The 130,836-nt window shown below is 40.6% G+C and overlaps 2 protein-coding genes across 11 annotated transcripts; both read right to left on the reverse strand.

The window, feature by feature from the left end:
* Positions 1-25,109: 25,109 nt before the first annotated feature.
* Positions 25,110-51,267, reverse strand: ZNF326 (zinc finger protein 326). Of its 2 annotated transcripts, XM_071564565.1 has the most exons (13): positions 51,163-51,267; positions 50,606-50,680; positions 44,826-44,952; positions 42,384-42,789; positions 39,474-39,672; positions 37,870-37,904; positions 37,081-37,168; positions 34,710-34,824; positions 33,628-33,775; positions 33,197-33,296; positions 31,851-31,981; positions 30,816-30,911; positions 25,110-26,768 (listed from the first exon to the last, which is right to left on the reverse strand). In XM_071564565.1, the coding sequence occupies exons 1-13, from the start codon at positions 51,176-51,178 to the stop codon at positions 26,604-26,606; spliced, it is 1,701 nt and encodes a 566-aa protein (XP_071420666.1). In that variant the 5' UTR covers positions 51,179-51,267; the 3' UTR covers positions 25,110-26,603. The 2 variants fall into 2 exon arrangements, with proteins under 2 accessions (XP_071420666.1, XP_071420667.1); XM_071564566.1 differs by lacking the exon at positions 50,606-50,680.
* A 16,598-nt stretch (positions 51,268-67,865) lies between these two features.
* LRRC8D (leucine rich repeat containing 8 VRAC subunit D) lies at positions 67,866-121,582 on the reverse strand. Of its 9 annotated transcripts, none has more exons than XM_071564520.1 (4): positions 121,503-121,537; positions 117,990-118,129; positions 109,214-109,353; positions 67,866-74,049 (listed from the first exon to the last, which is right to left on the reverse strand). In XM_071564520.1, the coding sequence occupies exon 4, from the start codon at positions 74,045-74,047 to the stop codon at positions 71,480-71,482; it is 2,568 nt and encodes an 855-aa protein (XP_071420621.1). In that variant the 5' UTR covers positions 74,048-74,049; positions 109,214-109,353; positions 117,990-118,129; positions 121,503-121,537; the 3' UTR covers positions 67,866-71,479. The 9 variants fall into 9 exon arrangements, with proteins under 9 accessions (XP_071420621.1, XP_071420618.1, XP_071420617.1 ...); XM_071564517.1 differs by lacking the exon at positions 121,503-121,537 and adding an exon at positions 120,736-121,039 and having other exon boundaries at positions 117,990-118,126; XM_071564516.1 differs by lacking the exon at positions 121,503-121,537 and adding an exon at positions 120,736-121,039.
* Positions 121,583-130,836: the final 9,254 nt, after the last annotated feature.

Genomic DNA, 130,836 nt, shown 5'->3' on the forward strand with positions numbered 1-130,836 from the left:
AAACCTTGCAGAAAGCTACATATAAGACCAGAAGATATGACATTCAAGTCTCTATACACATATTTGATGTGTTGTTTACATAATAGCAGTTGCAGGAAACAGAAGTTGAAGAACAGGCTTTTTGGTGGCTTTTTTTAAAGAAAATGTATTCCCTTTCTTTCATTTCCTTTAGTCACTGCCATACAACATATCCATCTGCAGCCATCAAAGAAATTATGCACAGAGCGGTAGCTCACCCAACCCCCTGTGGCTTCAGCCGACACTTTAGAAGCTGGGATTCAAAACACTGTCCTAGACCATGGATATCCTAGTTCTGCCATACAGCATTCCTTCCTCAGACAAGTTAAAATTCAACATTGTATGAACTGACAACCAACAGCACTGAAAAGGGCCAAAGTTTGCATGATGCATTGCAGTCACCATAGGTGCAAAATTTATACAAACAAAAAAAAAGCCATAGTGAGATACACAAATTAAGGCTAAAGGAAGAAATTTCTGGAAATACAAATTCAGCCTGAACAGTCAATTGTTGAATAAATGGTACAACAGACACCTACTGCAACAAGACCAAGAATTGCACCAGTTGCTTTTATGTTATTTTACTTCAGGGTGCTCTCACAAAAACTTTCCCCAGAAAAATCAATAAAGCAGATTGTGCCCAGCAGTCACCCATTACAGAATTAAATCCATATGCCAATACAAAACAATGAAGAAAACAAAACTAACAAGGTATCCATTTGGCTTTGTTTGACTTTGCCTGCCAGAGAATGAGAATGCAAGGCTGAGTGTAATTTAATGCAAACCTTGGCCTATCCTGGTCATGCATATGACTGACCCTCAGTGCAAGACCATCAATTTTCTATTAAAGATCAGAGAGTTGACATATCAAAGTCAACATCTAGCTGAATAACTGCAGTAACTTGATAATAATTCTTTTGTGGATTTCAGAGTGGCTTTTCAGTAAAGTATCAGAAAGGTAGCAGTTTTCAATCCTGACCCAACAAGATCTGAATATGAAATAAAGGATTTGAGCTTGATCTCCCCATGATGTGAGGATGAACGTTCTGGTAAATGTTAACTTAGTGCTCTGAATAGCTCAGTAATAGATGGGTTTAGGCGGTAATAGGTTTAAAATGTCAACTTATTGAATAATAATTTCATGTTGTACAAATACTACATGTAAGAAGGGATTTGTTTTGCAAATTTTGAAATAAATGAATGGATTTCTGATGTCCTTCACCGTTCTGTTCAAAATGTTATACAAGAACAAAAATTAGTTTTGCTTCAAGGATATCCCTCATTGTTTCCCTGCATTATTCTGAGTATGTGTCATAACTCACAAGTGTTGTTTACTCCTTACCCTTAAGTAACTTGGTGTGTGTTTTGGCCCCCTGACAAGAATTGCATTTTTTCATTACGCAAATACATAAGATAGAAAAAGGAAACCTTAACAGATTTTTCTTAAAATTCTGCTATCCAAACTAAGGACAGTGTTAAAACATCTTTACACCAATTACATCCAAACTGAACTCTTACTGAAGAAAGTTCCAATATAACCATCAGATTTTGAAGCAATGACAATCCAACGCTGCCTGACTGCTAACACATGGATGGAAACATTCAAGCTGCTCCCTTTTTCCTATCACGCTATTTCAGCCATGGCCTCCCGTCTGGGCACTGATATTACGCAACCTGTAGGTATTGCAAGCATACTTGGGAAGATGATGCCAAGCAATTGACCATATGGCATTTTGGAACAGAATAGCATTCTGGGGGCCTTTTTAATTTTTAATTATGTTTTTCTTTACTTATTCTCAGCTTGCTTCTATCTATGTACACTTTCACACTTATGTAAGTGATTCTCATTTTAGCTTATGTAAATTTTAATCCACCACACTTAAACTGATACCAAATTACCTGTGATTGAATCCTACCAGTTCCATTTCTCTGACTGACTCTGAAACCATTAGTGGATGTTTAACTTATTAATCAAAAATCAAAGATGCAAACTGAGCCAAAGCTGTTCAGAAACTCAATCTTTATGAATCAGGAAGACATGGAAAAATAAGGAGGGTTAGCTAAGCTTAGTTATTCCTTGATGAGTGCCAATACAAAGAAACCATGCAGCTTGAAGCCCTGTCTTCCAGACCTGCTGGAAAACTGGCAGTGGTACCTGCTGTACTTAGTTATTCCATGGCCTATTTTGCACAAATAGCTTCATGCATTCGGGTTTATTTAAATCTCCCAAAGAAGTACAGGACTTGACATCACTGGGAAAAGAACCCTGTCCTAATTTCAGACAGTGAACCAGACTTCAGATAGTCAAGTAATCAAAGCACATCTCATTTAAGCATGATACTCTTCTTTGCTTCTTCATCCCAAGTTGTTGATTGGTGTGGCCACAAGGTTAAATAACTTCCATGTTTGAGCCCAGAATAAGCTGTAGCTGTGGGCAAAGTGATTCCATCTAAACTGTCCTACGCTGAAAGGACTAAGAGCATAAATTCCTGAGGAGACAGGCCCCAACCATTCATTTGTGAAATGGTTGCTTAAAAGGTAGACCCGGCTGGGAGATGTAAAACTTGGGAGCATTCAGCCCTTTCTATGGAACTCGCTGTGATACCGTAAAATAAAAGGTGATGATTGCTGTACAAGATCAGACCTAAAGAAGAGAGGCTGAGCTGTGAAAAGACATTCTTCACTCTCATACAAATATCTTAAAGAACAATATAGGGATTACTTGAAATCATAAGCCAAGTAAACTGCTTTTTGGATAAGTACTTTCTGCTTACAAGACTACCCCAAGGCAAAAGTTGCTCTTTAAACAGAATTTTATTTTAAGGGCAAATTTAAAATTATAATTAGCTGCAACAAGCAGACAAACCCAGAGGGAGGGCTGTATTCAGGTCCCAAGTACAGTTCATCATGGTCTGGCAGCATGATCAAGAGCCCCCTGCCTTGTTGCCTGTCCCCAAGTAACACCCTCTGGACAGCTTGTGGGCCATGCTGACAGAGGGACTGCTGCCCTCCTGGAGGGAGAGACAAACTGGGGACACTGGTTGGAAACAAGTACATAAATAAATTAAGCATGTTAAAGCTGATCACAGAGGGAACTTAAGCTCTTGAAGAAACTAGCAGCACAGAGTAACTTGAAAAGTCACCAGGCTGAACCCCCAACTCTTCCTTCAGCTTTGCCTGAAGTCTACTTAAGTCAATGCACGTGTAACAGCACTTCAAACCAAGGAAAAGGAGGAGGCAGGCAGTGGAATACAGCCAAAACACAAACAACAAAATACAATAAAACAGCTCTGCAATCCCCAGAGGGGTCCGTTCTGAGAAGACAACACAATTTTAGCCCAATATATGACAAGCTGTATCTTCAAGTGCAGAGAACATCAAGATAGTCCTGTAAGCATCTTCTGCACAAACCAGAGTGGAAAGAAGATTGAATAATTGATGCTACTGGTTCCAGGAATTTCAGCACCAGCATAACTTGATTAAAATGCTGTGAGCACAAGTGAGCTTAAATTTTAGCCAAAATTACTGTATTTACAGTAGAAGTCCAAACATAGACCACCAAAAAAAAAAAAAAAGGAAAATTCAAGACCTCTTCTCAAAATCTGTACCTCCCTAGTTTGATCAAAAACTGTGATGGTTACACGTCTTTGGAGTTTATGGTTGGAAATACAGAAGTTTCTCCTAACAGCACCATCAGTGAAACCTCTCCATACTGTCTGCCTACTTTAACAGAGCAGTTTAGCTATGGATCATAAATTGGCTTCCAGAAGTCATCACCATCTTTCATATGAAAACCTAACTTTAAGAGCACAGTTTCCCTCAGGCTTGCAGGTAATGCCATTTCTACCTACATGTTCTGATGAACGCCTCCTCCTCCACCAAAGAAAATCCAAAGGTTCAAATCTTCCATAGAAGAGAGACAGGCTGGTGGAAATAAAAGTTTCACCCTCTTTCTTTAAACATATGAAAGTCAAGCTTCTAGGCAGATAATATCACTGAAGAATCAGGCTAGTGGAAATACTATGCCACAAGAAACTAAATAGCTGAACTTGGAGGAGCTGGTGGGTTAACCTTGGTACAGGAGTGGTAAACAAACATGACTGTGATACTATCTGGAATGGTCACATTAACCTCTGAAAAAGCCCTAAGAGGCTTTGAATTAGGAAGGAACTCATGCTCTAGCCAGTGCTTTCTGAGAGTCCAAGGAAAGGGCTTAGAGTTAACTCAAGTACAAAGACTAAATGACCTGAAACTTTATCAGGATGAAAGTAGGCATGATGGAAGTATCTGGGGGCTAACAGTACACCCCAAGTGCCTTGCAGAAATATGCTCACTGAAGTCAAAGACTGCTCTTGGAACTAACACTAGAGCTTACACTATCTACAGCAAAGGTGATCTTAAGGCACAATGCAGTGTCATTATGCAAAGATCAATACTGTTCAAACAATATTCATCCAAACTTAGGAAAACCTATTCCCCCACCAACAAAAACATCTGGCTGGCAGGATCAGCTTGGAATAGAATCTTTTATACAGCAAATCAGCTAGTGTACAAAAAAAATATAGACCTTAGAAAGAGGAAGAAAGTCAAATTCACATCAAGTCACAATGTTAGCTCCTGTAGAGAACAGTTGTTGGTTTTTTTCCCTAGAGTTCTGACTTCAGTTTTTAATGTCAAAATGTGACTTTTACCCTGTTAGCAAACACTTAATTTTCCAAAGACTAAAACTGACACCTGTCATATTAGAAAACATTCACAACAAAGCCTTTTAAAAAAGCAGAGAAAAAATGGTGTATGTAAGACAGTCAACCCCAACAGCTCAGTGAGGCAGACAACACTCCCTGGGAATGCAGAATTTGAACCATGTAACCTTCCCTGGCCACGTCCTACAACCTCCACAGACATGTCTGTCTTGTAATAGAGCAGCCTGCTGCTTGAAGGTTAGTTGGTATCCAGAGGCCTCCCTGTATTGTTCATATTGCATATGCAAGTCCCATCCTTTGGCAGAATCTAACCTTTGTTTTTTTCCACTCTTGAAAATAAAGCTTATGTCAAGGGGGCAAGGCCTGCAGTGTCATCTTTCTCCTCTCTGCCTACCATATGCAGAGCCTAAGGGAGCACTGGGAGGAGTCAAGGATTTGCCCTTACAATGAGAAGTACCGTTTGAGCTAGAAGAGTAGCCCCGAGGAAGCCCATGTGTTGTCACAAGCGCAAGTTTGGGTCCATCTGCCTCTAGCTCAGTGAAGCTACAAAGCCTGTTTCTTTAAACAATCCATAGATATTAAACAGCATCCTTGATGGCATATGAAAAGCAGGTACCAAGTAATGCACAATTTATATAGGATGCCACAGTTACCAAAAGAGCATTCAAGATCCAGAAGAACATAAATTGCACAGCTGAAATCATCAAGCCATATTTTTAGCTGCAAACTTGTTAAACCCACATTCATATGCCTCCACCAAAATATTTCATTCTCTTTGATTAACAAATCTTTCTTAAATGAGGTTCAGTCCTACACAAATGTAAAATGGATGTGTGTTTTTTAAAGCTCTGAAACTGATTTGCATTTCAGCACATCGATGTATCTATAGAACAACTTTAATAAAAAGGCTCAGCTCTTTCAGATTATTTGGTCTATATATTTGTTTTGCTGGTTCATATAAAATTATCTTTAAAAATGAAGGCAAATGAGGGATCCATAGGTAATCTAAGAAGCACAACACTCATGCTTGTTTATAGCTGTATTTTCGGCTAGTACATATCCATGATTTATTTGCAAACAAATTAATTAATGTTTCAGCAGCTGTTTGCAGCCAGTCTGTGATCTAGTTTAAACAGAGATGACACTTTTTTTTTATTCCACAGGGGCAATTTCAAGTACTCATAGATTATATTCTTACTATCAGTCCAAATGATAAAAGAGTAGTGAATCCTGAAACGGCATAGCTGACTTTATAAGATCACTGTGCTTCCACATATCCAGCTATTCCCTAATGCCATCTTTCCTGTGTTATCTTTTAATTAAGGCTGCATAATGCCAGTTTATAAACAAATCTCTAAGTAAGATCAAAAACTGACATATTTTAAATGTTTTTCATTCTCTAGTTTGTGGTCTCCTGGGGGTGTTATTCTAAAATGTACAACCCTGTATGAAATTACTTTTTTATCACATTGTGTATAATGAAAAGAAATGTTTGAATATTGTTCTGTAACCTGACAATGAACAAACAAATGAAAGAACAAATGCTGGGTAGTGTAAAAGATAAGCACAGTATACTGTAGGTAGGTAACTGCAGAAAACATTACTATATTTTGTGATTTTATTTCTCTTGTTCAAAAAAAAAAAAGAAAATTACAAGACAAAATCCCCAAAGCCTCACTAGGCTAAATTTCCTTCTTCTTCTTTGAACAGACTACACAGATTTTGTTGACTAATTGAGATCAATCCCAGTTGTAAATCGCCTTGCTATCCTACAGCTTTAATTAAGCTACCAGAGGGAGTTGTTTATCAATTAACACTTGTTACAAATTATTAGTAATTATATGGACTTTGCTTATACACTTCAGCCAGTAATGACTCAGTCATACTTCCCTGTGAAAGAAATTAATTCACTGTATAATATTTTTCTTACAAAAAAACTCCAATCAGCACAAAACCATATGGAAATTAGACTGGCATAGAAAGACCTAAAGTAATCCACGTATTACTTTTAACTAAATGCAACAAATTTTAACATATCTTGTGCATAAATGTAGGCAATTACACTAAGTAAATTAAGTTAGTCAAACTTTTTAAACAATGATAGTGTTATTTAATGGGTTGCATGAGTTTCCACTTTGAGTAACAAACATCTTAAATAAGGAACATTAGGTAAAAGTTGATAATGTATTCAAACATTAAAGCTACCTATTGCTCTGTGCACTACATTCTGTGATAATTTTAATTGGCTTAATTGAGATGCACAAGTCTGATTAATGTTTAATTCCTTTATATTAAAAAAGAGAGAGTCAAGTAGTTAGACATTTCTTCAATTATGTTAGATCTTTCTTGACTTCAAAGGAATGTTACAGTAGACAGCCAGATACTGGATGAACTGATTAAAGAATAAAGACTGCTCATTATAATCTAAGAGTACAAAATTGGTTTGTGCAGCCTTTGAAAGTTGAAATTAAGAGCTGTTGAGCTATAACTCAAGCTACAGTAATTAACCCAATTTATAACCATCTTCACTTACCTGGTTGACTAAGATTAGTCATTTGAAATGATCCACTAGATTCATTGCTTCATTTATTATTCATTCCATGACCAATGAGATACAATTTCATCCTGGTGAAACCGTCATTTATTCGACAAAGATTTTGTGCCTCTACTTAATTTGTTTTTAAGCACTTAAGACAGAACCTTCCTCATTCACATTAAAGAGTAAGAACCTCTTCAAAACCTGCTGCAGTGGTTTTTAGTTGCAGGGTTTTTTTTAATTTTTTGACTATGTAAGAAGTAAAGGATTACAAAATCTTTAGGAATAATACAAGCATTGCATTATAAAAGTAAGGACATTACAGTAAAATTTTTATCAGTACCACAGTTGCTCTCTGCTAATACAGTTTACAGTCAAGCACAAAGGGATAGCCTCTTCCCATAGGAGGCGTGCGGATAACACAGAACTACTGGGCATGAAAGGCATAACTGAGCTTCTATTGTAATATTAGAGACAGGGGCATTGAAGTTTCTTTAAAACTAGTCTGTGTTGGCTAGGAGTTTTAGAGTTTGTCTCTACTGGCAATAAACACTGAATCAACTGATTCAAAAAAAAAAAAAAATCTTTGTCTTCTGACCAAAATAACAACTAGAAAAGCAACAGCCATGCACTTGACTGAATAGAGATTCACATAAGTCGCAATTATTTACTATCTGCAACCCTTCATAAAGAGAAGAAAATAATCAAATTTTATAATAATAAATGGGCTTATAAATAGGACTACCCTCCTACATTATTCACAGAAAGTAGAATATGAGCACAAAAAAGGAGGCAGAAAAGCAAGTGGGTAGCCTGTTTTGCCAAATGAAATCAGGTGTGTTACAAAGTGTACTTGAGCATCATGGTAATGCCTTGATCAAGACCATTCTACAGCTGGGCTTACATGGGAGCCCTACACCCAGCAACAGTCATATGAGCTAAATTAAAACACTCCTCCATAACTAATCAAGGTCTGCAAAACCAAAAATGATTATAGAGGAAAAGAAGCTTTTCAAATGGAAGCAATGGAGTGGCCAAGGGCATGCTGGAATGCAATGCTGGAAACATTTGAATACAGTGGGTTTTGACAATATCTACTAGCTAGAACTTCTGACAATACCTGTCAATTCCAACTGAACAAGAAAAGAGAAATTATCAGATGTTGCTATTATCTGATGAAAACTCTCAGAGTTCTATTGACACTAGTTGGGGCAAAAATAAAATTCACATTATTAGAGGATATGCCCAGCAGTTTGTAGCATCTTACTAGTATTTAGTTTTCATTGTAGAGAACTGTTGCTGTGTAATTACTTATTCACTGCAGGCAAGAGAGATTTTGCCTATTCCCCTTTCCCACACTAAAACAGAAGCTATTGCTTGTAGACTGAAGTGGTCACTTTCTGTAACATTATAAGGTTCCTTCCTCTGGACTATCAGATTCATAGTTGATTAAGGAAAAGTAAACGCAGAAAATCACAGCATCCATCCAACCTGTAACCATCTGTCCTGCCACTATAAATACCTATTTTATTTTGTACAGAAATGAAAAAGCCAGCTAATATAACCCTTAAAAAGAAGGCTACCTTCGTTTCTGAAGGAAAATGAATCAATATTGAGGCAGAATGACAGCCCCAAATCTCAACTATGTAACAATAATGCTACAGGACATGGTTAGTTAAACAAGCTGATGTCTATAATAGAGCTAGAAGGAAATGTTTTTGTCAGACAAATTATTTTAGCTAAGTTTTCTCCAACCTCTGGAAAAAATCAGATTGAAAATTACTAGAACATTACTAGAACCTCATCTTGCCTGCAGCAATCTGTGGCAGCACTGAACAAGGAAAACAGCACAATGAGGACTAGCTGTTTTTGCTGGAACAGTGTCCATCATACTGCACACAACTTGAATCTTTGCCTGCAAAGTCCCACAGCCACCCATTCAAGTTTCTGCTGCCTCTCACAGCAATAGCAGATACCACCTAAGACACAACTCCGCAGTACAATATTATGAGGACATCCATTTTTATTGATATCAGAGAAAATGTGCTCATTTTCTCCCCATTTAGAGCTCTCCTCACAAGCTAGGATACCCTGAGATTTCCTGCACTCTTCAGTAACACTGCTATTTCAGCCCCTCACTTGGCAGACTATCCCCAACCTCCCCGTATTGACTGATACTTTATGGATATAGAAGTAGTGGTCAGGTGGTAACCTGGAACAGAAAGATTTTTCTTAGACAGTTATGTTTTAACCCTGCACTGTGCAATTCTGCAAATGTAAGTCAGCAAGGCTCTGAAAACCTTTTTCCCTAATGCTTTTCCTACATATGCAATAAAACCATTCTTATATACACTTTAATGACATGTCTATAGCATTAATAGTATCTTATTAAATTACACAATGGCAGGGTTTACATTTTTCCATAATAATCTTCTTTCTCTGGATAAAAGATACCATCATTTATCCTAAAGGCAGCTACATTTCATTGAGGGATAATACCAAATGCAGTAATTTTTAAAGCACTGGGGATCTCTTGGAAATTAAGATACTATTTAATAAGCTCATCAGCATCTACTCTTGTTTTGTCACTGCCTGATCTGCCAAATTACATGTTGCAGGAATGAAAGGATCAGACAAACTTACAGCACCTTCCCACCTATCTTGTATGTTGAACAGATAATGGGAAGCTCTTATAGCCTTAGGAATGCTCACCTGAACGCACAGCAGAGAACAAGCAGCGCAGGTTACAGGTTCTGCTCTCACCCACCTGCGGCACAGAGATCGTGCAGATTTCACATCTAATTGTGAAGTTTCTTCATCTGCTCAAAAATGTTCCTGAACTACAGAGTACCTTTGAATTTTCATTGTTGGCTGAATATGACAAAACTCTTGGTATCATACCTTTCTCTCACTCATCTTGAGCAGATCTTGTTAGTGCAGATTAGAACTTGTTAAAGATTAATTCTTAAAGCATCCTCAAGCTTTCTTTTCCAACAAAGGAAACATCAATTATAGGCTCACACATAAACTTTGCCCCTATCTTGAATACTTGCTGCCCTTTATAAATCTTAGATTTCTTCCCCTTGTGTGTGTTCAAAGGAGAGATTTTATTGCCTCCAGGGGTTGTTAAACTGATTGCAATACCACGTATTTAGAGCAGTTCAGTGGGAATTAAGCTGGTTCAATGCTGTCAGACCTAGAATATAGCTGTCAAATAGCATTACAAGTAAAACACCCTTGATAAGAAATAATGACCAAATGTCAATCTGTTTTTTACCAGCAGCACTACAGACATAGCCTTGCCAATGAAAAATGCAATATTTTGCACATTAGAGTAGCTATGCTTTTTTTGATGCTACTTAGTAAAGGGTGTTTTGGTCTTTCAATTTAGCTTCCTTTTTAGATTATATCATTTGATCACAAAAATATGTGTCTTGGACTTACCTTGGATCCAAAGCAGCAATTCTTGAAATCTGGCTTTTACCCTCCTCACACTTTTCTGTTAAAAAAACCCACAAAACTAAACAACAACAACTGAAAGCAGCAACAAAAAGACCCCACATGCATTAAAAATTCATTAATCATATTTTCTAAATGCTAGCCATGCAGAAATTAAAACAGCTTAGAGCTGCTTGCTCTTACAGCATAAGAGTTTCAGACATCTGTAACTTCACACTACAATGCAACCCATTAGTTAACATTATTATTCTGATTTCTCAAGTGTTGGTTTTTAATGACTGCATTGTGTACAAAATCACTAAATTTCTTACAATTCTTTTTGCAGATCCAAATAATTGTCACTTATATGAAGAATTAACATGCTATAAATATTTAATACTTAAATACTCACTGTTCCTAAACCAATACTTCAATACTTCCTACTCCAGTACAGCATTTACGAATGTGTATTAATTTTTGATAATGCTAAAGACATATATGGAATTGCTACCAAAAATAAACAATGAGACTTTAAAAGCTAAAATAAAACCATTACCAAGACACAACTTAAGACTCATTTATCTAGATATGATGGAGTTAACAGTAGTATGCCTGAAAATTTGGTTTAGATAAAGCAGGTGATATTTCAAAGTATCTCCAGTAATTTAGGGTCACAGTTTCAGCTAGAATAAACACTTCAAGATTTTGTCTGGGAGACATGCAACAGGAATGATATACAAGGGAAGGACAAGGAAAATCTAATGTGATATATTTCAAAAAGACATTTTAAACTAAGTACAGTATACAGTTCCCCAGGAGCCACTGGTGAATGAACAAACAACAGAGGAAAAACAAAATAAGATGCAAACTCTAAAGCGCAGTAAGACTAAAAATGTGAAAGCCAAATTGTGCTTTCCACAGCATTCAAAGAGGGCACCTGTTGACAGCAGTGAAAGTCCCAGCACATGAGAGAAAATTAATGCCAAACATTTAAAACAATAACAGTACTTTGACAGAAACCTCCCAAAAATAACTTAAAAAAATTAAGGGTATTAATATTGTCTCACAATTTAAACCTGCAAAATACTTTCCATCTCTGAAACATGCAATCAATGTAAAACCATCTTCATGTTTATCACCTTCAAACTAGGATTTCATTTTTCCATTTTGCAAACTTCTTCCCTGCATTTATCAATTCCCTATACACAAATAACTCAAATTAATTGCTAACTTGTACATGGCTGAAAGTGTAGGTTTCAAGCATACATACAGAAGGCAAAGAGGACAAGACTCAGGAACTACCCCTAGTCTGACAGCTTCAACCAGACTGTACAAAATCTGAACATTTCAGACCCAGTGAGCCACTACAAGTCCTTACATACCTGTCTTCAGTGAATCTACATGATACGAAAGTCAACTCTGAAATGAGCCAGAACACTTGAATCAAGGTTCAGGGATTTGTTTTTGGTTTGGGGTTTTTTGCAGATATATTTCAGTACAGCATGTCTGTTGCCAGCTTCTGACCCTGATCCTCCTTAACATTCCAAGGCTTTGAGCTCAAACTCACTACATGCACATTGTACAGCTAAACAGTACAACAGCGTAATCACACTAAAAGATAATATATATGTTCCAATTATTTAATGAAGTAAATTTTACTTTCTGCATTAATGATCAACATTCATTATTAATGGCTAAAGTACTGCATGGGGTATTCCCTTTTGGGTGAATTCATGAGAATTAACTTACAATTACATTTGCAGTTTAATGCTTTCCCTGCCCCTCTTGTGAAATGTTTACAGCTCACACAGTGATGCTGGAGGAGTAACTGATTTCAAACTCAGTGCCATCGTTTCATAACTGCACTTAAGGAATCACAGGGGAATAGAGTGTCACCACTGAGTAATGAATAATTTCACATTATGAGATAAATGAGGCAAAGATGGGGCATTTATCCAAAAATCAATCCAGAGCTGCATGCAAGATTCCTTTTCATTTTTTCTTCTTTAGTGAAGTGGGAGATATCTGTGGGTGATGTCATTTGGTTTCTACTTATACAATTCAGCATGCAGGCTGTAATTATAGATTTTGGGACAAAACAGCACAAGTTTCTCCCTCTGATGTTGAAAAGCTGTCCTTTAATTGGTCTTGTAAATGTTGGGGTTTTTTCCTTTATTGCAGCTATTTCACAACTAGCTATGTTATACTGCAGGCAATGCTTTTGCATTTCTTTGCATTTTAGTAAATATTTTAAGTGAAATTTTTATATTAATTTTTAATCAGAAGAGCATCAACCAATGCATCAAACTGACAATCATTATTTATCTTGATAAAAAACATGTCAATAAAAAATGGTTTGAACTTTACTTAAAAAAATAGAACTTTGCTGCCCTCTACCTGTCAATTCCCAGATTGTAGCAGAAAACAGTAAAATAAGAACTAGGTCCGAAGTCCCAGACTTTTCATAGAATTCTGAAAAGAGGTCAGAATTCAGCTACAATGACATGATCTGTCTTGACCAAGCAGGGAATCAAAGTCAAAATTATTGTCCCCATTTATTGAGTTTAAAGGAGGGAGTAGAATCATAGCACAGTTTGGGTTGGGAGGGATCTCGAAGACCACAGAATCACACAATCATCGAATGAGTAAGGCTGGAAGGGACCAATGAGGTCATCTAGTCCAATCTCTCTGCTCAAGCAGACTCTTCCTAGAGCACGTTGCATAGCATTGCATCCAGATGGTTCTGGAAAGTATCTCCAGGGAGGGAGACTAAGATCATATAGCTACAGCACCCCTACCATGAGAAGGTACACCTACAACAGAATAGGTTGCCCAAAGACTCATCCAGTCTGGCCTGAACACTTCCCGAAGGGGCATCCAAAGCTGTTAAAAACAGATAAATAGGATAAACCAACTATTCCTTATATAAAAGCCCCTGCCACCTCACTTTTTGTTAACTGAAGCCATCAGCAAAAAGTAGGCATATATGGAATAAAATCAATGTGCACTGCATTTTAGTGAAGTCCTAAACTAAGATCACTGAGGCTACTTGTATCGCACGCCACAGCACACTGTGTCAAACAGCCAGAGTACATCCTTAACTTCAAAACATAGTGAAGTGTTTGCATCTAGGGAGTGTAAACACACAGGCCAGATCCACGTTGAAAATTCTAATCTTTAAAAGCCAGTATGAAGTAAAACAAAGTGAGCATACCTTTTTAGACATGTTCTTTATCTACTCCAGAGAAAACCCCTTCTTCACACAGGAGACCCCATTGATGGTTGTTCCGACATGTTTTATTCCAGTAATATTAGCAACCTTTCAGATCTGTCTGCTACTAAAATCAAGGAATCAGGATGGAAAGAAAAAGTTACTTTTTCTTAGGGTTAATGGCAAAACTTCTGAGACAGTGCCTGCTCTGTAAAGCTTGTAAAGATGTAAGAAGAGCAAATACCATCCAAAGAGCAAGAGAGAGCACAAAGGCCTTTTCTCGGTCATGGTCTAAGTTCTACTCCCTGACAAAGCTAACAAATCAACACTGATCATCTCAGGATTACACCAGGCTCTGCTGTCTACCACTGCAGAGGATAAAAAGCCTCCAAGTTCACTTGGGATCTCATTTTATTAACCACACTGCTGCACAGAAACTACACCAGTGGGCTCCATTATAAAGTCTAAAGACAGATAGCCAGACAGACTCAGCAGTTCAGACTTTGTTGGGATTTCTTTTTAATCTCGAGTTTGTTTTAAAGAACAACAAAACAACTCATTTTTTGTGGATTTCCCAGGAAAAAAAAAGAAAAATAAAAAAAAAACCAAAAACCAAACAAAGGGCAAGTATTTCAGGAAGACCTGAAAACCTGATCTGCTTCAAATCCAAAAAAGTATCAACTTTTTAAAAAGAAATTGTGGAAAGCTACTTTGGAAATACAAGGACTGAAACACTGAGCAAGCACATGAAAAAGGAATTAAATTTTGCTTACGAAAAGGAATTAAATGAAAGCATCTTCTTCAAGAAAAAACACAAAGGTCCTGGTGTTATTAAGTCACTGTAGCAACAAAAATGATTCTGTGGTAGATTCTCTCTCCTGGAACCTCAAAAGATTTTCAGCACCTTTATTAACTTTTGGATAAGGGAATTATAAGTGAGAAGATTAACCATTTCTAAATGAATTTCCACAAGACATCAGAAGTTTTGGACGAGCTAAACGCAAGCAGAGAACTCTAAACTCTTAGTTACTTCTAAAGCAATGCTTCATTGTCATACCACCACTCACTCAAGAACATTTTTAGTGTTTGGTTTGGGGTTTTCTTGTTTGGTTTTGTTTTGTTAACTACGAGTGCTCACAAACAGCAGTCAAAGGAGTAAGAAACCAGAAGGGCCACAACAGACACCTCTTCAAAGCAATCCTTTTCCCACACATAAAAACTCTTCAAATTGAGAGCTCAATGTAAAGGACTCAGACTTTGAGAAAGTAGTTTATTTTCAGTGAGAGAATTAGAGCAACCTGAAGTTTTTTCTCCTGTGAAGACCATTCTGTTTTCTGACCCACTAAGAGGAAAGGAGAAAATGCAAAAATTTTTATGGAGACAGGTGGGGATTTTAGAGTAGTATCATCACAACTGTACTCTATCGTGCAAGTTCAAGAAAACTAAAAGTAGAAATGCAATATTACTAGGAAATATCATTAGAGAAATACAAACATTTTGCATTAGTATACTGTTACTGTAATGTTAAAAAAAGGCTAAGAAGCTTGGGTTTATGACAATCTGCCAATAAAGTCCTAAAGGATTTTACAAAACATGAACATCAGTTTAAACTTAAAAATAAAAATCAAGCCACTTGCAAGTAGAGTATTTTTTCTTAAATTAGGAAAAGGAATTCCACAATAATCTTGGGGGGGGGGGGAATTATGGCCATACTCCATTTGAATGAGAATATGGATCCCAGAAACTAAACAGTTAAAAACCTGTTACAGGAAGCGAGTAGAGATATGAAATTAAATTAAAGCACTCATGGAACATTGCATACCTGTTCTGCATTTTGACTGTCTTATTTTAGTCACTTAAAATCTCAGGCACTTTAGTTTTGAAATATGAAAGGTACACTGAAGTTAGATCTGTGCGAACTTAAGTGTTCAGTATTATAACTGCATCTGGATTTAAATATAGTTGCCACTATAAATCATCATGGCTCGGCTTCACGAATGAAGATTTGGAAAGGGCTTTCCCCACGTGGGTGTGCCCTTCCAGCCTGCACAGTGGATTTTTTAGGTGAGGCACAGTGTGTGCAGAACCGGCCCCACCCTTTAACTCCTCAGGTTCATCTGCCATGGCCGAGCGAGCTTGGACAGTGACAGTGAAGTCCTCAGGACTAGAACCTGCAGCATCCAGTAATAAGGAGTCACTTGATATTTGATGTGGTATACATTTAAATGCATGTATTATTACATCATTAAAAACTCAGGATCAAATATCTTAGCAAATTTCACAATTAAATACCAAATAACGTGCTGCTGTAAATATATAGTAAACAAATATGCAATAGGAATTACCAGTTTTTCAATGATTCTTTCAAAGATTAGTACGTGCCTGTCTGTCCATATTTATGCTTCCAGCAACATTTATCATTGATTCAAAGGCTGGAAGAAATAGCGATTGAACATCTAGGGGGGAAGGTGAGAAGAAATCAGTCCCCTATAAAACATTGTTACCACTTCAATGACAAATGAGAGAACGCGAGTGGAAATGCAGTGTGATAGGGGAAGAAGGAATCAAGAGAGGCAGAAGGGAAAATAAGTCAGTCTTGATTTACAATATTGACATCAAACTAAGAAATAACATTTTTTAACACAGCTAACAGGCAGAAAGAACAATGACCACAACAGGATATTCAGGCACATTATGGCATCCTCCAGCAAATGACACCAAGAGAACAAAAGAGAAAATTAAAAGTTAATATACTAACAAATACATAGAATTTAGCTGCCTTTGATTTTGATATGTTCTCTCAGCTTACTTCCACGGAAATTGAACAAATATTTATGATATGGATGAAAAGCAATAAAGGCTACAGCATCCAGAAAAATAGCAGGCACAATTCACATTCTCAGAGCCACAACTTCTGTAAAGCAGGAAGTTCATGGCTTTTTGCTTGAAATAATGCCTTCTTGTAAGAATAAAACTTTCACAAAAAAAAATTCCACTGCATTTAAAAGTTCCCATGCTCTTATCTTCTACATTTAAATATCTCATTTTGAAATATTTCTTGACTTTCTTGAAAACCATTCTCAACCATAAAGAAAAATATCAAACTACATCAACAGTGTTTCAAACAAGGTCTTTGTGAGCATTTTTTCTAAGAAACAAAATGAAAATCTCATTTTTTGAAAAATTTGGGAAATAGAAGCAACCTAGTTCTCTTCCCTGAAGGTCTTTCCTTATTTTTGCCATATCTGATGTCCAAAAAATCATGTTGCCATGAATCTCCAGATAAAACGAACCTCTTGAGAGCAGAAGGATAAATCAAATACAAGTTAATGTTGATGCAAAGTTCATTTTAGCTAACCAAGACTACATTAATTACATCATACATTTACATAAATATTGTAAACCTACTAATGTCCATTTTCTCAAGAAGCACAGTGCTTGTCTCTCATGCAAAAGTAATTAGGAAACCACAGTGCTTTGGCAGGGAAGTTTGAATGTTCTTAACTGTTTTATGTACATGTTCTTACATTCACATGGACTTTGTCCCCACTATGTTTTCTGCAATTAAGCAAGACTAAAGAGACAATGATTATTTTACATTTACTTTCTGAATCTGAGATATCCTTTATTTAGATCACCTGAAAAGAGACACCATCTCAATTCAAATAGCCTACTGCAGTTTATTACAGCCAACTCCGTGTAATTACAAGTTTATTAGGGATGAATTTATACACTTTGATATTTAACTTAGGAAACTGAATCCTTTGTTTAAAATGAACCTTTAAACAGGATTTTCTCTCGGCCTTCCTGAATTCCCATCTGAGGAAGGACAGCTTAAATGCCAGAAATGTAGAGCTATCTTTACAAAGGAGACCGAAATACAAGTAAAATATGATTTTCATGGTTTGCCCTCTGCAAGCTATTCTTATTCCTTCTAACAGACCAGTGGCACATTATCCTCCCAGAGGAGCTGGAGAGAAGACTATCAGTTCTTAAAAATATGCACAAGAAACTAATATAAAAACACAGATGAAAAATAAAAGATTCCATGTTTTCTTTATGGATTGGCTTCATAGAGCATATATGGAATTGTATTTCAGAAGAACCATCCATTTTCTAAGAGTAGCACTGATGAGGTGTCCAACACAATCTTACGAGAACAGGCTGGGTGCTGTATTGGCTGTGTTACTGTCACTGGTCTGGATGCACTGGGGGCCTTTGCACAGAACATACTGCTTTGAGACTACTTTCCATATACTGAATATATTTTTCTGGCAAATAGCAAATCACTAAACTGAAGCAGTTTAATCTCCTTTAAAGCTGCTGCAGAAAATAAAATTAGTCTGACAATTTTGTCAGCATTAAAGCTGCTTGGATAAGCCAAGTGTAATCAAAGGCTGATACCATGTGTGTAACACCTTGCATTTAAAAATAGCCCTTTACACTTCATTAATCTCAATGTTTAAGCAGATGATGGAGGTTTATGAGAAAATGAGTACCAGCTTTCAAGCAGATCTGTTCTAAATAATTTATAGTTGTAATACATGTCAATGCTGCTACATAGACATGAAAGTTGCAAAAATCATACAGCTGAAGTGAATACAGCTAGAGATTACAAGGAGGTTGCAATGGCTGTAGGGCAGGGATCATCTTCTGTCTCTACTCTGAAATGCCTGCCAGGCTTTTAGGTGGTGTGAGAACAGAGTATAAAGTAACATTTTCATGAGGCATGTGTAGCATAAAGGTCAATCTATCATATTTTTCAAACTATGTCTCTCTTGGTTACAACATGAATGTTGCTAGTTCAAAAGAGTATTTAAAAACAGCTGTTATTTTAAAACACCAGTGTTGTATTCTCATCAGACCAATAAAAAGCCAGGAAATCCCTGGAATTAGAAAACCTACACAGCTGTCCTCCTTACCTCTTATCCATGTGACATAGAAATGCAGATTGTGACTGTATTGTGCAGATTTGAGCAGTGACTGCAGCCTTACAAGGTGCTTAGACTGAGTCTATTTCTTCTCACTTAAAGTTACATTATGCTAGACTTAAGGCATGCTTTATTTACATGCATTCAATCTCTAGTGGGAGTTTATATACTGTGCACTGGATAATTCTCTAAGTGAACAACAGTCCAGCATCAAGAAGAGTTTCATGCAGAATACAAATAGAAAGCATTAGACAACTACCTCCCAGGGACAGTGAGTTCCCTGGGCTTACGTTGGGGATGAGGATTGGTCGATCTGTTCACCCTCCGGGGCTGTCTGGAATTATAGATCAGGGACCTTATTGTCATACCCCAGCTGCTGCACAAAGCCACTAGAAGAAAGGAGATTTACGAGTATTTCAGCAGCACTGAACAAGGGATACAGAAGCTATACAACTGGGAGTACAGTGGCTCTAAATCTGTAGGCATTATGCAAAAAGAAAATGCAGAGTTCAGCATCAAGGGAGCCCTCCCAGAGCAATAGGACATCTTTGTAAATTCTCTAAAGAATAAATTTAACAGTTATTAAAGAACAACACCCTGTTATTGCAGTCACTGAACTTTACAACACAAGGAAAGATGCAAGGGATTTTCAGAAAGACATCTGTCATTTAACAGTGACAGTGACCTCAGCACTGACAAGCAATTCAAATCCCCAGTGATGGAAACAAATTAACCCCTTGGTACACAGTGGGTTGAGAACTCCAGCATTAGGACTGCTGTGCACTGTAACAGTAACAAGCTGCACAAGCTTTTACCTTCAGACAAGCAATAGATGGAATTAGGTATATTCTTTAAATTACAATTGCTGTACATAAAAGTATGACATTATTTAACATTATGCTACTGACAGTCTTAGAATCACAGAATCATTTAGGTTGGAAAAGACCTTTAAGATAATTGTGACCAACCCTTAGCCTAACACTGCCAAGTCCACCATTAAACTCTGTCCCCAAGTGGCTCATCTACATATCGTTTTTACATACCTTCAGGGACGGTGACTTAGCCAGTTCCCCAGACAGCCTGTTTCCAAGCTTGACAAACCCTCCAGCGAAGAAATTTTTCCTCATATCCAATATAAACCTTCCCTGATTGAACTTGAGGCTGTTTCCACTTGTCCTACTGCTTGTTATCGGAGTGGAGACTAACCCTCACCTCACTACAACCTCCTTCCAAGCAGTTGTAGACAGTAATAAGGTTCTCTTCAAGCTTCCTTTTCTCCAGACTAAACACCCCCAACTCCCTCAGCTGGTCCTTGTAAGGCTTGCGCTCCAGACCCTGCACCAGCTCCATTGAGCTTCTCTGGACAGGCTGCAGCACCTCAATGCCTTTCTTATAGTGAGGGACCCAGAAATGGACACAGTATTCAAGGTGCAGCTTCACCAGCACTGATTACAAGGGGACAATCACTGTCCTAGGCCTGCTGGCCACACTATTGCTAATACAAGCCAGGGTGCCATTGGCCACCTAGGCAAACTGCTAGCTCATGTTCAGCCATTGTCAATGAGCACCCCCAATTCCTTTTCCTCCTAGCAGCTTTCCAGCCATCCTTCCCCAAGCCTGTAGCACTGGCTGGGGTTGTTGTGACTCAAGGGCAGGACCCAGAACTTCATCTCATTTAACCTCATACTGTTTGCCTCAGCCCACCAATCCCGTCTGTCCGAATCCCTCTGCAGAACCTTCCTACCCTATAGCAAAGCAACACTCCTAACTTGGGTAGTAAATCTGCAAACTGAGTGTGAGTGCACTCAATCCCTCATCCAATCATTGATAGAGATATTAAACAGAACCGGTGCCAGTGAGCCCTGGGCACCAGTGCTGGCCCTGGGGAATACCACTTGTGACCAGGAGCCAACTGGATCCAACTCCATTCACCACCATCTTCTGGGCCCAGCCATCCAATCAGTTCTTATCCAGCAAGGAGTGCACCTCTCCAAGCCATGAGCAGCCAAGAACATGTGGGACACAGTGTCAAAGGCTTTACTAAAGTTTAGCTAGATAACATTCACAGTCTTTCCCTCATCCACTATGTAGGTCACCTTGTCCTAGAAGGACACCAGGTTGATCAAGCAGGACCTGCATTTCCTAAACCCATGCTGGCTGGGCCCAATTCCCTGGTTGTTCTGTATGTGCTGTGTGATCATACTCAAGATTATCTTTTTCATAACCTCGCCCAGTACAGATGTCAGGCTGACAGGTCTCTTAATTCCTCAGATCCTCCTTTCGTCCATTCTTGTAGATGGGTGTCACATTTGATAACTTACAATCATCTGGGACTTCCCAAGTTAGCCAAGACTGCTGGCAAATGATAGGAAGTGACATGATAAGCACTTCCGGCAGCTCCCTCAGTAACCCTGGGTAGATCCCACCTAGCCCCACAGACTTGTGTGTGTCCAAGTACTATAGCAGGTTGCTGACCATTTACCCTTGGATTATGGGGGCTTCATTCCCTGGTGCCATCTTGCAGCTCAGACAGCTGGCTACCCAAAGAACAACTGGTCCTACTATTAAAGATTGAGTCAAAGAAGGCATTAAGTACTTCAGCCTTTTTGTCATCCTTTGTCATTGTATCCCCTTGCATCCAAAAAAGATGGAGATACGCCTTAGCCCTTCTTTCGTTGCTAATGTTAAAAACTGTTACATGGAAATACAGAGAAATCTTTTTACTTCAACAGGTGTAGAATTTAAGGACTGGGCGAGTATATATATCATTTGTATATACCCATTTCACATGAAAATATTGTTTCACCAACAGGGCATTTGAGTCAGTCAGATTCAGAACTGGGACACTAGCTATTCTGAGTAGTCTATCTTTTGACCAGTCTGAAGTGAGAAGTTTGAAAAGCATTGTTCCTTTTTAAATGGGTACATCAGTATCTGCAGCCCTTTTCTTAAGTCCATACAGCTGTTTGACTCTTAAAAATCTTTGACAAATATTCAGTTAAATACACAGTAGGCTGTGTTTATTCACAGTATCTGCATTCGTCCTGCCACCATATTATCCATCCATAGCTTTGTTGGTGATTCCCAAAAGCTCTTGACACTCTTGACTTACCTTCACAGCTTTGGGTATATAAAGAACTCTACAAAAACAGCAACAATTTGGAATATGTGTTACAGAGTCCACTAGAAAGATGTCCAGGGTAAACAGGACTGAAGATGGTAAGTCTCCATAAAAAGAACAAGCACATTTGGTGTAAACACTCAAATGTTTCACCTGCAGGGGACCAAAAGGCAAGAAGGTTATTTTAATCCTTATTCTCCCACAACACTTCATAATCTTCAATCATGGAAAAAAAAAAAGTCCAAACCCACCAAAAAACCCCAGCCACACTTCTGCATACAGGAAGGACTTTGTTTTAAATCAGAATCACAGGATAGATAGTAGGGGGTTGTGGGGTCTTGTTAAGAAGCCTTCTCTTTAGTTTTTGCCTCAGCAGATTTTGATGCTCAATTTACCCTCTGGGTATTTATTCCTTTTCCTGTTGGCAACAGCTTTGAAGTACCAAAGGATGGGATGAGGAGAGCTTAGATTTGGAGAATAAGATCAGAAACTCTTTTGTATTAGATGTTGAACTTCGATTTATACACATTTTTACTTACACAGAAAGGCTTATTATTATTCATTGGCTAACTGCACTTTAAACCAGTCAAATCTGTTTAAAGACAGCTGAATTCAGCTGTGGGGCTTATTTTAAGAGAAAGTACAACACTGTAAGACTAAAAACTTGAAAGTATTTTAGAAATTAATTTAAAGACAAATTAAACAGATGTTACTCATTTTTATATATAACTCAGAACAAGCCTTCACTGCTAACAAACCGGATATAAAATTTTCACCTTTTCACATGACTAGAGGGCCTACATTGCAGGCTTTAGGCTCAAGAATAAGTAAGACTTACTAAGCCTTTCCTTGCTGTAAGTTGGGAGGACGTCTCTAGGAGAGATCCAAATCTCTCATGGCTATGGGCATTCCTTACAATAAAGTTTTCCCCTACAATCTTAGAAGCTGAGTGGATGAGGACTTCAATTAGTGGAAGGCTAACCAATTGAAGAAAAGTTCTGGATCCTGTATTTTAGAACTACTTAAAAAGAGAAGGAGACATTCTAGCAGCTGAAAAAAACATTTAAGGAAAAGCTTAATTTTTTTTTTGTAAAAGTCCGTTGGCAGATGAGAGCAAGAAAAAGTGAAGCTACTATTCAGCAAGCTGAAAACTGATTATGTTAATTCTTAACTGTAAGCAATACAGGAAAAGCTAAAGCAAGAGAATCCACAGGCTTGTTTCAAGCTTTCAATTCTTCACACAGCATGAAAACAAGCTAAGTATTACACAGGTGTAATGCTAATCATTCTACAGTTATACTGTGTAGCAAAGAATAGTTGTATATAAAAAGCCTAGAACATTTGGGCTGCAATGTACAGAGTAGTACACACATAGGGCAGTTATTCACTGTGGGTAAATTGCAAGGATTAGTGCCCATATTTCTTATTACTGTACTGCCTACCTTGCAAGTTGTACCCCAAACAAAACAAAAAACACAAACAAAACCCCACATAGTATTTGTCAATATTTCTCAGAGCAAAAATGTTTTAAGTTATAGCTCTGGAAAGAGGTAAGTAGAATGTAAGTTGCATGTATTCTTCAGCACAACTATAAACCAAGAACACCATTTAGTACTGTCCTATATTAATAAAAGCATCAGGATATTTCCAAAGCAAAGAGAAATAGCATTAGTATAATTGTGTGAGTCGAATCCTTGCAGTTCTTCTGCAGAGTAAATCCTCACCTGTTTCCATGCAGTTTTGACTACTCAGATCAGAGGTACAACACCTTCTCTGTTGATTCCCCTCAAGATACAAAAGTCTTACACAGCCCATGCACCAAAACAGGGTTAGAGAGAGATTATGTCTGTAAAACAGCCTTTCAATCCTCTCAATACTGCTTCCAGGACAGGACATACCTGCCTAAACTCCATTCAGCTACTTTTCGCTAATTAACTGACTCTCCAAGAAACATCATTAGTAACCAGTTATCATCTGGAATGTGAAGTATCAACAACTACATTTTAAGTCCAGTCTTTCACTCATCTTTCATTTAAAGTAAGTCTTTAGGGATGTGGGATACAAATATGCTAACAATTTTTTTGTGGTTTTATCAATTGTATCACTCAGGGTAGTCAACATTCCAAGAAGGTTCTTTAGAAAATCATTTAGGGAAAGGCACATCCTACTGCAACCAACACTTACATGGAGTGAGGCAGTTGACAGCACATAGCTAGACTTTGGTGAATTCAAAGGAAATTGTTAAAGGTCTCTGAGCAGAGATGTGTAAATCAGAAGGCACCTTTCTCCAGAACTGTCTAAAACTGTACTCTTTACTGCTGAGATTCTGAAACAAATAAATGCAACCTGCAGTTTGGAAAGGGGGGGGGAGGGGCATGTCCTACCAATGACATCACCAGAACAGACAGCCATCACTCCCTCTGAAACTATTTCCATTCTTCACTGATCTATGAAAATTATTTTCATAAAACATTAGCTACAAAAGGGACCCGGGGAATCCATCAGAAGTTCCTTCTAAGCCTACAGAAAAGAGTAATTTTGTCTATTATAACCAGCAGTTGTTATCCTCACCCTGCAAATCTGTCATCTAAGTTTAAACTATCATTTAACACACTTAAAACATGAGAACACTTAAGTATAAAGAAGTAGTAAATTATGTAATTTTTGTATGTCAAATCATGAATGCTTTGAATTCAAAGATCCTGAAACTATCATGGATAAAATGCCTGCAGCAATATCAATTGAAGTACTGAAATCCTAAGTAGATGGGCTTAGCTAAATAGAAGCAACTTAATGCTCTGCAACTAATTAAGGATCCATAGACAAAGAGAAAAAAACTCACCACTTGCAGAAATTTGGGCAGCATCTCAATTCTCTTAACTACTGCAAACAAGTTCTCAGGCTAAAGCTCTCTCCAGTTTCTAGAACACTGACAACACTTCCTGTTAACTTGTCTGGGAAAAGATTACAAGATGCATCTTTCTCTTGTATGTCAAGAGACCTAAAGTAGAACACAAATAGCTGAGTGACCAGCTTGTAAGGCAGAAGGGGAATTACACCTTTGAAGTAATGCAAATATGAATCTTGATCCTAGCCTGAAGATGAAGAACAGGAGAACGAGTATTTAGAGATCTAGGGAGCACTTTGTTATTTTAAGCTTACATAGCTAAAAGAGATACTGTTCAAACAGCTGCAGGTTTAACACATCTTTCAACCAATTTATGCTAGCTTCTGCTTCCAAGCTGACACTTACAGGTACAACAATCTAGTCTACATCATGCTGGGTTTTATTAAACATAAAATAAAAAAATATGAAGCCATAAACAAGAGAAGACACTAAACTTAGCTTCCTCTCTTTCCTCATGTATTTTCTACTCTCCAAGTTACACTAAAAGGCAATAGCTAAATGACTGCAGTACACAGCATTCTTCAGAGTTGATTGCTACTAGACTTACAGGTGGCCCAGTATCTAAATCAAGTACTACCCCATAATACATGCACACTTCCCCCCATTGTAAAGGAGATCATTGAAAAAACAAATTGGTTTGCAGGTGAGGTTAGAAGTATTGTAATACCACCTCTATACAGTGATGACTATGAACTAACAAAAGGGCTCTCTAACATCAAAAAACCCCAAAACAATAAGGACCACCAGAGATTGTACAGTTTCTTTTGTTACATTACGGCATTCCGGGGAAAATGGTGCAAGTTACTTCACTGCACTTATAAACAGTCAAATCAGATATTTTCAGTTCTTATTAGTCAAAAGCTAGATCAGCAGGAGCTATAGAAAAAACACAAGTGTACTTTACATAATTTCTAAGGTGTACTTTACATAATTTCTAAGGTAGAATAGACCACATGTAAACATACAGAAAGCACATTTTCCCAAGGCACACTACAAAGGCTCAAATGCTTATCTCTCTATTTAGGTGGAGTCTAAATACTTCAAAAATCAGTAATAAATAACATGAATCACTAAGATGAAACTACAAATTTTAAATCATTTCAATGATAATATCAATTAAGATTTGAAACAAATTTAGTAGTCAGGATGGGGAAATTCTTGATATACTTAACTAGAGACGCTTTAAACAATAACATTTCTTAAGTGTTTTATTGCTACAAACTGGTACATCGTATCACAAAAAGCTACAAGGCATTATCAACACATATTCTATTATAGAGTGCAATGCAGTCCCCCAAACAGCCACACTCAACAGCATAATTTTTGAAGTTACTCATTCTGTACTGAGGTAAATATTATAAGCTTACACCATAAAGCTTTTAATGCATTTACCCCACAGACTCGCCTTTCTTTTCTACTGATTAGACCAAAAATTATTATATCCAACTTTCAATACACACACCAAAAAAATAGGATGCTTAAAAAAATATACAACACAATGTTTTGATCAGCTTTAATAGTTTTCTATAAAAAGCTCAACTAAAATAGTCTTAATTTCATTTTAAACAAAATCAGAAACACAGAGGAATTATATAAACAAGTTCTCCACGGAATGGAATGCATGCATATAGTGGGGAATCTTCAAATTTATTTGAGACTATTAAAAAGTCTCAGCCAGTTTAGAGCAGAAATAAAAAGCTGTTTTTCGCCCTCTAATGTGTTTTAATTTTCTTGGACTTAGTTATCTTCAGTGTGGTCTAAAGTGAAGTCAGTTTGTTCTTCAGTTTCTTCCTCCTCTTCTTCCTCCTCCTCTTCCTCACCCTCAGCTGGCTCCTCAGCTTTGTCCTCTTCCTCTGTCTGCTGCTCCTGAGCCTGATCATTAACTTCAAAAGGATTTTCACCCTGAAGCAGAAGATTGAAAACAAACACTTTGATATTTATTTCAAGCATAAAATAAAATACTCACTTCAGTGAATGAAAGGGGCAGCCACTAAGAAATGCTACAGTATTTTATATAGGTTTTTAATAGTTAGGATTTTCTTCTACAAAATCAAAACAGATTTGATTTAAAATTAGCAACACCACATTTTTATGCACACAGGAAACTGGGATACCAATAAAATCTTTTAATCCAAATAGAAATAGCATTGAGAAAAAGCCAAAGTATGCTACACACAAACTTCAGTTTAGCTGTCACTTTCAAAAATTAAAATTACACAGATAAGTTTCAAAATGCTTTTACTAAGAACTACAACTGCTTCCTTCTTCTCCCCAATTAAACACAAATCTGAAGAGTTTTGCTCTGCTTTTCCTTAGTTACAGTGTCCATTCACTGAATAATTTTATCAAAAAGTCAAACTCTTCAGTAAATGAAAAAGAAATCTAGAAATAATTACATTGACTAGCCTGAAATTCATTCCTTTGTTGACCTACAAAAATTATCAGCTTTCTCAGTACTTTTAACATGTTGCCCTTCTAGATTCTCATTTTCCCCATTTCATACAATAATTCAGTACAAGATATATCTAAGCTTTCACTTGTTTCATACATTTAAGAACTATGAATAATCAATAAACAATGAAGAATAACAACATAAAGTACTACGAGTTTCTTCACTAAAGCTCCTTTCACATTCAAATATGACAGAACAAGTCTGATCTTAAAACATAACAACCACTAACTGCACTAAGACCAGAATTTTAAGAGTATTATTTAGAAGATACAAAAGAAAAATTGAAGCTAGGCCCCACGCCCTTTTTTGTCTTTTTTTTCCTTCCCTTCAGTTACATTTTTCAGGTAGCATCTTCCATGTGGCCACTGTGGCCATTGAAAAATTAAAAAACTACAAAAATATTCTGCAAATGCGATTAAACAAAAACTTGGCTTCAGTGTTATTTTAAAAATCAAGACAAATCCTGAATTCAGATTCAAATTCAGATTTAACCCAATGAAAGCAGAACTCTTTGAAACCACGTTATTCCACACCCCTGGATAATTCTATGCACGCACTTTGTACAGGCCAGCCTACAGCACTGAGATGGTAATGTCTGTGGAGCCCTTTCAGCTCTGGGGCATAAACAGACACAGCTTCCACATATAAAACGTAACATTTAAACTTCAAGAATAAGGTAGTATTTAAGCTTCAAGATACTAAGTTTGGCATATTTTTAATTGGATTATCATAGATAACGGTCAATTACATAGAAAGCTGTAAAAGGTATCGTAACTTATCTGAGCCCTATAAAAAAAACCCAAACACATCTCAGATAAAGCTCACATCACTTTTATACGATCCACTTCTACTGACAAGCACTATGTGAACATGGAATACCAAGGAGTATTTCACTACAGGAAACAGTGCCCAATATTGAAAAGCCAAAAATATTATCTCACTACACTGTTTCATGAAAAAAACCATATGGCAAAGTGAGAGCCCAAACAAATTTAATCCAAACATCAATGGAAAGAATTGTGAAACAAGAAGACTGAGGATCCAAACTTTAATTCAAAAAGGATTAGTGCAACACTCCAGAATTGCTTTCATCTACCTTCCTTTCTGGATAGGAGCCAATTACTGAGTTACAAATACTCCACGTGGTCAGCTTCAAATACACGCGCACCAGTAGACATTATAGAAAGAAGTACATTAAGAGTTTCATATGTCCTAACAGAGAGAATTGTTTTCTAGCAAAAGAAAAAAGGTGGTTGTCCTCTGTAAATGACTCACAAGGATACTGGATGCCCTTTAACAAGTCTGATACAAAAGGAAAGATTTAAATCCTCTTATGTCTAGGCTAGACATAATGACTCATTGTAGTTAAAAACGCACTTCTAAAAGGACTATCTTGCTCTTGCAGACAACTTCTGACTGTCCCTGTTTCTTGGGGAGAGGCTACAGGAAACTGTTACACTTCCCTTCTGTGGAGACTGCATGTTGCCTTCTGGCTAGCCCAGCAGAACTGCATTTAGCACACTAGTTCTGGCTGAACAAATCTCTACATTACGGTAACAACAACAACAAACTTACTTTACCCAATTGTTTTTTCAAAGCAAAACGCACTTCTCAAGTTCTCAAGCTAAGGAAAAAAATTACTGCTGTCAAGGGGAAGATCCTAATGACTATATTCTTTTCCAGTAATGTAGCATCAGAGGCATCCAGCACAGCATGCAGAGCCAATTCTGATGCTAGTTGATTTTGACAGTCACACTGATGCCATCTTAGTAGCTGTCTTTAAAAAACAAACAAAAAACCCCCCACTGAACTGCTGCAGAAATAATTTACAATGCAGAGAGTATAAAATACAAGTAGGTAAGTAGTTTATTCCCAAGAGAGACATTTTATTGAGTTCCTTGTCTCTAGCATATTTAATTGCACAGAAAGCTGAGGACTGTGAACTGGCATTTTCAACCAAAACTTTAGGATTCCAGTGTCCCCCCAGACACCAATCTATTTACAACAGGTCTCTCAAACCTGATCCAGAAAGATACTGAAGTCTACCTACCTAACCAGTAAACTTTAAAATGCCTTCACTAATACACATGATCCAACAGTCCTGGGATATAGTGATCAAAAATGTCAAACTCTATGATAGTTCTCTTGTGTAACATCCAAGCAGCTTTTAATCATAGACATTCTTCTAAGTTCTAAATGGTCCAAAATTAGAGATAGCCATGACTTGACCAACTGATAACTTTCTGCTCTGAGAAACATGGTCCTTTTTTTTCTCCTTATTATAATAGGACTTGGTTTTTCTGTGCATAGTGGGAAGTTTGCTCTTTTAATGTGTGCCCTGGAAGAGGTGCATATCCCAAATAAAGTTGAGTTGGAGAAAGCTCATATTCTGTTAAGTCTAGTCCTGTCTTCTAGAACTACACCCTGCTGAGACTAGTAGTCATCCAACTCTTTACCACAACTAGTATTTGAGACCCACCTTGCCCCGTTGTGGTTTTGTGCCAAAAATTCTGTTAAGGTAACAGAACTGAAGAATGGCAAATTTCCATTCTCCCTTTTCCCAGTCCCCCACTAGGGGGCTGTACGGGACAACACATTCCAGGCACAAGGAACACCCAAAGCAGGGGTTGGAAATACTGACAGATATTCCAGGCTCTAGTATCTAGAACAGTTGTCTGAAACGGATTCACACACTCATCCATACATAATTTTGCAGGACGCGGCTAATTTGACATTTTAAATCACAATTAACTTGGGCACTGGCTCATACCTTGTCCTATTTCCACAAGAAAGCATTACTTTGTCTGAAAGAGTCTATTGTATGGCACAGGCAAAATCATAAATCAATTAAAAGTAATCCCAGAAACAGCTAATAACAGTACTACAAAAAGAGTCATTTAGCAAAGCAAGTGGCCCAGTAGGAAAAAAAAGCTATATTTTGCTAAAATGAATATACCTGTTTCTCAGGCCACATACCAGCAACACAGGCTGCCGTGCCTTTTGAATTCTCTGATCTCATCAACTACTCTTGTAAGCTTTCATTTTTGCACACTGCCATGAACCCTAGAAAGTCTATGGAATAAAAAGCAGCTGAGTAGTGTGCACACTATACTTCAGTACAAAGCCACATACTGGAGCTTTTGCTTCTAAATGTAAGGACAGACTCAACTGTAAAGTCTTTTTGTGCTCTACATTAGCATTATGTAAAGATACTGCTGATGCTTTTCTAAAGCTTGACTTTTGTTTAAGACCATCTAATTAAAAATTGACTAGGTGTTAAGTGGCAAATAACAAATAAAAGCTGGTGAATCCAAGGATGGTAATTTTTGATGCAAATAAATTTTTCCAAGATAATGATTTTAGACCAGCAGAATGCATTAAAAGTATATTCAATCTGTGAGCTACATAAGCGAGCACAGAGGTTAAACTCCATCAACATGGACAAAATGGTGGCATAGCAAACATTAAAAATTACTTTCCTTCCATTTGCATCTTACCTTCACATACAGCTCATACCGTGCCTTGACTATAGGATTATTCAAGATACTGGTGGCAGTGAGAACACTCTCCCTTTTTATTTGCTCTCTGTAGGCCTAGGAAACAAATTTTACAGTGAATAATTATCATACACCTCTTAAAATTGTACATAAAGTTGAACTCATGGTCAGTTTTTATAAGTACAATAAGGAATATATTGCAGCATGAACTGCTTGTTCTTAGCCTTTAAGTCCAAATCACATAATAAGTTCAATTAAGTTTAGTAGTGTTTATAGCTTGTTACTTTAGCTTGATCAAAAGACATACTCACATCTTGCTTAAACAATGAACTACAACTACAGTTACCTGTTCTCATCTACAGATAACACTCAGGCTTTTCCACTGCAGCCTAACATATTGTTAAAGATGGCCCCGCTCATCTGCAGGGTCCCTTCCAACCCAAAACATTCTATGATACTCCACAATCACAGAAGCTCATACACAAACAAAATGTTACTCTGGAAATCTTGCTTACTATGATGCTTATGCTTCTCTTTCAACCATTCTATCAGCCTTCAAATGGTATCATTATAAATTGTAAGAGGGATAAATACCACACTACTGCTAATTCTAACCTGGTCTCGCTTTTCTTCAATTTAAAAAGACAATAGACATGAAAAAAAGGCACCCTGTTTGTCATCTTGCTCGAAACACAGGTATTATGTTTTGCAATTTGAATAAAAAAAATTCTTAATAGTTAAGTTCAGTAAAACGAATTCCTATAAAATAAAAAGGTCACTCCTGGTAACTTTCTGATGACTTACTACTGTCAGCCATTAAGTACACCAACATTCCATTAACCAGGAGGTACTTAAGCACTGTCTACTTCGTGAGATCTTGTGCTTACAAAGTGAAATATGGGCATTCCAGCTTTCAAGAGAACAAGTTACATTAATGAGAACTTAGAAAATACTTGTACCAAGAATCATAACACTTTTCACCTACTATTAGATTACATTTGCCCTTTTTTTTCTTAACAATATGTTAAACCTTACTTGTTTTCCTTTTGTGTGATCAGGAGATTTTAAGTGTTGCTGAACAGAACTGTGCAATGCAGGAACATACACACTGCAAGCACTGCAGTGAACAGTCTCAACTTTCATCATATGGTCATCAGCAGTAACCCCTGCCAAAGAAGATGCAAGAGATAATTAACACAAAATGTGTTACTCAAGGCAAGTGGAAAAGCGGATTGTTTGTTTTATACTTGAAAATTATAGCTCTCAGTTGTTAAACATGTCAAACTGAACCACAGGGATTCCCTCGGGGCAATATTGAAGGAGGAAGCTTTTCACTTGAATACTCCAACTCCACTTCTCCACAGACTACACAGCACAGGCAATGCACAAAAATGCCACCTATTTAAAATCAACATTAACTAATATCCATAACAATACACATTTTGATACAACAAACAAACAAAGCTTGACCAAAGCAGTTGCCTTTACTTTACCCCTTGTAAGGACAACTAATTCATTTCCCTGCCTCCACTCACCTTCAGGAAGAAGCACATGAATCCAATCTTGCAATTTTAAATATTAGCTTGCTAACAGAACATTCTCATTACAAAGGCAAACAGGCCCTTCAGTACTTAAGAAAAGTACACAAGAATTTGTGAGATTGTCAAGGTGTCAGCTACATCCATTCTCAAGTAGCTTCTAGTATTTAAATTCAAATTAAAGGAGCATTCTAATAGTTATTGCCTAAAATAACGGTACTCAAATGTGTCTCCTCTAGCTCTGGCACGTACTTTGAAATTCCTCAAGCAAAGAACAGTGGGAGAATATGGCACAGCAAGGCAGGCACACATGAAATGCTCTAGAAAACTGTACAGCAGCCAAGGGGAAAGAAATCCAGGCAAAGATGGCTCTTGGGTAGCCAAGAAAGTGCTCAAATTCCTGTTTTTGACACTGTCCCCCAAAACCACAGCAACTCTTCTATTTACATCATCCAAATCCTTGCCATCGTATTTGACCATTATCATCTTACTGCTTTATTACACTCTTTCAATCTATCTGCATCCACTTGTTGAGCTTCCTCTTATACTGATTAAGACTGTGGCAAACCCACATAATTACACTGCTCAAGTACCTAATACAATGTTATCACACCTTCTGACAGGGCTATCTGGATAGCAAATATAAATAAGGTTTGCTATCTTCTGCTGTGCTTACATTCCACACTCAGTCAGAAATGAAGCAAGGAATCCCAACCAGCTACAGAGAAGGTGTGAAAACTAACTATTTAAATTCATTTTCATTAATTCATTCAGAAGAAGGAAAGGAGAAAAAGACAAGGAGAGCTCCTCAGTATGCACTGTCACATAAAGCAGATCACTCACCTTCCATTATATCTTTTTCAGCAGCTTGAGCATTTTCTGTTTGGTTGCTTGTCTGTTGCTTACGCATAGCTGTCTTCTTGAATTTATTCACCATACACTCCTACACAGGATCAAGAAAAAAAAACCTGTAAGATATCTGAGGTACAACTGTCCACATACCAGTAGGAACTCCTACACTTGAAAAAATTCAGAACAGCTCTGTAATAAAGAGCAATTGATTGCTGTTACTTCTTAAGGCATTACTTTCAATTGTAAAAGTAACAGTATTTTACAGACTCTGAATTTTGTTTCAACTTTTAGAAATATGGGCTGCACCAAAAGTCATCTGCCCGAAGTGTAACAATAAGTTTAGCACATTTTGCAAATAAATGGTAAACTGTAACTGTATTCTCATATAGAAGTATTACAGAGATCAAAAACAGCTGTCTTACATGAAGAAATTCCATCACTACTTTGTCAAATTTAGTTTGCTTCTGGATATGATCCAGTGTCTCCTGGTGAGCTGCACTCTCCAGATGTGACTCAATTTCTTTTTCTTCAAACGTTCGAAACTTGCAAAATGAGCATGTAAATGCCATTCTATTAAGAGAAATACATTAAATATTAATATTAAAAGTAAAACTCCTCAAGACTTGACACTTTTTTTCAGTGAAAAAGAAAAGAAAAAAACTTTGAATTTTTCCATGATAAAGGATAAGTGCTCCAAGAATCCAAAACAAATGAGGTCTGCTCCAGGGTAATGAGCTATCTATGCAGAAGACAAAAACTGCTGAAATCAGGTATTTAAAAGCCACATTATTCTGTGAATCCATCTATCGCAGCTCCCTAGTTCTTGTCACCTTTTGTAATACTTCTCATAGGCACAGAATCATAGTCCAGCCAGGTCATGATTTCCTAATGACAAGTAGTCAAAAGAATACATTTAAAGCTTACGTTCCATACAAAAACCATATAATCTTTATAATGAAATATAATCTCCTCAGTACATTGAGGAAAAGACAGCAATGTTATGATTATACACAGCACTGACCTGGAACATTTTGTAGAGTGCAGCCCACTGGGCTGTGGAAAGACTAAGAAAAGTTACAAAACTACATCATTATTTTAGCTATGAAACAGTTGACCATGTATACATATACACACACACATCAAACCAGAATAAACCATTAAATCAGCATGAACATACACTTCGAAAGCAGCACCATTCTACACTATTTCTCAAGTGTGCATTTCTGAGGGAGAAGGAGTGAGTAAATTGTGCATTTTCTGATACAGCAGTAGTCTGATGATACAACCAGTCTCCTAAACCATTGAATTCGGGTGCCAGGGGTTTTTAAGGGTTTTTTTTCTTTATTTGGGTTAGCTTTTTCATTTTGTTAGGGAGTAGGGGAAGCTGGGGGGTGGAAGGAGGTGGGGATTATTTCCTCTTTTCTTTGTTGCATTTTATTGTCCTAAAATCAGTCCAAAGGGAGAAGTTAAACACTGTACACAATACAGAAGTTACAGCACAAACCTGTATCCATCACCGTATTTTTCACTGTTCTTCTCCCTTCTACGCCTTTGCTTCTCTCTTCTGGCCTCGATTCGCCGCTTTTCTTCTTCCTCACTTTTAACTTCTCCTTTGCCATCTTAACATGCAATAGAAGGATTAAAAAACAAACCACAAACAAACAAACAACAACAGTAAAAGTACCTGTCTCCCCTGTCTCCTCCACAAGCATCTCAAAATGCAGAGAAAGACCCTATACCAACATGGTTTGATGACTTACTTCAAAGTCCTGAAAGTTTTGCTTTGTTTTCCTCCTCTAAAGACAGCCAAGTTAAACATTTGCTTTCAACAATGTCCACTTAATAGCTTAGGGTTTACACTATAGTTTACAGTCATAAAAGTATGAAATTCAGAGTTACAGCAAACCTTTCCTCCTTGTTTCTAGTCATTAGTGGTCTCTTCAAGTAAATGACTACAAAATGGGGTAAATGACTGGGGATGCATGGGGAGAAAGACATTGTTTAAAACTCTCCCATGTGTTTAGAGCATTGCTACAATCCCCCCTTACATAAAAAGAAACCATGTAACACCATGTAACAGTCTCTTCTGCTGAGAAGGCAGTTTCCAAAACCGAAAGTTCTCATAAATGAGACAAGACAGCGTTTCTCCAGTACAGGGTACTCAACATCAACTCCAACAACTTTTATTATTTTTCCCCACTAGACTTCACCTGATTTCACAGAAAAACACTCAGAAGATTTTCAGCTGAAGAAATAAACCAGTTAATGAGGCAGAGTGGGGTTTACAAGGAGATGAGACAAGGACAGACAGACTCAACACACAAAAACCCCTAAACTTGAAGAGAACCTGATTAAATTACCTGGCATGTAAGTAGAAGTGTGAACAAATCAATGAATAGAAATTAGTTTTGCAACATTAAAAACTTCCAAGGACATTGACTTTCTGCATAAGTGCACTTAGGTTTGCCTTTCCTATGTCTGCTTTAAAAGTCCATGGACAAAGGGAAACAATTAAAATATTATTCAGTGAGTAGATTTAGAGTAGGAAAAAGAGGAACACTGTTCTCCTTTGCATTTCAACCTTAGAAGAGAGGTCAGTCTCCAGGAAATCTACGTCCATCCAAACAGCAACAGAAGGGAACGTACAGCAGCATAATGCAAGAACACCAAGACTGCAAAACACACTGTGGCTCTAGACGTGTCACTGAGCTCTGAAAACATTTGCTCCAACTAACAGCTTACACTTCACTCCTGATTATCCCAAGGGTTTTCATTTTGGATCAAAGAGTTTCAAAATTTACTGTGATCCATAGAGGAAAAAAACTCCATCCATATAATTAAAAGTTCTAATAGACAACCAAAACCCATCACCTACCCACAGAGGCAATTCCCATACAGAGCTCAGGACTTAAATTTCACTTAGTGCCTTACCACTAACCCTGGAATATGCAAAGGATCTCTTTTACTGCTACAAAAATCATCTGGTATGACATTCTGTGGAGTGAAATTACCTCTATCTTGCCTCTCAAGCTCACAAATTCAAGTGCCTGTCCTGTTAGCAGGTGGGGAATGGAAGCCTGAATCTACACATAAACTAAGCCTCCCATATTCTTTCAGTGCAGTTACACAAACTTTTAAAAAGAAAAAAAACCCCACACAATTTAAAAAGAAACTAAAAAAATTTACTATTATTTCAAGAAAAGAACCATTCATCAGTTGGCTGCAAACTTCCAGCACTCTTTACAACCATATTAGACTGCATATGCAACAGGACAGCACACAAGGAAAAGGGGACTAAAAATAGTTTCAGCCTTAACACTGAATTTCTTTGTATATGTGTCTGAAATCACCACAGTTAATATACAATTTAATTGATTTTATGAAAACTAATAATAAACCTGTTTCACTAAGACTGTACATGAAACAGACCCTATGTTCTTAACAGCAGCTCTCTGAGTTAACTGAATCCACTTTTATAAAAGTGACTCACCTAGGGTTTAAGGGTGAGGTTGATCAGCTAGTGGGATAAATAATAGGATATGGGTGAGGAACCAGTGGGATTAACAACATTCAAGCAATGGAATGGTAGTAAGTATAAGACCATTTACATTAGTTTCACAAAAATTAACACAAGTCAAACACCAACATACAGGGATGAGCAGAGACAGTAAGCATGAAAAAACCAAACCAAGTAATAGATGGATGTTAGAAACAACCATCATTTCTACAGCCTAAATTTATAAAGTCTTAAAAACCAAAACCAAACAAACAAATGTAGTCATGCTACTGAATAACTGTTAGAGATCATACATTCACTCAAAGCCTTACGAACACTATACCTACAATACCTTACCTGACAAACTAAACTGACTTACCTCCAAAAGTCTGATAGCCAAGATCATAAGCATCTCTTGTAAAGTCTTCATATATAACAACTGCACCACTTGTATCAACTTCAATTTCCTAATAAAGTCAAATCCATAAATTTAAAAAAACAAAACAAAAAAAATCAACAGAAACCCAACCAATCTATACTCATTCATACATGTTCATACCTCCCCTCAAAAAGACCATTCTTTCAACACTAAACTAGGAAATAAATATATACACACACATACTCATACTCGGCTTCCTAACATTATTACACAGTATTGCAACTGTGGTGGGGACTAACCTTTGTACCCTATCAGAGAACATCTTTTAATGTTGGTTCTTTTTTATTTATCCTCTCTCCTTGATATGTCTTATCCATTTCTCCTCACTTCTGTTTAGTAACCTCCATTGTACTTAAATTTCTCAACCCACTCAAGCAGGTCAGAGGTATGCAAGTTCAAGCTGCCTACCTTTGGCAACATGAGAAGCATTCACATGAGAGCTTCTCTGTGCATTACAAGAATAGACAGGGTCTACAAAAACACTTTAAAATTAATTTTCCAGACTATTTGCACAAGCTGTATCTTTCACTCCAAATCACTGTGGCTTTCAGACTGCTACCAACATAGGACAGTTTTAGATAAAGTGAAGAAAAAAAATTATGTTTAGAAAAACTTATACAGTTTAATGTTCAATTTCATAACTCTAGCTCAAGAATTATTTGCCTTAACACATACTATGCAAACTTGTCAAAAGAATCACAAACATTTTCCAATCCTGGGAATCTTTACCTCTACAGTAGAATCCTGGAAAGATGTCTTCATGTCTATTAACATAAAATGAGAAACAATGCAAAAGTGCTGTCACTGTCAATTCATTTTAAGACAGTAAGATATTTAGAGAAAAAACCCATAAGCCTGGTTACGCAGGTAGGATGGTTTAGATTTACAATTTATCACAGCTTAGTAATACTAATAAATGTAAAATCAATTATCCTTAGAAATACAAACTAAACACTTTTAGAAGCAATTACCTCTATGTAACTCCAAATGAAGAAAGTCAAGACTGAAAAGACAATATAATTTTGAGATATATTTTCATACATACACTGTATACCAATTGCATCAAATCTTCTGTTAGTTATCACCCACTTTGTAGTCACAGGACAGCCTGTGTTCTAGTAGGTGCTATCTATTCTACTTCTTAAAGTAACTTCAATATCATGTAATACGTTGGTCCTCAGATTGTGAAATCAGTGAGGGGGATCAGATAATAAACTAGAAGTGTTCTGTCTAAACGTAGTTTAGAAAAGGAGAATGTACAAAAGTGCTGGAAGAACTTGGATGCATATTCTACAGACCCTTTTAATCACAACCAAACTGGTGAGACCACCAGTAACATCCCCTATACAAAGGGCAGGGGAATGTGTTTTATACACCCAGTGCCTGAAATCTGTACAGTAATCTTGAAGGGAAGTTTTGTAATAAAAAGTATATAACCAGAATTACAAAACCAAAAATAAAATTCATATGTGAAAGCTTCTGCCAAGTCTGTGCATTTACCTTGCAAGCTCTGAGGTACAGCAACGGTAAATAATTTTCACATGTGATTTGAAACCAAGCTATATAAAACACTGCAGATCCAAATTACTAGGAAATTACAAGATCAAAAAAAAAAAGAAATTGACTGCTGTACACACCGTTCATAATATTTAAAACACAAGTTTACATTCCCTCAGAAGAAGTAATTTATCAAACCTAATTAGTGACTTTTCTCTCCAATTTTGCCTGCAATATCAAAGTTATTAGAGTTGTAGGACATCTTTATGGAAGTTAAAGTCAACAAGCATCACTAATACAATTGGAAATTTATTTTTACAGCTTATCTGTCACACAGTTCTTCTTGTCCTTACAGTATTTCATCTGCCTGCCTCTCTTCCCCCCTCCTCTTGACCCACACCTTGTGTCTTTATTTTAGCTGCACTGCAACTGATGTACATTTTATACATGAAAAATCTGACAGTGGTGCCCAGGCTCATGCAAGAGCACATTTTAGCATTTGTCAGGCATTGTCAATTCAGATAACCTGAGATATGAAATTATTACCAGTGGTGAAAATTTGCCTCCAAGAAATATCATTATAAAGCCTCACTGAGATAGTCTTTAACAGCACCTATCTGAAAACACCAAAATATTCAATGCCAATCAACAAATTATTGTTGCAGTAGAAAAGTTAGACAAGTAAATTCATAAACTCTGTTGTGGACTACTTCAAAGGCAGAAAATGAAGAATTACAAAACAGCACATACAGCCCCCTTTCTGAATATTAAAACTAAGCTCTAATGCATAAAAAAATTAATAACTAAATTTAAGAGTTTTGGCACTTCTTACTTACTAGGTGATTTTTTCTGGCTCAGCTTCAAAATAGGTTTTGTCATTTTGGGTTTCTTGATAAATGTCCCACCAGGTTTGTTATATGGCTGTGGTATCATTTTTCTTTTTATTCCTCTTGCAGCAACTGCTGCAGGACTGGGTTTGTTATGATAGTCAACGACAATTCCAGGTCTGTGCATTCCTCCAAACTCTCCCATGTGCTGAAAATTTGTAAAATCAAGAGGATTGTATTAGTACATGAAATCAAAATAAATAAAACAACTACTTGGTACAATACTGCTGTGAACTGAAGTAAAATCTGTGTTCTACATCAAAATGCAGGAGAAACTTAAGCTCCTGGTCTGATGTTCTGTTGTGCAATGGCTTTGTGGCTGTTTGTCCAGTAGAACAAATACGTATGTATAAACTGTGTTTCTGCTTATTCAGAACCATTGTCCAGGCAATGAACAGATCTATCAGAGTTCCTATGTCAGCCTAGCATCTTGGCTCCTCTCTTCAGATTCTCTAGATGATGAATGACATCTCCCCTCTGGGAAAAAACAGAGCTAAACGACTCAGTTTTCAATATTGATTTAAAAAAGAAAAAAAGCTTCTTTGCTTTTCATCTTATGCCAAATGATATATCAGTGATTTGAAAACTGAGTAAAGAAGGTTGTCCACTGTGGAAAAGAGATTAACTGAAGCAAATTCATTCTTTCTTTTACTTATCTTTCCACTGAATTCAATAAAATCAGAAATTTTAAGTTGGTCTTGGAGAGGCTGATAAAAAACACTGCAGTAATAGGAATGAAAATTCAGATGAAAGACTAAACCTTTCCACTATTTCTAAAATTATGTACAGTTGTTTGTGAACACTTGCATATGAAAGTTATCTCTCTGAAGACATGGAATAAATGAGTAATCTGAAGAGAGAAATTTAAGTAGCTGCAATATTTTCAAAAGTGCTACCATAGTTCTTAATATTAACTCAATTATTTGATTAATAAAGGACAGAACAGATGCCACTGACTGGATGGGTGACTTGGATAAGCAGAAGTATTTCTATTTCCATGAGAAGAGAATTAATATTACACCATCAAAATTAAAAGAACATTAAAAATACCTTCAAAATAATTGTGAAAAGTATGACTTTTTAAAAGCAAATTTTAAATGACAGAATGTACCAAAGCCAGAACTTTTCTTAATCAGAAGTCCATGCACAAGATCTCCATGACAATTTATTTAGTTGAGATAGCTATAAACCACCTAGCACATACATTTACACTGGACATGGACACATCAATCTGACATGACTTGGATGATTTCAAGTTTGGGGTTTTTTTAAATAGACAATCTACCTATTAAAGGTGCAATGCATTTTACATATGGTAAGGAGTTTAGCCCTTATAGTCTCCTTTATTACATGAACAACTAAAAGGTTACATTTCAAAAGTAAAGTAAAAAGAACTCAGTTGTAACTGCACAAAGCTTTCAGATCTGAATCAGTTCTGAAAGGATGGCATTAAGGCTTAAGAATGTAACACTTTCAGCTTCACAAGTAGAGAAACAAAGATTACAATCTATTTCTCATACCATGCTACATGCCAGCAAACAGCCATGTGCAAATCTGAGCGAAATTGGAATATGGCAACTACAATACCCAAGGATGCTGCAAAGTAGACTTTCTGGAACAAAACCACCACGCAGATAGGCATTAAAAAGATCCAGTAAAAAAATAATCTTCCTCTACACTTCAAGCTACAACAAGTTGAATGGTTTAAAATTAAAGAATCCCTTCCCAAAGAAATATGGCACACTTAGGAATTTTAAAAGATAAGTTAAACCTACAGGCACAGGCAGAAAAGTGTTCACTGAACTCTTTGTGCTTTCAGAAACATAATCAGAACTGGTATTATAAAACCAAGACAAAGGGACACCATCAACTTAAAGTAAGTACTTCTGTCAGCCTTGGGGTTTATTTTCTACTGTATTTATCTTCTCCAACTCCCTTAACATCAAGCATTACTTCTTCAAACTGCAATCTGCTGTTTTGCATACAGTTAATCATGCTGTTTCTTGCACACAGCTTTTACATCCTACACTGGAATGGAAACCACTGAAAAGGAGTTAGAACATAAGTGTTCAAATCAAATTAATACAAGTAACAAAACTAGGCACGCTGTGAGGAGATTAATTGCAATTCTGTAAAAGGACTGGATTTCAAGTTGATGATGCCCCTTTAATTTCAATTCTGTGAAAGGACCCGATTTCAAATTGACAATGTCCCTTTAACCACTCTTTAATTTTGAGAATCACTGTAACTGCTAAAAACTCACCTTTGCCACTTCCTCCCCATGACTCTTCCAATACACAAGTCAGAGCAAGAATTAAGTTTAAAAGAAGACTTGATGTTTGATAGAACATGTATTCAACACCCAAAAGTATTAGCTGAACTTTTACCTTCACAGAAAACAAAAACTGCCCTGGCATTCACAACCTGGGTTTCATTTTTTGCTTATACATTGCACCTTTAACCTACTCAAAACTTCAAAAGACTTTGAATTACACTTTTAGAATATTCAAGAATTTCCCCACCAGCATCAGAGATGCTAGTGTTCACAAGGAAAAATGAAATTCCTTTTAATCCCTTTTAGACCAAACCTACTACTTTTATCTTCACCTTTCAAACAAAAGGAGAAATTTAACAAACCTTATTAACTACTCTTCTATTACTCATTACTTTCAACAGAAAGAGGGACTGGGTTCTACTTGAAGACAGCTTCAAGGGGATAAACAACATTGTCAACCATGACAGTTTGCTTGGATGAAAACCCCACACTGTACTGAACAGTGCATTCATTTTAAAGCAGTGGTCTTGAAAGGGTTTAAAAGAGTGTCTAGTGAAAAGAATCTGAAAAGATTCTGTACTTACTCCTCGGCCTCGGCCTCTGCCTGTTGATGGTCCTCCAAAAGCATCATAGTTTCTGCTTCCAAATCCACTTTCAGGATAAGCAGGCGTTCCTCTCCCCCGAGAGCCTACAGGTGCAGGCTTCATATGGGGTGAAGAAAAACTGCTGTAGGAAGAGTAACTCTCTCTTCCTCTGTCCTCCATAAACCCAGGCCTCAATTTTGAACGGGAGTAAGGTGCTTCCCAGCTAGACCCGCCCTGGTTTCTACCTCCGAAAGAGTCAAGGCTATTCCGGTAGGAGTTGTCAAATCGACCACCATAACTACCTCCGAAGCGGCTTTGTTCGGGTTCATTATAACCATAGCCAGATCTGTACAGATCTCGCCCACCCAGAGAAGACCCGGAGTCGTAAGACTCGTAAGGTCCAAACCTGGAAAAGTTGCACAGTGAGGAGAAAAAAAAAGTAAGCTTACTAATGTTATACATTTCAAAAGACAAGTTATCAGTTGACATTTATCACCTAAAATCAATTTATTACTATACTGGTCTGTACAGTTGTGTTACTGTTTAACCTTGATTAGGGCTGGGCAATCCACTCTATGACCAGACAGAAAGCTATCTGAGCCATTTTTGCTACAAACAATTCTAAAGTTCAGAATACCTGAACTTTGTTAACTTAAAATTTTCAGCAACATGTATTTACTAAAACATTATTAGAGCCCAGCCCTAGTCTGACAAAAAAAATCACCTGCAGACATTCATAAGCTAGTCAAACTCTCCTTTCTTCAAAATCACAGCCTCATAGTCTAACAGTTAAACAGCAGTTAAAAGGTGGCTTAGTTCTGAACCGAGGAAAAAAAATCCTCTGTTTTTTAAGTGGTACAGTTGTGAATCCTAAGTATCCCACAGTTCTCATTTTAAAGGAAAAATACACATGCTCCTCCATTCACATTCATAGTTTTTGGAAATTTTCTTCCCTGCAAAATTCAGTCTCCCAATCGAAAGAGTTTAGAGTCTTCAGTGTATCCAGCTTTCACTTGCAGACCATTAAGCAACTCAAGATTTTCAAAGTCTACCCAACGCATGCACAGTGGACACAGAAACAGTCCTTGGAACTCCACAGTGAAGTAACAAAGAACTGAAACCTTTAGTTATTTATCAAGAGTTTCCTTTGCCTGGGGTGGGGGCAGTGTCAGGCTAGAAATCATCAATATTTGTAACCACTTGGAAGGGAAACACATTAGTGTCCCTGCAGAGTTATAACAGAGTGATTCAGAAGGAGCTGGGAAAGACAATGCCTGGACTGATAAAATATAAACTAGAAGAGACTCAACTTATTAACTGTATCTACAGGAAACTGAATGCCTTCCTTTTAAAATGCTAAGTCTCAGAAGACCCAAAGCTATACAGAAAATGACACTAGAAAAAGCCCATGCACAGTATTAACATTACATGGCAAGAGAGATTTCAGTGTCCAGGTAGTCATTCAATCTCAATCTTATGCAGATTACTATGTGGTAGGTACAGCTCATTCCTGAATCTCTGCTCAGACTTTTAAGTCAATCTCAATGTTCATTACTAAACAAATTATATTTAACTAAAATATGTAACAGAACCAAGCAGAAAAACACAATACTTCTCCAGCCTCCCTGTTTACCCAGTGGCACCACAGTGACTACAGACAAGAATCAGACAGTAGTCTGGCTACAGCCAGACAAAAATTCAAGGGTACTCACAAGAAAACCATTAACCAGGTTTTCTTCACATTTTATCTCCTCCAAGACAGAATCACTACTCTGAAAAGTATGCTTCTTTGAAAACAATATGAAGACCTAAATCAAATCAGCTGCTCCCTCCTGGTTTTATCTGAAAGAGCAACAGTAATAGTATCCTAGCATTAAATACACAACTTTAAGACCACTGCATTGGAATTTTTCATTTTAGATCAATCTGTCTTGCAAAGCAGCCCAGAACACACACACAGTTTCAACTGTAGTCAGTACCTGCCACTGAAATAATCTGGACATGACTTTCAGATTCAGTACCAAGATCATTTGAGCGCTGCACATTCACACCAAAGAACACATACCCTAAATGTTCCTTGAAAATGGAATGTTGATAGATTCAGTCTAAGACACTAAACCAGTCAGGTCTAGTCTGCCAAGTCAAAAATGGTATGTCAGGCCAATCAGCTACAAACTGCCATCCATTACTGAAAAAACAAAACTTTTGCTGTTTTATTCAAAGACGCATTATTTCACTGTCAAACTTTTCCACAAAAATGCTGAGTATTACAAGAATCTAGCTCTTACAGTTTAGTATTGCCAGTATTTATCAGACTCAAAACCAAGGTGTTCCTAAAAAATCATAACAACATGCCTCAGGAACACTTAAGTTAGAAGACAGAATGATTTTAACCTAAATAGGGTTTTATCAATTCTTGGGACAACTGAAGGATTATTTTACCTGTTACCACCACCACCACCTCCTCCGCCTCCACCTCCATGACTCTCCATCCCATAGGATTGGTTAAGGTAAGAGTCCATGGATCGTGGGCCACCATAGCCTCCATGCCCATAATCACGGTCCATGTCTAAAAAAAGAGCAGAAAAATGTTTATAAAGAAAGCAAGTGAGAAGTCTTGTTAAGTAATCGAGTTTAAATTCTTAAGTAAAAGGTTTACTCTTTGCCATGGTGCTTACAAACAATTGCCAGTTGCAAACCAATTTTGACACTGTGCTAAGAGAAGCCACGTGTCTTTGTAATCATCTGAGCACCTCTTGACTGGAATTAAGCTCATTTTTTTTCCAAGTAGTGGATAACTCATGATTATTGTTTCATCAGCTGGAATCAACACAAATTAAGAGCATTAAATGGAGACACCTGATGTAGAATACGACAGAAGTTAATGAGGAAATAAGAGCACTTCTCACCTTTTAACAATACACACAGCTCACAGTCATCTACTTTCTTTATCCAAAACCATAAGAAACCTTCACTCACACTGACAGAACCCTGGGTCAAGGTTACAAGCTGTCATGCTGCACTGCAGACTCTGTATATAGGCTACAGCCAAACAAATGAATTTTATCCCACCTCGCACAAACAAAAATCCACCCAGATCAGGACTGAGTTGCACTTCACTAACTGCGCTAAGATGACGGTATTTCACAGCTGAACTGATGTCACTTCATGACATCTTTGCATCTTGTAATGAAGTCTGGCAAAAGAACAAACTTCTTCCTCAGCACTGGAAATCCTATGTAGAAGTAAAATTCATAAATTCAAAGCACTAAAACAGTGTCATAGATCTGAACAAGAAGTATGATCCACTCTCTTTCTGTAACATACAAATTTGGACTTCATTGGCATTACGGAGACCAAAACTGCTTCCCAGCACCAACAAACACCAACTCATTGATAATACAAAGAAAACCTGGCAAGTCAAGACTCACAGAGAAAGTAACACAGAAGAAAAACACAATGAACACAGGAAAGGCAAAAGCAAAACCAAATACTTATCAACTCTGATGAGAGAGTATTTTATAACTTTCAAGATCTCTACATGTAAACCATTGACTTTTCCAGGACAATTAGCTCACTTGAAGTCATACGAAATTGTCCTATTTAAAGAAACACAGTAATTCTCTCTGCATATCATTTCATAAAAACAACTGTAGTGCTGAAAGTACCTACATAAACTATATCCCCATTTGTACCTGCTTCTTGTTAGCAGCAGGTCTTACTTTCTTGTATCTGTCAACAAGAATTCTGTACATGGTTTTGAGCTGACTGTGTCACTTTTACACAGATATTCTCAGCACTCCTGAACAGAAAACTCCAACAAATAAGGACCTCCTGCTGATTTATTTCTAGTGATCACAGGTACTTTATAAAAAAATTAAAATATGATAGTTCTGGAACAAAAAAAAAACTTTGTACATGGAAGTCACACTGCAACCTTTTCATATTATCTACACACAATAAAGATTCAAAAATCAAAGCACAGGAAAACCTTTACAAAATACTACTCATGTAGCACCATACATCATCACCTTAAACTGCAAAAAGAAATGGCTGAGTCTTCTGACAAAAGCATCTACTGTTCCTCTCTAGCATGACTGAAGGATCTGCCACCCAATCCAGTACAATGCCCTCAAGACTGTATACATAAAGATGCAGGCCAACAAAAAGACTAAGGTAGTCAATAAAACAAACTCAGTTTCACAGATGTTAAGGTTAGGTGATCCCATGGAAAATCTCAGATCCAGGTTGCGAGGGTTTTTAATACAGTACAGCTAATCACTGACATTCCAAAAACTGACATACGTGACCTGAAAGCACCCAGTGATTCACCTTAGTTTTACCTGCTCCCCATTTCCTACAGGCCCTAAGACACAAAAGCAAAGAGGGTAAGCATTAGAGAGGTGAATCAAAGCCAACAAGGAAAACACAACATACTGTCAAGATCCTGCCACTGCAATGCAATTCTTCTACAGCACAGTAAGTAGGGACCAGTGCTGTCCATATGTCAGAAGTTACATATTGGAAAAATCACAAAAACATTCACATGTAAAGAATTCTTCAAAAAAATGGTTTGAAGCATAGTTTTGAAATAAATTTTTAATCCAAAATTTTTAGCATGAAAGCCAATATTTAAATAATTTTACAATCACAGGATAACTTCTGACATCCACATTTGCTCAACACTCTCCTTACTCATAAACAGTTTGTTATATAAAATCAGCAGTCTGGCTGTAGAGCCATGACAGCCCCTAAATCTTCAAATCACAGCCTTCAGGACATCATCACCTCCTCCTTAACAGCAAACAACTTACTCACCCCTTCCAGACTCACATTATAATACACTCATATTTGACAACGGTTAACAGGGATACAAAAAGCACAAAGACATGAAGAAAGATGATCACTTGAACGATTTACTACAAAAAACTGGAGATAGCAAATGCAACTTAAAAGTAACAAGCTAAAGAGTTAATGTGATCCTTTTTCACAAAACAGATAGACAAGTCCTGGAACTGAGTAAGAAGTTAACTAAAAATTTACATGGTTTTAAGACAGAAATTGGATAAATCAACTGACAAGAAATTCAAAGCATGACAAACATAAAAACGATGTCTCTGGCTCAGAAAGTCCCCAAGCTGCAAACCAATGAAAGCACATAATCCTGCTAAAGAGCACCTGTACCGCTCCTTCCACACCACCCCACACAGTGCCATGCAGAATAGTGATGAGGTGGGACAGACACATCTTTGACTTGGTCTAATGAAGGTGACTCTGAGGTCTCCTTCCGACCATCTCACTAACTGTTCCACACTGCTGAGCATCATTCCAATATCTGCCTCCTGGTTCAGCCACCCTGTCAGCTGCAAACTGTACCAAAGATTTCCAGATTTTATGCTTCCTGTCTGCAGCCTGACAAAGATACTGGATTCACATCAACAAGTACAGCATTTCTTCAGGTATTAAACTTTTCTTTACTCTGAAAATCTGTTCTCCAGATAGGCTTTATTCTAAAAAGGGAGAAAACATAGAAGACAACAGTAAATATTCACTTAGATGAACCAGAATAAAAAGGACTTCAATTTTTGAATGTAGCATTTGAGTAATAATCACTGTCACCACCAGCAGAGATATGCAAAAGTTGCCTGTCCACGCAAGCTATTCAGACTAAATGTGCAATTGTTTCACATGCTAAGAGGACATATGGTCAAGCCCTAAAGAAAAAAGTTCATTTAAGTTTAAATAAGAACAGTTTATTAAAGAAATTTTTGAAGAAATATTATGTTTGTTTATCTATAAATACTACAGAATTAAAAATATTTTAAAATAGTGGTCTACATCTGCTCCTGAAGTTTAAAGATGAACGAGTGCATCTCTGAACTGATGAAGGCATTGTCAAAGTATCTGACATAAAGGGTTGTGGCATCTGCAGCGTTTTGTATAAAGACAGTGTGGATGAATGAGCTGTTGAACTAAACTAGACAAACAGAACTTACAAGAAGAACTATCTGGTTTTTAATGTCTAGATCATACTTAAGTGTCCTGGTGGAGACAAAAGGGGAGAAGAATTATGTTAAAGGTAAAAAAAAATATCTCTAAAGTAAAAAAAGAATGCAATGCTACAAGTTTAATTTATGAATTAAAATGTTAATGTACATGTATTCCTTCAGATTAATTAAAAAAAAGAAGACATCTGGTGGAGAATTTAAAATAGCTGTAAAATACATCTAAATAGCCAGTAAAGAAAAATCAAATTTTCTTTAGGAAAAGAACCAGGAAGTCAAACACGTAGTAGATAAGATTCAGAATCTCTGGGCACAAAGGACTCCATTTAAAAGAAAAAGCTTAGGATCAGAGAGCATTCAAATCCTATTGCCAACAAAAAGAGAAGAAATCATTTTCAATAGTGTTCTTCATGTAAAGCATACAAAAAGGCAAGGAAAATGAGAAAAGAGAAAGATCTTGCAGCAATAAATAAACTTAAAAAGCTAAATTTCACCAGTTTCTAAATTCATAATGCACAATGACTACAACAATCTTAAGGATACATTGTGCAATAGGAAGCAGGATTTTTTCCAGGCACTTTACATTTTCATAACACCATGTCTATGTCAGAATCACAATCTTGTCATTAGGCCACTTCCCCTTCCAGATTAAAAGGACAGTAGTTGTAGTAACTAACACATTAATAGTTAATAGTATTAACAGAATTTATACTGCAGGGCATGTCAATTCTGCCTCAAACAGAGTCATCAGCAAGGGACAATGGTGAAATTACATTAATCATCAGACATCCAACTAAAGGTGCTTCTTACTGGCTAAAAGTTTCCAACAGGAGGAACCTTGCCAAGAGCTCAGATGAAAACTGGGCAAAGATGAGAATTCCCCACATCCATTCTCTGTTGCCATCTGGTGGACCCCCCCCCAAAACAGCCTTTGGCTCCCCGTGCAGAACTAGGGCAAGACTCTCTGCCTGCCTTGCTCATGTACATAAATTGTTTTAACAGTCACAGTAAAAGTTTCAAGCTGCATACATCATAAGTGAACCTTTTTAATAATTGCAAATAATATAAAGCTTAATTATCACAATGAAAACTATTATTACAGAGGTACATGAAAGGAACACTCTAATTGTAAAACACACACTTAATTAGTTACTTTACTCTGAGCCTGGATTCACTTTAATTCTACTGCCATGAGATCCCAGAAAAGCAGGTTCTGAATAACAGTGATTATTCCAACAAGACACTTAAACTGCCACTTAAGAATAACGTTTTATACTAAAAATCAAAAAGACATGCAATTAGGAATCAATACAGAAAATTAAAAAACAGGGCCATATGATTAATTTATTTATTTTACTATAAAGAAAGATAAAAGCAAAATAGTATCACTGAGGGAAAAAAAGCTAAGACTCAAGAAATGTATCACAAAAATGACTATACTGCAACCAAAGATGTGTCTGTAATCCGATGTTACTTCCAGCAAGAGTATCAAGAGATCCAACAGCAAGCTCTGATTTGCCAGCATCTGTAAATGAAGCTTGGGTACAGTTTACAGTAAAGTTTTTATATTAACATCTTTTTAATACTTGATTGCACGCTGGCAATAGATGTCGAATCATTTCTTGAGTCTTACTAAACTCATAACCTTGATCATCTTACAAAAATACGTGCAATCCTTTTTGTTTTATCTGTTTGGTACTTTTGACTGCAAAAACAAGAGCTACTTTTTCGTATTTCACATTTACTTTATATGCTTTCTATATTCCTTCCCCAACTGTTAGTTAAAGTACACTTTATGAAAAAAGTAAAAAAATAAAACTGAAACAGTTACAGGTTCTGGTTTTTTTCTATGTTTGTATAAAAAAAGGGAATACCCTTTCTTTTCAATAGGAGTAGAAAGAAACAAATCCAGTACTTTGTAAGAAAATACTGATTTATGCAAAAAGGCATCATCATAAGAAAAGTCAGTATCCCCCCCGCCCCCATCCCCACTCCTTGATCTTACAATTTTCATTTGGAACGTGCAGGCGTTCATGTTGACATGCCCAAGATGAAAATCGAGTCTCACTCCCAGACAGTTATAACTCCTCCAGAAAACAACATGTGCACTCAAACCATGTTATGCACTTTTAACAACCCATTTGCTCTTTGTTTTTGTCAACACTGACTATTCAGCCCCAACTCTTTTTACAGGTTAGACGTATTTATAGCTCATACCTGAGACTGACCCACTGGGCATGTTCACACCACAATGCATGGGGGTATCTGGGAATCTCCAATCTCTGTCTTCAGCTGGAGAGGATGGGTCAGTGAGAATGACTTAGTGCTTAGCAAAAGCTGGAGGGGAGAGACAGGGAGCCGCAACAAGAGGCGGCTCTCTCTCCTGTCGGATCTCCAGGCTCCTGACACGACCCCCTCACAGAGCTCGCCCCGAGCTCCCCCCGGCTCAGCCCGCGCCCCCCGCCCGCCCCACGCCCTCGCCCCCCGCTCGCCCCGCGCTCCAGGGCGCCTCGGCCCGCGGAGCGCTGCCCCCGCCCGCGCCCCGCGCCCGCCCGCGCCGCCCCCCGGGAGGGCCCTCCTCCCGCGCAGCCCTCCCGCCGCCGGCCGCCGCCGCAGCTTCCCGCAGCCCGGCAGCGGCGGCGCGGAGGAGGACGAGGACGTGGGTGAGGGAGGCTCCGTTATGTGCGCAACAAAGCGGCCGCTGCCATTCTGAGACGCGGCCGGGCCCCGCGGCGGCGGCCGGGCCTGCCCTTGCAGCGGGGGCGCGCCCTCACCTTCCCCGTAGTCCATGGCGGCGGCGGCGGCGGGGGCGGCGGCGGCGGGCGCTGCTCCGGTGACTCCAATGGCGCCTTTCACCACAACGAGGCGGGGCGGGGCCGGCGCGGTGCACGCACGGCCATGGCGGGCGGCGATTGGCCCGGCCACGCGTCACGTGAGCAGAAGCCCGGAACGGCCTCGCGAAGCGCTGCGCACGGGGCCTGGCTCGGCGGGGTCACGAGGGAGGTTGCGCGGCGGCCATTTTGAGTCCTGGCAGCCGCCATTTTGAGCCCTGGCGTCGGGCCCCGACACGCTTGAGGCCGCTGCGGGACGAGGAGTAGCAAAACATCCACACCTGCCCCCTCCCACACACACGCCCGCGGGCCTCTTGGAGTGGCCGCTGCAGGAAACGCTCCCTTGCAGTCAGGCAGTGCCAGGCGAGAGTGAGCCCTCGGCGGAATGTCTGCAGCTCCACAGACTCGGGCGTGAGGTGCCCCGTCCCCTGATGCTGCCAGCTCCCAGGGTGGGCTGCTCCTCTGTTGTGCAAACCAAGTGGCTTTGCAAAATAAACCGTTTATTTAAGCAGTGACCCTCCTGTGATGCCCCCTGCGGTGAAGCTCCAGTTTGAGGAAGGGAGTGTTTGCAGTGAGGGCAGCGAGGCCCTGGCACGGGCTGCCCACGGAGGCTGAGGATGGCCCATCCCCAGCAGTGCCCAGGGCCAGGATGGGTAAGGCCCTGAGCAGCCTTGTGTAGTGGGAGGTGTCCCTGCCCATAGCAGGGGCTTTACGACCAGGTGATCTTTAAGGTCCTTCCAATCCCTTAACATTCAATGATTCCATGATCTGTCAGCCCTCTGCCAAAGTATTTTGGTGTCTATAACCGGCTAAATTGAAACAGGCTAAGGTTAAACACGGGAGGTCATTTTAGGCTACTTGTAAGGTAACACTCTATTCCTTTGTGCAATCAAAGATTCGAACAAGAAACAGACTTTGCCCAGGCACGTGATCATGCAAAAAAAGTGTCCAATGGCCTGTGTGAGGCTCACATGCAGAGAAGTGTTTCATTCCATATAGTTTCTTAATGTTTTATACAACCCTGAAGGAAGAAACAAAAAGAGAGAAAAAATTACATGGCAAACAGCAGATCTGGTACAGAAAACCTGTGTCTCTTTGGTGAACACGGCTGTGGGTGAACTTCCAGGCTGGGGGAGCAGGCTAAGCCGCTGCCTCCTGGGGTTTGATTTTGCCACAGAAACGCGGCTTCCTTCAGCCTTGGCTGGCTGGAGGGACATACAAATACATACATTGTATCTCCTCCAGAGGAGTAATAACACCCCATTGCAGGAAAGCAAGATTTGCCTTTCGGAGGTCCGGAGTCAGGTTTTGCACGAGGTTCCGCGGCAGTTCCGCTGCCCGGCGCTGGGCGGCAGCAGCTGCGCAGGCGTGGGCAGCGCGGCGCACTCAGCACTGAGCACACGCTCCCTCCCCTCCCGCGGCTGCACCGCCGCCTGCCCACCCAGAGACACGCTGTGCTTGAGCAGAGCGGCGATCGCAAGGGTCAAATACCCCTCACACAGACCCGTTTCTGCACCCAGCTCACTACACACGCACCCCCATGCAGACCATTTCTTCCAGTGAGTATGAGATTCATACAGTAGACATTTTCCTCAAAGTCCAGGGCTGTGTGTCTCATGTTTGCAACACAGTTAATTCAGTACAAAGCTTGTGGGAATAAACTGATTTTCCCAGCTGGCCTGAAACACACAGCAGTCAAAACTGTAAAGTATAATCTCTGTTTGAGGACTCAGTGCATGCTGCAGGATGAGTTGCTGAGGAATGCACTAAGTGGATTCTCACCGTATTCTAATGCATGTGGCTGGGCCAAATGAGATTTTTAATGAAAATTGTATTGAACAAGGAGCTCTGAAGAGAGTAAATAATGCAGAATAGATAGATTTGTGATCGGTGTAGCTAATGGTTATTCAAAATAAACACAAAAATCCAGAAAACCAGATTTATTTGTCAGTTGGCCTTAAGACTATCAAGGGTGAATATTTTAGCTGTTTCTTTGGTGCAAAACCTGCTGAGAAATTCAACAACTGAAACTCTCTGATAGGCTATGCTACCTAAGGGGACTATTGCATAAAGGAGAGCAACATTTATAATAAAGTGTCTGAGAGGGAAACACTGTAATTGAATAGGAAACTGCTAAAATGATACAGAATTATTAAGAGATGTTTAGGCAAAAGGCCAAAGACAAGGAAGGGAGGAACAAAGGCAGATCAGGGAAGATCTAAAAACATTGGTGTGTGTTTAAGGAATAAAAAAAGGCCATTACATGTAAGCAGTGGTCAGTATGTTTGTGTGACTGAGCCCCATAGGTAATTGCCACCATCTGTCCTGTCTTCTTTTTAAATACTGTTTTAAACTATTTTCCATGTGACTGTATTCTCTGTTTTGTGTCTGTGCAGATTATCTGATAATGAACTCCAAACCAGACGAGTTGGTGAGTCAAATGAGCAGTCTGGGAGACAGGTATTGGGGAGACCCTTGAAGGGTTTGGGTTTTTTCCTGAGTGTGCATCCTTAGGAGCTGGGTGGGGCCATGCACATTGCCTGTGTGTGTTGTGGGTCTCTGTAAAGACCTAGACTGAGAATGGGCAGAAGCATGTTCAAGGCACCTAACACTCCCCATTCATTGGATAATGATGCCAAAAGACATATTTTTTGTGAATCTCTCCACTATTTTCCTAAAGCATATTTGTTCTATGACTAAGCATATTGACTCATTAGAGCATACTAGACTACCAAGAGCCACAGGGTTAGGTCTCTATAGTTTGTCATGTTAGAAATATGAATTTAAAAGGTCAGAAGCAGCCCCTGAAGAGATCAATGATTGTTGAAACCAGCAGTTTCACACAGACTTCAGAGCTCTGAATTTGGCCTATGAACGTCATGGCAAGATTACTTAAAATTTGTATGCAACCTCCCAGTGTTACTATGAGAATTACTGCAATCTACTGTGTTATTCCATGATCTGAGGAGGTTATTGACAACAGACATGGTTGTTATGGGGACAGCTGTCTGTCAAAGAAAAGAGAGTACATGACAAAGGGAACATCTGATTATGAAAGATTTGTTCTTCTGTGGAAGAGGAGGTGTTTTCACATGCAGCCGGGAAAATACACAGGTTTATTTGGGCTTTTAAAGCTATTGCCCCAGAACCAGAAGCTCAGGCAAAAGAAACTGAATCTGAAGGCAGACCAAGACTACAGCAGATATAACATACAATTTTTTGGATTCAATACAAACAGGTCAGCAAAAGCGTATTATTTTAGACTTAATTATGATCAATGGTCCACTGTTGGTTTCAGACTTTTTAAAACAAAGGCTCCTTTTTCCTCCCTGCAGGACTCCAAAAAGGAAAAAAAATCTAAGCTAAGGAAAGTAAAATGAAATGGAGACATAAGAAGAGAAGGGGAACAGACCAGTATTGTACTTAATTTGTGCTCAATGATCCAAAACCTGAATGTTTCACTTCAATGTAGAATCTCCCTGTGCAATCACATTCTGCTCTTGAATTCACGTTCTACTGATTCCTTGGGTTTGTTTTCTTTGTGGGGATTTTTTTGTAGATTCTTCAGAGCAGTACAGGGATAAGAGAACAATAAGTGATTTTTCTGAGAACAAACAGCACCACAGTTACTGTGAAATACAGCTCTTCTGTAGTTCAGTACTGTAGCTACCCACACCCTCTCCTCCTTTTTCCAAGTGCTGTGTTTTCCTCTACCCTTTCATTTAAAGCATTGTCTAAAACCTGAAGACATTCTGTAAAATAACTATCAGCTGCTGCTAACAGTGGTTAGTGACCAGGTACTCACAATTGTGGGAGTCTAATACTAACAGTGCTTATTTTTGGTGGAGTTCATTTAAATCTCATTGACCATAAGAGAGGGGCTTGTCTGACCTTTGATGACAAAAGCTCTCTGTCTCTTAACCCCGTTTAGAGCAGGTGTGATTGACATAATATTTAAATCCACAGGAGTACATCTCTCCAACAGTGAATCTCTTCAGTGCCATTCAAACAGTATTCACAGCAGTGAAAAAAAAAAAAATTTTAACATAAACCTCCGCATTTTCAGGAGGTAGCTTTCTTTGCATTTTAGGATGCTGGGGAGTAGGGTAGGAACATGAAAATTACATCGATTCTCTCTAAAACATGTAATCTAATTCCCTTTGTTTCTTCCTAGATATTACCATAGAAGCAGATCTTTCCATCTGAGGCTCACAGAAGAACCATGGTAACCATCCAGAGCCACACTGACTTCAGTGGGCTCTTATGTCTGTCATCACAGCATAAACCAGAGCCATAACATGGGATTTCCAAAGCTCAAATATTATGGCCTCTGTATGTATATATTGAGAACACAAGCATAAAAGATGCTCTAAAATTCAACAGAAGGGAATGGAAACATCCTAACACAGAAACACAGTAATCATGTTATCTTTTCCTACAGGGAAAAAGACTCTTAGAATATAGATTATAAGTCAATCAAATTTAACAAAATTTTTCATACAGCTCCTTTATAGGAAAGACTAGAAGCTTTCAAATGTGCCATAGCACAGACCTGCTGGAGCTTGCATCCTGCTACGGCCCTGCTGGAGCCTCAGCAGCATCCCACACGCAGTGTGTACTTGCCAGTGTCATTGCTGTAACTCTTGGGTCGCAGTAGAATACTGAAGTGCCAATAATAGAACCCATTTCAGGTTTTGGGTTGGTTTTTAGCATGATTTCCAACAGCTGGTTCATTGGGTATAGAGAGAGGATATCAGCTTCCTTATGACAATGCCAGGGGGAAAAGGATCTTTGCAGAGCAACTTTCTAGTAATTGTCAAATTATCAGTGAAGCGCTTTACTCTTCTTGCATGCAAATACTTACAAGTAATAATGCTTATTCCTTTTTATATTTACAACTTGCTTTTACTTTACACTCCTTGGAGACCAGCTCTAGTTATTATCTAATCTTGCAGAAAAGTGCTGCAGGAGGCGTGTGGGGCTCTGGTTGGGCTGTTTGCCCTACAGCCTCCACACTGGCCGAGTCAGAGCTGTGTAGCTGCCCTAAACAAAAACAGAACCACAGCTGCCATTGCTCGTTGCTCTTTCCCTGTCACTTAGCCCACCAATGCCCTACAACAACTTCTTCCAGTTCCTCATTATGTGCCCATTTGCTCCCATGTTAGAGATGCCATACCCTCTTCCTAACTTTCCCTTTCCCTAAAAAAAATAAAGTGCCGAACAAGACATAAAATTAACATAAACATACATATTCATTGCCAATATTTTTCAACCTTTCTGTATAGGCACTTATGCATCAGAAAGGGCAAAAACCCAGTTCCTTCACATGAAACTTTGCATTTTAAGTAGATTTTATGCACATGCCCTCTCTTAGACAGAGTAGATGAAATAGCGTGTACCATGCACAGCAAGGGTTTCTTCACACTGTTTTCCAATAAAGTTTGGCCAATGCATGTACATTTGAAATACTTTTTAGATAAAAACAGAATTGTGAGATTCCAAGATAAAAAACATGAAGATAATAACACTTGCAGCACATAGTAGCAGTCAGACAACCTACCTGAGAGTATAAAGGCATGCTTATACACGTCTCTTTAAAATAAAAGCCACTGTTAACAAGAATACTGTCATTCTGACTGAAGACAAGAAAGCCAAACACAAGTGATGTGGAAAAGCATGTCACTTTCTAGAGAAAAAATAAATGGATGATTTTTTTCATACAGCCCAAGTGGCTGAAGACTTCATAAGAAGTTCCACCTCAACATGAGGAAGAACTTTATGTTGAGGGTGGCAGAACACTGCAACAGGCTGCCCAGGGAGGTCATGAAGTTTCCCTCTCTGGAGACATTCCAAACCCACTCGGACACATTCCTGTGTAACCTGCTCTAGGCAGGCAGGGAGTTGGACTAGATGATCTCCAGATGTCCCTTTCAACCCTACTGATTCTGTCATTCTAAGCCCAAAGATCTTGATCTCTAGTCCTCCTTGTACCTATGGTTTGTATAGACAAGTCCTTGAGCTTACTGCAGAAAGAAAAAGTCTGAAGAGCAACCCGGATGAGAAGGGAGCTACTCCAGGTGATTCCCCTTGAAGGGCAGTTTTCAGAAACAGAAAACTCACCCCTGCCACAGCAGCAGAAAACATACAGCAGGGTGCCCTGTCCACTCTAACACCTGTCCTCTCTCTGTACAGTTAGTGGGACATGGTAATATCTTTGTTACTGCTTTTGTAGGCAAATGGGTAGAAAGAGAGTATGCCTCCTTGTTGTTCACGCTGCAGTAAGCTTGGATGTGGGTTTCCTTGTTCACGGGGGTACAAGGCTGTCCATGCTTCTCTGTCTCCCTCTTAAACTGCCGTAATGTCACACAGAGTTAAAAATAAGTTTAAAGAGAGAGGGAAAAAAAAAGTGTTGAGGGTACATAGATTTTCACTTGCAGGTCACTTTCTGAGCCTTTGCTCTTGAGCTTTATTCTTACCTTTTCAGTGTGATTGAGCAATATTTTTTTCTCATTTTTAATTGAGTGTTACTTTTAGCTCAGGTTTCCATACTCTCTAGAGTCAAACTGCAGAGGTGTACACCAAACACTGTTACAAGACTTCTGATAGAATCACCAGAATGTCAACAAATGATGACATACCATTTTGCAAATTTTTTTTCTGTGTTTCAAAAGTAGTTCATTGCAGAAGCAATTTCCATGTGGCCCAATACATCCTGCCATGAGAGTGCTCAGCATTTTTTTCCTTAAATTGTGCTGTATTGGTGATTATTACTGAAGGAGCTAGTCTGCAGAAGAAATTTTCCCAAAGCACAGGAAGGGAAAATTGCCATGTGTTTTTACTGGGTTTATGATACAGTGTGTACATCATGGAACAGAGTCACAAAGCCTCACGCTGGCCCCAAGCACTCTGATTGCCCAGTTCGCACCCACATACACAGGCCAGGTCCAGCTTGGTGTGGGTCAAAGACCATGTGTGAGCTGGCTGCCTCAGGAACTGACATGGGCTAGACTGGCTCTAGCTTTATCCTCGTATTGTGTACAAGAAATTTTTCCTGCGTTGCACTTGTTCAATGGAATTCACATGTCAAGCCAAAGATTGCTCCACAACCACCTCAGAAAACTGTGATTCATTAGATGGCATTTGAAAGGGGCCATCACAGTGCTTGTGCCCTGGAAAACCCCTGGCTACACCAGCAAAGCTCTCTGGTGGCAGTGTTCATACAGCTGGGATGCCATTCAGTCAGTGTTCCTAGCACACACTCATACACTTGCATTGTGTCTTCAGTGTATTACTACAAATGCTTTTCATTTACTCACCTAGAACAGGATTTCAGTACTACAGAAACAATTTTTTTCCATGTTATTTCTGGATGCTTATATAATTTTTCCACTTTCTCCTTTCCTCTGGTCATCACCTCCCTTTTGCATAATTTCATTAAGCTGTATAAACTCTCCAAGATAAATATCAGAGGAAGGACAGTAAAAGCAGCAGTCACAGAAACACCAAAATACCACTTTCCATCCAAGTTACATAAAAAAAAAAAAGCAAAATGCCTTGGCACAGGAAACATGGGGAATCAGAGCCACCTACTAGCAAGTGAAGGTGGGGTTCCTATGTGCACAGTCAGGGCTGTGCCAGCAACATTAGGAAAGGTATTTTTACAGACATTTGAAGTCGAGTCTCAAGACCCCTTGCTGACATCCATAACACTGCTGGTCAGACCAGCCAACTTAAAGGCAGCACTGCAACATCACCCTGTACTGTGATCATACCCTGCCTTAGCACGTATGTTTATCTCAAGTGTAAAGATCAGAGATGTCCATATATTTTTTTTAAAATATAGAAACCAAATTAACTTACTGTTAAATGTGGTACAGAGTCACTTAGGATGTCAGTAGGTTGTGGGGGTTTGAGTCAAAGCTTCATGTCTTCTTCACATGAGGATCTGAGCAAGAAGAGCGAAAAGAAAATTAAAGCTTCTTTATGAAGCCCTATAGCCCTATAAGCCCCCATTCCTTCAGCAAATTAAAGAAATTTGTAGGCTGACCATAACAACCAAGGTGATGTCCCATCTGCCCTGGATCCATCCTGCCTAATGGGCGCTGTGCCAGAGCAACCATGTCTCCATGAATCTTCACCAATTCCCTCCTGAAAGACATACAAGCTGTTCATTTAAAGCCACTTCCCAAATGCTCTAAGTCACAAGGAAAGCAAAGCTGTATTATCAGCAACCATGGATATGGTGTTGTCAATTCTAACCCTCGGATTAAATCGATACTCTCACTATTCATGGGAAATGAAAATGAATTGATGGTCTTGGATCCTTTCCCAGCAGGCTGGTGTCCACTGCTCAGTGCCACTGGAATGAATATCACTGTCTGGCTCTCCTCTTGAGGATTCAGTAAAACACACAGAGCAGGGCACCGGGGCAGGGCTGACCAGCCAGGGGCTCACTGCTATTTCCTTGGCAGAACCAGATTGGCAAAGACTGACAACACAGATCTTGGAAATTTTTTCCAGCCGCAAGCACGTTTCTTTGTGTGTAACTCATGTCTTTTTAAACATTTATCCCCAAATGGCATCTGAAGATCCACATTCTGCAATGGTGTATGTATTTTCCCTTAGCATCCCTGGGATGGTGAAAATCAATGAAGGCAGTTTCACTTGCAGGAGTTTGAAGCCATGGTGTTTGCCCAATAAACAGAGTCCTTCATTGCTAAAGAGAACTGCACCAAAGGAAAAATATTGCAGGCACTTCTCCTGATCTTAGAGCTTGTAAGAGGATATTCTTACACAAGCTGAAGGGCTGGATTGTGCAACTTTTGCAGCACTGAGCACTTACCTGAGCACAACCAGCCCACTGAGAAGGTCTGGCACAAAATTGTTCCCCACAAGCCTGTGGTTTCAATAAAACGGTGTATTAGTTAATGAAGGATGGCAGCATCTCCAAAATTGCCCCAAATTTTGAAGGTGCTTTTTTCCTGATACAGTTAGCATAAATGTACAGTAAAATCTTTTCAGGAAGAAAATGGACTCCACATACTGAGAGGTTGCTGCAGTAGAATGGTTCCTTCAGGTGAGTGGAGGTTTTGCATGAGATTTTATTAGGGAGGATTTACCCAGAATTTTTCCTGTTCCGAACTGGCAGCAAAAAAAGAAGGAAGTGTTTATCTGAATGACTAATTTCAGCAGCTCCAGGACAGCCTGTATTTTCTGTTGGGGCAATAATTTGGATTCAAAAACATATAAAAGACCACTCCAAATTGAGTATGCAGTTTTCAAAAAAGGCATCTGGTAAAACCAAATTTCTAATAGTCTTGGATGTGAAGCCAAAGGAATTCAGAACAAACACCTCCGTAACAGAAAAAAATCCTTTAAGGGGGGGTTATGGCAGGAGCTGTTAGCTAATGATCTGAGCAAACCCCAAGTTTTTTAGAGGACTATTTTAGAGGAGCTCATTTAACCGCACTCTATGTACAGCAGAGCTTCAGAAGGCGAGTGATGAAGAGACAGAACAGCCCTGTGAACAGACAGCACATTGAACTGCAGGATTTCTTCGCTTTTTGTGATGCTTTAGGATCAGTTCCAAACTCCTCATAATCATCGCATTAATCTCCCAAGCTGTGCCTCACTTCCACTCTGCAATATTAGAAACAGGAAATTTCCACCAACCCAGCCTTCAACAGCCACATAGTGACTGATTTTGTGTGAGATCTCATAGAAGGAAGCAAGACCTGCATCTCCAAATGTGGTGACTGCTCCAGCAGAAAGCAAGAGTCTCTATCTGCTCAGCCTGAAAAAAACTTTGCATTTATAAGTCAGCTCCAAAGAGGTCCAAAACACTTGGCTTGCTCTGTCCCCACATCAGTACACCCCCCCAGCAATTCCCAGCATGCAGGCAAGGTGGAAGAGCCCCATTTGGGTCCTCTTGTGAACACTGCTTTGGAGAGACACAAAATCAGCCAAAGCGAAGTACCTGCTATCCACCCTTTCCTCTCCTCCAGGTGTCAGACCAGAGGCACATGCCCATCTCTGGTACAAAGCAGGGAGGAGCGGGGTATGTGGCAGTCCCTCCTCCCACTGTGGGAGCAGGAGTTGGACTCAAATATCCTGCCAGCAGTGCCTGAAGCCCTGTCCTTGTTTTCTGCACAGGAGCTCACTCTGTGGCCAGTCTCTGAAGGCTGTAAAAGCTCAGACCACTCAGTAACTAGCAAAGAAAGGGCATCCTGCACAGGGCAGGAAGGAGAGGGGTCAGTGCCAGGGAGAAGCCCCCAAAGAGGGCAAAGGAGAGTAGCTGGGGCATGTACCATGATCTGGGGCTGTGTAACACAATCGAAGATTTTCTATCAAAGACTGTAGCTTACACTACAGAGTAAATGCCTCTGTGCTCAGATAACAATACAGGTCTGTCTGGAAAAAGCAAAGTGGGCATGTGCTGTGAGGGATGGACAAAAACAAGGCAGAAAGGACAGAGAATTCAGTTTTTCTGTCACAGAAAGTTATGCCAAGCAGCCTGCAATAAAAATGTTCTGCTGCAGGAACTGAGGCCATGCCCAAGGCCATGCTGTGTGCTGTGGGGCATGAGCAGATGCTGTAGTTGTGGGGCCTTCTGAGGGGAGGAAGGAGCCTTACACAGCACACAGCAGCCATTTACTCTCCACTGGGGCATTTTGTGGGAGAACCTTCCTTCTTGACAGCAGACAAAGGAGGTGCAGCAGATCACAGGAAAATGAGGACAAAAGTCAGGGCCATGACACAGGACAGGTAGTTTCCATATATTCGCTAATCCTCCCTGGACTTCTCTCATGAACTGTCTTTACATCCTCTTGAGACTATAAAAACTCATAGCATTCCCAATATCCTGTAGCAAGGAGTTTCACAGCTGCAAACCTCCTAAACAGCACCACACCAAAATACTTTTGTACTAAAAGGAGCATTTATTTGTCTTCCCCAAAATGTGTCACTGACAGCTACTGACAGGAACAGAGCCAGCCTGCTGGCAGGGGCTTTTCTACCCCAAGTCCTTCTAAACCTGCCCAGCCCTGCTGCACAGGCCAGCATGAGGAATCCCTCTCAGGCACACAGCCTGCTTCACTCTCATACACCAAGAAACAGCAGCTCGCACAGTAGCTGTTAAGCACTGGAAACGCTGGGGCCAGCAGGATAACAAGTGGAGAACCAGCATCTACACACCTTTTTCCACATCATATAGGACAGGCATAGTTTTATAATATCCAGTGCCTAGTCCAGTTTGCATCTGTCCGTTCATCCTTTAAGCTTCTTTGATCTCAAGTCTTGCACAGAGCTAATCATCCTGTCAACATTTTGCCAGTAATAGCAGCAGCTCTTCAGCCTTTCAGGAGCACCGATTGCCAAATAACAAAACCACAGCAATACTGGATCTCTGAGGTCTCCTCCATGCCAGTTCTTTCCCAGTCTGCTGAGGAGAGAGCAGTAGAATGTAAAATGCTCGGTTTTGGACCCTCTGTGTCCCACCCAGGATGTTCACCAGTGTTTCACAATCCATGCTGTCCGCTGCCAGGCTCCTCTGGGGGACTCAGCAATCAGAAGCCTCGTAAAGAATGATAAAAGCATTTAATTAAAGAAATATATTGAGTTAAACATGTTGCTAAGGATGATCAATGCAAGAAAAAACATAAAACAAAGCCCCAGAGGCACAAGGACCCTTATATGGGACAGCTACCCTGACTGTCTTCCTCTGAAGATACACCTACCTTTTGCAGTGGGTGTAATTTTTCTGTGGGTCAACTCCTATGGAAACACCCTGGCTGGGATCATACCTGCTGTGCTGGGTTAGAGGTGGCCAAGACTCACTTGACTTCCTGGTGGGGAGGAGATAGGCAGGTTTCAAACCATGGTGCAGCAGTGCTGTCTACATTATCATTTTACAGTCTTTTAATTACTTCAGAAAAATGATTTAATTAAGGCTTCTTCTGTAGAGTTATAATTCAAAGCTTGCAGCATGTCAGCTTTACTGGTCCTAAACTCAAAGAGGAGAAGGTTCCTGATAGAGGACATGCTCAAGTTCCTTTGTGCAATGCCTGTGTGGATTCCTGAGGCTGACTTCTGCCCTGCAGAGATGGCACTGGATCACTGGGGTTTCAGATCACCAGCACCTGGAATAAACACCCATGTTCTGTGTGAAGGCTGAAATTTGCAGTGAGAGGGACATGTACTCAGCCGCAAATAGCTCTGAAGGTTTCAGGAATATTCCCAAGTACTGTGTGAATTATTCAACCACACTAGTGCTGGCTCACAAGGACAATGCCACCGCACACAACTCTAAAGCCAATTTACTTAATACAAAGACAGCTAGAAACCTATCTCATTCTCCTGGGTCAGATCATGCTGGCACTTTCTTAGGTCTCAAATACCCAAACTGACATTGATAGTGATCAATTTGCAATCCAGCTGGTCTTTGTCTTTTAGTAAGCACATTTCACAATTTCAATAGGTTAAAACCTGAGGTCCTGAAAGGCATTTGGTTTCCATCTCTGTTGTGCATTACAGCCCTGGGTACAGTCTCCACTTGCCCAGCATTTTACATCCAAAAGACATTCCTGCAGCTACGCTGCAGCTACAATGGGGGAAGAAGTCCACAACAAAATTTTCATGCTAGATGAGAGCCTGGAGGGCTTGGAGACCAACCACCACCTTCAGATATATCCCCTGGACCTCAGAGGAGCCAAACAGCAAACGAGGGCAGCAGAGTCCACTGTCCCTGAGCAGAGGCACACCAGCACTGTGAGACCCCTACCTCCCCTGCTCAGCTGCCAGACCAAAGGCACCCTGTGAAATGGCCTCCGAATTCCCTTTCTTTGGAGGACATCAGGAAGTTGGTGTGGCCAGACTTCCTGCAGGGTACGCAGTGGGGTTGGGCAATCCAGACACAGTGAGGCACTGTTGCTCCTGGGGAGTCTCGTTTGGGCTGTGTGTCTTCAGGGTCAGGGCTCTGCTCTGGGAGGCCTCAGCCCAGGTCCCACATCCCATTAAAGATACCACTATTTTTACCAAGCTTGGTAAACTGAGAGGATTGAGAGTAACAGGAGTTACAAAACAAACACACACAAACAACACACGAAGAAAGGCTGAAGGAAGGGCTTTAACCAAAGGCAGAGAAAAGAAAAAAATGAAAGGGGTGGAAAAGAAGCACTTAGTGCAGAATGCAGCTGTGACAACCATCAGGTGTTCTCTGCACCCTCTGTGAACAGGGTAAGAAACACATAACCCAATTTCCAACAAGGACAGGGAAGGGTCTTAGGACACAGAACTGCTGAAGCCATGGTGATGCCAGTGGAAATTACGACTTAAGGATGTTATGGACACCCTTTCTTTGGAGGGCTGCAAGAAAAACATGGCCGTGTGAGAGCTGGAAGTGGACAGGACCGGGCTAGGCCCAGCATTTTCATGCAGCTGGCCCCCCTGTACTGGCAGGGCTTTACTCCATGTGGGTATCACTTGCCAGCCAGAGGAGGGAGAATCCCTTCACAGGGGGAAGCTGCAGCTTCAAGATTAGACTCCAGGCCTTGATAATGCCCAGGGTTTCCCTGCAGAGCACTGCTAAGCATGCAACCAAGGTGCAGCTCTGGATATGGCCATGCTGGGATACGTGTTAATAGTTCTGCAGAGATGAGCTTATCATGGATACTTGCATGGGAGCAAAAGGAGGAGAACATGTAAGCAGAAGCCAAACAGACACCCTAACACCATGTCTGAGAGGCAGAGTGGACAGAAGTAAAGAAAGAAAAAATATAAAAGGCCAAGAGTCATATGGTGCCCTGAGAGTTTGAATTTGGTTTTACCCAGGAGCACCTGTACCTTGCATTCCAGATTTTACACTATCTTTCTAAAACTTCTGAAAGGTCCTCCTCCTCTCAGGACCATTTATTCCCTTTTCCCTCTTAGTCTGCATTTCCTCCTATTATCATGATCCCAATCTTTCAGGCACATCACACAGCAGTAGGTTTCATTCAACAGTATTACCTTCACTTTGTGGTTAAGGACACACTTCTGTATGGCATCTCCCCTAGATAATGCCTAAGGAGCATTGAGATAAATCTGGCCTCCCCAGCAAAGGGGAGCTCCCATGGGGTGCTGGCTGCAGCCATAGCAGCCAGGCCTTCTCCCACCCCAGCTCTGCAGGACAGTTCCAGCAACACCCTCTGGGGTAAGCCAGCCTGCCCCAGGCCCACAACATTGGCTCCAGAGTTGCTGCAGGATGGTGTTAGGGGAAAGGGTCTCAAAATCCATTTTTACAAACCATGTAAAGCAGCAAAACAACCCAGAACTAGTTAGCAGAACAGCAACATTTCATGCATTTATTACTAATGGTCTACATAACCCAGTCCCAACTTGAGATTTTATTGTTTATGGGCACAACATGTTCATTTTATGGGAATAGACCTGCTTGGTGCTGGAGACTTTCTGCAAGCAACTGTGGTGTTAATTTAGAAGATGGCATTCTTCCCAAACAGTCATTATTAAACCAATAACCTCATGTTACCTCCAGCATCAAGGGGCAAATGTGCTGTTGGAGGCAAGACAGAACAAAGGTCCCAGTGATAGTAATTGCAGAAGGGCTTAGGGGCTGTTCTCATCAGGGAACAGAGATGCAACCTGGCCAAACTCCAATGTGTGTGGTTTTAAAGATCCTCACTTGAGCTGTACTGTGTTGATGTGCAGTGTTAAAGCGCTGTCACTTTTGCATCCATGTCTGGCTGAGTTACAGAACTATTTTCCACATCTCTGCCAGAAACATCATCTCATGACTTTTATTGTAGAATGGGTGCACGTTTGTAATCAGCTTGGAAAATCTCTTTCTGAGCTTAATTCTAAAGCTTCATCTTTGCTACAGAAACAACTGTACTTGGTTACACAGCCTACCATCCATTTAGCAGCATGGGGAATGATTTGCTGTCCCCAAAAATTAGTCACAGCATAAGCCCGCAGGGTTTTGCAACCTCACTGTTTGATGCCTTTGGTTTAAGTGCTGAACACACTGTACAAGCACAAGTAGACAGCCTGAACTGAGAACTCGCTGTAGTGCTAAAATGCCAACCATTTGGATAACCATGTAAGCTAATCATTAGTTCATGCAGTAATTTCATCAATTCAAGTGGAAGGCAAGAGGTTAATGCCAAGGTCAAAACCACTACAGAATCATCTTAGTTCTTTCAGTTCTGGTAACCTTAAGGATCAGCTTGCATGTTCCTACAGCAAATTTGCTCAAAAATCACTTTATTTAAACGCCTTTATAAAATGTCTTTCTGAACAAACAAACCACCTCAGTTTTGCAAGGGCATCAGCCACCAGCCTAGGAGGAGGCAGATCAGTCATAAATGCATTGAACTGTGGTTTCAGACCACTGGGGAATGCAACTGTTTACAGATACAGTGCAACCAAACTCATGCAAGGTGTTCCTCAGGACTTGTTTCAAAGGAATCCCAGACTTCGGTCCTCTCAAGGTGCTTGGTCTGCAACACATCCATACAGCAGTCTGTCTCAGTCTGTATTTCTGCAAGCAAATAAGTTAATGCATTTCTAATCATTTGGTTTAGCCTAAACAGATAATCAGCAGTTGTTGATTAGATGTGTTTCTTCAACAGGAAGATCACTACATAAACAGTTTTTGCCTAGAGAGGCTGGAATTTCCATCGCTGTCTAACCCATTCCTACATCTTGCCAAACATCTGGCAGGAATGAGTTAGGGCACCTTACTTTTACATGAGTCACAGTGGCCAGGCTTGAAGAAGTCTTGAGGTATCCTTAGTCCTGCCTATGATACTTTGCTGTCTAAATCAAATTGTTCTGGGATCACACATTAGAAATGCATTGATGGGTCTCTGCCATGCAGCTAATGATTGGACTGCCTAGGCCTCTTCAATCTTTGTACATGACATAATTTCTGCATGATTTGTGTTTTTCACAATCATTCAGGCATTTTGCCTCCATTAGAGAATCCACAGCTTATAGACAGGAAATTGAAATCTCTTTAATATCCTTTCCCCAGGTGAGAAGGCTGTACCAAACCCCAAAATAGGTCACAGGCTTAGTCTCCCTCCTTGCTTTGGACTGAAGAGCAGTGCTGTGCTCCACAATTTCTTCGAGGTCAGTGACGCTACCACACCAGGTCACTGCTGCCCAGATACCCTCAGCCCTCTGCCACTGATACTGGTATCCCTCCCCAAATTCAAGGGTATTTTTTCTCATCTTTAGCACCTCACAACCTAAAGACCCAACAGAAGCCTCATTTGTCATGTTCACAACAAGCTGGAAAAGAGTTACATTTGGGATTGTCAGGTTTCCTGCCTAACTCCCAGTCTTGGAAACCCAGAAGTCTGAAAACCAAAACCTGTTCCTGCTAGAAATGAGAACGACAGTCAACACCACAGCTGCAGGAGCACCTCATTTGTTTAACCAGACTTCAGGTGGAGGAGTCAGTCTAGCCCATTGTCTTCACAGAACCATACACCAGCAAATCCTGTGCACATCCGTGGAAACACAATATACAGAACAGCTATTTCTGTAAGATTTTTATTAAAAATACCGTCCCCAAAGCAGATGCCCCATACTCAGACATGACTTACAGTGTCTGGGCATCCTGATTTGCTACCAGACAGGGCAGCTCAGGACCGCAACACCATTTATTTAGCAATAGAGAGTCTTTCACAAGTGTCAACATCCTCCCTTACACACCAAGAGGCTTGATACCTGCTCAGGACAGACACAGCTCTGTTATATCACTGGAAGCAGCTTCCAAAAGGTCAATTTATTGGAAAACTAAAGGATCATCACAGAAATGAGTTACACAGACAGAATGGTCAAGTTTTTACTCCCTCTCATTTGAACAAACATAAAAGTTTTTTTTTCTGGGGCCATACATATGTTCTGCAAAACTGCATTAGCCAAATGAAAACAGTGGTAGGTTATTTGTATTGTATGTATGAAAAAAAAGAGAAAAATTATGCTGAAGTACTCCATTCAAGGTAGAAACCATACCTGCAGTATCTTCTAGGAGCAGCAGCTCTACCTCTTCCTTCTTAGATGACAGGCACCACAGAACAAGTTCAGCAAAAGGTACAGAGCTTTTACTATGCAAGCACATTTTTCACCCATTAAAAAATAGATTAGAGGAAGATATAAATATCTTATTTATTAAATCAAATAGAAATGCAAAATGTATTTCACATGCCTTACATGGAAAAGAGAAGAACTCCTAAGACTTTAAAGTAAGACTGTGTCAGTTGACACGCAGGAAATAGGAACATTATAAACAGTCACATAGAGGAGGAAGGACTGGGCAGAGGTGACATGGCAATGATGGGCAGTTCCTCCCCACTTTGAGAAAGATCTCCTAAAAACAATAATGGAAATTATGCCACGCAAGCATTAGAAGCCTGAAATTAACTTTAACATACACTTATTTTGAAGAAGTTGCCTAAAGAAGTACAGTTGGCTAATAACTAGTCAAAACAGTGGTCTAAATTACATATAACATACTCATTAAGGGGGCACAGGTTTATTTTTTGAGTATATCGTACTCATATGAAATTGACACAAGTTTATTTTTTGAACATCAGTAGGGTCAGTAGGAGAATCAGAAACACCAAAAAAAGCTTTTAAAAGCTAGGTCAATACACAGCCATATTCTGTGTGACTCTTCTATTAAAAAAAAACCCGATGAAAAATAGAACTATTTTTCTAAATATTCTAATTACTTTCTCATCCTCCAACTCTTCTTCCCTCCTACACACAATTTCTTGGAAGCTGAAATGACACTCAACAACAGATACAAAGCATACACCTATAATAAATTCCACAGTTTTTCTAAAGAGTCAATAGTCCAGCAATTTTAAAGTGATCTATGTGCAAAAAATAAACAAATTAGTTTATTAAAAAAGAAAAATCCACTGCAGCCTTAACTTCTACTTAAAAAAAATCTGAGGATTAGTACTAAGTTTCTCAGTGGAGGACAGATCAGTAACTGCAAGTATTCTGCCTAACTAGTGACTTGGTGTTGCAAAAACTGTCAACATCCCAAGTTTACTACCTGCTGGCAAGTGGAAAAACAGACCATATCCCCATGAGAAGTAGGAAAACCACTATTCATAAACTGGTCTTCTGATATACATAAACATACGGTGCAGGTATGTATTCAGAGACTGCTACCTACAGCTGAGAACAGTCCTCCAGCATGACTAACAGTAAATTATTAACAATAAAATGTGCAAGACTCCTAAGAGCAGTATTTGCAATGTTCCTGCCTGCACGATGCCTCTAGGCCTAAACTATCCCCTCGTTAATAGTGGTGTAAGTCAGGGCAGCTCTGGTGAAGTTACAGCAGAAATCACTCTGCATGAGGATTTCTGTGAGAAGAACAGTCCCTTAAACTACAGACTAGTTCAGTCCTGACCACACTACAATAGGGAATTGTGTTTAAACCATGAGTAATCATGCAATCATCTCCCAGCATAGTACTTCTTTTCTGCACACATGGAATGTAAATGACCAAGATTTACAACTGATGATTTTGCAGATTTAATGGATTATATTTCTCTAATGGTTCTGGCAATGCAAACTCAAGTTAAAAAAACAACACCAAAAAAAACAACAACCAAAAAAATATTCCACACTCACTGCTGATTTTTTTCTTTATTTGATGACTTATCTGGCACACAGGGTTTTCTAACAGTGCATAAGTGTTCAAAGACATGAAATTACTTGGGCTGGGGTGAGGAGAAGGGTGGTTCTATGGTAAAGTCCAGGTGTGGAAGACACCATGACAGGTAATAAAACTTAACTGATTAAATCAAAAATTTTATGTCTGTCATTAGTCTAGCAAATGGACTCCAGGTCCTAAGCAAAGGGCTGTGAAAGGGCTGTGAAACAAAACAATTGCCAACTCACAAAATGCCTGGAGTTTCCCAGATGAAAACTCAGAAGAGCAAAAAATGATCAGTAAAGTCACTTGGTGTCTAATGGCTTTCCAAGTCACCTTGCAAAACAGCTCAACAATCAAAACTATCCACAACTTGAATGCCAAGTGGCAGTATTCTCCTTTTCACCACTCCCTGCTGCACAGGACAGAGGAACGTCACAGAACCTGAGCGGGAACCGGCTGCAGGAAGGTGACCAGTCTTTGCCGGCATAAGGGAGCTGCACACCAGACCACAGAGGAAATCTCATCCAACAACATGACGCCTTGAGGATGAAGAATGAAGGCAAACATGCTTGGCCTGATACAAACCACTGAGGTACTGAAGAGTCTCCAGAGAAGGGCAACAGAGCTGGTGAAGGGTCTGGAACACCTATCTTATGAGAAGCAGCTGAGGGAGCTGGGGGTATTTAGTCTAGAGAAAATGAGGCTTGGGAGGGATCTTATTGCTCCCTACAACTACCTGAAAAGAGATTGTAGTGAGGTGGAGGTCAGTCTTTTCTCCCAAGGAATAGGACAAGAGGACACAAGCTCAAGTTGTTCCAGGGAAGGTTTGGATTAGGAACAATTTCTTCATGGAAAGGGTGGTCAAGCACTGAAATGGGCTGACCAGAGAACTGGTGGAATCACCTTCCCTGGAAGCATTCAAAACCAGCATAGACGTGATGTTTAGGAACATGGTTTAGTGATGGACCTAGCAGTGTTAGGTTAATGGTTGAACCTGATGAACTTAGAAATCTTTGCTAACCTAAACAATTTTATGTTTCTATGAAACCATGTGCCTTATGCAGAAAAAAGGTGGTTCTGATGCAGTTCAAATCAAGCCAAACTGTTTTCAGTTGCCAAGGATAGCTAAACACTAACAACACAATTCAACATGTGCTTCAAGTGCTGTTAGACCCATACCACATAGAACATTTAGCCTTGGTCTTCCTCCCCCTAATGCACTAAAATAAAACCAGACCTTAAGGAATAACTTGCATAGTAAGAAAAGGTCATCAATTTAATCGTTTACTTTAAGCAGGCAAGCAAATTTGTAAACATTCAAAAGCGGCAGCATCCAAGTTACAAACAATTTAAGGAAAAAAGAATTGAGATTATTAAGGTTTTTTATCCTCCCAAAAATTTTGGAAATTATCTTTTGAAACACTGCAAACATTGAACACTCAGTTACATCTCTTCTAATCCTGCTAGTAGTCCTGCCTTCCAAAGAATTCTGCTTTCTAAAACACATGATTTCACAATTGCGATACTTTTTTAGCATTTGCCATTTGGAAGTCAGCTATCAGAGCATTTCATCTCAGTCTAAATTCCATTAGCAAAGGGAATGCTCGTATCTTGATTCAACACCTCTTTAACTTCTGAGGGCAAAGCATCAAAGAGGTGATCCTCCACTATGAGCCCACTTTTCCTGAGAAGCTGACACTGCCCCAGCGTAACTGGCAGACGGTCCAAGCAGTTTCCCTTCAGTTCCAGGTAAGTCAGCTGCAGCAGCTGACTTACTTTATCTGGGATTGAGGTAATACAGTTTTGTCCCAGACTCAAAGTCCTCAATTTAACACATTTAAACAACTGTTTTGGCAAAATGTCGACTTTGTTTCCTGTGATGTGAAAATGCTGAAGATTTTGAAGCAAACCTATTTCCACTGGAATCACCGCAATTGAGTTGAAGCTTACATCTAAATACCTAAGTTTCTGTAAACTGAAAACTGCAGCAGGTAAGGTTTCCAGTTTGTTATTGGAGAGATAAAGAGACTCCAGATTCTTTATGTGGGTAATGGAGGAAGGAATGCTGACTATTTTATTGTGCCACAGCTTTAAACAAGTCAGCCTTTTTAAATGCTGGAAACTGATGATTTCTTCAATTGTGCGTATGCTATTTGACTTTAAATCCAGTTCCTGTAAGTTAGAAAGACTGAAGATGGCATGGGGAATTCTCTCCAGTTCACAGTTCTGCAGTTCCAACTCCGCAACATTAGTCATTTTCTTAAGGCTATTGAGTACCAGAAGCTTAGTGCCATCATTATGAATGACTAGTTTTGTTAGATGTGGTGCTACATCTGTGATATTGGGGGGTATTTTGGTCAAATTGCTCTTCACATGGAGAATTTTAAGGTGTCTTAATTCTCTAAGAGATTCAAGCCCTATCATTTTATTGTTTTCAGAGTTCAAGTTACCTATCAAGTACAATTCACGGAGGGTTTTGAGCAAATACACCCATGCAGGAATTTCTGCAACATCTGTGAACTTCACATGAAGGCATCTCAAGTGGTCCCGGAGGAAGCTGAAGGCAGTCTGCTCGACCTTTGCAGGGCAGTGGTACAGATGAAGCTCCTGAAGATTTGTCATCTGGGAAATTTTGGCTGTAATTTTTGCTTCAGGAATCAGCTCCAGCTTCAACACATCCAGATCCGTCAGATCAAACACTGCATCAGGGACCCCCGACAGCATGAAGAGATGCAACTCTTGCTTGTCCTGGGCATTGCGGGAAACATGTTGCCGAAGCTTTTCATAAGTCCATTCATGGTTCAAACTAATTCCACGTAGTTTGTTCTCGCTCACTTCTGACAAAAAGACACCAAATCGTTTAGAATACAGCTGGTCATACTGATCTACCATATGCAAGAGAAACGCAAAATCGTTTTTGACATCAGGGATATCACTGAAGCTACTCTCTTCTCTGACCTTTTCAAAAGAATATTCTTTTAAAGGTATTCGGACCAGCCAGAAAAGCGTGTAGAGGCAGATAAAACCATAGACACAAATGAGGGAAATATAGCTGATAAGTAGCTTCTTCAACATATAAGCCATATTGTGTGTACATTCAAACTGTGTGTAGCCAATCAGATGTTCCACTTTCGGGTTGCAAATATGTTCAAAACTAATGGTGTTGACAAAGTTTGCAGTATAGCAGAGTATAAATATGAACTTGACAGTCTTGATGACAGTCTGGCCAACATAGAGCTTATAAATCAGATCACTGTCTTCCACGTGAGCCCGGAACTTACGGACTTTCTCAAACAGCGCTTTGGCTTGTTCTCCATCTTTCTTATCTAGAATCGTAACACTGGGAATCTCAATCATCGGCTTGTCAGCTGAAAATTTGAAGCCAGATTTGGTTATCATGGGAGTGCTGGCACTTGGGCTTCCTTCATCACTGCTAGTGGAAACGTACTTGGGCAGGGACTGGGCACCAGTTAACCTCTGTTTGTTCTCGGAGTCCTCACATGCCGTTTCAGACAATGCTTTTGTAGTCCAAGGGGACTCAAAACACTTTCCCAATATGGACACAAAATGTTCAATTTTTGAGCAAGTCTTGGGATACTTGAACCAAAAATTGCTACTGACTATTAAAATGATAGTATGGATGAGAACAAGATAGGGAAAATACTTTGAGTACCATGGAAGAGCCAAATGATAGCACATCTGGTTAATAAATACGTACTGCTGAAAATCTAAATTTGTTTTACGGCCTGAGGAATCTTTTTGCTCCTTCTTCGGCTCCTGGCCTGATTCAGTGGTTTGATACTGAGGAGAGGTAGCTCCGCTCAGAAAAATGTCAGGTGCTACAGTAGAAGTACTTCCAAAGGAAACAGTTCTCATTGATGCTTCTTCTCCTTGACCAGTGGTTGTTTCAACAGTGGTAAACTCAGCCTTTCCTGAGGTACCAGGCTGCACTTTCGAATTTACAGTAGACTGCAAAACTGGCAAGCAGACCACCTGGTCTTTTGTCAGCTGCATGGTTCCAGCAAAAATGGCAACCATTAACATAACAACAGCAAGATAATCCATAAATACATCCCACCATGGTTTCAAGATACGGTAAGTTGGCTGGATGTCACTGAGCGATGCAACTTCTGCAAGGGTAAACATTCCTACAAGAGAACAAAGACAAAATCAGTATTGTTGATTAGTATGACTATAACATGTGAAGGGTAAAATGCTGCAGCTAATATGTATTAATAGCAAGAAAAGCAACAACAGACTACACTGTACAAAATTCAATTCTGTAAAAATGACTGCTTGAGCCTGAGCATGTAAAATCCAGCACTAACATTATTTTGCAGTACCTTGTATTTGAATAAAATAGCATTTTCTAAATGCTTTGGACCCTGATCACGACTTGAGCAGCACATTTTAGGTCTCTTCTTACATTGCCAGCAACGTCTCCTCTTTCCTTTCATCTCCCACTCCTTGCATTGAGCATCCATGTGTCTTACCAGATTGATTGCCTCTCCTCCCTTGTTAGTACCACTGCACATGTGAAAGCCCTGCAGTTACTATGTGACTTTTTGGCACAATTTTCAATATGCTCGGATGTTTTCAAGTAAGATACAGTTGCATGGGGCCCTCAGCAACCTACTCTAGTGAGTGGCATCCCTGCCCATGGCAGGAGGGTTGGAACTAGATGATCTTAAGGTCTCTTCCAACACAAACTGTTCTTTGATTCTATGATTGCATCAAACGGTGCTGTATACATTTTCCTCTCCAATAAAATTCAACCTAGCTAACCAATAAAAAACCCTCCCAACTCTTTCTTAACATAATGGGGAAAATATTTTTTCAGATTATCATTACAGCGTAGTGATCATATGAAGCTGGTTAGTGTAGGGAGCACAGGAGCAGGCGGCAAGGCTTTCACTTTATGTTAAACATACGCACTGTGAGACAAAGCAGCAGATTTGATTGTGTGAGAATGCAAACCTCTTTGCAGCTTTAAATAGCTTGCTTTGCTTTTTGTTTTGACAAAATATAGAGGGATCAACTTATCAGCTTTTTAAAATTGAGCTTCCTGTGCAAGCAGGATGCAGTAAAATCATAATTTTAACTGCTGAACTTATGACCCAAATTTGCCTCTTCTAAAGAAAAATATCTAGCTTGTGTGCACACATGCAGTGGGGAAGGAGACAGGACGTACATTATCACAGAGTCTGGCTCCTTTTGCTTGGGAGAACAACAGCTTAGTAGAGCACAAGATCATCACAGCAGGCAGTACCAAGATGTATTAGATTTATTATTTTAACTTGTAGCACACCAGTTCATACACAGGCCTGCACCTTACACACCCTAAAAGACAGCATCACAGGCAACGTATATGCAACATGATAATTTAATTAGTTCTAGATAACAGACATTTCTATATGCAGAACTCAAATATCAGTTATCGCTTATATAGTCAAAGGCATTCATGAGCACCACTCCTTCCCCACATGAGTGCAAGCAGCTCCCCTATCTCGGTCTGTGGGAAAGGCCAGCAGTCCTCTTCATTGCTATGAAGCTCATGATGAAAGCATCTCCTCCAACACAAGGAGGGATCCAGCTCCTGGCCTCCCACCCTCTCTTCTCAGAAGCTTTTACCAGCTTTGCATACCAAGCCAGGGAGCTGGTGAAGGTAGCAAAACAGGAGAGGGCTTTATCTCACTGCAGCACTCATCTCTCTGTTGGTGCTCTTGGCAGAGTTGCCAAAACTTAAAAGTTAGGACTCAGTTTCTCAGGGAACCAGCAGAAGGAGCTTCCACCTCTCACTTTATTTTCCAGTGGGCAAATGCATGTCAAATACTCCCTCATCAGTAACAAGTTTTCGAGGTCTTACAGTTCTCCCAGCAACATAGTTCCTGAGCCTTTCCCCTCACAGCTCCCCAGGGCTGTAGTTTCTGTAGAAAGTGCTGAAGGACAGACCAGTAGCACACTTCACAGCTATCAAAGCCTTGCAGTGTCTAATTTGAACTTTAAAGCCTAACTTCTTGGCCTACTTGGCTAAACCCATAACACTTACTTGGAAGGTAGTGGCAAACTCCCGTCTTCTGTAACGTCTCATGGTGCTTACCTACACTGAGTCACGACTGCACGACTGCTTGCTCTAGAATTGCTACCTTTGACATTTAAACAACAGTAGTGTGCAAATGAACAGCATTAGTCATTTGTGGTAATGTGAACGGACAGATATAAAAGGATCCTCCTAACTCCTAAGGCCAAACTGACACCTGGCCAGGACAGGAGCATCACAAAAAGGCAGCAGAGGTGATTTTTTTCTTGCATGGATTTGTTTTTATCTCAGAAGCTCTTTCGAAGGGGTAGTCTCAGTCTCTGCACTGTTTTCACTGTGGTGTTACCTGCCTTGGTTGTCACAAGAACTTCTCATCCACTAGGTTGTTAGTGCAGTAGTTCAACAGGAGAGCACACCACCAAATGCACAGCAAGGAAGGTCATGCACACACATAGTGAGCTGTGCCACTGCTCACACAGCTCTGCCATGTGCAGGAGAGGAGGGCCAGCAGGATGGGAAGGAGGAATGAGGTGACTGCTTAATGAACATGGGGAGCTGCTACTGCTTGTTCCTCTGGGGCTAGACTTTCCCTCAACTTTGCACCAGCTAATTACGTGGGAAGTTACTTCTTTGCGGTTTGGGGCACAGCCTGCAGAATTCCTTTCACAGAATGAAGGTGATTTTTTTGCTTATGCCATGAGAATACATGGATAAAGCACTGAAACCCAAGCACTGCAAACATGGCTGCTCTAAACAAGTGAAGTAATGGAAAAGAAATGACAGAGCACAAAGTGGATCCAGGTAAAGACTTAGAAAGAACAATAACAACAACAACAAAAAAAGGTAAGGCTAAAAATCACCTCTACCAGTCTTCTGGTCTTTCACACAAAATGATTTCCAAAAAGGTTAGAAGACACGACAGAGCCTGTGTAATCCTCTTTGTGAGGCTGTAGGCAGCATGGTGTAACAGGAGCTTTACACCAAGAAGTACCACATTCAGTGTTCTCAACGTGTCTTTTCTTTCAAGTTATGATACTCACAGAAGAGCTGCTGCTTTGGCACAGATTAGCAGTTATAAAACACAAAAAGCTCCTCTGTGGCTTTACTAACACTGTGTCTTATAAAAGACAGACCTTTTTTTTTCTTGGTAGCAAAAATCAGTTCCAAGAGCTGAAAGCAGGTTTCTGTCCTCACATGTCTTAAATGCTCCGAGTCTTAAAAACCAAAATAAAAAGCTATAAACCTACACACAGTATAAGACAGATTCTGACAGGCTGCAAATAGATTTGGTATTTTCTCTCTTAAATCCATCATTACATGTATTGATGTTTGATTTTACTAAACTAATAACCATGGAAGTTAACTTTTATTATATTTCTGCATGTGCTTAAAAACCAAACTGTTAAGAGGTACTCAGAACAACAGGTCTGTACCACATCATAATGAGTTTGGGGGGGGTTTTATTTCACAGCTGAATTTGAACTATTCAAAGCTTTTAAAACATGCTTTTAAAGCCCAATATCTGGAATACTCCTTAGAGGAGGTAGATAGTATTTTCATCACTAATTTTCAACTCTTATTGTAAGAGTGCCAGAGGGTTTGGGTTTCCTTATAAGTTTCAGTCATAACACAGAAGTAAGGAAAAAAGAAAGAAAAAAAGGATGCAAATGCCAGTCTGTGTCTGGCAGGCAGAGCCTGCAACACTGCCATAGGTGGCCCCACCTCAAGACCAGTGTAAGCTTCACTCCCAACCCTGATGCGGGAGAAGTCTGTAAGCAGGTAGCTCAAACTGAACAACAAAGTACTGTGTGTCTGAAATGGTAAAATATCTGATTTCTTATAGTGAAAACATGTACTTCTTTCAGCCCTTTCCAGGACTTGCAAGGCACCAAATAGACCTTGAGGCTCAGCAGAACATGGGGTTTTGACCCACCAAGATCCCAAGAGACCCAAATTAGAAAACTGCAGTTCTTGAAGAGAAATATATTTAAATTCCCAATACGGAGCTTCACAACAGCCTCATTTTTAAAACAGCATATTTTAGTTTAGTTTTAACAAGCACAGATTTTAATTCAAGCCTATTGCAGTGTGATCTTTAGGGCTGCACAGCTACATGAGGAGTTTTAATTTTAACAAATAATCTTTTTTCCTCCCAAACGCTTTGTCTCCAGTTCTGTAACTTGGATGATATTCTAGCATAACATTAACTTCTCCAAACTCCATCCATTAACTTCCTGCCTACTGGGTGTATTCACTCTTCTGAATTTAAAAAAACAAAATAAATCTTTAGCCTAAATGAATGCAACTGTCTAAGCACAGCTGTTTCTTTCTACTTTCTGAGATTTTAGGTGGAAAAACTTGGAAGTTCTGAAAGCAGCACTGTAGTTTGATCTGGAACTCTAGAATTAAACCCACTTTGTTGTTTTTGCAGTTATATAAGTTATAGTGGAAATGGAATATAAAGAGAAAAAAATAACAATGCCCATGTTAAATCAGCAAGGGTAGCAACTAATTTCATTAATCATTCTTCTTAACAATTACAATAATTTCATTAGTCTTAAAGAAAAGCTTTAATAGGAAGAGCTCAGATGTGACTAGCCTGGTGGATTTCTGACACATTTCAGACTATAAATGCTGAAATACAAAATGGATATATTGGGGATGTTTCCTAAGAAACTGTTCTACTTAAATACAGAAGTTAGCGGAAAAGGAAGCAGCAGATTGGTATATCACTGATGTTTATTTACATCCTACTTCTTCCTGTACTTACAGATAAAAACTCTCTGTCCTGTAAGTCACTGGCCCTCTTGTCTTAAAAGCACATTTAAAGTTAAAGCACATTCAAAGTCAGAACAAACAAATAAAACTAGAATTGCAGCATATGATCCACTCAATTTACTCTCAGGTTCCCAAGGCTTTGAACAAGTCCACTTTGTTACAGGAAACACAGATTCTTGAATTCTCCTTGTCACTGCAACTGGTAAAGAATTTCCTAAAACCCCTCAACATTTCTAGCTGAAAAGTGCTACCATGAACAAAATAGTTTTCTCCTTTCCCACAGGAAATCAAGGAGAAGGAAAGTTTTCCCATAACTAAAAGGCTCTGCTGGCTTGCTTTTGATCAAGTGACCATAGGTTTAAATTTATTTCCGCTGTATATTTTGTTGTCTCCTTCCACCAACCATTCCTACTTCCCTTGTTTTTCTGCTTCTTAAGGCAGACTATTAGACCTTAATGTGCTAAGAATGGATTATGAGATTCCTGTTAGCCATGCTCCTGTGAATATCAGTTGTTCCACAGACAATCTGCAAAGGTCAAAATGATGGCATACCTTTTTTTTATTTTTTTCTCCAAAGAACCAAGAGTACAGAGCCCCAGAACCCTTGTGAAATAATGCATAAACACATACAAGAAAGCATATGAATGAATTTCTGCATTCTGAGCATACAGACACACTTATTTTTATGCTGTTTCTCTATTATATTTTTGCTACTTCTTTAGTGATGGAAGGCATTGCAGAACATTTAACACCAGAAGGCAAGGCTGAGAGTGGCTTATGTTATCAGATACTGCCTGATTAGTGCTTTTGTCTGTGGAAAATCAGAAATAGATTTAACATAAAAAGCTTCATGGAAAAAGATTTTCATTATATTTTCCCATCAAATTAGCATGACAGGAATTCCTTCTCACTGTTTCTTCCCTAAACTTCTGACAGCAACCAAACCTACTCATTTTAAATCAATCCGCAACATCCAGGTTGGTTTATTTTTGTTTAGCTACCCCATAATGGATGATAACTCAACAAGGAAAAAGTAACAAACAAGGCTGAAAGGAGATGTCCTACAGAAAAACATTTCAACTAAGGAACAAGAGTTCCCCAATAGCTTTTAATTATATCTCATTAGATAAATATATAGGGAAACATATGATGCTATTATTTGATAACATGCTTAACTGATTCAGGAAGAATCATTAGCACCACTCATACATTCACTATTTGAAAAACAAAGCAACAAAACTCCCCACATCTAACCCATATCCCCAATTTCCCCCCCATCCCACTGCCCAAACTGCACAGCTATAATTTTGGACATTCCCTTAAAGGGAATATATAATCTCTGATAAAGTCTGTAAACACATTATCCAACTAAGAAATCCTCAACTTGAGGAACAACACAAACCTGACTGGCAGTAACTTGCTAAGCTAAACGAAAAAAGTTATCAAAATCTAATTTCCCTTCGACTGCATACAGAAATATTAGGCTTCAGTATTATGAAGACAAAAAATAAGGTTCTCTACATAAGGTCAAATTAGTGCAATTTACAAAAATTAAATCTATAAAAAACTCATTTTTTCTTTTTTTAAAACCTTAAAAAATTCTGCCCTTCAAAGCTGGGCTTTTTCAGGTTGTATAACACTCTAACCTACTTTTGGATGCTGCTATTAAAGTGTTTACATTGAATCTTCCTTGTTTACCAGCTCTTTGAAGGTCTAGTGCTATACACCACTCCTACACAGATGGTTTTGTAATCAATGTGATATTTAAAAGGCAGTATTAGCAGCCATTATTTCCCTAACAATAAACTGTCAAATCTTACCTCATTCTTGCCTTGCTGTAAATGACCAGAGGTCTGTTTAAGGATGACTTTCAAAACAGGAGCCCACTTTTGAGCCCACAGTTTCCGAGTAGCTCCCCAAAATGCCCGAGCATTATTAACACAATTTAAAGCCCCCCAAACCCCTCAAAGATTATTAACACAGTTAACTCTGTATTTGCCACATGCAAATTCTGTGTCTACAGAGCATAGAAGATTAGCAACTTCCCACTTTGCCTACTGCACTACTCCTGAGTATGCTCTTACGAGAGAGCTACTTTGACCAAAAGTGCAAACTTCAGTTTTTATTGACATTTACTCCCAGGCTCCAGAGTGCAGTGCAGGTGCCGGGTATCTTTCAGAATAAAGCTTGTCAGTTTTTGACCTTGAAAACCTTGGAGAGGCCCTAAACTGAACATTCAGCCACACTGCTCCATCTTCACTTCACAGGTTAGCAGCATCAGAGACCAGAAAGAGCGTGAGAGAAGAGATGGGAGAAGGAAACCAGACTGGAGAGAGTGGTCCATGAGCACACCTCTCCATGGGTCCCTACAGCTGGTAAAGAGCTCGGCATTTTGTGTTCCAGTTGACGTCAGTTAACCAGGTGTGACTTTACAGTTATAAAACAAACCAGCTAGCAAGGCAACATGCAAAAAGTCAAGAGAGATGGTTAAGGCTAGACCCCAGTGGAGTAAATACTGCATTTATATGCTTTTCCTGCCTGTAAGTAACAGCCCATGAACCCCCAGGCATGAGGGGCACAACAGCCAGGACAGAAATGCTACTGCCAAGTGCACGGAACTCGCAGAGGAAGGCAAAGAATGTGCCTCAGTGTGCCCGGCACAGGCGGTCCCAGCCTTACACTGCTGTTACAACCACTGTTACTTATGCAATGCCAATTCATCCTTCTTTTATCTGAGGCAGCACATCCCCAGTGACTGAAGTCGCACTGCCAAGGCTCAGCGATCAAATTTCCAACAGCATTTTCTATTTTACATCGAGCACAATCAGAGAGTGGACACTTTGTATCTCATTTCATAGAATTCCCAAAACACACAGACCAGGAATCTTGAAAAGACTCCCAGTTTAACACCAAGCACTTTTACTCAAGCGCAGACACACCTGAAAGCTACTGCAGCTGATTTAACCTGTGTTGACATGGATGTACAATGCACTTAGAAGTTGCACCATAAAATAACAGCTGCGTGCACTCAAGTGTAAACATTTAATCCCTTTGCCATTTCTATATCTGATATTCCCCTCTCTTTTAGGCAGTGAGGTTTCTGCAGTATTTTCACAACCACTATCAGAAGTACAGGAACACACAGTAAACATCTGGCACTTCTACTAACCAGAGCACTCTGGGAATTTATCAAGTTGCAAAAGCAAGTTACACTAAAACAAAAGCACATCTGGTAACTCTAGTCCCTGGAGGTTGCTTTTTATCACTAAAAACCCCCAGCAAAACAATTAAAAAATAAATTTAAAGGACTGGAAGAGAAAAAGGAAAAATTATTACAAACATTTTGTTTTGAGTTTAGAAATCTGAAAAACAGAACAGTTAAAAATGGTTTAGATCCTGAACTATTTATGTAAAAGTAAAATTAAATAATAAGTCCACATGACTACAAAGCTTGTTACATGAAGTTGCATTATCTCAGATAGAGATGGCACTCAGTGACTCACACAGTTCCTCTGAAAAATACTCCTTTCTGATCCACAGCCACACATGCTGCCAGTCTGTCTCATCTTGTTCTGGATTCACCTGGAATTGGGGTAACTTTAAAGTGGTGAGAAATTGAACTTGGCATATATAGAGTTGATAGTTTGGTGATTTTAAGCCACAGAGTGTAAAGATACAAGTCTTATTACAGGATATATTAGTAGCTCTAACTACACACTCTAAATGTACCTAAAGAATAAGAAAGAATGCCTGTCAAAGAAATAAATGTGTTGTGAAGTTCACTTTGCTGTAGATTTTAATAGCCTCTCTTAAGGACAAAATGACCTCTCCACTCTCACTTATGGTACTAAAGCTTAGGTTTACTTCATTTCTAGACTGCATTCCCATCCATATGGAAGCAGGCTTACCAAGGAACTAAAGTAAATTATTTTCAATTAATACTTTCCCCTTTTTTTTATTTTTAATGGACATGTCAGCAACCTTGCACCAGAACATTTACAGCATCCTCACGGAAATCTAGAGCCAAAAGTATACAAAAAGTTCCTTTAACTAAAGAATGGGCTCTATTGTTCCCTATGTGAGCTGTTTTATCTCTTCAGCCAGCAAACACACAGCAACTTGCACTGGGTTACACACTGTACAGAAGTTTCATACAAGAGTTGCACACACAGGAGCTTCTGTATTTTGAAACACCTACAGTGACACTTTCATTACATCCATTAGCTAGAAGCAATATAGGAAAGCTTACATGAATTAAAAAATTAAAACAACAAAAGCAAATTAAACATGCACATACACAAAAAAGTGCCCAGTGGCACAAGAAGCTACATGTAAACCCAAGCCACCTACTCGCACATCAGAGCTCCTCTGTTTCTGCCACGATCTTTTTCTATGGCAAGAGCAGAAGGAAGGTGCATTAAGCACAGCTGAGAATCAGGATATCAAAAAACCCCACACTTTTTAATTCCACCTTTTCATTTACCCACTATGCTACTTTGATAAGAAAACAAAAAGGTTAGTTTACAGCTCAATAAATGTTTTTCAAATACACAGTCTCTCCAACTCATTATGGGACAACAGTTCAAACAATGTTCCTACTTAAATGTCACGCAGCTTCTTTTCCCCCAAGAGAGAAGGGGATACTTCCTCACTCGAGCCAAGGGCCAGCTGTAAAGCCCCGTCACAGAAACTGCTCGAGATAACAGCTAAGCTGGCTTCTGTCACCCCCCACCACTCTGTCTCCCCTCAGCCTGGGCAGACACCCCACAACTGAGAGGCTCCTCCCAATCCTACCTGCTCTTTTTCAAGCAGAGAGATCATCTACACTTCAGACATCCTGCCAGATGGGTAACAATGATGACTTCTCATGTAAAACTCTGATCAACAGATGAAGGATAACTTATTTACGTTACTGCATTCCTGCCAAGCTTCCAATAGTTGAATCTCCAGTGGTTTCATGCCAGGAAGAATGGCTGCAGCTGAAGCACTTATCCTTAAAGGGATTAATTTCAGTTTACTATACTTCTTTTTCCTCTTCTAAACTTAAGCTGCTTTCTGTAAGAAGTAAGCTATTTGCTTAGTCCATCTAGTCCCATAATTGGTTCAGGGTGTGTACTTCAATTCAGTACTAAAGCATAAAAAGGAACTGCAGTACAACACATATTTTGGAGGCTGCTTTGAAATTTGCTGATGAGTTCAGATCACCTCCTTTATTTTTATGCTTTATTTTCTCAAAACCCCATTCAAAATGTTGCCTTAAGGATAGAATGTATGTTCCAAAAGACTTGCTGTCCTCACAGATTGCAGCATTCCTGCTCTAACAAGCAAGCTTTCAGCTCTGCAAAAAGGTTCAGTAAGGCTTTGTTGTGTTGCTTTCTGCCATTCACCAGGACCAATAGATCCATACAGCCTCCAATTTAAATATTTACAATTACTAAATTTGTATTATGATTTTTGTAACCTCTGCACTCAGGGCTCTCCAGCAGGGAGTGGGCAGACAACCCTTGCCCCTGAAGGCTCACTATCTAAAAGTGATTATTTGTTAGGCAACGATAAGCATGTTTGTGGCTGTAACATTCAAAGCAAAAAGCCAAAACCCCTCAGGCGCCCAGAAAAAGGCAGAAAAAGTGGGATAATAGTGTGATTAAAGTATAATCAAATTTAGCATTTTAATGCACTGCTATTTTTGAGAAGGCTTAACATTATGTACAGATGAATCCTTTACAGTTAGAGCGTTGCTATATACTTGGACATACTCCTTCCCACTGGTTTGAAGATGCTATCTCAAAAATAAGGCACTAAACATAACAGGTCTTGAAAGAAATGTACCTTTTGAGTGAAACAGACAATGAACCTTTCCTTTCCAGTCTAATCTGTTTTAAAACAGATGATGAAGCTTTCTGAGTATACACTTCACTTGAACTCAATCTCATCTACAGACTGATACCACTCCTGCTCCAGCACTTACGACCTTTCCATGATTACTACAGCCTTCCCCACGCACACACAATAAAGTTTTTGGCAGCCGCCTCCACAGACAAACAGCCATGTACCATGTCACTGTCTGTCTGACTTTTACAGCCAACGTGCTATCTGCTTGGATGGCCAAATCAGGAAGACGTGCAGAGGCAGCTTTTTCATTCTGTAGGCAGCTTCCCCTTACACCAGGTGCTCACCACTTGAACTTGTTTTAGCAAGTTTCACATCACTTAAGGGCAGCACAATAGCTGCTCCCTAGCTGCTACAGAAATAGATGCAGAGTTACCCTCTAACAGGAAGAAAACAAAAGTCAGGTTCCATTGTTACCATCGTTTCAATACACAGCCAAATCAGGTAATTTCACATCCTTCAGCAGCCCCAGGCAGGTGCCCAGGAGATTCTCTGTACAAGCATGGGTAACCAGCAAGGCAAGGTCAGGACACAGCACTAACATCATACTGACCTGGCAGAAGGGTTCTTACCTTCTAAATCACCTTCCAGCCCTTCCACCAGCATGCCAAGATTTTAAAAAACGGGGGAAACAGTAAAACTGAGCTTGTGCAAGTGCATCACCACTGATTTCAGCATCCTGGCTCTCATTGTGCCTTCTATCAAGCATAAGGGAAGGCCTTCAGAACGAGGTGCAATGCAGCCTCCCTTGTTGCCCTGGTGTCCTGCACAGAACAAGGTAGAGACTTCGGACTTGTCCTGAGTCAGGTTCTTCTATAACATCACTTCCAGAAGTATTTCTATAGGCACCTGTGATGGACAGGGCATCACCTACTCAGATAGACAAAGCAGGAACAACGGAGCAAATGTTGCTCTTATCTTCCAACACCACCAGAAACACCGGTTTCAGTGGAGTGGTGGCAGGGAGAGACAACTACAGTGCTCTTCCACAGGCACGCAGAGAACCTCCAGGAACTCCCCAGGGATCTGGTGGCATGGAGCTGTGGGCCTGCAAACACCCTCTCTTAGAACAGGGTAGCTTGGAGGCATCCTGCAACTATCAGGGACAGCAGGGGTTACTTGAGCTTTTGGGTTGCATTTCAAGTTCTTGACTCAAGATAAAACAAAGCACAAAACAACCACAAGTTTCTCACACAGTGACCTGTATTGCATCATAGCTGAATGCAAGTTATCTTTGATCCAGCAGATCTATTCATACATTTGACTGGCATGATTTTAACAAGGATGTACTCAAGAATGTTAGGACAACTAGCCAGCCACTTTATTTATATGTCCCTGTTATCTCATCTGCACACTTGGACTACTGCCTGTGTGTGTGGGTGTACAGCAATAATATACATATGACTACATACCCATAAGTCATCAGTCAAGAGTTTAGGATTTGTCATGGCCAGACAAAAACATAAACAAAACCATCCATTTAAGATAAAGTTTTGTAACAGCCTGTCTTTGACTAAGAATTTTGCCTGCCAAATTATGCCTCAGGTTCATTTTTTCTAAAAAAGAAAAATTTTATCAACACCCAGAACTGTATGATAGTTTTTGTTCCCTTTTAGACTAAACAGTAATTCTAATCTCAGTCTCAAGTTCCTCAGAGGTTAAAACAAAACCCCTTTCTCTTAGATATAAAACTACAAAGCAACTTTGAATTAACAAAGTTTACGTAAATTATTCCTTTAATCCTTCACTGGTTTCAGTTTCCCAAGAAGAGACTTGCTTAAGGAAGCCAAAGTGAAGGACTGCTTTGTATCCCCATCACAAAGTCTGGGACATTCACACACAGCATCAACTGACAGCAGGAAAGATGCAAAACTGCGACCTTAAGAAAGCAGGTGATGTGCTACTGCTGCAAGCTCTCAGTTCTTGCATAAGTGTGTTCACGGATCAGAAACCTTTGCAGAAATACCTAATTTGGATCTTTGCTCACCACACATGAGCAGGCATGAGATGCCTGTTATTTGGGATTTGAAGGCAAGGAAGAGAAGAGCCATTACAACAGCTGGCTGGCAGTGACAGACAGTATTCTTTAGGCTTGATGGAAAGTTGCAGCCTTGCCCCAAAACATGCCTAGTGCCCTATTGTGCTACTTGTCCTGTTCCAAGAAGAAGAGCTACTGTTGGGTTAAAACATTCGGTATGTGACAGACCATTATGGCAATCCTGCTCCTGACTCAGTAGGGGAATCCTGTCTCTGTCTCATCGTGCCATGCAGCAAATGCCTCTACCTTTCACAATACTTGAATTCTATGCCCTATGCTCATCGTGTCTCAACTCCTGGGTCTTGCCAGAGTTTCTTCATATTGAAACAAACCACCAAACAAACAAGTTATTTTTGGACAAAGAGCTAGACTCTGCTAGCACCTGATTTTTGTATTGCATAAAAGGTTCCATTTCCTACTCTTTATCAAAGCCTTACTGCATTATACATTGTGTAATCCTGTCTCAAAAGGATTATGGCCCAAAAATTCAGTTGAATTGCATCAGATTTCATACTGTATAACACATGAGAGTTTGAGGAAGGCAAAGTTTTGAGATTGACCAGTTACAAAAAGGAAAAATTTTTAAGTCTCTGCTGTGGGCTAGAAATTGGAATAAATTTTTTATCTTCTACACTAGCAAAACTTTGACCACAGGAGAAATCACAAAGCAAAGTCATACTGAAAAAAGTTTTCAAGCATTATCAGTATATTGAAATTATTCCTTAATATGTGGCTCTATTCTGAAAACTGATTTAACAAATATATATTTGAAAGATATAAAAGGTAGCAGGAAATTTTGATATTTCCATGTGGGTGTAAAATTCACAAATAAAATTAGTTCTCTCCAGTTATTGAAACTTTTCCTCAGGGAGTGTAGCTGAGTTTTCAACATACAGCTAATCTGGGTACAGCACTTCTCCTCAGTGCTTTGCGTAGACTTACCTGCTGAAACTGGTCACATTCACTGAAACTTGCTTTGTCAAATTAAGAGAGGTAAATTGCAATAAAGCTTAACTTCCATCCCTAAAGAAAGAAACAACTGGCTGTATATGTACAGGAAACAAATGCAATGAGTAATCATGGTGGCTTTAAAACAGAAACAAAATCCCCAACAAAAATGAAAACACTCATGGAGGTAAAGGCCAACAGGATTAGACTACAAGATCTCAAGTTATATAAATAAGAGAAGTAATGCTATTGTGACTCATTTAATAGGGAATCTTTACCGCCTTCAGTTAACAAAAAATTAATGTGATGATGGCACGCTTGAAATTATCGAGTTACATAAAATGATTTCTTGCCTCTGAGTTGCTGTTCGTGAATAGCTGCAAATTGAACAGGAATAAAGACCCTTCGACTCCCTTGCTGTAAGACAGACTCAAAATTAAAGTTTTTTAGCAATGAGCAAAAGTGTAGTCAGATTAACATAGAGCATTCAAATTTTCCCAGTGAAACTTGCACTTAAGCTTTTTCTTTAGGAGGTCTACAACTCTATCGTCCAAGTCAAGGGTCATCACGAAACAATCAACCAGGTTATGTCACCACAGACAGCTACTACAGCCTTCTCCAGTCCTCCTCTGTGACATCTGTCACTGTCAAAGCCACAACAGGCTACAGGTCTGATCCTGACAAATTATTTCTGCTTAGTAATTTTAAGTCACTGAAAACCCACAGGATACAGAATTATAAATTACCACAACCATGTCAAGACATAATATGGCCAAAACATAGCAGCAAAGTGCAGCTATTTCTCTAGAGATGAAAGCCAAGGGATTTCTACTGTTTTGTTTCCTCTAAAGCATGAAACCTAAATGCCAGCAGCATGCTCCTTGTTAGAAGCCCAAAGACCACTTAAAAGTTTCCATTCTCAAGATGTCTTGGGCTACATAACTTATTTCATTATTTCCCCCCCTCAGAGTACAAAAGCTGCTTCAGTTTCCTCTATGATGCCCTCTGACTCTTGAAACTCCTGTGGGCAGATAAGAACACCACGAGTTATGAATGCAGTTCGTATTTGGCATTAACAGAACATCTTTAATTTATGATTTACAATTACAATACAAAATGCACATATATACAAATATGTCTTACAGATCAGACCATCTTTCCACAGTTAGCAAATGATGCAATTTATTCAGTCATCACAGTCCAGATCAGACCAGTGACACTGTAAGACATCACACAAGCAATACAATAGCATGTACTGAAGAACTACTGAAAACTCACTTAACAAATAAAATTCATCTCGTAAAAAAATCCCATGGGAGCCTCTTGCTGCCGTATATCATGTGTGTTTCAGACTCAACATTCCAAAATATTTGGCTTTTTCTACAACAAAGAATTAAACTTGTGTTGGAATGACTGCATGCAGGGAAAAATATGGCATTCATATAAAAGCCACAAAATATCACTCTTAACTGTGTTTCTCGATGGATTTCTTAAGAGCCAATTCACAGCATCTATGAACACCATATTTTCCTCTGTTCAGAGTCCAGTATCCCTACTTGATGCTTGCCAGATTAGTGCTATATTAATCTAGAAAGGCAGCCCAGGAAGGTGGGACTGATCTGTTCCTTTAATCCTTGCACAGAGCTTCAAAGCCTGCTCACTGGTCCCCATCTTTGGACCACAAATGGCATGACAACAAAATAACCTTTCCCACCTACAAGGACAGAGATGCTAAAATGTTTGATTTTTTTTTTTTTGCACCTGCTCAAGTTTTAAAACTTATATTGCATCACCATTGTTCTGATGTTCTTGTTCTAAGACTTCTCTCTCTTTGCAATTCTGCAGATTCCTTTCCATCAAGACTTGGCCAGTGCACAGATATGGGTCACAAGACACATCCAGGAGCTGACTAGTTTTCCTTGAGCATGTATTTGTGCTTTGGTGTGGACACAGTAACAAACAAAGAAGAGCTCTCTGCTCTTCTCGTGACATCTTGGGAGCATACTGAGGTAGACACTGCTGCCAAGGCTGAGCAGCTATCCCAGTGCCTGGAGACCAGGAAAGGGAAGCAGCAGAGAAACAACCCTCACAGCCATTATGTACCTACACCTCCCCATCAATATTTTCTGTCCACCTGCATCTACTTGATGCAATTGTCACACACAAACACAGTTGTGGATGTTGCCTGTCATGCCTCCATGTAAACTTGGGAGGGGAAAAAAGGGAAAAGAAAAAAGTAATGAAGATTGCAACATGTGTAACTCTGAATTTTAGAACAGAGAGAACCTTTATCCAAAACAAGCGTCAAGAGGAAGTTGTAAACGAAATTGAAGACTTTTGCTTGATAAAAAACACAAAACCACAGCTAAGAAGCCTTCTTTCCACAATTTAAATCTCCTTGTTCTGTCCTATTTCTCTCTCCACTTCAGATGATATCAATGCTCAAATAAAGACTGTGCATTTCCCCTGAAGATAAATTATTTTAAATACAACAGAGAGATACTATACAAGTATCATCACTGAAAAGCTGAGTGCTCAAAACCGGCGTGTTTGTCTGACCCATATGTATTGTTCTGCCCTGCAATCAGAGGCAAAGTGACACATTTTAGCACGCAGGGTGCGTACTCCCTTTATCACCACCTCCCCTTCGTACACACACCCTTGGTGTTCCTTCAGCCTGAACTATGCTCCTTCTCATATTAAATTTAGAAACAGAACTCTGAATCACCAGTTCCTGTTGTTGAAAGTAGCTAGAAACAGATGAAGCAAAAGACGTTTCCTAGTAAACAGTTACAGAACAACCTACCCATCACATTAGACCTCATTGTTACAAAGTGTTTTATAAGCCTAGAACAAGAGACTGTATAGATTGATATGAAATTATATGATTTCCTTTCCTGGGTATCTAATCCTTCCCAGAATCCTATTAATTCTTACCCATTACGGTATCATGCAGCAGCGAGCTCCAGAGATTTATTGTCCACTATAGAAAAGAAAAAAACACCCAAAACCCCCTCAAAAATATTCCTTATAAACTCAATCCCTGTTAGCCTCCTGCTGCACTTATTCCATTCCATCCTACTTTTCCTCAACACTTTTTCAGATGCACCTTCAAAAGAACAGAAAGATCTGAGCTGCTACTTTGCAAGAGAAGAGCAGCACAAAGATTCCAGAACTGGTTATATTCAAGAAAGATCCGTTTCAGAGAGCGGAGAGCAGAGTTCAGACAGCATTACACACAAGCTAATCTACCCTGCAGAGAGGAATTACTTCCTAGCATCAACAGAGTGGAAATGCACCCATGTTTCCCAGTCTGAGTCCATGAGGAACAATATGCACGGTTAGGAATGTGCATCATTACAAGCTGTGAACTCCAGTTTCTTCCATTGCTCTTGAAATGTGTAACAGAGGAGCCAAGAGGAACTACCCAAGTATATGCCACCCATGTATGTACGTACGTACACACACACACTATACACTTTCTGTCAGAGAGGCCAAGCTGATGCTCAACTATGCAGCACATGTGAAGAACATTTTGCTTTGTGGGTTTGTATAGTCCCATCTATGACATACTGAAGCCAGTGGGACACCATAGACTATTACACTCAATAATTCCTGTACACAGCACACAGGACTACCTGTAACAGTAAGGTAAACCTTTGTTTGCCAGACGTAAGACTTTCAGAAAAGCTTTCAGCCCTGGGAACACTGGGTGGGATCTCCCACTTTCTTTTGTCATTTATTTGTTCCAGTACTTAGGCTCTCTCACCATTATTAATGCATGTCTTATTTCCAGTTGCCTGATTGCAGCTCCCAGCCATCAGTTCTGTCACACCTGTTTCTGTGAGCGTTTTGGCCTCCAGCATGCTCTCTCTCAGAAGGTGCTTACCACCAATTATCAAGTTACTGCATTTATCTATCAAGAAACAACAAATCCAGCAACAGAAGCTCTTCAAGCTCTCCTTATGGTCCAGAACTCCAATTAGCTTTCAAGTATCTCCTCTGACTCACCTGAACTCACTCCCGTTTTCAACAGGCTGCTCATGACCCCAGAACCACACACAATTCACCTTTGTTTGCCCACTGCCCCCTTGCACCTGAAGTTATACCCCTTTGCTGCCCTGCCAGTGGGCAGCCACATCCAGTTGTTTACTCACTGTACCCTGAAATAGTCTTCTCATAGTCTCTCCTAGCCTGTCACTCCACTGAAGTACAACATCTACAGGTCCTATGATATTGCAGATTATATTAAAATGCACTTTTGATTGATACAGCTCACCAGACTGCCCAAAATACTCCATACAAGCTGCTTTGTACTCATTTACCACACTGCCTAACATGACATGGCCAGGTACTTGATGAAAAGGTTCAATGGATTCTGGCCTCACCTCAATCCTTTAAACAAGATTTCTAGAAGCATTCCCATTTGATAATGATTCACTGCAAATGACTAACTTTTAACCATCAGTTAGTCAGTTCTTAACTCATTTACTTTTCCAACATCACATAGCAGTAACATGTCAGGCAGGGCAGGAGTCCCAAAGGGGCATGGCAGTCCTAACTTTCTGCATCTGCTGTGGCTGAGAAAGGGAACTACAGACAGGCCTTGGAAGGAGCCGGGAAGTAGCAGAAGACTTCAGATTGTCTCCCTGTCCTTGCATCAGATGACTTTTGAAGATATAGCTTTACTACATCTCCTGCAGTCCTGGTTGCTTTAACTTTTGCAATATTTTGATGACTATTAGAGTCAAGTCAGCTGGAATATGATTAAGTCACTCATCCACCCATCTCTTGTCTACTCTGGCACAGTTAATTTTAAGACCCTCAATACCAACAGTTATTAAAAACTGTTTCCAGGCCTACAGATTTTTCAGCAAGATCTTTAAAACAATCAAGTCACAGCACTGCTGATTTACATATATACATCCCTAAAAGGAATCCTTATTCATTAAGACATCTTTAATTCTCTGTTGCAATGACATTGATGGCATCACATTCTACACCATCCCAAATACCTAACAGTACTAACAAGCACTTCTACTTTTATTGCACAACCTTTTATTATCGCTGTCTAGTAATTGGAATTATTTCTAACATATTTCAGCTATATAACACATGCAGTTAATTCCCTAACTTACTTCCTAACTTCTAACTTGCATTAATTCTCATGTATCCATTGTCCTCTTTTTTTCTTTGAGGGCTGTTAGTGTAGAAGTCTTTTCTTTAAACCAGAATTTCAGATTTTGGACTATTTGGTATCTTCTTATAGAGATCTCTGTTTTCCATTCACTTTTTTTTTTCCTGCAGTAACATCAGGCTCTCGGTGATGACAAATATGATCTTTTGAAGCACTAAGTATAATTTCTCTGGGGCTGTTATCTGTTTGTCTTTCCTTTACATAACTGGGTCACACTTGACGGTCCCATGGCAACCATCAACTTCCAGCTGTGTGGTACCAAAGTCCAAAGTAGCTGTCTCAGCTGAAGAGCTGAAACAAGAACTGACCTGCAATGGGCCGAATTTCCAAGACACTGATCATCTTCCCGTGATGCCAACAGGATGTTCAGCACTTGGGAGTGCACAAAGGAAAAGAGACCTATATGTTTGCTGATCAGCTATTTCAGACATCTCAAAAAAAACCAATTAAAAAAAGATCTGTATTAATTTCTCCTATTGCTTGACTGTAAAGGTATTTACCAAGTAACCACCTTGGTAAGTGAACCTGACTGGACAACATACACTTTCAGGCTCCTCCTGGTCAGCCTGACCCTCACTCAGGTTAACTGCTTCTGCAAACTTCAGCCATCTGCTGCTTGTTTGATGAGCAAGGCAAAATGAACTGACCCCAGTCCTATCCCAGTGGGACACTGCCACAGAAACTGCACTGCTCCTTGGCAAAGAAGGGCAGTGCAAAGCACATGCACTCCAAGTGTAGATACAGCATCCTTCATCTGCCCAAGGTGAAAGCATCTATGCTCTACCTAGATTTGCACATGCAAAGTCAATTAAACTAATACAGAATGAGTCCTTACCCTCTAGGACCAAATCTTTCACAGGGCAGTAAATAAAAGCATGAAGACCACAGCATTTGGCTTTGTAATTATCTCAACAGCAAGAAAAACGTTCAGAATTTTCCATTTTCACAACTTTATTTAAATAATACGCTAACTATTCGTACACAGTGATCTGTTATGTGTTCTAGAAGCATGGCACCAGCAGAGTCTCTGAAGATGGAATTCTGAAGCTCAACACACACGATAGACTTTTCCACATAACCCCACATGGCTGCTGAAGCACATACTTGCATGCAGAAGTAGAAATTCCTTACGATGTTTCACAAGTCTAAATTCAGTAGCTGAAAAGAAATAAGCTGGGTTCTTGCTGTACATCAGCCACTGCAATTTATTTTGCACAACTAAAAAGGACTTAGGAAAAATACCTACAGTAGTTCAGTCATTCCTCTCTATATTAGAACAGGAAGAAAAGTGAAGCAAAATGGAGAGGTCTGCCCATACCGTATCAAACAAATTACCCCTAAATTAGGCAACAAATATTCAAACCCATTGGTCTGCACAGACAGTTCAGTCTGAAGTGCACACACTGCTGGATTCCTCTGTCCCGTCCTCTAAGGCCTAAGGCAAACATAACTTGTAGGTTGCCAGAAGCATCAGGTAACAGTCTCTTTCTACTACTCAGATTTTACTAAAGTTCCCTGCTTTATACACATATCTCAAAAAGTTTTTATGGGATGGGAAGAATTTCAGTTTGGGGTGGAAGTCCTCGATTTGCTGGGAGGGCTTGTACTCCTCTAACTTCCTTTATCCTCCTCCCATCAGCTTAGAAAATCTCAGAGGCAATCAGCAGCTTTACCTAAATAAGAAGCACATTCCATTCACTACAAAAGATTAAATCTGCGAACTAGAAGTTTCTACTGAAATTTTCAGTCATCACACAGTTATTAACAGCTTTCAATGCCATTAACAGATTTCAAAGGTCTACTGCAAAGACTGAAGTCAGTTCATCCTCTGTAATTTCTGCTTAAGGTCAGCTTAGTCTAAAGGAGTTACTTAAATTCAGAAGAAAATACAGAGTGACTTTAAAATACAAGTGCTATTCCTGACTAGTAATAGATCTGCATCCACATAAACCCTCTCAAATCCTTAAGAAGAGCCTTCCTACATAACATAATCCACTTTGAGGCTTTGTGTCCATCAGGCACTTTGGATTACTTACAACAAACCATACAAATTAAAAAACTGATTGATCAAACTGCTTGAGATTGTCTTCAAATGCTCCTTTCCAGAATCAGAGTGACTACCAATTATTCTGTCTCAAAGATGTAGGGCGGTTGAAGCAACTAACTCACTTCAAATTCACACCTTCAGCTGACTTGAATAATTTCCTTATGGCATGTGAAGACAAGTCCTTACCTCCAGAAACACACACAGAATTTACCTGGGAGTAACTGTCCAAAATACTTCCCTCAGGAGACAGGCCCAGACAACACAACACATCAGGATGCTGGTTCAACACCAAACCATTCTAAGAAGAATGCAAGAAGCCACACAATCAGAAAACTTGAATTTTAGTAAATGAATTCCTGACTATTTGCCGGGTTTGTTTTAGAGAAGCAGTTCCAGCAGGCACCTAGCCTTAGTTTGAAAAGCCTCTTATTCTGACACAATTATCCATGACTCCTCTCCATTCCTTTCCTCCCCATCCCTGCCCTTTCTCCACAAGCTGCATTCCCCAGCTGTCCTTTCCCAAACCCCAGCCTGTTGCCCCGATAGCTGACACATGGGGCACAAACTAACACAAAACAGCCCCTTGTTGAAAGATTTCAAGCATCGCCTGAATACAACGCAAAGCAGTTTGGAACAGAAATTGCAGGTTCAGATCCAGCAGCAGAAATGTGCCTTGATTACAACAAAGGCTCCCTCCTCCACAGTTAGGCTCTCATTGTTTTTTCCTGGGGATACATTTTCAGATGAGAGGCACAGCCTGCTGCAGATACAGATCAGCTTTGCTCATCCCACCATTCTCTGTCACTGACAAAAAATAGCTCTGAAGGGAGGAGGAAGGGGTTTTCAGCTGTTTTCTTCTCCAGTCCTCTCTAGCCTCCCTTGCAATGAAGAAGAAGCCATTTTCTTACGTTCATGGTTTGATGACTTGTTTTCTTACTCTACAGAGCCAGTAAATCCCCACATGTGCCTGTAAAAGAAATTTAATAGTAGCCGCAGTGTTCCAGCAGCACCCTCAGCAACGATCACCAGGCATTTCACCGAAGAGTTGAGAGAAGCAGGCTGGCACGTTACTTGTTACCTTATCACAGGCAGGCCAGAGAAGCGGCTGCAACTAAACAGGAGAGGTCTGGATAGAAGCTTCTCCCATGCACCACTGATACTCTATAGGGTTTGAAAGAACCACAGGAGTGGGACATTTTCCTAGACAGGATCCAAAATAGATGGCTGGAAAGGATGTAATACACTATTCTTCAGTTTTCTCATAAACAGTAACTTTATTCTTCTTGAAGCATTGATACTTGATACTGTTATGAACAACTCTAAGGCCTCCCCCACAGAGCATCTAAGCTGCATCACATTAAAGCTGTTCCTTTCTCCTTGCCTCTAGCATATTCCTGACATGTAAACAACTCTGCTGTGCACATAAGCAAAGGCACAGCTAGCTAGTGAAAGCTGCAGCACTAAGGGCACCATAGGAACCCATCCAATCCTAATAACCCATTAATTTCACAGAGCACTGTATTTATTAACTAGAAGCCAAGTGCTATTAATGCAAATGTACACATGAAAAATTATCCCACTAGAAAAGCTGAAAGAATGATTACAGACTTATTTTTCACAGATATTTACATTTTACAGGCTTTGTTACTACCTTCATGACCCAAACAAAGAAGAAAAGTCAGCTTGAATGATGGAAGACTTGTGATGAACTAGGAGAAAGGCAAGTGTCAGGAAATCAGCAGGCTTACGGTCTGAGGATTTCAGTTGATGTGACACCACGTAAGTAATGTTTTTGAGGCCAAACCTCAAAACCCATAGGGACTATTTCCAGTTCAGCTTAATAAAAAGGCTAAAAACCAAAAATATCCAATCTCCTGTCTCACCTATTCAGCATGGAAGTAATTAGCAGGAGATACACTGTTACAAAAGTTACCAACGTTAAATGCAAAAGGAGGCTTGCATAGATACATGCTTTGTGTCTGTTAACTCTTGCTTTACAGGCTCTAGACCAAGAGACTCAGTCAGGCGAGCTGCCCTGGGGCAAGTTCCAACAGCTAGATTCACCCCTCTGCCGTGGCATCTTCTTACAGCACCATTGCTCAACTTACAAATCTCTCTCCCAGGCAAGCCTGTTAAGGTCTGGAGGAAACACAGCCCATCTCTGGCCCCTATCTCATCCGTCCGAGGGTTCGGCAGTGGTCCCACAGGAAAAGCAAATGTAACTGTAACGGCATCTCTTCAGGGACCACTCTGCATTAGGAGGTTTCCAGTGGCAGGAATCCAGAGCAATGCAGCTCTGGAGTTGTAAACTGAATACAGCTGCACTGCCAGGCTCCAACATCAGGACCTAGAGCAGGCCAGGGTGCCTTGGGTGACCATTGCACTTACACAGCTTTTTTGCTTCTTTAGTTAAAAAAAAAAAAGCTGGTGATTTCTTGATGTCCTTCTGTCCACACCTTCTCTGCAAACTGGAGCAAATCAGTCATGTCCCAACATCCACTAGCTTCCTTTGGCTTATTTCACACATTCAAAAACTATAAACTGAGTTCCAGACCCTGCTCCTTCCTTCCACAACATGAAGTATCACCCTAGTCACACACATCTTTCTCCCCTGCCACTTCTTGTCAAATTCCACTGCTCATACTGACACCAGAGCAAGTTTATCTACTTTAAGCTGTGAAACCATCCACTTCTTCCCAGCACTCCTGGAGAGCCAACTACTTTCCTGTCCTCCTCTCTCCACAGCCCAGCAGGTGAATAGGCACTCCCTCCTGCACATGACCTTTACCAAAGAAGTTTCACTGGAGTAAAACAAGCATTCAAGGAGGTCTAGTTTTATAAATAAAATTGCATATTCTTCCCAGTAACTAAAATCTCATCATCTTCCCGTTTTCCATTTTCAGTCCTTTTAACACAAATTAAAGGAAAAAAAAGCGCATTCTCCTTCCATATTTTGTACACAGGCAAATGGTGCGTTTATTACAAAGGTCAAATGACCTCTTTTTACAAAACTAACTGGAGTCTGACTCCAGTGCTATCCTTGCAAAGCCTAAACACCCTACTTACAGCAACTCTGCACCACACAATAAATGTTTTACAGAATTTATAAAGCAGTGCAGCTAAATTTTAACTTTTGACTACAGTAAGTTTAAGTTCATGGTTAAAGGAGGCCAAAGTATATCAATGTCCACAAGGTGTAAAATTTAGACAAATCTTCACAGACTCAAGCCTTGAAAAGTGCGAGGGTCAGCTGCAGAACTCTACGTATCTGACAGAACGCAATGCCACAAACACCAACACCAGAAGGCTGTAGCTACATCTCAGTGCCAAGTATCTGTCAGCCTTCTTCATTCTAGAGAAGCCTGATCAGGAGACTATATCCAAGCCATAGTTCAAGATTTAATGACTAAGGGTACAACCACTGCACTGAAGTTATGAAGAAATTCAGGTTTAAACTACGAATTATAATGACAGCTTAAGTTAAAGTTATTATACATTTTCATCTACCTTCCACACTTAAAAATAAATAAAAATGAAAGACTGGCTTTTTATATACTGTCAGCAAACAAATGCCTTGATGCATGTTCACTGTGCAACTAAACATTCATGATTCAGCACAAAAAATGCCCAGGACTGCACATAGGGTGCTTTTAGCTAACAAAAAAGACAAAACCCAGTTCATTACCTCTTCTAGGATCAGAGTAGGAAGATCTACCTTGTCTCAAAGATCTTCCAGCCAGAAGCACTCAAAGGTTATATCAATTTACATGTTACAGAATTTGCTGAAGCTTCTGTGCCTTTCATGAATTGGTTTTGATTGACTGCATCTTCGACCTACTGCAGTTGAAACACCCCTCAAATAGAGATTACTTATGCTAATTTAACTGGATTCAAAAGGCCCATTTGGAGTCATCCCTTCAGGGTCACACCACAGTCTGCAGCATTCTTCACTTTTACCAATATCCCAGCATAAAGGCAGAAAAGCACTCTGGACACCAGGGCTTCCCATTCAGTGCAAACTTGCAGAAATACCGGTCTTTGACTGACAAACGCCTACTGAAGAACAGCAAACAAACCTGTATGCAAGAGCACACAAACACTGAAAATCAGGAATGCCATTACCCCTGAAGCACCTAGTGTATCAGTGAACCTCACAAAGTTATGAAGCAGGCATAACGCTAAGACATCAAAATAATGGGAACATTTGGCTCCTTCAAAGTGCTGTAACCTCATCAAAATACTCAAACCAAATTTGACATTTATATCTCTATAAACAATCTGTAAGCGAAAACCAACAAACAAACAAAAAAAGCAACATTTGCAGTTCAGGGAAAGACATCAAAACAAACATGTCCATAGTACTCAAATGTTAAACTACATGTGGGAATCTGATGATCTTTTGAATGGCTCAAAGCTAGGACACAGAGGAAAGGGCATCTTGTTTTTAAATTAATTATTAATCAGTCTTTTCTGCCATCAAATCCCTGCAATGACTCATCCACTTGCTTTACCAAAGTCTAAACTGTTATGGGAAGACTGCAATTCCACTGGAACATTACCCTCCTGAGTGCAATACTTAACCCTGCATATGAGAAAGGATTTTAGTAGATTCATTTCTCTCTCCTACAGAAAGATCAAGTTTTCATTTAAAAAAAAGGGAAAAAAAGGATAGAGAAAAGACAAAACACTGAGAGAGACAAGAGAAGATAAAGTCCACCTCAGTAATTCACTGCAAAGCCAGTAATCTTCCAGTGACAGTATACACTGTAAGCACTAACAGAATTCACATCATCAGAAATCCTCAATAATCATGCCATTAAACAGTACAACTCTCCTACACTCATTCAGGCAGTTCCTACTGTCTGCAAATGAATTTAGTTTTATAGAAGCATGGCTTGGTAAGAGTTACCTTTTAAGCTTACAAAATTATGAACTTGATCTTATACCCCACAACCATGAAAAACTTTTCAAAGTGTAACAGCCCTACTAAATAAACCGAGCTGCAAGACTGAGCTCAGCTGGTGATACCCATGTACAGAGCTTGCTCTTTTCCTGTGCTAAAATTATATCAGAACATTGCAACACATTTGCATATCTCCTACACATGCAATTTTTTTGCCAGCAGTAACAAGACGACATCAAGGCTTAGAAAACGCACCAGACAGAGATAGAAGGAGAGGGTGGAGTTTCCTGCAGGAACACCCAGGCTGAAGTCCAGCAGCTACCAGGGAAGGTGCTGCCTTTCTACCGGCCCAATGCCTTCGTATCAGGCTCCCAACTTACCAGTGTCAAATGTGAAACTCCACCCAGGAAACGAAAAGCTTCCTAATGTTTTTCCCCTCTACACAGCCTCCTGGCTACAATCAGGAAAACTGGTATCACTACACTTTTTCTATAAGAATGGTTTACATCTTTCCTCTTCTCTATGTTCAGGCTTGGAGCTACCATGGAATAGGAGGAACACGAAAAAGAAGTCTCTGCTGGGTTATCTCCCCATGTCTCTTCTGCGTGGTTTTTCTGGAAATATTTCTAGTGGCAGCCCATAGTGCTGCTATTGATTTTAATCATGCAGAAGTAACATGAAATTCACATGACTATTGTCAGTCTTCCAGCCATACAAGTTTTGAAAACACATCAATTAAAACAATCTGGTCTTCCAATTTTTACCTAGCAAAGCTCCAAAAAACAAAATTGCAGAGGTAAGTCAACCTTTTGGAAAAGTTTGATTTACATATTGGTGCACAGTTATTTTCAGAAAAGCTGTTCATTAAAAAACAAAAATGATAACAGCACTAAAGATTTCTGGCACTTTATTTCCTCCTAAGATGCCAGTATAAAAAATATTAATTGAGCCAAGCAAAAGGAACTAATAGACAATTATTATCAATCACAGGAAAATGTCTGATTTGCCAGGAATAAAGTGTTACTAAGGTGACAGAGAGTTTAGGAGATTTTGGAAGTGAATAATGGAATCCAGTGTTACTCAAGGTGTGCTACACACTAGAAATTCTAACTTGAACACCGAAATCATATAGAGCCATGGCCTTCCCTTTGATTTTTGTCCAGTGGCCCATTTTTACCAGTCCCACCCTACCATGACAGCCCAATTGCAAAGCTCAATTAAAACACAAGCAGAACAAGACAATTAATCTGAAACACAGGACTCTTAAATATTGTGCAAGAGAATTTGAAAATGAGCCCATACAAGTGAGACAGTGTACCAATAACTAACAGAGAAAATACAATACCCCCTAAATCATTAAAACATGTTTATTAATAATCATATTAGCTGCAGGGAAAGTGCCTTTGTAACAAAATTTGATGAAGACCCAACCAGAAATAAATGAAACAACCAAACATTATTTTTGTTAGTATAAAATTAAGCTGAGTATTACATCCCACATAGCTGGGGATAAGATACTACTCTAGGAGCAGGCTTTTAGACACTAGCACACTTAAGATCTCAATTACCGTGAACTATGGAATGGAAAAATGCAGCACCGCATGAAAGGAAGGCAAACCCTGCTTACAAAACAGCAGTGAGTCAGCTCCTCAGGACTGGCCTATGACTGCTTTGAAAACAAGATGCACACTCCTTATGTGCTCTCAGGTCATACAGAATGAAAACAAGCCCATCCCCTAAACGCTCTTAATATGGTAGATGACACTGCAGGAAAGTTGTCAAGAAACATCAAGAACACCATTTAACACACTCAAACTTCAGAAAACATTTTCAACCAGTGATGATCCCCACAGCCTTTTAACCCTACACACATTTATACATGTTTAGTGTATTTAATAAGCAAGAAACACTCACAACCCTGGCCTCAGACCCACCAGTAACAGCTTATCTTGGGGACACCTCCAGTTCCAAAAGGTCCTTGAGATATTTTTTAGAGAAACTCTTTCTAAAATGCCATGACCCTTTAGCCTGTCTAGTTCCATCACCTGTAATCAGACTATCTAAAAAGCCCAGAATAAACTCCAAGGCCTCGTGACAAGTTGTAAAACTATGACTATTAAGAAGCCATTTAATATCATAAGGAACAATATTAATATGACTCCTCCAAGCATTTATTTGGAGAACACAACTACATTTGCCTTCATTCAAAAATCAAAGAGAAATCATGGGCTTTCACAATCCATTTCCCTCTTAACAAGTGCCCTTGGCTATGAGCAGCTCTCTCCCTGACCACATTATAGCTCATTTTGTTTTTATTGTTTAGGGACTATCTGGGGGCTTTCTGGTCATCTGCCCTTTTTTGCTGTTCTCAGATTTTATTGGTGACTGGTATATTGATTATGTCTGAGGGGGAAAAACATATATACACTCAAAGAATTAATGCAGAGAATTAATGCACACATGCACAGAAAAAAAGAAGTCAAATCAGCTCTGTCAATATTACTTTGTTGACACATGTTAAGGTGCTGACCTCTGAATATCACACCAGCATACACTGAACAGAAGCACCCTGTCCAAGTGCTCTGAGAGAAACCTTGAAACCATCTCATTTTAGGGAAAGGATTAAAGGTTGTATTTTCAGGTGTCCTTCTTGCACACTGATTCCCTCTGCCAGACACTGCAGTTTATCATTGCTAAACACTTACACTGCAGAAGTACCCAGAGGCCTCAAGTAGGTCAGGGCCTCAGCATGCAAAGCACAGAATTGATGCATGATACTTGACAGCCTTTGCCTCATCATATTTTTCTATTTCAAGTGTTTGTCTTCCCACTAGCACAGCTATTTGAACAACCCACACAAGCAAATGAAACTCAATGACACTGCAAAAAAACCACCCAAGTTCCACCACCAGTGTATGTAAGTGCTATCCAACATAAAAGGAAAAACAGAAGTAGTTCTGCCCCTCCTTAGAACATTACACATAAGGATCTAGCTAAATGTCAAAGCAAAGCAGGTTTGGGGCTTTTTAGGTTGGTATAGCTCTAACTATTCTAACAAAGACAGAAGTAGCTATTAAAGTAGGATTCGTTAAATATTTTTGGATGAGAGCCCCAATCCTCATTTTCCCATCCCCTCTATCTTGGACATGCCCAAGAGTTTCTCAGTTGTGGCCTTCAGACTGAACCGTGGTCAAAATAGAGCAGGGGTGCAAAACCAAATGAAAAGAAAATTTACATGAGCTGCAGGGAGTGGAATTACAGTGGGGTTTGCATACTGTGAATTAGCTCCATTAAAGATGAAAAAATATCTCATAACTCTGAAATTAAGCTTAACAAGACAATGGAGTTCTTGGCAACCTGATTATTTTAACAAGTTGACAGCCAGTTATCACAGATTGTCTCAGTCTAAATACACACACCAGAACAGCACAATCCAGAGGAGTGGGCCAATACACTCCTGTAAGATTAGCTGTGCTTTATGTCCCATGCTCTCCCTTCTGATACCTCCATACTTGATCACCACCCACCTCTGTCTTCCCAAATACTCATCCAGATCCAGCAGAGCTTATCTGCAGCTCCCCAGACTGTTCCCTCAGCTGAAAAGGAAAAACTGGCATTGCTGTGGACTTGACTGCATGTTACCACAAATCAGCTGCTGCCCAGGGACTAGAGAGCAGAGAGACCTGGGAAAAATCAGCCCTTACTCATCAGCCAAAAGGGGGTGACTTCACAGAGGATTGCCTAGTTCTACCACAGCCCATTGCTTCTTGCATTTAAAGAAAAATCCATGCAACACCCTTATTTCCACAGCCCTCTCCATCTCATCCATGCCACAAGAATGCCTGCCATGCCCAACCTTCAGCAGCACTACCAGCATCCCAGCCTGGCATCATGGGAGTCACCACTACACACAACCTTCCAAAAAGGCAGGACACGTGGGATGGTCAGATCCAACGGCAAACCGGACAGCCAGACCCCAGAGTGCAGCTCTGGTGCAAACTGATCTGGTGGGGTGTTCCTGGGGGCGAGTGGTGGGGTAGCAGTTGAGCTTTGCCTCTAAAGCCCCAAAACACTATGATTCCTCCATAAGAGAGTGAGAAAACCCCTGCCAAACCTGGGCAGTGCTCTTCTTAACTACTGCAGAACTTCAAAACGGCACATGGTGGAATAGGGGGGAAGGGGCTGCATGGGGATTTCCTTTTTTACAAAACTTCTTTTCATGGAATTTTTCCCCCCTCAGTGTTTCAAACATCAGTAATGTTAACAACCACTAAATTCCTTACATAATTACTTGAACTGCTTATAAAAATTGTTTTGCAGTCTGCCTGGAAAACCATTTTACTTCAAAAGGTAGCAGAATCACTTCGTAAACAGAAAAAAAAATCACCTTTTTTTTGCCCAGTTTCTGCAGAATATAAGAGTTAATGAAATGGGAAAAAAACTTATGCCTTATTGATTAAAGCAATACTAGTTATGCATAGAAGACTTTTCCATGTTTCCAATAATACACTGACCAAAAGCTACTTCATGAAATGCGAAGTCAGATAAGCAGAAAGTTTGGGAGTTCATTGCTCAGCAACAGTTGCCAGAATTTTATACATCCAATCACTGGAGGCAGTGGAATGTTATAATTGCAAGCATATTCTAGAATTAAAATAATAACTAAAACTAGATAAATGTACTACTTATTTAAATTTAAAATATTTCTAAAAGAGGCCTATAAAAAGCTGTGGACAGGATAACACAATATTACAGCTAAACCACAGCAGCACCAAAATAATTGAACAAAGAACTGTTTGTTCGCTTTTTTTCCCTTGCAAATCTCTCTCCCCCCATCTTTGCTGTCTGAAGTGTCAGGCAATAATGTCACCAATATGTTACAGTATTAACTATTACACTATTACCCTTTTTACCATCAAGAGCAAATACAGCATTACTAGACAACATGTTAAGCTCATCTATGTAAGGTGTTGGAAAGGCCAACTTTTCCCCAGCCCAATCTCTTCTGTGGATTCTCAATTGTTGGAAGTGTTTCACCTCTCTCTGAAAACAAATCAGGTACAGACAAGGACAGGCACACCTCATTCTTTGATGCTGAACCTCACTATGGCTGATTGAGTGCTCCAGTGTTCACAGTCAGCCTCCAAGAGAATGAGATGGTGATCCCTTATTCAAGAGAATATCACCTACCAAAGGCAATGGATGAAGCTTGAGGGAGCAACTTGTTGAGATCTCTTCCCATCTATCCAAAAAGCACCTCCTGAGATTCCAGTCAAGAACTAAGAGCAGGCAGGTATTTCAAAACAACATCCCCACTGTGTCAAAACACAGCTAAGACTACTGCAGCCTACTGAACTGGCGACACATCCAGTAGGAAACAGGTCTATAGACATGAAAACAGGCAACAAGACATTTCTCTGCAAGAGAGCACTGCTGCATTTTGACCCTGCTCAGATTTTTCTCTGCTATAACAAGTTCCCTGACAAACACCTGCGAGCGCTGTCTCCTTCCTCCCCACACTGGTGCCACTGCCCGCAGCCAGGCGGGGTTTGGGCTCAGGAAGGACAAGCTGGCTGGAAGCAGCTCAGCCCACTGACACTGACTGGCTTTTGCTATCAGAAACAGACAACTCTCCTGTCTAGGCAAAGAAATAGGAGAGCAAAAACAGTGAAAAAGACACCAAAATAGGACTATTTTCCAGTTTCTGTATCTAATACCACTAAGAATTCTTCTGGGAGGACAGGAAGAAAGAAAATATAACCTGACATGAAAATTGTAACACTGGAGCAAGATACCAAAACTTCTTTTCATTGCAAAGAGGTAGTCAAAATGACATCTATATCTACACCTAAGGAAAACATCGCTCTGTCTTGAGGTGGTCTTGGCAATAACATTGTTGCAAGCAAAAAGCATTTTATAATTTTGGAGGAAATTTAAATAATTTTAATGTTATTTGTCAGTTAATAAACTTCTAATTACTGCTTCTGGTTTTGGAAGACACATGTGGTGGGGAAACAGCCCTTGCTGTCCAATCCCCTCACCACACCTGCTCCTGGCAGTGGGGCAACAGAGCCGGCACTTGCTGCTTCCTCTGCTCGTCAGTCCCCACAGGGTGTTCTGGCTCCCCCCCGGCTCACAGCAGGCCAGACGGAGCCTGTGCAGGGCAGCCCTGCCCTCCCTCCCTCAGCCCTTGTGCCAACCATGGCCAACAGCAGCATCAGTACAAGTCAATATGTGAGCTGGCAGAGCTGCAGGGAGCTCCCACAACATGGCAGGAGCATAACTCAGTATTGGGTTAGAAGTTGATCCATGGGTAAACACACAGGAAAGTCTACCATTCAAACACATCTGGAAGCTGCAGGAGCTGGAGGATGCCTTGAAGCTCTTCAGGATATCCACATCTTCACTGCCCTTTGGCAGCCATTGTCAAAAATTGATTTTAACAAGTGAGCTACACCAGGTCTCACCCTCTGCCTCCATCACAAGTTCACACAGCTCAAACACACAAAGTACAAAGGACCATTAGCACAAGCTCCACCTGGCACTCACTCCATAAACAGATCAGAGCAAGCTGACAGGTCCTCTCCTAACATTAAGTTTGGTAACAATGTATTTTTGTAATTAACTCATGGAGAGAATTGATGCACAGCAATTATACCCATCTGATTTCCCTACACTGCACAGAGAACTACATGCCAGAATGACAGTAAGGCAGAACACAAGAAATGAAAGAAAATAACCAAGTAAATCCACCCTTCCTTGGGTCCCTTCATTCCTGCTTCCAGAAGAAGGTCGGCACTGCTGCTTACTATGTGCATATAGTAAATAAATAGCTTATACAGGCAAGTTGTTCTTAAAACAAATCAAAAGCACATCAAGTGAAATGTGATCTAAAATAAGCCAGCAATGTTTCAGGATATCATGATCTCCCCTGGCACTTCAGGATGCTGCAGCTGCAGAAATTCCTCAAAAAAACCCAAAAAACCCAAAGAGCTTAAAGCTTATGCTCCCACAAAAAGAGGTTTCCAGACACAAATATACATACACACTCCATCGCAGTAACCAGACCAGAACAGTAGCACAGGAAAGCCCCAAGCCACACTTTAACATTTTATTCATTTAACTGTATCAGCCATTATTTTTTTCCTTCCTTCTCAACTATGCCAGCAAAAACCCTAAAGCAGAATCCCTTCTAGTGGCTGCAAAACTTTTCTGCCTGCATAAGGTCCTTTTGCAGGACCCAGTTTATGCAGCACCAGCAAAAAATTTCCTCTTGTACCCACAGAGACACCACTGGAGGAAGTGGTGCGACCAGGTAATGAAAGCATGCAGATGGGAAGGGTGAAAGCAAAGCAGAGTATTGCATCAGTCTAGCTTACATCTACAGAAGAAGTGAGGAAGCAGTAACTGCCAGCAAACCACATTTGTGCCAGCAGAAACTAAACTGCAAAGTCACAACTTCTACAAGAAGTAACAGTAGGAAAACACTGCATGCAGGTCAGACTGACCAACTGCACTTTGACAGACATGACATTTTGTTTGGTTTGGATTTTTGTGTCATGTTTTGTGTAATAATCTTGGGAAACAAACATTGTTTGAAAACATAAGTGTAAGTCATCCCATTTATGTCAAGTAGATACTAATCCTATTGCCCTCAAGAGACAAAGTGTCAGCTGTGTTAACTGTTTCACTACTGATAAGATACTTAGCACCAATTCTTAGCTAAAACCAACCTCAACTCCAAACTATCTATAAAAGCCTCTTATGACCAAAACCATCCATGTATTCCCCATTCAGGAATAAACAACCTTTCCACTCTTCCTAATGAGCATCCTTATAATACAGACTCATCCCGACTACACAGAAAGTACTCAATACTAAGAATAGAAAGGTGTGGGTTAGAAAGCAACAAAAAAAAATTAAGACAGATTCAGTACATTTGTAAACATTTGCCTGTCTGTGTTTCCACTCAAATATAAATCTCCTCTGTATTCCACCACCCCCCCCACGCCTTTTTTTTTTAAACCACAGATCTGCTGCAGGTTATCCAGCCTGCCACATCACATCAACATAGAAACCAGTAAGGCCTGGCTGTAGAATTTAGGTCAGCTTGTCTGTGGAGAACATAAGGTCTTGCACACAGCCATGAATTTCCTAGTAATGCTTCAATAATCCCTCTTCATCCTGCTATGCAGCTATTTCACTACTTGCTGCTAGCTTTCCTAACTTCCCAACAAAGACTCTCCACAGGAGGGATGTTTGCAGGCGAATGAGCCACTATCTCTTCCTTGGGAAGCAGGAAGCTGGTCCTTGAATCAAATAAATGCTGATTCTTATTTCCCAAGGAAAAAAAAAGTATTCCCAACGCATACTAGAAAAAGACTCCCTTTTTTTAACCACGCAAAGAAAGATATAATCAGACAGAGATGGAAATTACCTCTAGAATATTAGGAATAATTTTCTTAATAGATTGTTTAAACAGACCCTCACTGCTTCCACCAGAGTCAATAAATAAAAAAATAACATAATAATGCAACTAAGAAATTCAGACAGTCTAAGCAACAGCTGTTGGTATTTCTGGAGAGAAAGTATCACTCGAGGTGAAAAAACATTGTGCCTCTTCAAAGAACACCTCTCTAAAAGTGGCCTGACACTGGTATGCCACTGCGATCCCAAGCATTGCATAAGCCCACATAAGTAGTCTCCCTGTTCTTAAGGGATCTCTAAAAGTACATAAAATAGGCAAAATCTCTTCAGCATATGGTCCTCAGAGCAGGAATTCAGTTCCACATAACTAGAAGCTAGAGTTATGTAAGAAAAAAAACCCAAAACCAAATTGAATACAATAAATCAAAACCTTTAACTCTTCTGTCTTCATACAAGATGAGCCTAAATAAATCCTTTAACTATGACAATCTGAGAGCTGTGAATGCCAGAAGAAACACCAGAACTGGTTATGGAAATCTCAGGAAATAAAAACAGTTAGCAAGCTGATGTTTTGCCTTAAAACCCAGCAGTTACCTCTCCGTGTTCTATGGTTCCCACATAACATTGCTTCTCAAAAGTCGGCACTTAAGTCTCCCTTCTAAAAGAAAGAATAAAGCTGAGGAAAAACCTCTTACCTCAAGACATCAAATTGCCCTTCAACATTCACACATTTGTTAAGAGCATTCCTAGTCCATTCTTCCCAACTCATATAAAGCCCAGAAACAAGTATTTGCAAACACGTAGTGAATGGCACTGCACATTAGATGTGTGAATCAAATACTCCAGAAAACATTTGCTTATGTTTACCTCAGATATGTTACAGAACTCAGACATGTAACATGCACCCATGTCACACCCACAGATGATGTGACCCTCCTTACTAGGCCACCATTGCTTAGCCTATGTTAATAAGACCTTTTCAGGAACTGTTTCTATAACTAATGATCATCCATAACTGTATCTTTTCCTGTTACTGGCTCAGTACCTGATCAGGCTGTGCTTCTCCGCCTTCCTCCTCTGGCTTCAGCTAGGCTGAGTGCAGGCTCCTGAAGGCTCCAGTGACAGGAACCGCAAGCCAGGCTCTGACGGTCACTTTGTCATTTTCACAAGTGCCACAGACTCTTCCTGTAAAAAACCAAACTGCTGTGAGTCAAACTGGCCAAATAAAGTGTTCATGGTAGCACAGTGTCAGAGGAATGCCACTCTGCAACACAAAAGCAGAATGTTCATCATCCTTTCGCTGACAGCACTTCATCTCTGGGGAAGGCTTAATACATCCTTATTTTAATAATTTCAAACTACTCTAAATGAGTTGCCCTATTCTTGAAGAGCGTAGATCCCAAACCAGCAATTTGTAATTTCCCACGTATTTTCTTAAACATATTGGCTCATCCTAATTTAACCAAGAACACTGCTATTTCTAGGGCATCACTTCCCTACACCACCATAAAAACCCAACCAGACCCCCATGATGTGGTAGTTGTGCACTGTACAGCAGCATGCCAGGCAAGCAGACCACCTTGAGTCAATAAGCAGCTTGGAAAACCTCAGGAATACATCTCTATCCTCCAGGACAAACAAAACAGAGAAGAAATGGGATTCTCCTCCCTCTTCTTCAGCCCAAAACTTCCACCAGTCAAGACCCAACCCAGCACAGCTGACTCCACCTCCAGAGACCCAGAGGCTCCAGTGCTGTGGAGAGCCCACAGACAGAAAGCAACAACTCAGCAAAACGAGCAGCCAGACTCCAGCAGGTAATTCATGAATATTTATTTTAGTTTGTTGCTTATTAAGTATGCCTTGTTATAAATCAAGTATTTTACAGTAATTGCTTCCAATCAACAAACACAGGGAAAGCTGCTATGTAAACCTAATCTGCTCCACATCCAAGATGAGTCCCCTAGCAACAGGCAGGATTCTACAGGACTCGGTGCACAGCTTGCTGCCTCGCTGCCCTTCTCATGCCTCTCCTGCCCTGGCTGCACCCCAAGCAGCGCTGCTGTGTGCCCCAGGCCTTCCTAGCACCGCTAACCACAGCACACTGTGCCAGGGTGCAGACGTGAGCACAGCAGGCATTTGCTGCAAGCCTCTCAAGCCCCAGGTACAGGGTACAGGTATGGGGGCAGCCCCTCAGTGTGGAGAATGCTCCACAACCAAGGCTCAAAAGCAGGGACAACTAGCTGCATCCCCTGCTTCAGCCTCCAGCCTCCAGCCCACTGCCTCCACCCCAGCAGGGGCCACAGCACAGTGCCGGTCTGCGCCCAGCACCACGCGCAGGGCACCCACTCACTCCCACGGCTCCCAAACCACTGCAGCAAATGACGCAAACCAAACCCCCTCCACGCACATGTCTCTCTCAAATTTGCTCTGAGGCTTTTTCAGGGTTGGCACCCACTGGCAATCAGAAGCACACAGGAACAAGGCTCATGTCAGGCTTTCCACTGAGAGCATTTCAAAGGTCAGCAAGAACCTGCTGTTCCAGGTTTCCCCTTTGCAGTAGAGACCCAGGATAAGGAGATGGGGAAGACATTGTCAAATCCTCAAATGAAAAATGCCTCTTAGAGAATTTTCTTCTTCAAAGTGGTCAGAGTGGTCAGGTGGTCTCAGGAGATGTAAATCCCTTTATGCAACATTCATCACCAGAACTGAAGTTTTCAGAGACTTGGTTTTTAAACACTTGGAAGAAAAAAGCTGTGACTAGATAATTTCCAAAGGTTTATTGCAATTTGGATTCAGAAAAGACCTTTGAAGGACCCTTGAGATCTAACAGAAAACGCTCTCATAGCCACAAGGCCATTCACCTTGGCTGTTTCTGTAACCCTTTTTTCACAAGGTCAGAGACTCACACAAGAAAGGCCTAAACACAGCTCACCACACCCTCCAATCCCTACACAGCAGCCACCCCAAAGTCAACAAACAGCTTCTGAAAACAGAAATCAAAGGCAGTTCACACCTCCAAAGTTGGAGGGCAATGTTTTTGAAAATGTATCAGCATTTAAGGGAAGGTATCAGGAGAGACTGAACAGCACCACCACCACACTTGGTAAGGCATGGATTGAGAACTTGTTTTCAAGAGAAGAATCACAATCTGAAAGACCGCTGAGGTCCATCACCACCACCCTCCCCTTCCCAGCGCAGACTGAGCACATGAGTTGGATCATACCTGGCGAAGACAGAGGGAAATAAATGACAAAACGCTTATAAAATTTTTGTCTAAAACAAACAAAACAAAAACCAAACCAAAAACCAGACTAAAGCAGAAATTCTTATATAAATCATAGCCAAGACCAGTGAAGGAGTCTTCCCAGCAGTTCCACCACAAAAAATTCTCATGGATACTGTTCCTAATCCCATTTGACCAATTCTCACTTTATGCTACTTCTTTCACCCCCCTCTCCCATTTTTGAAGTGACAACCTCAATTTATTAAAACAATGCAACATCTTTCTTACAGAAACATCTGCTCTGATAGAAGAATACACACCCACTGGTACAGTGAGCATGTGGAACACTGAGAATGAAGGAGATAAAAGAGAAGTTATACATGTGCTCTTTATTTAAATCTAGCTCCCTCCGGCACTCATTCCCTTCAATACTTATCTTTCAGGGCCCTACAGCATAAGGAAAGACACCCCACTTACACTGGGGTGTTGGCATCAACCAGTGCCAATTTTGTCTGAATCACAGCCAGGCACTTGGCACTTCAGGCATAACACGTGCAACCTCCAAATGCCACGTCCTATATACTGTAGCCTACATGTGTCTGCCTTCATTTGTACAGTCACTTGATCAAATATATTTTCCACTAAGAAAAACAGCATTTCTCATACATTTAACAGGGATTGCATTTAACAGAGAAACAATCATTGCTAACATAGTGAAAAAAGACAGAGCAAATTAGTATGAATTTTGTAAAGAAAGGAGAAGGAGGAAAATCACAGTATTTTGGAGAAGAAGTAGAGATTTTGAGGGGAAAAAACAAACAAAAAACAAAAACAACCTCAGCTCATTAAATATGTGAAGCAATTCCAGTCATTAGAGGTTTAATTTCAGCACAACTGAGTAATTCTCAGTTTTACATGTATTTACAAGTACCTAGACAACAGCAGACACTCGACAATCACTTCCAGTTAAAACACCATCTTTCCTCCCTTGCTGCTGCTGAAGAAAAACAAATCACCAGACAGGAAAAGCATCATGCCATCAAGAGAGAAGAAAAACCCAACCACAGAAACCCACTGTAGAAGTATTGTCAAAAAGAGTGTGTAACCTAACCAGGTAAATATCCGATTTCGTTGCTATCTCTGAGTGAAGTTTTGCCATCAGCTGAAGCTGACCTGCAGCCATCCTGCTACTTAACATTCCCACTCTCACCCCTGGGGTGTGCCTGGGAGAGGCATTTTGCCCAAAGCTGAGGTGGGCAGTTCAACAGTAGTGCAAGCTCAAATATGCTCCAGCCAGTCTTGAAACCACAGTCCCTTTGGAAAAGCAGCTTATGCATTGCTCCTACTCCAAGGCAAGCCTGCAGGATCTGTGGAGTACACATTGCCCATTCCAGGGCCTCACTGAAGCTTTTCACATGACACCCAACACCTCCTTTATTTGGGAGCTCCCTGTAATTTTTTCCTTCTCTTTGTAGCCATCTCCTCTTCCCCTTTCCGTGAGTCAGGGGCTGTGTGCAAACTTCTCCCTGCTTCCTCTCTTCTGCTGCAGAAGGCAGCAATATAACCAAGACATCAACAAATCAAACCTTGCTGGTCAGGCAAGCAAAACTTCAACAGCTAACTTGTTTGACTCACAGGCAATAAGAGAGGAGACTGATGCTGATAGCTCTGGTGGTATTACATTCTTTAGCAGACAGCAAGCTAGATCTAAGAACTTCAGACACCAAGCAAGTAAATAATCAGACACTAAGGAAGTCCTAACATGGGCGAGGTGACAGAAATCAGCAGCTGTCAGTGTGGAGGGCCGTCATCCTCTCTCTTCAATCACGAAAGAGCAGAGAAGGAGCGCTCTGTGCTTCTCAAGCTGCCCAGCTGCCCACTGGTTGTGACCAGGCTGTTCTGGGCCACTGTGCACATGGACAGACCACAATTCTACAATACAAATCAGGCATGTGCAAAATTTTAAGTCAAAACCAGGTTTGTACCATGCCAACCTGTAAGCTTTAGATACCCATCACATTTGCTGTAATGAATGTGTATGTCCACACAGCGGTCTGCAATATTTGGCAACATGCTTTCAGGCTGACTGCAAACTGGGAGAACTTGGCCATTCCACTGCAAGCATAAAAGTCCCATTTCCAGGATGAGACATCCTCAATCAAACAAACAAAATTCATACACTTTCCACATGCAGAACAGTATATATAACCTCATGCTTTATGATTTTTATTTTATATTTACTCATACATATCTCAGCAATTTTGTTATCTTCTTTTTCTTTGCCACGCCGTTACTATTTTCTTTTGTATTTTTGGATGCCCCTCATATTCTTATTTTCATGCTTTACTATCTTTGTTCTCCTGTAACTCTGGCCCCAGTGGTGTCTTTCTTTAAAATCTGTTCAGGTCAAACTGATCAATGCTAATAAAAAAAATTCACCTTTCAATCTAGGTATATCCTATATCAACTTACAGTAAAAACAAACATAGTGTAAACACAAATTTTAAACATTGGAAATAGAATCTTATTCAAACCAGAGCATTTTTCATTTTCCTGATTTATTATTAGCACAAATTTGTCTTTCAATCAGTCCACTCATTTTTCCAAGAAACACTTTTCTTCTATTTTTCTTCTGTTAGACACTTTCCTACCCATTTTCCACTGGGCCACCAGCCCTGATTAAACTCACATTTTCTGCAACACCAACAAGAATTTATGTATCAGCATTCCTCTACGTGTTTCCAGAGCCTACAGATTTGTTGTCAGAAGGAGAGGAAGGAAGATGAGCAGAACTATCAAACCAGTCTTCCCTTTCTGTCTGCTAATAATGCCAACAAGGTAAACTGCAAAGAAATTTAGTATGGATTATAAACCGGCAAACATCACCACAAAAAACTCAAGTGCATGAAAAGTTCCTCTTCTAAACTAGGTACATTAGGCTTTATTTCTTAATTTAATTAGTCTGAAAGCAAGTACATAAAACTTTCTGGATGACAGCCATTGAGAGGAACCCTGCGTGTAGACTTCTCACTTTGTGTTTTTAAACACCAGTCTGATTAGCCGTGAAGTTTGGTTCCTCCAAGCATCTTTGATGGAGGCAATTGCTAATGCATGTGGAAAGTGTGTGTAACCACAGTGGTGCCTGGAAACAAAGCAAGCCAGTGCACTACCTCTAACACTTCTCATTCAAGTTTTAATGCAAAGACTGTCAGAACAAAGTCATTCCTACTCTCTCTTTCCATGATCTGTACACAAACTGCAATTTACAGATATGAAATATGGACTTTTTGTTTTAATTATTCACTGATATTTGCATTGGTTTAGTGGGCAAATTTATACTGAACAATCCAAATCAGCTTAACAATGTGATCTTCTGTGCAGGACTGCAAAGGCTACAAAATGTCTATTACATAACACTTCTGTATAAAATATTAATGTTAGCAAAGGAAGCTTTTGAACTGAAAGGTTATTTTCAATGATTAACAAATCAGTGTTGCATAAGCTTGATTATTTAATCAGTGTGTTTCAGACAGACAACAAACCATACACTTTATTGACAAAATATGACAAAATCACCTTTTTATGTGCACATATCAGAACATATCCATCTCTAGCACATGTGGCTTCTGCAAGCCTGTACTTGGGTAATTGCAGGCATCAGTGTTTTTTATACAAATTGTCACAGCAGCTGAAAGTGTGAGAGCTTCCCTTCCTTCCTCTCCTGCAGCAGCTGAAGAACAGATATTCAGACATCATATGCCTATACATATATGCACTTGTTTCCTTAGAGCTATAATCCCAGGTTGAAAAATCACTACAGCAAGAGTAAAGTGCTTCAAACAAAATCCACACAAAACCCGCGTCGCTTTTAGCAGGCATGTTAGTATCTGTGGCACGGGCCAGACTTCAAAACACTAGGTGTGGCACCCCTGGCTTCCATACCACCCAAGGGCAATCAGGAATACCTTTTATAGAGAAACTTATCTCAGTGATCACTTGTAAAGAATGAAGTTCCAAGGAAGGAAAAAAGACAACCCTACATCTTGGCTGTGGCTTTACAGCCATCAGATTGCATGGGGACAGGTACGAGCCTCTCGTGGCTTCATCGTGAGGGTTATGAAGAGCCTTTCTGTTTGGCTTTTTTCGTTCTCTGTGTATCTTTATATAATGAATCCAGGGACAGGACTCATCTAGAGAATCACTGGCCTCCAGCAGATGGTCTCACTGTATTTACCAGCTTCATGTGAGAGTCACAGATGAGACATCTAAAACAGAAAGAGACACTGGCATTTAGTCGGCCTCATGCATGGCCTAACCAGCCAGGAGAAATCACCAGAAGATGTGACTCAGACAGAAAAATCCCGAGCAAGTGAAAAGAGATTTTAGAACTCCAGTTTGGGAATTGTGCAATTTTTTTTTTCAAATTTATACCCCTAGCAAAGAATTTGAAGAGATACTTGATTGGAAAAGGTAACAACAGCATCTGATGATCTGTTATGCCCACTCCTTTGGTCTAAGAAATCTTCCATTGCAATTTTCTGGTCTTCAAAGGAGACCTTTTTAAGACAGAACATCTGATATACCTAACTTTTGACAAAGGAACAGAAAGGGTGCTTTTTTAACACTAACAAGGAGCAAAGCAGATCACAAGAACCAGATAATTTCTTCTATTGACCACACAATGCAAAATGCAAGCTCATGATGAATAACGGGCAATACTTTTCTCACCCACTACTGCCACATGCATTCAGCCTGGTAATTTTTTTCTGCTTCTTAATCAGAGTTGCCTTCAACAAAAAAGGCTCTTTGAAAAGAAAAAATCTGAGCATCATCTATTTTTCCTTCCTCTCTAAAGGTGGCTGTATTTTACACCATTATTACTACTCAAGTCTTGAATATCATAACTGCAGTCTCAAAACAAATCACTTCTGAGAAGAGAGCTCAAGTGGAAAGAAGGAAAATTAGTTTTGAGGATACATGAACAATGTGTTTTTGTATCCTGACTTATACTTTAAGAGAAGGAAGAAAAAAAACAAAGGTGTTTCTTTTAAAATGGTTCCAACAAATGAGTCCTTGGTGAAGCCATACTCCCTTCCCATACTACGGCTTTGCTCCAAGTATTGGGCAAAAGTGGCATTTTGCTGGCTTGATTCCAAGAAAACAAGCTTTCTCCTTCCAAAGATATTTCCCTGAATGCTATGGCAACTGCTACACAAATGTCTTTTAGTTTCTCTTCCTATCCATTTCCTGAAGTGGGATAGGAACCTGTTCCTGCAAGACTGAAAGAAGATAACTGAAGGGAACATACAAATAAGTGAACAAACAGAGCTTCAATTCTTTTAATTAAATAAATTTGTGGTGAGAGAAAGATTGAAGCAGTGTCAGTTAAAATTAACGATGTGGAAATTAGTATTACTGATGGTATTAGTGAGTGCCAACTTGACTTGTGATGCGCTTTTCTTTTCAACATGCCAAACCCAAGATGATTCTCAAGAAGTTAAACACTAGAAATACTGGCTTTGTTAGGTCCTAAATTTGTTTGGAATCTCTGAGGGGAAAAATTGTTTGGCAAGCAATCAGTACCTATTCTTTATTATAAGGTTAAAAGAAAATTGCATTCAATTTGCTCAGACCAAAAGATCTTGAGCCAAACCCATCCCCAATGCAAACTTTTAAAAAATATGGCTCGAAGGGTTCTCAAGGTGAGAGGTACAGAATAGCTTTGAAATACTAATTACAATCTCTTTTACAAAATATAATGCTGGTAGCTGCTAGAAAATTGTATTTCACAAACATCCTTTTTCATATTTCAGCCCTGTATAGGCCCACAGCACCTCAATAGCACGGCCAAGAATAAACACTTTCAAGGCCAAGCACCTTTACTGACCCCAGACAGCCTTATGCATGTGTGTGTGCTCATGATACCAGACAATGTAGAAAATTAAGTCTTTGCATGGTGAAATCCACAGACCTTTCACTGCTTGTTATAAAAAACACTTAATATGTCAGTTATGCAAAAGCACAGACAAGTCTTTATCTAAATGCAAACCTTCTGCGGGAAAATGTTTTCATTTTTCTTAAATCATCAATTGCTTTTTATTTTTCTGTTGGCTAGGATATAATCTTCCCACCACCAGGAGACAATAAATTAATAAATTAAACAGCAAGGGGAAAAACAACAAACAAAAGGAGAACTGTGCAGCCTCATTTCAATGCTAGTAAGAAATGGAGAAATTTAAAAAGCAGAAACTGAAATGACATGTTTCGTTCTTTTCACTTACTGTGTTATTATATGTAACATTTCAGTATAACATAAATATTGCTAATTGTGTTTTATGAATAGTTAGGGCTCTACAGCAACTTTATTAATTAATTGGAAGACCAAGATTGCTTTTTTGAAGGGAAATGAAAAACCTTCAGAGTTCATTATTTTGTAAAATACTCTGGAACTCTTTTTTTTGCACCCAGCTGAGAAGCTTATTTACCGAGTTCCCTCATGTTCCCCCGTTTGTGACTCAAGCTACTTCTCGGCAAAATAGCCGTCAACAGTCAGCCTCAGGACGCTAATTCCTTCTCAGCGATCACAGTGTCGATGTACCTGTGTCCAAAGTCTTCTCTACCTCTCAGAGGCGCAGGAGAAGGCAAAGGGAGATCCTGGGCTGAGGTGCACTCTGCCTCCAAGGCGTTCCAAGCCAATCCACAAGTGCGCAGCAAAAGCAGGACCCAACACAGCAACTGCTGCCATCAGAGAACACATGAGAAAGAAACTCAGCCAGTGGTACAGGGCCTGATTCAAAATCCACTCACTCCCACTGGCTTTAGCAGACTTCGAATGGGACCCCAGTACAAGGATACCCCAACAGAAGGAACAAAAAGACCTAGAGAATTTAAAAGAAACTTCAGTATAGAAAAGTTCAGTACAGTCACTTCTTATAAAACTACACCAAGCCACAACACGTATATTTGCAAGTGCTTTTCACCACAGGGATGTACGTAGCCTTTTCTCAACCAGCCTTTATTTTCTTATCCTCCTGTCATTGGCAGAACCTACTGCAATCCTACCACAAACAGCTTTAGCTTTCCTCCTTCCTATCCAAGCACACAGCCAAGAAAGCTGTCCATACACAGGAGGTACAGTTGTGATACCTCCATACCACCATTTATGTGTTGCTACACTAGAGAAGGAGGATTGTCTGAGGCAACAGGAACATAGGGCTAAAATAGAACTGCAATACAAGAACTATATTTCACGTGTACAGCTATGTTAGTGCAATGTACACTAGTTAATCTTTCCATGGCAAGCACTCAAGTGATTTCACTCTCTTTGCATTGTTATTATAAAGGTTGGTTCCTATTAATAATTACCTTCTTGAAACTGCAGCATGCAGACTTTCTCTGTTGCTGGTACTGCTCCTTTACAATTCCTCCTCCAAGTCTGAACACACTGGACAGATTACTGTCCCCTCAGGATGTCAGGACTGGTATGGATAACTATTGTGCATACCTGAATCTTACAAAATAAATAACAGCTTAATGCTGCTCCCTTCCCCACATCACCTCACATAGTCGTTGTAAACTTTGAATCTTTGTATCAAAGTAATCACAATTGCAAATAACAGCATCTATTTAATATTCCCTACTATTATATGTAAGACAGACACAGCAAACAAAACAGACAAGTGCTTTTTACACTAAGCAAGATACATGTTTACTACAGTAAGTATGAGTTTACAATAAATGCAATGCTTGCCTAGAGACACAGGAGAAAATCGTGGACAGTAAAAAAATAAAGCCATGGTAGCATATTCCTAGGTCAGGACCTCATAAATCAGTTTCAACCAACAATAAAAGGCTTATAGGGCATTTGTAAGGCACAAAGAATGAATTGGATCCTGGCCTCTGAGTAAGACTTGGTGAATTAATTTAAGATGACAATCAAGAGCAAATAACACAACACTGGCCTTCTATAATACCAACATTTACCCTAAGTTTGAGGAAAGGGGGTTTCCTTTGCTTGCAGGATGCGGGGAGGGGGAAAAACCCCAACACCACCAATAAAAACAACAAACGAAACAAAACAAAACAGAAATAAAATAGGAAGGATAAAAAACCAACACAGAGAAAGGTACTTAGCTACCCTATCTGGGATGAGAGTGCTTTTCTGATAGCTCAGAAGCTCAGCACTGTTTCTGCAAATTTCTCACATCCTAGAGCCCTCTCTCCCAAACAAGGGGGCATAGCCATTCCCCACCTCCAGTTTTAGAGACAGAAAAGATGATCCTTTCCTATCATGGCTGACAGACACAACGCTGAAAAAAACCGAAATACTTCTCCAGTTTTGGGGTTTTTTAAACCTGTAACTGACTAATGAGGAGCAGGTACCTCAAAAGCGCTCTCTGCACCAGCAGCTAAGTCAAGTAAACATCACTTTCAGCACCACCATTACAGGAAGTACTACTAAGACTTATTGCACCAAACAACAGGCTGGTTACCACTACCGTCCTCCATTTTCAAGTCTGAGTAACCTACCTCATGGCTCTTACACACTGGAGCGTCCACAGGAGAAACTGCCCCGGGCTGCTGGCGTGCTGCACACGCAGAGCCCGCTTCCCCCAGACCAGCCTCCCTAAGGGATGCTGGGCAAGTCACAAGCCTTCTGCATCCGAATCCGTGTTTGTTTAAGGGCAGTGGCAGCACTTGTAACGGGGACGGGGAGAAATGGAGGTTGGAAGACAGGAGCTGCTGTGCCAGGCTCAGGGACCCTAAAGGAGCAGGAGTCGGTATTACCACGTACCGGGGAGCAGGGGTAAGGGAGGAGAGGCGCCTCGAAAAAACAGAGATGGCTATCTGACAAGGACTGGTTTTGTCCTGAAGATGTGCTTTATTGACCCGCTTGGGCCGTTTATCTGCGTGTGCGGCAACCGCAAGCACAGCTGACCCCACACAAAAGCCGCACAGCTGGCGGCCCCCACACGGCCGGATCCCACCCCACTGGCCTCGAATGGGGCTGGCAGTTCCAGCCGCATTCCCCAGCAGGACGCTGCTCCCAAACCCGCAGCCGGGCCGGTCACGCACCGTCACTCGCCCCCCGCACACGCGGGCACGTCCCGCATGGATGCGCATCCCGCGGGAGAGCACGCGACGGGCCCCGCCACCCCCGGGTCCCAGCGGCAGCTGTGCCCGAGGCACATCAGCGCTCGCAGCAGCACCAGCGAACCAGCCCAGGCCGGTCTGCGCGCAGAAAAAAAGGAAAAGAGAAGCGTGACTGCAAGCGCGGGGAGGGAGTGGTGGGGCTGCCGATGCCGCCCCCTCCCCGCGGCCCCTCCGCCGCCCGCCCGCCTTACCTCAGGGATGGCTCTGCGGGCTGGGTACCCCGAGAGCCACCCGGCCGAGCCGAGCCGAGCCGAGCGCACGGCGGGGGCGCAGACCTTCTCCGCGGCGGTCACTCCCGGGGCGCTGCCATGCGGGCGGGCGGGCAGGCAGGCAGGCAGGCAGGCAGCGGACAGGGCGGCGGGGCAGGCTGTGCTCCGGGCAGCTCCTAGCAGCGCCCTGCGACGCGCACCCGCATGGCTCGGCTTGCGGACAGCACCGGCTGCCGGCGGCGGCGGGGCCGGCCGGGCGGGCGGCGGCCAATGGCTCCCGCGGCGCCGCGCATGTGAGGGCCGGGCCGCGCCGGGCCCGCCCCGCCCGCCGGTCGCCCCCCGCGCAGCCGCCGCGCTCAGGTGCCCGCGGGCTGGGCTGGGCTGTGCGGGGCGCACGGAGGTGCCCGCGGGGCGGGCCGGGGTTGTGCGGGGCGCACGGAGGTGCCCGCGGGGCGGGCCGGGGTTGTGCGGGCGCACGGAGGTGCCCGCGGGGCGGGCCGGGGTTGTGCGGGGCGCACGGAGGTGCCCGCGGGGCGGGCCGGGGTTGTGCGGGCGCACGGAGGTGCCCGCGGGGCGGGCCGGGGTTGTGCGAGGCGCACGGAGGTGTCCGCGGGGCGCAATGGGAAAGAAACGCCTGGCGGCAAAGCCAGTAGTTTGTTCTCGTTGTGCAGGTAAAGCGAATCATAGCGCGAAAGGTAAATAAAACAGTGAGAAGTTCAAATTGCATGGTTTAATTATTAAAATATTACCTGCGAGGGAGGGAAGTTGATTTTCTTGTGTCTTCCTCGAGCCCTTGAGGGAAGCAGAAAGTCGGAGGCGGCTTCAGCCTGGGCGGGGGCGGCACCGCAGGGAGCGCAGGGACGGACCCACGGCGGCCCCAGGGGCTGAGCACAGCCCGTCATCCTCACCCCGAAACCCATCAGAAACGTTTTCCCTCCTTTAACTGAAAAGGCATTGACTTCCTCGAGTATTTGTTGAACACTGACCCAAGTGACCAGATCTGCGTGTAATCATAACTAGAACTGAATGTAACCCACTATGTTTGAAACTACATTGGTCTTGATCAAGAACAGAATTTTTAAAAAAATAAAGATACGATCTCATCTTTTCCAAACTTTATTTCCTCCCCATTATTTCTAGGAACTGGAGGAGATGGAAAGTGATCTTTTGGTGCTTGTTCAGAATAGCTTTACAACCCTTTAAAGATTCAGAATCTCTATATTTTTAGATGCATTTTTAATCAGACCTTCTGGTCTAAGTGACTCTAAGATGTATCTAAGGTTACAAATAAAAGCACTTCTTGGCAGCAATTCACTTCTGAGACCAAACTAAATCAGGCCAGCTTGTCCTGCTCTCAGCTGTTCAGCACTATTTTCATACCAGTTTTCATCTGGTGGAGAATTTTAGCAGAGCTCAGATTTAGTCTAATGAGCTGTCAATTATTTTAAGCTTTGATTTTTAATAACTTCATTTGGTCTTTTAGTTATTTTCTTCCCTGAGATAATCATCACTTCTGTTTTTTTTGGCCAGTATTTTAGACTTCACTATTTCCTCAATAAGGTGCATTTATTATCTATTTATTTATTTCTGCTCTGCCCCAGTGGCCAAGCCACGCAGGGTGTGTAATATTGGGGCTTCACAGTAAGGGAGGGTTTATGGAGATAAAAGCAGTCCAATCTGGTAAACATCAAGGCAAGTGAAAACAGATAATAACAAGAGCTGCTGGCTGGGAAATCCTGACTCAAAGGCAGCTGGCAGAGAAATTCAAGCGGAAGAAAAAGGATTTTTTCAGATGCCAGAGCTGGTCAGAGCTGGCTGAATCCACATTCACTTAGCAATCAAGAGACTTTGCCAAGCTGAGACACACCAGCAAAACAAACAAATAGCTCTGGGGAGTCTAGAGAGACGACACCTGGAACTGGGCAGATCCAGATTCAATTAAGATTGCCTTTCTGACCGGGCAAACACAAGTGAGACGGACTTAACCTCCTGTAGAACATATGGTCAGTTACTTGTTTGGTTTTTGTTTTGTTTTGGTTTTTTTCCCCACTTGTTTTGATATGTATTTTCAGGTAACACAAAGGAGTTTTAAACTGTCCACATTCTTCCCTTTCAAACCTTTCCCACTGTCTCAGGTTTGGTCTTCCCCAGGCTCAAGCCTGACTGCTTTTGGGCAACGCTTTCTAGATTGCTGTTTCTGGTTCTGACCACCTGGGACATGCTGAGGTGGGACAGAAGAGAGAGGAGAGAAGTTAAAAACTTGGAAGAGCTCAGTCTGGGGCAAATACACATCCCAGCTGTTCTGTTATCCTGTTCTAGTCTATAGGGTTGTTTCAGCAGAAGTACAAATCAGCCAAGTTACTTGATGTGATAAAAGAGATGCCAGGAAAACGGAGGCAGTGGAGGTGGGAAATGGCTTGTTTCCACTTGCACGGTTTTGACGTTGGCCCTTTACAACTAAAATAAACTAATATTGTTATTTTGATCTGTGGCTCAGAGGACTGAATTAGTAATTACATTATCAAGCAATAGCAATGCAGCCCATATGCCTCACAGGATAAATTAATCTTGTTTGGTTTTACAACTGCATTTTAGTTTCAATCTTTCAAATTCCATAACCTTGACTAGCCAAACATTTCATATTTTTCAATCTTATTGTTATCCCCATTCATATATCATAAAAACTTTTCAGAAAATATCAGCCCTCCAATAGAGTTTTGTTTAAGCTGACAATTTAAGAGGTTTTCCACTTCACTCCTTCTTTCACTCAAACAGCCATCCTGTGCATTTCAGATATGCCTGCTTGACATTGTCCAGTGGGTGTCCAACTTCAGTCCAAGGGAGCCAGGTGCAAAAGGGACACCAGCAGAAGGTGAACATAGAGATAGTGCCAAAAATAGAGAGTGCCAGCAGTTCCTCATAAAACAGTGAGGAAATTCCATACCAGGAAATATTTCAGTCCTGGCTTTGAGTGGCCTGAGAAATTTTTCTCCCAAGCAACTTTAAGATGAAGGGGAATCTTAATATTGTAGCTTGGACAAGATGACCTTTAAAGGTTCCTTCCAACCCAAACTACTCTATGATGCTCTGATTAAGAAGTAGACGAGGTAGTTACTTGGGAAGAAGTGCAAATGTCTACAAAGAAGAGAGAGACAGGCAGGAAACTGGCTATTCCCTCTCCAGAAACAGGGCAATTTGGCTTCATGGAATGGACAAAGCTTGAAGAGGAAGACTCCAGTTAAAATAAGGAGGAGGATGCCTGAGTCATTTCGTGGCTATTGGCCACCTGTTCTCAAGTAAAGGGTTTCTAAGTGCTAACGAGTTCAGGCTGTGGTGTTCACCCAGCAGACATGGGCAGGGAGATGGGGTTGGGGTTGTAGTCAGACTTGTCAGCCCTGAGCTGCCACTTGCTGCCCACCCACCACCCATTGGTGGCCCCTCTGTGCCCCGGGCCCTGCCACAGCGGCAGTGAGGCTCACTTGCCAGGCAAAATTACCCAATGCGCTGGCAGCAGTTTCATTGCCCTGCAGTCAGATAATGTTGGCAAGGGCCTGCTTTGTGCGTGCCCACAGCTGGCTGTGGAGAGCCTGTGGCATGGAGAGGCATCTACGGGATGAGGCACTCAGGGGCCCTGCTCCTCAGGGAGGAGAGGAAAGCCTGACCCCTGAGGGCTGTGATCCTGCACTGCAAAACTGCTGCAGCTCAGTCTGCCCCATCACCAGGACATAATGTCAAAGCTTTCAGAAAGTCTAAGTTATGTCAGACAATCCTCCTTTAACTACAGTTTTGCTAATAAATAGAAAGATACTGAAGAAAAGCAAAAAAGCATGGTTTTCCACTATAAAAAAAATTGCAAGACATTGTCCCTACCATGCTGCATTCTCACTTTTTCTGAAGACACTTCACTATTATGCTTGTTTTCAAACATTTAGCACAGCAGCCTCTGTGTAAAAAGCACAGTGACCTTTGGAGGCCTTGCGAGCCACTTATTCTGCTACAGAGCTGGGATTCTCCAAGATTCTGAACTTCCTGGCTGGAATAAAGTCACTCCTTACCTTGTCTTTGTGCTGAAAGAAGAGGGGTCTCTATATCTTAAAATATCAGAATGACTATTTTAGATAAAGAGCAGTTTCTTCCCCCTTCTAATTCCAGAATTCTACAATGTGCTCATGAGTTTTTCTATTTCATTTGTGATAATACAAATTCAGTCACCAATGTGCAATGTGGCTGTCTAAACATGGAACAGAGATTTGGGGGATGAGACCTTATTCTTGGCAAGTACCTTAGGATTTTGAAATGAGAGCAGCAACCATGATGGAGTGTGTTGTAAGCAGTGTGTGTTACCCCCCTGCAGGTTAGTTCTTCAAATGATGGCTGACTGCTTCTGGTTACAGCAGACCTAATTTTCATGAGTTCTCACATTTCTTGTAGAGGATGTACCAACAGATGGCCAATCTGTTTCATTCTGTACTTACCAATAAAGGACTATAAAGTCACAAAACATACAGTATCTTAAAAGATGGAAGGGAGGCATGGCAGGAAACTGTGCTGCAGGCAAACCTGCCCTTCACCCCTACAGCTTGCCTGAGCAGAACTTCAGTTTGGCAGAAGCAGGAATAAGGTTGTGCATTGCTTGGTCAACCCACAATAGAGCCCGTGTCAGTCAAGCATAGTGCCTGCTAGTGCAGGATCTTTGTACTTGGATCCCAGCTCAGCAGTGCGCCAGGTAGGAACCATCACTGAGGTGGTGAGTACCTTCAGATCTGCAGAGCCAGTGGGCTGGAGAGGAGGGGGGGTTTAATTTGTGTTATTCCACTTAATCTACTTAGCTCTGCCTGTTTTCTTAATTTTGCACTTTACTACTTCTATGATCTCTACTTTTGCTCACCATGGTTTCCACAAACACTAAATGCTAAGCATGAAGACTAAACAGGAAATAAAAATTAAAAACCTGTCATAATTAGCAAGGTACAACCAAAAGAAGCTTTCATCTGTCACTGCTTGTCTAGATTTCCTCACTGGAACAATTTCCCTGCCTCCCCTGGGACAGATCAGTCTGTTACTTCTTTCTTCAAATCACACCTGAAAGTTCTCCTTCCCCCTTAGATCTCGAGTGACTTTCTCAGTGAAATCGCTGTGACTCCATGTACAAATGGCATGACACTAAACCTAAGTGCCCTACCTGGATCTAGGACAATGGTGGTCTTTGAAGAAATGGCAAGCCAGTTACCTTCAGAGTGCTGAGTTAAGTGCTAGCACTTAACCTTTACTTCCCCAATCACACAGGTACAATAGTTAGAACTTGATGATTTTGTTTCTCCTTTAGAACAAGTTTTCTTAAAATAGCCTAGCCACAAGGATGTAATGAGGTGCATAGCTGGGCAAAGCTTTCTGAGCAGCAGGAGGAAAAAGAAAACCTATGTGAGACCAAAATGGTCACAGCCTGCAACTGACTGATCTCCAATCATTCAAAGGGCTGAAGATTAAGGATTCACCCAGCTAGATCTTTAAATAAAAAGCAAACATCCAGAAAACCAAAACCCAACCAAAAGTTCAGGAACACCAGGGAAAAACAGCAGGAAAAAAGGGATAACAGAATAATATATCATTTATTTCTTATATGCTACATCTTCTCTCTGCCTTCCTATTTTACCATGGATTAAAGAAACCACTAGTCACTCTGTAGAAGGAGAGGTCCTCCTTTAAAATGGAGGTCCTTAATCAGGGACCAAGAGGGACTCGAAGCTCTTTTCCCACCTCAAGAACTGTAGAACCCAGGCTTGCCAACACAGCACTAAAAGAAGTTGATTTTGCTTGAAACAGCTCTATTAATCTTCCCACTTTAACTGCAGCACATTCTGCTAGTTATGTGTACATATTACAGATCAAACAAAATCAATTGCTCCATTCTAGAGATTCTACCCAAGGGAAGACATAGCTACAACATGATATAACTTCAGCTCTGAGATCCTCTTCTCTATACTTTTTCAAATACAACAACAGTAAACCAAAGTATTCCCAGTCACGAAAGCTGCTACTGTCGGTCTAGTATCACACTGTCCACTCCAACATTACACATTTTAAAGATTCCAAGTATTCCTGTGATTCCTATTTACAGCCACCATAGCAGTCAGCACACTAATGTAAAACCTTTACCTCCTGTTCCAAAAACTTATACAGGGGAGGAATATTGCGCATATGTGCAGTGATAGAGAAAAAGGTTATGGTGATGCCCAACTCATTCTATATCTTTGTGTTTACTGTGAATGTAAATTAATTGGAGAAAGTACTGGTAATATTTTTATGTATTAAAGAGCACTGAATTCACTGCTAATACTGTATAGCCACTACAAAACATATACCTCCCCCAGTCTCAAACACCTTCAACTTTTTAATCACCATTTGGAAATAGGTAGGGAGAAGGAAGATCTGATCACGCCTTAACCCAAAATAACGTTTTGCTTTGTCAGATTTATTATACGTTCTGCCATCAAAAACTGAAATTAGCAGGCGGTTTTCCCCTGGGTTGCTCAGAGACTGTAGTATGAATCATGCCTGCTCTTGTGCTGCACCCAAGACCACAGGGAACAAGGGATGGGAAGACCAGAATATTTATTTTCTTGCTCAGATCTCTGTGGCTAGAGAGTCATATCCATGCGCTGGCTTTGTAGGGGCTGTGATGTGGCTGGTTGGTATTGCTGTCATCCCCAGTGTGGCACAAATGGCCATCCGCTTCCAATGGGTGCATTTACACTGCCACAAAAGCATATTCAGTGTTTTACTTTGATGCTGATGTGAATTCATGGCACTAGAGTTTCTCAAAATGTTGCTGAAACTTTCTGAAATTAATTTGAAATGAGAACAGTGTTCAACACGAGGCATTCTCCTCCGAAAAAAGTGCAGTCAGACCTTTTTAGCATTTAAATACCCAGAAAACACTTTTCAAGTAACTAAGAAACCGTCCTCCTTACAGCGATTTAGCACTAGATACCCTGAAGTTAGCCTAAGTGTTAAATCTTACAAGAGAAAGAGCACCCAAACACTTCTTTTGCGTGTCTCTTTCTTGTCTTTTTGTATCTACAGTTTTTCTGGCATTTCGTTTCCATGGTGGTTGCTTCTCAACTACTCCCTCCCTCACGCCCCATTCCCTCTCATCCCTTTAAAAGCTCCTTACCTGATGCAGCAGGGCCGCCTGCAGTTGCCTTTGCCCTGTCCCCCCCCGGGGCTGCTCTTACCGGGTTCGCCTGCTCCTCTGCCTTTCCCGGAGCTCCCTCTGCTGTCGGACGCAGCTGTCCTGCCAACTGCAGCTGTAGGTGCGCGGGAAGCCAGAGCGCCGCTGCGGAGGGCGGGTATCTCCTGGTGGGAGCAGCCCGTACAGCCTGGCAGGGCCAGCCTCCTCCTGCCAGCTGTCTCCTCTCAAAGGTAAAAGGAGCAGCATCCCTGCTCGACACCCTGCAGGGAATGTCAGTGCGTTAGAGGAAGGCTTCTTGGAACAGAATTGGCCTTTGTGCCCTGACTCCAGCTCTTTAGTGTAGGACAGGAGCATAATGATGCAGAGTAGCTGCAGACCCAACGTGCTGATTAAATACAAGAGATGTTATAGGAGAGGAAGGTAAAACTCTGCCAAAAATTAACGAGTGAAGAACAAGGCCCCAGCCTGTGAAGACAATCTGCTATAGGTAGACTGGCTTTGTGCTATGACAGCCCCATTGAAGGGCACCTACACACTGCATACCATGCTGAGCCAGGGCATGGGAGATTTAAGTCCCCAGCCCTGAGGTGCAGGGGCATGAGGGACGGGGGGGATGTTCACTCCCCCATTGTGCCATACGCTGCACAGCTGACCCCATCGTGTACCACACATGCACATTGCTGCTGGCAAGATGCTCAGCAGCTCTTGCTCTGCTGAGCTTTGAGACCCTTAGGATCGAGGAAGGAGAGCACAAGACATCCATTTCTCAGCAGTGAGGGGGCCTGGCCCCAAAACATGCCAGTAACTTGTGCTGGTTTCTGCAGGGGCTGAGCCTTGCTGCCTTGGTACCCAGGTATGGTGCATGGCTCCTCTTCCACCCTGGGCAGTGTGACATGGAAATACACAGAGCTGTCCCCTGCTCATGCTGCCACGTTGCCACACTTGTTGCATTTACCTTCATATGTTGCCATAGGAACAGCAATCCCAGCATCTGCTCCTTCTGCTCCCTGCCATGCTGCCTCTGCAACCTACTGGGCTCAGCCCACCTCTGCTCCTATGCCAGCCTGATCACACCACCCCCTCACGAACTGCCTGCCTCATCCTCTTTTTTTTTTGGATGACAATCAAATTACTGCTTAGCAGCTAATTATTGCATTAGTTATAATTTGCCTATTCCTTTGTCTCTCCCCTTCCCTCCCACCTTGGAATAATTCCATCTCTTCATCCTTTCCACCTTCAGACTAGCTCTGCTTTCTGACACCCACTTTTCTCTTGTACTCCTCAGCTATACAAAGCTTTGTTGCACTGCTGTACTCTTTCCTTCCTCTTTATCTTCCCACTTACATCTTCTGTGCTCTTCCATAGCACTTCTTACTCCATCCTGTCTTCCAGTCTTCCTCCAGTTTCCTTCTCTTTAGATCCTCTACCCTTCACCTCAGGCTACTGCTTCACACAGTTCTTCTCTTTCTTCTATCCCTATGCAAGGCCCTGCCTGTCTGAGCCAGTCTTGTCCCTCTTCTGCACTCTCCCTGGCTCTACACAATCAAAAGCATTTCCCATTCTCTGTCCTTGTCTATCCAAATACCCTAGAAACTCTATCTCCTCCTACCTCCTAATAGCTTGTTCTTTTAGCCTTACTCAGTCCTTTACCTCTCCAAATGCTCACTTTCATTCAGGCTCCTTCATCAAGCCCTCCAGGGTAAGCACATTATAATCAGTCCTTGTCCCCAAACCCCACCTTTGCCCACCTTTCTTCCTTGTCCTCTGAATGGGAGATTCCAGTCAGCACCACAGCTAACTCCACCCTTAGCCTAACAAACCTGGACTACATGTTTATTCCAGTTCTTGCACCAGTGAGTTTCACCGCCTCTCACTTCTACATCTCCATCTTGCTGGCTGTCTGGTTGTTTCTGATGCCATTAACTGCAAATTCCCTTTGAAGTCATATTCCTTCCTGTCTGGCAGAATTGCTTTTCCTCTCTGCCACCTTCTTTCTTTCCACACAGACCCTTGGACTAGGACCCTGGTATCTCCGTCTGTTGCCTATTCACTATTCATCCTGTCTTGCCACCATGTGTGCCCTGCCCTCTCCACATGGGAGTCTCCAGCACTCCTGTCCACTTCTTCTGCCCATGTGAGGGATACAAATGTCTCCTGGAGGACATTCTGGAGACCATCTCATCTGCCTAAAGGCTTCAGCTAAGACCTACAGCTGTGCTGGTCCCCAGTCCTGATGGGTGCCTCTCCACCTTGCATCTCAGCCAACCCTTATCCTTTCCTAGATAAACTGAGTTCTGCTAACACTGCCCTCACCCACCCCTCCGTTTTTCCTTGCAAGTCCCTTACATTTCCACACAGTTTTCCTATTGGGAACATCACTCTTTCTTGCTCTGTTTCTTCTGCTTCCTCTTCTCCAGCCTTTTCTGACCACCACAAAGTCACCAGTGGTCAAAAATCATAACATCTAAAACTGTTACTAGACGACATGCAGGTGTGACCATGAGAGAGCACATAAGGATGCTATAAAGGCAAGGAATTTTCCACTTGTGCTATATTTTCATACATACATCAGACCATCTGTGGAAAGCTGTCAAATGACTAGTTGGAAACATATTATAAAATTGTGTTATTTTACTTCAAACATTAATTTAACAGGCTCAAATCTGAGAATTCAGCAAAATGTTAACAGTTTTCTTGTGCTTCCCAATTCTGCTCTTTTTTAATCACAAGGAGGTCTCATAGCTTAATGGAGTCTTCCCCTACGCTCTGTGACTGTGGAGCCCACGTTTGGCTGCTAGCTTGGCATGTGTTATACATTTCTATAGTCTCAGGCCTACACGGGCTTGTTAATGCAGCCTGGAGTAATTTGCATGCATGTTCTCGAGTTTGGA

This window comes from Pithys albifrons, chromosome 10 (genome assembly GCF_047495875.1).
Source record: "Pithys albifrons albifrons isolate INPA30051 chromosome 10, PitAlb_v1, whole genome shotgun sequence".
Classification (NCBI taxonomy): Eukaryota; Metazoa; Chordata; class Aves; order Passeriformes; family Thamnophilidae; genus Pithys; species Pithys albifrons.

Bases quoted from the DNA above. Each gene is read 5' to 3' on its own strand.
- ZNF326 (XM_071564565.1), bottom strand. The intron at 31,982-33,196 runs GTGAGTGATCTG...CTTCTTTGGCAG, and splicing joins TGAAAAAGATATAATGGAAG to GGGTTACTGCTGATGACCAT. The intron at 30,912-31,850 runs GTAAGGTTTAAC...TTTGTTTCCTAG, and splicing joins ATCACACAAAAGGAAAACAA to GCCTACAGAGAGCAAATAAA.
- LRRC8D (XM_071564522.1), bottom strand. From the start codon at position 74,047: ATGTTTACCCTTGCAGAAGTTGCATCGCTCAGTGACATCCAGCCAACT.